General features: G+C 32.8%; 9 protein-coding genes and 2 non-coding genes across 19 annotated transcripts; 5 read left to right on the top strand and 6 right to left on the bottom strand.

Annotated features, from left to right (window-relative positions):
* The first annotated feature begins 16,850 nt into the window (after nt 1-16,850).
* LOC117919890 (PHD finger-like domain-containing protein 5A) lies at nt 16,851-21,238 on the top strand. 4 transcript variants are annotated; one of them, XM_034837173.1, is made up of 3 exons: nt 16,898-16,941; nt 17,251-17,307; nt 19,958-21,238. In XM_034837173.1, exon 3 carries the CDS (start codon nt 19,986-19,988, stop codon nt 20,316-20,318), a length of 333 nt encoding a protein of 110 aa, XP_034693064.1. In that variant the 5' UTR covers nt 16,898-16,941; nt 17,251-17,307; nt 19,958-19,985; the 3' UTR covers nt 20,319-21,238. The 4 variants fall into 4 exon arrangements, with proteins under 4 accessions (XP_034693065.1, XP_034693064.1, XP_034693063.1 ...); XM_034837172.1 differs by having other exon boundaries at nt 16,906-16,941; nt 17,251-17,362; XM_034837174.1 differs by lacking the exon at nt 17,251-17,307 and having other exon boundaries at nt 16,851-16,941.
* A 4,419-nt stretch (nt 21,239-25,657) lies between these two features.
* Nucleotides 25,658-26,353, top strand: LOC117920581 (protein RESPONSE TO ABA AND SALT 1-like). The gene has a single exon (XM_034838191.1). The coding sequence runs from the start codon at nt 25,658-25,660 to the stop codon at nt 26,351-26,353; it is 696 nt and encodes a 231-aa protein (XP_034694082.1).
* Nucleotides 26,354-26,896: 543 nt separating this feature from the next.
* Nucleotides 26,897-45,592, bottom strand: LOC117920321 (acyl-coenzyme A oxidase 4, peroxisomal). 2 transcript variants are annotated; one of them, XM_034837771.1, is made up of 13 exons: nt 45,385-45,592; nt 44,446-44,550; nt 44,045-44,151; nt 43,702-43,779; nt 43,494-43,617; nt 43,319-43,392; nt 43,159-43,218; nt 42,937-43,046; nt 41,311-41,470; nt 28,161-28,237; nt 27,886-28,057; nt 27,720-27,812; nt 26,897-27,318 (listed from the first exon to the last, which is right to left on the bottom strand). In XM_034837771.1, exons 1-13 carry the CDS (start codon nt 45,431-45,433, stop codon nt 27,187-27,189), a joined length of 1,341 nt encoding a protein of 446 aa, XP_034693662.1. In that variant the 5' UTR covers nt 45,434-45,592; the 3' UTR covers nt 26,897-27,186. The 2 variants fall into 2 exon arrangements, with proteins under 2 accessions (XP_034693662.1, XP_034693663.1); XM_034837772.1 differs by having other exon boundaries at nt 45,406-45,592.
* A 6,586-nt stretch (nt 45,593-52,178) lies between these two features.
* Nucleotides 52,179-52,251, bottom strand: TRNAA-AGC. The gene has a single exon. It is a non-coding gene; the product is annotated as a tRNA-Ala (tRNA).
* An 8,880-nt stretch (nt 52,252-61,131) lies between these two features.
* On the top strand, nt 61,132-77,588 carry LOC117920488 (lethal(2) giant larvae protein homolog 1-like). Of its 2 annotated transcripts, XM_034838058.1 has the most exons (24): nt 61,137-61,380; nt 65,346-65,476; nt 66,253-66,337; nt 66,632-66,685; nt 68,602-68,693; nt 68,786-68,889; nt 70,073-70,148; nt 70,876-71,335; nt 71,900-72,238; nt 72,360-72,566; nt 72,676-72,774; nt 72,867-72,939; nt 73,724-73,851; nt 73,976-74,270; nt 74,377-74,600; nt 74,683-74,807; nt 75,003-75,120; nt 75,324-75,379; nt 75,471-75,564; nt 75,638-75,827; nt 75,906-75,980; nt 76,058-76,161; nt 76,265-76,327; nt 77,090-77,588. In XM_034838058.1, exons 1-24 carry the CDS (start codon nt 61,297-61,299, stop codon nt 77,195-77,197), a joined length of 3,384 nt encoding a protein of 1,127 aa, XP_034693949.1. In that variant the 5' UTR covers nt 61,137-61,296; the 3' UTR covers nt 77,198-77,588. The 2 variants fall into 2 exon arrangements, with proteins under 2 accessions (XP_034693950.1, XP_034693949.1); XM_034838059.1 differs by lacking the exons at nt 75,906-75,980; nt 76,058-76,161; nt 76,265-76,327; nt 77,090-77,588 and having other exon boundaries at nt 61,132-61,380; nt 75,324-75,363; nt 75,638-75,759.
* Nucleotides 77,589-78,061: 473 nt separating this feature from the next.
* On the bottom strand, nt 78,062-82,280 carry LOC117921141 (selT-like protein). The gene is made up of 4 exons (XM_034838943.1): nt 81,987-82,280; nt 81,824-81,897; nt 79,489-79,807; nt 78,062-78,494 (listed from the first exon to the last, which is right to left on the bottom strand). Exons 1-4 carry the CDS (start codon nt 82,161-82,163, stop codon nt 78,366-78,368), a joined length of 699 nt encoding a protein of 232 aa, XP_034694834.1. The 5' UTR covers nt 82,164-82,280; the 3' UTR covers nt 78,062-78,365.
* Nucleotides 82,281-106,285: 24,005 nt separating this feature from the next.
* LOC117921171 (omega-3 fatty acid desaturase, chloroplastic-like) lies at nt 106,286-109,179 on the top strand. The gene is made up of 8 exons (XM_034838981.1): nt 106,286-107,107; nt 107,231-107,320; nt 107,439-107,505; nt 107,637-107,729; nt 107,806-107,991; nt 108,111-108,191; nt 108,404-108,541; nt 108,641-109,179. Exons 1-8 carry the CDS (start codon nt 106,590-106,592, stop codon nt 108,824-108,826), a joined length of 1,359 nt encoding a protein of 452 aa, XP_034694872.1. The 5' UTR covers nt 106,286-106,589; the 3' UTR covers nt 108,827-109,179.
* Nucleotides 109,180-113,367: 4,188 nt separating this feature from the next.
* Nucleotides 113,368-115,084, top strand: LOC117919775. Of its 2 annotated transcripts, none has more exons than XM_034837024.1 (2): nt 113,368-114,548; nt 114,641-115,084. In XM_034837024.1, exons 1-2 carry the CDS (start codon nt 113,666-113,668, stop codon nt 114,979-114,981), a joined length of 1,224 nt encoding a protein of 407 aa, XP_034692915.1. In that variant the 5' UTR covers nt 113,368-113,665; the 3' UTR covers nt 114,982-115,084. The 2 variants fall into 2 exon arrangements, with proteins under 2 accessions (XP_034692915.1, XP_034692914.1); XM_034837023.1 differs by having other exon boundaries at nt 113,369-114,548; nt 114,638-115,084.
* A 3,000-nt stretch (nt 115,085-118,084) lies between these two features.
* TRNAN-GUU lies at nt 118,085-118,158 on the bottom strand. Its single transcript has one exon. It is a non-coding gene; the product is annotated as a tRNA-Asn (tRNA).
* A 238-nt stretch (nt 118,159-118,396) lies between these two features.
* LOC117920580 lies at nt 118,397-120,900 on the bottom strand. Its single transcript, XM_034838189.1, has 2 exons — nt 120,807-120,900; nt 118,397-119,672 (listed from the first exon to the last, which is right to left on the bottom strand). Exon 2 carries the CDS (start codon nt 119,597-119,599, stop codon nt 118,397-118,399), a length of 1,203 nt encoding a protein of 400 aa, XP_034694080.1. The 5' UTR covers nt 119,600-119,672; nt 120,807-120,900.
* A 19,346-nt stretch (nt 120,901-140,246) lies between these two features.
* On the bottom strand, nt 140,247-143,815 carry LOC117919786 (trihelix transcription factor GT-3b-like). Of its 3 annotated transcripts, none has more exons than XR_004652144.1 (3): nt 143,328-143,815; nt 142,577-143,176; nt 140,247-140,503 (listed from the first exon to the last, which is right to left on the bottom strand). XR_004652144.1 is itself a non-coding variant. In XM_034837039.1 (2 exons), the coding sequence occupies exons 1-2, from the start codon at nt 143,562-143,564 to the stop codon at nt 142,646-142,648; spliced, it is 768 nt and encodes a 255-aa protein (XP_034692930.1). In that variant the 5' UTR covers nt 143,565-143,815; the 3' UTR covers nt 142,373-142,645. The 3 variants fall into 3 exon arrangements, 1 of the variants encoding a protein (XP_034692930.1); XR_004652143.1 differs by lacking the exon at nt 140,247-140,503 and adding an exon at nt 141,346-142,362; XM_034837039.1 differs by lacking the exon at nt 140,247-140,503 and having other exon boundaries at nt 142,373-143,176.
* Between the last annotated feature and the right edge of the window lie 364 nt (nt 143,816-144,179).

The following is a 144,179-nucleotide window of genomic DNA, read 5'->3' as shown; positions in this document are numbered from 1 at the left end:
TTATCCTCACTATTTGTTTAGGAATCCCTAAGTCTAGTACTTATGAGGTTTTCTGTGCATTGCATCTCATGCATGAGGGGTATGAGGATTGTATCATTGAGATTATTGAGCATAGTTTCCTTTCATTTCTTCATCCTATTACCCTAGCCTACGTTACATCTCGAATCTTAAGACCACCCTAAGGCCATGACATCACACATTATGTTGGATAGCTCACATGTGGGCGATACTTGAGATTGGTTGGAGATTACTTGGAGCATGATGAATGAGGAGCTATGATGTGGCTTACACTAAGGCAACCCTCTTATTGGTGATGGATTTTTTGAGATGATTTGCCTAACACTAGGGCATACTCCTCTTATTGATGACAGATTTTTGAGGTGATGACCTATATTGAGGCATAGTTTTCTTATTGATGATGGATTGTCGGGATGATGTCTTATGTTGGGGCATAGCCATTTCACCTTTTCACTTGGGTTATGATGGATTAGGAGTTGTGGAATGACCTTACACTGGGACATAGCCATTTTAAAGAGCACTTTTATCAAAGATGTAGTAGTTCTACTTGATATTCTACATTGGGACATATTTCTCTCATTGATGGATGATTTTTGAGGTGGTGGTTTATTTTGAGACAATTGCTTCATAGATTTTGCATGGTAGACATAGTCATTTCATTCCATTCTGATGGAACCGAGAGTTGTTGAGATTACATTAAGATATACCCATTTTCTGTATCAGGAGTTGAGATTGATCTTGACTTGATGATGCATACTAAGGTATAACTTTCTCATCAATGTTAGAGTTTGATTTATCTTGGATCATAGTCACTTCAGATAGTTTTATATTGGGGTATAGCCTTGATGAAGAGTGTTTTTTGTTGGGACATAGCTACTCTATCGGATTCTTCACACTAAGGCATATCCATCTCTTAGATGGAGATCAGATTTATTCTCTACATTAGAGCATTTGACGAGTGATATAGGGATCATTGGATTGTTTCACGTTGTCTTCATTCATAGTGGGACATAGCCACTTTATTGATTTTCGACATTGAGACTTAACTTTCTACTTATGATTGCTATTTTTGATGGATCATGGAGTCGGTGACACTTCAGGTTCATTCTTCTTAGCATACTTGGTTGATATTTGATACCCATCTACTTTTCTTTTCATACCTAGATATTTCATCCTTGACACCTTTACACCTATATCTTTCTTACCAGAGCTTAATCATTACCTTCTTTTGGTCAACACATTTCACCATGGCACATGACCTCACACCTTACTCTCTTGATTAGGGAAGTATGTAGATTAGTCCTCGAGTCATCTAGTCAAGCTTTCATACATATTTTGGACTTTGGGTTCAACATTTTCCATGATAATAGAGATTTGACAGATTATCGATTTTTTTTAGTGACGATACTTTCATTTTAATAGTTGACATGTTAAGTTTGACTTGCTTGCATATTGCATTCTGTGTAATGGTCATCATTGTTTTTATTCATCAATCATTTTTATTTTGTCAGCATAGTCTTCTGATACATGGTCCTATTTGGCATTCGCATTTGAGGTTAGACATATTCACTACATGGTTGATGAGCATATCCTAGAGTACAATAGTTTTGTAGCAATTTCATATCTCAATTTGTTCACTATCACATATTGAGGCATACCTTCTCATTTGAGATCGTCAAACCTTCAGTAGGTTTCATTACCTCTCGACCTAGTTGTTGACCCTACAAGTTTCATACTAAGACGTACCCCCCTTCTTCGAGACTATCAAACCTTCAGTAGACTTCATTGCATTTTGATCTAGTTGTCAATTCTTATGAGTTGTCATATTAGGGCATATCCCATTTTGTGTTGAATCTGATTGCATTACTATCTTCAACATCCTTTGGCTTTGAGCCATTTGGTCAAATCATCATCATGTCAGTTCAATCTTATCTTTAGCGTAGACCACACCTTATATGATCGGTCACATATTTGTCATTTTCCTTGGTTTTAGGTGATTTCGGTTATTATGACTGCTTCCCATTTGTTTTAGGTGATTTCGGTCATTGCGACCGTATCCTATTCTTTCCTTTAGTTTGGTGATTTGGGTCATGACAACCATGTCCCGTTTGTTTTAGGTGATTTCGATCATGGCGACAATGTCCTATATGTTTTAGGTGATTTTGTCATGGCGACCGCATCCCATATGTTTTAAGTGATTTCAGTCATTACAACCACGGCCCATTCATTCCTTTATTTTGGTGATTTAAGTCATAATGATCGCATCCCTTTTGTTTTAGGTGATTTCGGTCATGATGATCACGTCTCTTCTGTTTTAGGTGATTTCAGTCATTGCAATCGCATCCCATTTGTTTTAGGTGATTTCGATCATGGAGATCGCATCCCATATGCTTAAGGTGATATTGGTCGTTGTGACCGCATTCCATCTATTTTAGGTGATTTCGGTCATTGTGACTACGTCTCATTCCTTCCTTTAGTTTGGTGATTTTGGTCATTGCAACTATGTCTCATTATTTCCTTTAGTTTAGGTGATTTCGGTCATGGCGACTACGTCTCGTCTATTTTAGGTGATTTCGATCATTGTGACCGCATCCTGTTCCTTTCTTTAGTTTGGTGATTTCAGTCATTGCGACCGTGTCTCGTTTGTTTTAGGTGATTTTGGTCATGGCAACTGCGTCTCATATGTTTTAGGTGATTTTGGTCATTATGACCACGTCCCATTCCTTCCTTTAGTTTGGTGATTTCGGTCATGGCAACTGCGTCCCATTTGTTTTAGGTGATTTTGGCCATAGAAACCGTGTCCTATCTGTTTTAGGTGATTTTGGTCATGGCAACTGCATCTCATCTGTTTTAGGTGATTTTGGTCATGGAGACCGCGTTCCATATGTTTCAGGTGTTTTCTATCATTGCGACAGCGTCCCGTCCTTGTCTAGGTTATTTTGGTCATGACAACCGCATCTCATATGCTTTAGTTGATTTCGGCCATGACGATAGTGTCCCATGTGTTTTAGGTGATTTTAGTCATTACGACTATGTCTCATATATTTTAGGTGATTTCGATCATTGCGACTTCGTCCGGTTCCTTTCTTTAGTTTGCTGATTTCGGTCATGGCAGCCGCATCTCGTCTATTTTAGGTGATTTCGGTCATTATGATTGCTTCCCGTTTGTTTCAGGTGATTTCGGTCATGGCGACCTCATCCCCTATGTTTTAGGTGATTTTAGTCATTGTGACCATGTCCCATCTGTTTTAGGTGATTTCAATCATTGTGACCGCGTTTCATTTTTCCTTAGTTTTAGGTGTTTTGGGTCATGGTGACCGTATCTTATCTTTCCTTTGGTTTTGGTGATTCTGGTCATTATGATTGCGTCCCATCCTTTCCTTTGGACTTAAGTGACTCTAATATTTGCACACCTTGTCCTCACAGCTTCATATTTCATCCTACTTTGTATAGTACATGTGTGGTTTTTCTCTTTGTATGCATTTGTTCATGTGCTTCGTAGTGGTTCAACTACTACTTAACTTCAACATCGATTTTCAATCCACTTTTGGAGACTTTTGGGAGGGTGTTTGGATCCATGGTGTAACTTTAGAGGCACCTTAGGAGTTCCCGTTCTTACTTTTTCTTGTTGGTTTTAGAGTCTGTTTGTTCTTGTTGTAGTTTAAAAGAGCCCGTGTCATACTAGAACAAATTTGGTGGTCTTTCTTGTTCTTCGGTAAAGCCTACTTCACCACGCTTGTGTATACACTTACTTTATTCATGGACTTTACCAAAGAGAGACATATTTATAGACCCCAAAATTTGTCTCAATTTTATTTTTATGTTGATTTTTAGCCTAATTTTATCCTTAGATTTAAATCCCGATTACATCTTATATTTTTTGCCTACTCACCATTTAATTCTTAGTTTTTATTATTTTGTATATTATTTTATTTTATTATTATTACTATTAGTGTTTCTGTTATTATTATTATTATTATTATTATTATTATTATTATCATTATTATTATTATTATTATTATTATTATTATTACTATTATTATTATTATATTTTTTATTCTTTTTTCTCTCACTTATTCTCTCTTTTCCTACCTTCCCCAACCATCCACCTTCTCTCTCTCTCTCTCTCATGCCCATACTCTTTTTCTCATTTCAACCCTCTTATCTCTTTTCTCATTTTTTTTTTTCTTTGGCCTTTTCCTTCCCCATTTTGTTTCTCTCTCTTTTGACTCCTCTTTACTCACACGACCACTGAAGAAAAAATTTCCTACCACTTTTTTTTTCTTTTGCTTTATTTTCTTTATCCAAACACTCTTATCTTCATTCCTTCTTATTTTCTTTTCTTTCATTTCTTATTTTTCTTATTATTATTATTATTATTTTCTTATCACCTCTCACCATACCCATTCCATCTGCCATCCTCACCACCATTGTCAATCACTAGCCACCGTCGACCAGTCACTGTCGGCTAGTAATCTAGCCATCTATAGTTCTTAAAAAAAAAAAGGTAAATTTCCTTTTTACTTTTTTTTTATTTTATTTTCATTTCATTTTTTATCTTTACTTTTTTATTTTAGTTTGCACAATAATTGATTCAGATTGTGGGCATGTCTTTCGACTTCAATTTGGATTTATTTATTGATTTGGGTCTATTCCACTACTCGCATTGGAATTCTGTTGGCTAAGTACGAATTTATGACACGTAAAGAATGAAATTTCATGTAAGGAAATGAAGCTCATGAAGACTCTAAATGGAGCATTGAACTTGTCATAAGCTTGCTTGGATATACATTTTATTTCCCACTATTATTTGGTTTTATTTTTATTGGTTTTTGTAAATATTTATTTGTATGTATTTACTCATTGTGTACAAAATTGAATAAATCATAAATTTTATTTTAATAAGAGGAATAATTCAGTAAATATGTTTAAATAAAATAATAGTTTTTAAAATATTTTTCTTAATAAAAGAAGTTTTTTTTTTTTATTAATAAAAATTCAAAAAAAATGTTTTTAAAGGAATTGAGAAATTTTTTTTTTTTGGGTATAAATTCAAAACATTGTTTTTAATAATAATTGTCTTCCGAAAATTGTTTTGTAAATAAAGCTATAAAAGTTTTTTTTTTAAATAAAAATTCTTTTGCAAATAAAGTTATTATTTATTTATTTTTTTAAATAATTTGTATAAATCACTTTTCTTTTGTAAATAAGTAAAATTGAAATATTTTTGTAAATAAAGTTGTAAAAATCCAGTCATTTCTAGTAAAAGTAAGTTTTTTTTTTTTTTTTACCTAATTGAAATTTTGTAATAAATTCTTTTGATATAATAAATGTAAATAACTTTTTTGAAAATTGAATACAAATGTAATTGAATCAAATCACTTGAAAAAAATAAATTGATTCTTTTAAGTAAATAATTAAATTGAAATCACTCGTCCAATTTTATTTTTTTTAATAAAATCCTTTGAAATTTCTTGGAAACTTATTTTTTAAATATTTTTTTTAAATTTAGTTCAATAAATAATTATGCATAATTCTCTTGTAATTTATTTTGTGCATTCTTGTAATTAGATTTTATCATCATTTTTGTGTATCAATTTATTTCTTTAATCTTGGTATACATGATTAATTAAATAATTGTCATAATTCCTTTGATTTGTTTAGTAGAGACAATAGGCATATAAAGGGGTGTTATGACTCACCACCGTACTTTCTCAATAGGTAATCTGACCCCCGAATTCAGACTTAATTTTTACAGACACGTCTTTTCCAAATAAAGAGTCACACAATATTTTCTTTCTTATTTTTTTTCCTTTAAAAAAATAAAACAAAACAAGTTACGATTCTAAGTCTTTTTCTAAAAATTAATTTTTCACAAATACAAAAAAAAGTCTCGTCATTGAATAGGAACGCACATGAAAAATGTGGGTCCATAAATATGTTTGGCTTTAAAATATATTTAATATTAAAATTATGATCTATTTAATTCAAATGAATTCGATTATATGAAATAAATGAAGATATATGTATAATTTTCTTAATACTTATATTTTTATATTTAATTAATATATAATGATATAAAAAAAGACTTATTAAAAAATTATTATCATAGTTTTTATATTTTGGTAATCAATTAAATTAAATTTAAAAATAGAATAATGAGAAGTAGTTTATTTATTAAAATATTCTTTCAATAGTTTTTTTTTATAAAATCTTTAATATATGTATGTATATACATACGTATGTATGTATATTTATGAACATATTTGTCATCTAGAACTCAACCCTGTGGTAGCCCAAGATTAACTCAAACCTTTTAGAGTTTGCAGCCAAAGTAGTGCATCTTTCAAACTAATTGTCAAACTACTCTTTTGAATCCACACCACCAAGCTATCTTTGACTTTTTTTTTTTTTCCTTTCAACACACTTTTATTTTGAAGGCCATTTTTTTCATTCGAAACCATTCAACATACTTTTATCCCAAAACCATTTTTATTTGAAACCCTAACTATTATTTTTTCTCCTCACTGTCTGTGGCTCCCACCATTTGCGGCGGCTCCCACCAGCAACTCCCATCAATAACGTCTTGGAATGACTACGTAAGTTTTTTAAGTAATTTAATTTTGGGTAAAATAATAGGCAAATATTTGGGTAAGTGGGTTTGAGGACAGAAGTGGTTAATGAGTTTTTTCCTCTTATTTTCCTCAGCGTTCTCACTAACCAAACAGAGGAAAATGAAACATTAAAAATACCGAAAATAAATAAAGAATCAAATAAAAAAAGTGGTTCATGAGTTTTTTTGCCCTCATTTTCCTTAGCTTTCTCACTAACCAAATGGAGGAAAATGAAACATTAGAAACACCATTTGAAATTTTTAAAAAGTTAAGGGCTTGTTTGGTTTCTGTTTCTGAAAACTATTTTTTGTTTTTGAGAACAAAAGACACTCAAAAACACGTTTGACAATTGTTTCCCGTGTTTTTAAATTTGTTTTTCGTGTTTTTAATTTGGTGGTTTTGGAGAACAATCTCAAGTTGGTTTTTGTGTTTTCTACACTGTGAATGGAAGAAAAAAAAAAACACAAAAAAAATCATGGAGAACAAAAAAAAAAAAAAAACACTCGTGAAGAACAAAAAAAACCATTCATAGAGAACAAATCACAAACCGTCAAAAAATGTATCCTACAACAAATTCAATCAAATCTCAAATCCACACATAGAGAACAAACCCACAAGCCCTCAAATTTGTGCTCTCAAAATTTTCTTTTCCAATTTCCTTTTCCAAATGAGAAAATTGATCAACTACAGTGTTGGTAATGGTGGCAATGCTGCAATGTGAACTTCACATGGGCAACGGAGGTGGGTGAATATATGTGTGTGTGAGAGAGATAAGATAACTGAGGAAATGGAGGTGCTGAGATGAAAGAGGAAGAGAAGAGTATGGATTATGTGGAATGAGAGAGAGAGATCGTGAGAAGAGAGCCAGATGAGAGAGATTTCAAGAAAAAGAAGAAGGTGCAGATGAAAAATTAGGGTAAGAGGTAGGTCTGAAAAAGGTTTTTTAAAAAAAAAAAAATTATTTTTTAATTTTTTTATTAAAAAAAAGGAAAATGAAAAATGATTAAACAAATAATTTTTATATTAAAAAATGCATACAATTTTTAAAATTTTAAAATTATAAAAATTAATTGAAAAATGGATATAATTTTTTTATCTTTAAAATATTAAGTTAATTCAAGAAAATATAATTAAAAAAAATAAACATGTTGAAAAGGCTTTATATTTATAGATTAATTTAATTATCAAATTATTTTTATGTTTAAAACAAATTTATTTATTTTATTTTAAAAATTAGAATAATTGGAAAAGATGTTTGGAGGGATAAGATTTAGTAAAAAAAATAGGAGATAAAAAAGGCAAATAGTTAAGAAAATTTCAAATAAATATATCCTTATAAATCATAAATCCTTTAATTAATAATATTTCTTACCAATATTTAAAATAATAAAATATGTTTGATTTTACATAATTGTCAATATTTCCTTTAAATATTTGTATTTAATGTTTCTACAATCAATTTAGAGTGCTAACAAAAGTTTTAAATTTGAATTATAACCTTTTATTTATTTTTATTTTTATTAAAAAAACTAACCATTTATTGAAAATGATTACCTTATTGTTAATCCTCATTTAGTATGATATTTAGTCGTTTATTATTAAAATATTTCATCTTCTTATTTATTATAATTAAAAAAATAAAAACTAAAAATATAATTTGATTTCCTATTCAAATCCATCACCCTCTTATTATTATCTTTTGTTGAATTTTTTATTTATTTATATATGTCTTTTTCTATAAATAGAGAAGAGTTACGAAGAAAACATTAAATTAAAAAAAAAATCAACTTCCAAACATGTTTTTTGTTTTATTTGTTATAAAAAACATTTTTTATTAACTCAACCAAACATTTTTTTTCTATTTTTAAGAACAAAATATGTTTTATAGAATTCAGTTTTCAAATGCAATTTTATTTCTTAAAAAACCAAAAACTATTTTTCAAAACAGTTTTCAAAAACCGCAATCAAACATACCCTAAATTTTATTATTTTCAATCTATAAATGTTATTGCTAAGTATGTGATAGATTTTTGGTTTTTTTCTTTTAGCACATCCATTATTTAATATTTATATTCCATTAATATTTATTTTAGATTTCTCATTGTGGCCAACTGGATAATTAAAAAGTGAAATTGGTTAAATTACTACTTAAGAATGGATAATATATTTGTACATAAATCCTAAAAATCTTATAATATTTAATAAGAAGAAAGAAATTAATATTTAAATTACTATTTTTGAACTTATTAAATTGTATAAAAGTTGGGAGAGTCAAGGATGTAAATGATAAAAATGGCCTTATTGGGTATATTTTAATTTATTTTTTCAAGTATTTTAAATTTATTAAATTTGTAATAAGTCTTAAAAATGGACTTTGGAATGATATTGTATGAAAATGTAAAATATTTGCAAAAAAAAAAAATCTGAAAAAACACTTAGTCCTCCATTTTAAACAAATCAAAATTATATTTTAAAAAATGTTATTATTAATGTTACATTTTATAAAAACTTTCATTAATTACATGTAAAACCATTATCAAAATGTTAAACTATAAACAAAAAAAAAAAAAAAAGAAGAAGAAATAACACTAAAAACAAATTTAATATATAGAAAATATTAGTTTTTACTTTTTACTTAAAATTTAACTTATTAAATTATAAATTGTAAAAATTGAATTAAATTAGAAAATTTTAAAAATTAACCAAATATAAGCAAAAGTGTATTAATATGTCTATTCTACTTTCTCTTTTTAAATTATTTTAATGGAAAAATATTATAATGTTTTTAATCGTAAGTATTAATTATGTTAAATATGTACACTTTACATCCATTTTTGAAAGTTATATAAAATCAATTTTTGAATAAATTTAAATTCTTTGCCACTTAATATGGGTAGCTTAAACAACAACATTTTAATTGTTAATGGAAAAATAACAACATTTTATTCAATTTTAATGGTAATAAATAATAAGAAAATATTATTAATAAAAAACATTGAACTATTTGGATATTAAGGTGTTATTTGTTATTTGATTATTGTTAATAGCATACCCTATTATTGCTATTTGTTATTTCATTACAAATTGATGTTATTACTAATGTTTTCTATTGTGTAATTTTGTGGTTAAAAATGAGATTGATTTGATTTTTTTGTCTCCTTCTATAGGTAAACTATGTCTAATTTATCGGTGACAATAGTTTGTTTTTGTAATAGGAAAATGGTGAGAACACAAACCGATGTTGATTATGTTGGGGATAGAGTTGTGGTTGAACCTATTAATGTGCCTCTTGGGACAACATATGAACAACTACTGGAAATGATATACTTGGTCCCTAACATCAATAGAGAACATTTTCAATTAATTCTTAGTTGTAAGTATCCTATGAAAAAAGGGAATAAATTCCAACATTGCCCAGTAAAGAATGATGGTGGTGTAGTTCAAATGTTAGAAATGCATAACAAATTTGGGATGGATGAAGTTGAGTTATTTGTTGAACAAGTACTGATTGACTTACAAATGAATTCACCAATTGGTAATTGCATACCTTTGTTACTTGGTGAAAATGATGGTACTAGTAATGTTCAAAATCCATTTACTTTTGAGCATAGATCAGAAGAGGATGAGGAAGACGAAGAAGGAAGACAATGTGATGATGACAATGTAAGAACTGAGGATGTTCGTAATGATGATAATCAGGATAGGTAAGGTAGCTCGCCTTTTTTAGCTGTTTGTGAGGCAATTGAAAAAGAACAAATGAGATATGTGGTTGTGGATAGGGGAAGATGTAACTTGTCAAACAATCCAGATACAAAGGATTTAGATGACCCAATTGAATTATCTCCAATGCAATATCATTTGGTACCATCACCACAATTTGAAAATGTTCAAAACATTGGTCATGTTGTGTCAAGTGATTGGACCCCATGGGGAAACACTCTTATGGGACGTCCAATCGAAGAGTTCACAATTGGCCAAATATTTAATTCCAAAGGAGATTTGCAAACATACTGTAAAGATGTACTCTATTAATTCGCACCAAGAGTATATCGTTTTGTCATCCACAAAGAAATTGTTGGTCTTAAGATGCAAAAAAACTTAACAGTTTCAATGTCCTTAGAGACTTTGTGCTACGGTCTTTATTTGAGATTAACAAATATAGTGGCCCGCACACATGTGTCAATCCTTGCATGAACCAAGATCATCATCACTTAGACTCAAACCTGATAACCATCCATATAGAGGGAATGATTAAGACACAATTCACACTTTCAATGGTTTCCATTCAAGCAAGTGTTGTATAAAGATTCGGGTACCAGATCTCATACACTAAGGCTTCGAAAGGCAAACGTAAAACATTAACTAATTTGTTTGGTGATTTCTATAAATCATACACTAAACTACCACTTTTTTTTGTGCCTTAGAGCAAGCAAATCCAGGATGTGTTGTAATTTCTAAAACATTCCCAGGTAATATGCGAAATGAAGAGGTATTTCAGCGAGTTTTTTAGGCATTTCATCCTTCCATAAAGGGCTTCAAGCATTGTCGTCATGTGCTAACTATTGATGGTACACACTTGTATGGGAAGTATAAGGGCACTGTAATGATTGCCATGGGGTGTGACGGAAATAATCAATTGTTTTCTCTCGCTTTTGCATTAATTGAGGGTGAAAATGTTGATAGTTGGATATGGTTTTTGGCATGTATTAGAAATCGAGTAACTCAAATGAGGGGTCTTTGTGTTATATCTGATTGTCATCTGGGCATTATGGTTGCGTTTGCTGATGTTTATCTTGGTTGGTCTGAGCCAAATGCATATCATTGGATTTGTATGCACCATCTTGCTAGAAACTTTATGACTCACTTTAAGGACAAATGCTTGAAACAACTTTTGTGTAGAGCCGCCTTACAAACTAAGGTACAAAAGTTCAACATGCATATGGATACAAATGAGAGAATTAATCAATACCCACTCAACTGGTTGGAGGTTATTCCCTTTGAGAAATAGGCACTATCACATGATGGAGGTCGACGATATGGCATAATGACTACGAACATGTCAGAAGTGTTCAATAGTGTGCTTAAAGGGGCATGAAGCTTCCCTATCACTGCATTTGTCCAATTGACATTCTATCGAGTTAATAGTTACTTTGCTACAAGAAGAGAACATGGTGCTAGTTGACTTGTTTCAAGTGAAAAATACACTTCTTATGTTGATGCTAAGATTAATGCAAATGTTGTTAAAGCAGGTTCTCATGAGGTTGTTTTGTATGACCACTTCCAAGGACTGTTTCATGTGAAATCTAGTAGGGGTAGTAAAAAGACATCATTTGGTGGGCGAACATATCGTGTTAATCCACATGAGTAGGGATGCACATGTGGCAAAACACTCATATATTGATTCCCATGTAGTCATATTCTAGTGGCATATCATTTTTGTTTAATTGATTTTAGATCATTTGTTCAACATTATTATACTATGCAATCATACTTTAGCACTTGGGCACCACTGTTTAACCCCATACACAATGAGTACGAGTGGCCGCCATATGTTGGTCCAGTTATTGTGCCTGCAGATTCAATGAAACGTGTGTCAGGTGGATGACCTAAATCTACTCATTTGCACAATGAAATGAATGTTATAAAAGGTGAAACCTTAGTTACTTATGGTTTGTGCAAACAAAGTGGTTACAATCGTCGTTCTTGTCCAAATAAGAACATGGGGTGTTAGGCCTTCATGATGTGTCATTGACATTGTATTTCTCATTTAACATAGACACCAAGTTCATGAATGATTTAGTTGTGTTTAACTTTTCATTGGCCTTGGTTAGCTTTGGATGTTAACATTACGTTATTTGTATTTTGGATAATACCTATGTTATAAGAGAGACTTTGGTGTTAATTTCAAAATTGTAATATTAACAATTATTAGTCTTACAATAGTATATCATTTGCAGATGAATATTTTGATTAATCAGATTATTTGTATTTTTGAAAATACACTATTAATATGGGAGACTTTGACGAAAATTTTAATATTTGGATGCGAACATTAGTTTATTACATTTTTTTTCATTATTGTACTTGGATATTGATATTGGTTGTAGATGAATATTTTGATTAATCAGGTTATTTGTAGTTTAGAGAATACCCTATTTATAAGGGAGACTCTGCCGAAATTTTTAGAATTTGGATGTGAACATTAGTTTATGACATTTTTTTTTTCATTATTGTACTTGGATATTGATATTGGTTGTAGATCGATATTTTGATTAATCGGGTTCTTTGTATTTTGGAGAATACCCTACTTATAGGGGAGACTTTGTCGAAATTGTTTAAATTATAATATTAACATTAATTTATTATGACAATATAGTAATGGAGCATAGAAGAGGCAGATTCGATCCAAATCCATTAAATCGCTCTATTTTAGTGTTACAGGACAGACATAGGTCTCAATTAGTGGATTCTGGTAAGGTATATATGTATATATAAATATAGATGTATATAAAAACATAATCATAAACCTTAATTAAGTTCTTATTTACTTGAAATGGTATATAGCTTAATCGGGTATTAACATGTCAACAATGTTTATGGACATTCATGTGAGAGTGGGAGATGGACCCTCGTATTCAACGACATGTGATGCAGTTTGGTTTTTATGGTGTATATCGTGTCATACACATTTCACTAGATTGACCATTGATCACGAGTCTTGTTGAGCGATGGCGGCCTGAGACACACACATTTCATTTACCTATTGGGGAGATGACTGTTACTTTATAGGATGTAGCCATGATTCTAGGATTATGTATTCATGGGCCTTCTATCATTGGCACATGTGACATAGATTGGTCACTACTATGTTCAGAGCTTTTAAGTGTGGTCTCACCTCTATCTCAGATTAAAGGGTCATTTATATCAACACGATGGTTGTGTGAGCAATTCTCATATCCACTAGCAGGGGTTGATGATGTTATTTTATAGCATTATGCTTGTGCTTTCATATTAGCACTATTGGGTGGAGCATTGTTAGTAGACAATACTGGCACACATGTACAATTATGTTACCTTCCACTGTTGAGAGACTTCACTGAGATTTCTCACTATAGTTGGGGCAGTGCAATGTTGGCATACCTATATAGAGAGTTATGTTGTGTGAGTTTGGATAGTGCCACAGAGATTTCTGGACCTATCACACTATTATAGGTATTTCAAAATAACTATCTATTCTAATTAATTGACTCACATTATTGTTGTAAGTTGTTTAATTTTGATAATGCTATCTGATATTGCAGTTGTGGTCATGGGAGAGACTTCATGTGGGTTGACCTGATTTCGGTCGTCTTCCAGTGCCTATAGTAGTCCCGCATGCACATGATGATGTAGTTGATGGTTTACACGATCATCGATTGCCAGATGAGGCACTTCTAGTCGATCCATTGGGCCACAAGTGGAGAGTACCTCTGTCTTAGTCTCATAACCCATCACCACATGTGTTGACATTCTATTGAGATCAATTGGATGCCTAGACACAGGATCAGGTAAAGTGTTGATGCGTAAGATTACCTTTGCAAAATTTTCCACCAATGTGACTAATTATTTTAAAAAAAATTATAAGTATTATGTCAAGCTGATAAAGAAATTTGGCGAACTATGTCATCTCTAATTTGCTTTGAAATTATCGAGTGGCGTAGACCAGAGCGAGTTTTACGCCAATTTTGTATGCAACAAAGGATACTTCCACCTTGTTTGATAGATATGAAGCTACATTTAGTGGATAGGCGAGGACGACATTAGTATGATTGGGTGACATTCCATGCTTAGTATATTTCTCTTTAGGCTACTCGTTCTAAGCGTATTATGACAACACCATTTGCTATTACTACAATGGATTTTTATGATCCATATATGCAGTGGTATCGACGTATCGCGCAATTCCTGATCGCACCTGTTTTGCATAGAAATCATATGAGATTCCATAGTACAGCTTCTGCCACTAAGTTATTGGTGAGACCATTTGAGATACAAAACCATTTTTTAATGAATGTTAAACTTAAATTATGTGCAAATGCCTCATGTTTCATTTTCTTATACAAATCACTATCGTATCGCAGATGGTTATTTCATATGATTTGGAGGAAACTTGTTGAATTGTTATTGATGTTTTACGTGCTATAGGAGAGGACCATCGCGTACACTCGACACAAGAGCCATCCACATCTTCAGGGTCATCCATGAGAACACCGTCATTGATTACGCCTGTTAGGGTACCACCCATTAGAAGTCAAGGGAGAAGTAGTCGTCGAGCTGGTCAACGACATGTACCTCTGGCATCTACTTTGGTACAACCCTCACATCCACCAGTCACATCTACCCTTCCTTTATTTCAGCCATCTGCATCATTAGAGTCGTCACTCTCTCCCCCTGATGTATCCATACCAGCCTATACATCTCGACCCGAGACTACCATACCATCTACCCTTACCATTGTTGAGTCATCTATATCATTAGACTTACCTTTCTTCCCCCATGTTACATCTATTCAAACTTCTTCACCTCCACCTCCACCCCAACCATCTATATCATTGGATGCACCCCCACCTGTTACAGAGTACTACACCCCTACCTGTTACAAAGTTTATTGCACCTCCACCTATTACAGAGTCCATTGCACCTCTACCTTTTCTTGAGGAGATAGCTCATGTCACACGATTACATGTACAGGTACCTAGAGGACATCAAGCTCCACGTGTACGTCGAGTTCTACCTCCATCAGTCCCATCTAACTTGACAACTCATGTAGATGGCGTGTCACAGTCTATAAAGATGGAGACTTTTCAAATAGCACAAATGGATACAACAAATATGGTCATCTACCGTAGATGTTTACAACGAAAAAGAAAGATTCCATCATGTGGGACACATTGAAAGCTTTTTTTCATGTTTGTAGAACTATAATACTTTGGTTCATACATTTAAGGTTATATAAAATGTTAATTCAAATTCGCAATGTTATGTTATTCACCTTTTTCCTTGATAATTTAAACAAATAAGACTCAAATGCATCCTAAAGTCTAAATGAAAAAAATTCTAACTAAACAAATCGTTACAACCATAACCTATTTTTCTTTCATATAATTAACAAATTATACATTTTAGCCAAGACATAAGTTCAAATCATACTTAATAAGGAATAACCTAAAATCATAATCATTGGCATTAATTTTCATATGAAAATATAAAATTTTAAAATAATATAAACAATTTGTTTAGTTATTTTAAAACTTAAAAATAATATGAAAAAATAATTTTCTTTAATTCACATGTGATAAAATTCATAAAACAAAAAAATATTTTATTTACCATAAATATATAAATTTTTATGGGAATGCATGTAGGCGAAATTATTTTCTCAAAATTTTAAAGAAAATATGAAAAAATAAAGATACAAAATATATATATAATTTTAAAACAGTTGTAAAGAAAAAATTTATTAAGGATAATTTGTAAAAAAAAATAATTTTACACTGACAATGGAAAATTTATTACTCCAAAACGAACTTTAAGGAAATTTGGTACATCGTTAAGAAATTTTGATACATCTATAATTTATACTAAAATTAAAAATAAAAAAGCAAAGTTTTAAAATCTCATATATTTTTTTAGTTGATGTATGGTTACATGAGTTCCCCTTAAAGATATTTGTGAAATTAAAGTTAGTAACTATGGTTTTAAAGAAAATTATAAAACCACAATTTGTGATTATGGTTTTAAAGAAAATTGTAAAATCACAGTTTGTGACTTTGGCTTTTAGAATATTTTTAAAATTATAGTTTGTAATTGTGCTTTTATGATTATTATGATAAATAATATTAAAATCACAATACCATTAAAATATGGGTGAATTAAAAATAATTTTAAAATCACAGTTTATGACTATGATTTTAATGATATTTTTAAAATTTTTAAAACAACAGTCACTAACTATGATTTTTTACACTAAAAAAAATTCATATGAACGCGGGTACTATTCTTACCGTTTTTTTTTTCTACCAATGGATTATTTTGTACTTAACCTATCTTGGTTCGAAAGCCAAGCCAATTTTTGAGGTTTGAGCTTTGAGCTTTGACCAAGCAAATACCTCTTCGTGGCGACGGGGGGTCGTTTAAGAGGGTAGAATGGTAAATATACTTTCTGGATTCCTTGCCATGCAAGCCTAGGATCAGCTATTTAACTAACAAAATTGGAATGTACCCACATCCGAGTTGAGAAAGCTCAAAGGTCAGCACAGCTCAGGCGCAGGTTAGATCTCTGTTCCTTTTTTTCTTTTTTTTTCTTTTTTTTCTTTTTTAAATTTCATTATCCAAAGTGCTCTCCCTTTTGCCTTAATTTTTCTCTGTTTTAATCTAGGGATTTATTATATGATTCTATAATTGACCAAACCCTGGCTTGTTCAAATTCAATCTGTTTGTTTTGACGGAAAATAGTTCTGGAAATATTTATTTTCTTGGAGATTCTAATTTGTGCTGCTAAAACAGAGTTTGGGATTTAAATAGTAGCCACAATTTTCAAGGATTAGGTGTATAACTTTCATGCCCTTTTGGCTGGCAGATGTTTGTGATTTATTCACCTAGACGCTAGAAGAAAAGTAACTTTGAAGCTTGTACGGTACGTTGACAAATAAAGGATCAGCTCAAATAAGCTTGAATAATGATTAAATGAGTTAAGCGTTTCTTCAATGACCTCTTCTATTTCTTGTCTGCCGTTTTCTCAGAAGCCAAACAAAATTTTATTCTAAATAAGTTTACGGATTGACTCTGCGTTGATAAGACTCCTTGATTGTTTCTAGTTTAGGGTTCGTTTGGCTGCATTTTTAGAAAATACTTCAAACATAAAAAGCATGTTTGAATAAAAATTGGCAAAATTTAGAATACATCTTTTAAAAGTTAAAAAATCACTAATCAGCATTCATTTCCATGGAATGTATTGTAGGAAATCACTGCCTCTTGATAACCCTGTTGGCTACCAGTTGAAAATTAAATTCTAAACTTCATTTTCCCTAATGTTTGTTAAATGTCATTATTTGTCATTGAAGAAGAGTATACTTGTAACGGCCCACATTTATTTTTAGGAGTAAAATTGTAAATTAGGATAAGATAAATTAATTAATAAGAGTAGAAAGGTCTTTTCATATTTAAAAGCTCTAGATATAAATTAGATTTTAATGATTTTTTTACGCAGAAGCTTAGAGTTTGAAAGTTTAGATTAGTATTTTAGATTTGTTAAATAGTTTTAAATACTTTAAAAAAAAATCTCATTTAGGGATTGTTTATTTAATTTTTTTAAATAAAAAAATTAAAAATTTATGAGCATATGTTGATGTATTAATGAGGGGAATTTTAAATGAGTAGATTTAAATAATGAAAGAAAAATAAATAAATTAAAGAAAAATGAATCATAGATCTTTAAAAAAAATAATCATAATATGAAAAAGGAGTATAAGAAAAGTATATGACTATTAATCTAGATACCAAAGTGTTTTTACTTTGGGAATAAAAAAGCAAACAAACCTGTAACTTTATTGTGTTAAGTTTGGTAGTTGGGAAAAAGAAAAAGAGAAAAAGGCCAAGGAATGGCCTTTGCTTTGTACAGTTGACTTGGTTAAAAGAGAAAAAAAAAAATAAAAGAAAAAAAAAATGTATTTGGTTGTGGTGGAGCTGTTGGGAGAATATATAATAGTTCTATAAATATATTTTTTTAAAATAAAATAAATAGGTTTTTGAGAGATTTACTTTAAAAAAATAATATTATATTGATAGAATTTCTGGAATAGATTTTGGAAAAAATGCAACTTTTATTAAATTGTTGTTGATTAGGAAGTTAGAAATAGTATTGGTCATTTAATAAAGGAAATTATTAGGATTCTCAAATCTATAAATTTAGATAAATAGTCAATAGTGATAGCTTTTATTTTTTTTTTCATGTCAAGTGATGAGTAAATTTTTGGGGTTAAATTCTTTAAGGGTTCTAAGTGTTTTTAATGAAGGGAAATTAATGTAGATTTTGTAAAAGAAAACTATTTTCTTTTTATATGTTATTTTGAAATGTGTAAAATGTTATTTTTGTTTTTATCCATAGATTAAATATATTTTGCGTGAAAAATATATTATAACAATTTTTTTTTTTTGGTTTCTTACAAAAAAATATGGAGATATTATATTTTTGTAAGTTTAAATAAATGAAACAAAGTATTTTGACTCTAGTTTGTTTGGTTATAACCAACGGGATATAATAGTTAACATTTTGGTCTTAGTTAATGAGATATAACAGTTGACTTTTTGGTTTGCATTTAGCGAATGTAATTACTTTAAAACTCAGCCTCTAAGGGTTTGGTTAGAAGTTACTGGTACTGATAATGTCTGATTCTATCCACTTTAAAAGGAATAAATTTGAGGTTAGTCACTTATTTGTAAAGTCTTACCTAACTGTGTACCATTTGTCATTCTATAACAAAGTAAAAATCTTTTGAATATATTTTATTTGGATTTGATATGAAATTGTGTTGAAATAAACATGAAAATGTTTAATTAAAATTTTTTTAATTTATTGGTACGTTGAACTCAAAAGTTTTTATGAAAAGGATTATGCATTATATTTCCTATTTGTAGTCATAATTGAAAATGTTTAATTCATGAAACTATATTAATATTTCTTATTAGGTTTTGAGCTTATTCGTTTTTGTTGACAATTTTTTAGGTACTCTCAATTCAAGCGAGAATTAACAATGAGGATAAGATTTTGTCATTGTTAAAATTTTGGTTTAAACTTTACATCGGACATTATTTAGATGTTAGAATTTAATTACTAGTGAATTATTTGAGTTTGGAGTTTTTAAACAATAACACTTTGGTTAATATATTAGTTTTAAAGTTAAGATTTGAATATTATTTAATTTTGTTCTACTACTTTAAACATAAATTTGGTAATTAGTAACTTTTAATCATAAGATGAAGATTTGTGTTGTTTCTAATTTGAGCCTTCAAGCTTGAGGTGTGAAATAGTTGTCACCCCCTTGAAGTGGGTCCTGGGGTGTGACAATACTTCATGTTGAAAAGGATACAAAATAAAGAACAGTATCAGAAGTTCATAGTTAGGGTTGAAACTGGCTCTAGTTGCATGCTACTTCCAACTCAGTAGTTATATTTGTTGTTATGTACTTGATTTATGAGCTGCGACATTGCCTTTTGTTTTATTTTCTTCAGAAAAAAAAAAAAAATCTAACAAGAAAAAATAATGCCATTTTCATAAATTCCTGCAGGAAACAGGAACTTGACACTGCAGAAGATATGGCCAAGCATCATCCAGATTTAATTATGTGCCGCAAGCAGCCAGGAATTGCTATTGGACGTGTATGTGACAAATGTGATGGTAAGTGTGTAATCTGTGACTCCATGGTGCGTCCTTGCACCCTTGTTCGGGTTTGTGATCAATGCAATTATGGCTCCTTCCAGGGACGTTGCGTTGTCTGTGGAGGGATTGGGATTTCTGATGCCTATTACTGCAAAGAGTGTACGCAGCTGGAGAAAGATAGAGATGGGTGTCCAAAAATCGTCAATTTGGGAAGCGCCAAAACTGATTTATTCTATGAAAGAAAGAAATATGGTTTCAAAAAACGATGAAAACAGGTAATCCTTTTTCTACTGGTTGCTTGAGATCATTCCTTGTGTTCTAAAAGTGGTGGTAGCAAACTTGCATTATGGGAGTCTTAGGGGTAAAACTGCATTATTTATGGTAGTCTTCTTTAAACAGATTTCATGGTTACTCAGGCTTAAAAGTAATCAAAGGAATGTTCCATCTATTCCTTTGATAATGTTGTCGTTGATGATGTTCTTGGCTCCTTGTCATTGAAGTATGCCTCTTTACACTGTTTGTAAATTTTACCTGTGATTAAGCAAAGTTGTGTATTTTGGTAGCTAATTGGTGAGCTGAATATTTACTATGGGCAAGATCCTTTGTCTTTCCCATGTCAGCCATCATTGTTGGGCATTCTTCTAATTTTGTTATTTTGGAAACTAGGAAACAGAATTTTTGATCTTTCAGTCGCATGTTTGGCAGTTCCTAATGTTCTTTTTAGGTCATACAATAGGAAATCATTCAGTGTCATTTGTCTTTGGAAAGTTCATCAATTCCACGATTAATACATAAGTCACGTCTAGAACGCGGGAATAGAGAATTAGAAATCAATTCCATTCTCATTCATTAACATATGAGAATTGTTTTTTTAAAATGGGAATAGCGATAAAAAAAAACTTAATATTATGGAAATTAAATTTCATTCTCACTCAGATTTTGATTCTTCTTTTCTATATGATATTAAGATTCATCTTCATTCCCATCCTGTTTTTATTCTTATTCCCACATTTTAAACATGCGTGCATCTTTCCCAAATGAAGCGCATCAATGATATCTCCAAGTGATCCATTCATTCTCTTTGAATTTTCATTGTTGGAGAAGAGGTGCTAGTTTTGTTGTGATTTTGTTTACAATGTCAATAATCATGACCTGTGATTAAATTGAAGCTGAGTATTTTTCTGTGGTCCACTGTTGGCTACGAGCAGATGCATCCTTCTTCCATCCCAGCTCAGATCAATTCATTTTATTGAATTGGTACGAGGGAATGGGAATGGAAATCAACATTTTGTTTTTATTTCTATTTCTCCTTGAATAACAATAAATTTATGATTACAATTCTTGAGTTTCAATGTTTTAGGAATATAAGATTGAAGTGATTATTTGTTTCAATTTCAATATTTGGTAACAATGGGATGAGAATAGAAAAAAAAAATATATATATATATATATTGATAATAACATTCTTACATATAGTTTAAAATAATTTTTCATTTTTATTTAAGATTTTTTTGGGTAAATAATAAGACTAAAAATAATATTTACTCAATAAATAAAAATTAATTAAAAAGCCATGCAAACTTAATGAAAATGGAGTAAAATAGAATTTGAAATGTTTTATATCATTTCTTGAATCAAGGGAGTCGAAATACCTACAATTGGACATCAATTCTTACATATAAATGAGATTTCAATTGTACTAGAATCGTTGTATGCTTCGTTTTCATTGTCATTTGAGTTATCAAACATATGAATAGATGAGAAAATGAATGAAATGTCCGTACTCACTTCTCCCGGTGCCACCTACCAAACTAACTGTTGTCGACTTTCTACGTTGCATATTTAGGTGCTGCAGGAGAAATTTCCAGGAAAAATTTTGTTTGATAATTTAAAACTTTCCTTCCCTTTCCTGCAGTGAAGCTAACTTAATTCTCTTTCTTTGATTGTCTTGTAGAAAGTAAAGGTGAACAACAGAATTATTCAGTTTGTAGGAAGTGTTGTTTTATTGAATGTGAGTAAATGAAATTCTCATAATAAAATGAATCTAATTGACAAAGTTTTAGAATAATTTAAGTTATTAAAAATACCTAACATGTAGAATAATTGGAAGTTTAATGCATGGTTCCATTGGTGCTCGCCTTAACATTAGTTTCACGGTTGGAACGTCGAGAAGAGTTTAAAGCCATTCGAGATGGGATCCTCGGATTGTTGTTAAGAAAGGAATGTGATATTTGAAAGAATTAAGGAGTACACGGTCACATATAATATATTAAAAATCTTGTAGTAATAAGGTATTTATATTCAAATTATGTTAGATATCTCAATAGTAGGAAATCGACATCCGGATTTCGAAATTTAAATTCAGTTTCAAAGTCATTGAGAATTTTATAGATAATTCCATTGCAATTTTCTTCTCAAAAAATAACAAGACCTCAAGCGCATCAATGGTTATTCGATATAATTTACCGGAAGAGAAAGAATGAAAAATCATGTAGTGTCAATTGAACATATCAATACCGATGATTCTAAACCTTTTTCCCAATGAATACTAAAAAATGTTAAGGAAAATTATTTTTTTCCAATGAATACTAAAAAATGTTAAGGAAAATTATTTTCTTGGATTTGATTGTCATATAAAAAATACAAGAAAAAATAAAATCAAATATAATTAAAATTAATTAAAAATTTATATATTTTTAAATCATTTAATTTTTATGTTGATAAGTTAAAATAAATAAAATGAATTTAAAGTAGGGAATAAAAATAATTTATTAACCTTATATCTATTTTTTATTTTATTTCACTTTTTCTTTCATTATTTGTTTTTTCTCTATTTTCTTTCTCTTAAATTTTTCCTTAGGTTTTTCGAGAACAAAAGTAGCCTTGAGGAACCAATTATGTTTGTGGGTATAATAAAATTATTGTGTTTTAAAATAACCTTAAATTATTTTAAAATTTAATGAAGATTATTGTTTTTTTTTCTTCTCATAGCAAGATTTCTTTCTCTTAAATAACCTTAGATCACATTTTTAATAATATTTAAAACAAGATTATTGTATTATTTGACATTAAAGTTGGATCATTAAAGTTTGTGGGTATAATAAAATTATTGTAGCCCAAGTTCTTAATTACATGTTGTTTGAGCAAGAAAATTGTTAATATATTTAAAATTACATTGAAAACAATAAAAATGTAATATAGGACTCCGTGATCTATATCAATAGTTTATTTATTTAAGTTAAATTATTTTGGAATTTAAAGTGATTGTGATTATGAGCGACTCTTAATGAATTTAGCAAAGGAAAACTTTATTATAGACCAAGTAGGAAAACGTTGGAACTAAGAATAGTCTTAATGATCACATTTAAGTTTTCCTTTCTTAAAAGTTTTGATTCATGATTTCCATGCATGAACTTTAGCCAGTTAAATTAGATTCATCTTGAACCATAAAGCACTTATATATAAAAGAGCTATTGGCTAGTCCCACCACTACAAATTATTAAAGCATTTTTTTTCTTTTTATATTCATCACTAAAGAGTACATGAAAAATAAAATAGGAAAATAAAGATAAGAAGAGAAGATGGAGACAAATACACATAAATCTTCTAACTATACTAAAGCAAGCATCATGAATCAAAGTTTGTTTTCTTAGATATTATTTTTTGAAGTTTGATAGTAGTCACCAAATAAAATAAATTTCCAACACAAGGTATTAAGACACAAAAGACGTGATTTAGGTACAAATAACGTAATCAAGTTACAAAAAATATAACTAAGGTACAAAATGTATTACAAAATATGTGATAATGATACTAAGGTACTAAAAATGTTATCAAAGTATTAATGTACAAAAATATAGTCTATATAGAAAGAATATAACTATGATATGAAGACTGTGATCAAGAAATTAAAATACGAAAAATGTGACATAAATACAAATGATGTAACTAATATATAAAAAATATTATCAAGGTAAGGTGGATGCGAATGCAAAAAACATAACTAAGGTGTAAAATGTCTTATATAAAAGTACCAAGGCATGAAAAATGTTACCAAATACAAAAAATGTGATTAAGGTACAAAAAAATATGACCAATGTATTGAGATACATAAAATCTAACCAATGTAGGTACAAAAATATAACTTAGGTATAAAAAAATATGATCAAAATACAAAAAGTATCATTGAGATATGAAAGATGTAATTGAGGTACAAAAAATATGACAATGATTTTAAGGTATAAAATTTGTGATTTGAGTAAAAAAAAAGTGACAAAAATATAAATAAATAAATAATTTTATTATCATTTAATATAATAATGATATTGATACATTCGTATTTGTATAAAATAAATAAATAAATATTATCTTAAAGCAATGAGCCTTTTAACTTCATTATATTTTCTTTTTGTTATGAAAATAAAATTCATCTTCAACATGCTAAGTTTAAAAAAACCTTTAGTTTTTCATTGTCCTTACCAAAATAATTCAATAACAAAAATAAATAAATAAATTTTAATTTTTATGTTCACTAAAATGATAAGTGTTAAATATAATGTATATAATTATTTTTATCTTAATCCATCGTTTTATTTACTAAGTTATAAAATGATATAAAAAAAATTATCTCCAAAATAATAATGGTCCAATTGAAAAAGAACCCTTAACCAAAGTTTTGCACATAATATATAATATATAATTAAAATAAAAAATTATAATAAAGATATAAAAATAGGATTTCGCACCCTTTATCCTTCAACCTATTCTATCGCGTCTTTTACACGTTACCCTCTCAGGTTTAAAACTAAATATATTATTCTCCAAACTTCTTTAATATGAGCGCTCTTCTTTTTATATATATAGTGGAAGATGAACTTTGTTTGGAATTTTTTTGGTGATTGAATTTAACAGGAGGAACATTTAATATGAGCGCTCTTCTTTTTATATATATATTGGAAGAAGAACTTTGTTTGGAAATTTTTGGTGATTGAATTTAACGGGAGGAACAGAACACGTAATATGACATTATTGGAAACAAAACATGCAATAAATATTAATCTATTGTATTAAATACTGAAAGACATGAGGTGCAGAAAGGATGGACGTGTATCTATCGTCTATATATACGGATACGCATAAATATAACATTATTATATAGGAGCCACCATCCAGGTACTTGCAGAGGAAGAATGCTCACATCCCGACGAATTGCACCGAACCAGATTTTCTCAGAGAGTGTGTATGTGTGAAAGAGGAGAAGCGGTGGAGTTAGACGGCCACCGTCTTTGCAACTCTGCTCCACCAAGAGTATCCCACCTCTGATCAGGGATTAAGGGGTTTTCTGTCCCAACCCCGTCACATGCGTCTCACTAGCTGGATATTGAGTCGGTCCCTAGCTTGTCCAGTTGTCACTTGCCTACCGGGAGTGTATGCCAGAAAGATATTTTCCAGTAAGAAAAGCGCCACAGGCCAACTCATAAGTTGATGACGTCAATCACATTTACTCCAGCTTCCTACATTCGCCCGATCTTCATACTCCTTCCACTGTCTGAGTACATAAATTGAGACTTTCAAATTGGTGGGGTGTGTTTCTTGGGTGTGAGGGAAAATGGCAGAGAATCATAATAGTGTGGTTCTATTTGAGAGGTTTCTTCAACGGTGGATGGTTAGTCAGGAGAACTACCTAGACGAGCTTGTAACGACGGAGCGGAATTGTGGTGAATACGGAGAGAAGGAAATGACGGATTTGGTTTCGCGAGTGCTGACGCACTATCAACTATACTATGAGCAGAAATCCAGAGTGATCGAGAGGAACGTGTTTGTGGTGTTCTCACCACCCTGGTTCACCCCTCTGGAACGGACCCTCTTGTGGATCGGCGGGTTCAAGCCCGGGTTAGCCTTCCGAATCGTGGCTGAGGCCGTGGGGGAGCTGTCAGAGGATCAGAGGAGGAGGATGAATGAGCTGCAGGAGGAGACGAGGACGGGGGAGAGGTTACTGAGCGACGCGTTGGCGAGGATTCAGGAGACCGTGGCGGCGCCGCCCCTGATGGAGCTGGCGAGGCAGGCGTGTAGGCGAAGGGACGGGGAAATTCTGGGGAGTGACTCAGTGACTGAGTTGCTGAGCTCGGCTTTGGAGACGGTGGTAAGGGATGCGGAGTTGTTGAGGATGAGTACGGCGGTGAAAGTGGTGGAGATACTCACTCCCATTCAGAACGTGAAGTTCTTGGGGGCGGTGGGTCGGTTCCATATGAAGATAAGGACTTGGGGCTTGCAAAGAAACCGAGAGGGAGAAGCCAACGACTGAAAGAATGGAGTTTTTGGTTAGTTAAGAATAAAGATAGATGAATGAAACTAGACCTTTTCCATCAAGAAATATTTGTTGGAAGAGTTTATTAGGATTTAGGTTGAATATGGGGGTACTTTCCAATTTTCAAACTTCAACGGATCTCTCACCATCCCTTTTAATCCGAGAATCCGAGAATATGTATGGGTGTTGTAGTTTGTCTAGGACTAGCTACTACTACTTGTTACCGGTTCACTGCAGTGCATAAGCTTCATTCAATGGGGTCTGTTGTAATATATAAGATGTCTTCCCTTCATCTACTAGAGTATTCCATTTGTACGGATGGAAGCAAAAATATTTAGCTTAAAGATCATTATTAGCCTTTTCAGGATAAGAGGGATACGCAGCATCACCCAGTTCCCAAACTCTTCAATACTCTCTGACCAATATAATTAGGCCCAGCCCAGCTGCTGACATGACCAAACCCCACACTCCCCCACACCAAAAATGGAAGCAGGGCAACCAGTCAAATGGAGCATCAAAGAAAAATAGGGCTCCAAGTCGTAAAAAGCACAAACTTATGCTCGTTAGTTGGCATAATCATTAACAAATAAGCCACAGGAAAGGTAATCTGCATCTCATGTTGGTTATATCATCCAATCATGCTTCATAAAATTTAGTAATTTGAATAGAATCGCTGATAATTTAATACCCATAGGTAAAAGATCTGTTACACCTTTTTATTTCATTTCCTTTGGTTACTTCTACAAGCAGCACTGATAAGTTGCATCCATCTTTTATTTATTCTTGGCCTGTCCGCATGATAGCTGTATCAGCTGACACTAGTCTACGTGTTACAGGCGGCTACGTCGGTTCAGTGCGGCAGGCTTGAAGCTGGCAATACCAGTGATTTCCCTACCTGTCACCAAGGTGTTTATGTCATAGGTGCCTTCATATGTATAGATTGGCTCCAAATCGCAGAATGCCTGCAGCTCCACCAAAACAAGTCAAAATGAGACTTGAAAGAAATAAAGCTTTAACTCAGGCCCACAAGTGCACAGGATCCAAAACCCCATAATCAAATCTTAACAAGGATGCACCATGATCTCATGCAATCAAACTTCAGTTCAATCAGATTGGATGACTAAATCTTCCACACTGGATGCAATAAGCAGTGCTTAAAATTCAAATTTTTACCTTGGATATGTACCATACCCTATCAAATTTGAATTCATGACCTACTTATTGCAATATGAGAGATTTTGTCTTCGTATGGCCTTATCAAAATTGCAGTCTAAATCAAATATCCAGATCCTCTTTTCAAGTCCATTCCCCTCTATAGGTCTACAAAATTTAAAACATTGGAACAAGGGATCGAAGTGAAAACCTTTGCAACTAGAAAATCAGCCAAGATTCCATTGCCACCTAGTAACTCACGCCCAAGAGCAAGAGTCTCCCTTGCCTTCAAGGTGATCCATGCCTGATATACATTGGAGAAATATGTTATGACTAGTCAGTAAAATGGAGTCTGCATCTCCAGATTTCATATTCACCTTTGCCAAGCTGGCATGACCTGGAGTCATTTTACCCTTCTCATACAACTTGCAAAGTCGCCAACCAACAAGAGTCATCGCTTGAATATTACCCAGCATTTCAACAAGTTTCTGTTGGTTGATCTGGAAAGCTGCCAAGGGTGCTCCAAACTGTTTCCTCTCCTTTAGATACCTTCAACCACTTAAAATCAGAATGCAACATACTGAAGGCTGAAGACAAAATAGTGGTGATCAGATAAAGAGAACAGCATACATATCATTTATCACATTAATACCTGTGACACATATCATAGGCTCCCATTGAAATGCCTATAGGTTGCCAGGCAACCATGACACGTGAAACAGCAAGCACCTGTTTCCAATGGTGGTATTTAGATAAACAATGGGAAAAATTAAGCAACAGATATGGATACAAGAAAAAATACAATGAGAGGAGATAAGCATCAGAGGCAAGAAACCATCACAGGATACATGCAGATCCATGCACAATCAGCTTTGCAGAAGAACTCTGGGTGCAAGGAAGATAACCATTCAGCAAGTTCATACAAACATCCCACCTCCAACAGAAAACAAACTGCTGTTTTATTCAATCAATCTGCTGCATTATACTCGCTCACATGAAACCAAGACATAAAAGATCTAAATTCCACAAGCAGCTGTTGCTAAAACCATATTATCTTGTCCAGTCCTTGCTATTTTTATTTTTATTTTTATTATCTATAGTTTTTTATTGTTTTATAGGCATTCAGTCGTTCCTAAGGGTGCACTGCATAAAAACGCCATCCAACTAGTCAATTTCTCAAGAATTCTACCTTCTTACCAGCACTTCTAATATGTTATACAGTTTATCATATACAAATGTGGGTAAGAAAGTACCTAAGCTATATCAGCAAGAAGAGATACCATCTGAGGCAGATGTCTAGTCCCTCTACATGTGCTTCCTAAGTATGACACCATGGAAAATCAAGGGGAGGAAAAAATATCCAAATTTTGGATAATTTTTTTTCTTTCTGAGGGGGGGGGGGGGGGGGGGGGGGGGGGGGGGTTGTGTTGTGGTCAGGTGGAGAACATCAAACCAACATGCACAGTCTCTAAATTATTTCGTAACTTGCTAACAGATACAACAAAAGCATACAGACAATGCAACAACATCATGCAAACAGGAAAGATGAATGGACAACAGAGAAGGAGAGGTAGAAGACAAAACAAAACATAAAATAATGAAGACCACACCCTCACTGTAATAATGAGCAAGGATGGTAGAGAAAAGAGAAGAAAGCACAAATATAAGGGAATGAAAGCCACTCCCTCATTGTAATAATGAGCAAGGATGGTAGAGAATATTTTATCTTCCAGCAGCCATTCTGTGCATTTCAGATCTATTATTCAAGCCTCTGAATGGTGATACATGACCATCTTGTGTAATGTGTATTTTGATGTTATTTAGAGGCATCCGGGGATAAAGATACATTCAAAACCATAGGGAGAGGGTGATGGCAGTGGTTTCTCCCAGTGGTAAGTGCTAGTTTGGAGTGGATTCGAAGACCTTCGAGATTTCAATGAACGAGACCAAAGGGAAAGTGTTCGGAACAATCTACAAAAGGCACCCCAACTTTTCTTCTTGGGTTTGTTTTAGTGGTAAAGGCTTGAACTTCCTTTTGGAAGGGGCTGAGACCTGTAGTTGTCTCAAATTAGGGGAGCGTTTCAAAAAAGCTTGGGCGAAGGGGGGAAGAAGGTACCGGTTGGAGTTGGGCAATAACAAAGCAGAACGGTTTTTGTTTGGCACGACTTAGGATGTGGAAGGTAAGAGATTCTCCTTGGTGTTCCTGAAGGTAGGAGTGTGGTTGGGGGTTGGCAACTTCTGGCTGGGAAGTTAAGAAGTCCGGGTTTCTCCTTGACCCAAAGGGGAGAGAGTCCTCAGCCTCTTCTTTGAGGGGAAGGGGTCTCAAGGGGGGCAATGTCGGGAAGGAGAACCCAGCAGTAGTGGCAGAGTTTTCTGGTTCTGCAAAACTTCGGAATGTTGTGTGGTTAGAAATTGACAAGGGGGTGATTGACAACAAGGAAGTCTTGAGCAGGAGCTTGACGGGGAGATGGGGGCGGGGGAGGGGGGGGGGACACTTTCTGATCAACCCCCAGACCTCGTTTCTCTTAAGTATTGGGCTCAGTCCAATTCAATGTTGAAAGGAAATCTTCACTTGGCTCTGTTAGGAGGTCTCCTTATCCTCTTTGAGTTTGAAGATGCCGTTGAAGCTGAGAGGGTGTTGCACTCAAGGGTCAAGTGGTTTAAAGGAAAATGCCTCTTGTTGGATTGGTGGAGCCTCTTTGTTGGGTGTGTCTCGTAGAGGACAGGAAGAGTTGAGAGGTGTGGGAAAGAATTCTGGGTCTTCCACTACATCTTCAAGGGATGAGTTTTTTCAAGAACTTAGGGGAAGCTCGCGATCACTTTGTGGGTGTTGACGAGGACACATCGGAACATAGGAACTTGCAGTAGGCCAAGGTCCTTGTCGGGGTAAGAGGGTAGAATTTCCCTATCTCTCTGCAAGTAGTGGCCGGTTCTACCTGTTTCGCGATCCAGTTGTGGTGGGAGACTACTCCATGGATCAGTGACGTGCAACCTTCGCGATGTTGCAGAGGAAGCGGGGGAAAGGATGAGGGTGAGGTTAGGTCACTCCCACCCTCCCCCCGCCCCCAAAGAGTGGCTGAAGTTTGCTCTGGGAAAGTGGATGGCCAGGTGTCGATGGTTGACCCGCTGCTCTCTGCAAATGGGGGAGAGGACATTATTCCTAATGTGATAGGAACGGCTACAAATACAGAAGGGAAAAGGGAGCTTTGTGGAGCGGGTGCTTTAGAGGCTTTGTTGGGCTTAGAGAAGGAGGCCCTTGCTGCTGGATCCTGGGCCATGTTGGGCTCTATTAAGCCTTAAAAGGCTTTCTTTAGGCAAGGCCCAATTGGAAGTGGGTCAGGCTTGTCTTTTAAAAGGAGGGGCGAATTTCCACTCTTCTCCCAAAGAAGTTCTTCACGTTCGATGCCCTAACTTTCCGTCCACAACAATGGGTACACCCCAAGGCCTCAACCCTTGTGTGTCATTTCTGATGGCTTCGGAGGCAAACTCGAAATCATTAGCAGACATCGCTTTCTTAGAAGAAGTTCTCAAATTCCAAGGTACACTTTCTTCATCCCGTTCTTCTTGAGGGGAAGGGCCTTCTTCTTCTTCTACTCCTTTCTGGGTGTCAAAATCTCCTATTCTGGGCAGGGATTGCAGAGGGACAGCGATGATTCAGAAGCTTTGGGGAGGATCCCCCAAGTGGGAAGAGGGTGCGTTAGAGGTAAGGGCCGAATCTGTAAAGGGGCCTCTCTCTATGGTTCTGCAAGATGGGTCGGAGGTGGTTTTCCTAGAGAATGCTTCCTCCGGAGAGGATCTGCCCTCCGACAAGGAACTCTCCAATTTCAAAGATTTCAGTAGATTCTTAGGAATGCCGGTTGAGGGGTGCGAAGAAAAAATTGTTTTGCTTTTGAAGAAGTTGAAGAAGATGGTAGGTGGAGGGACCCCTTGTAGAAGGAGAAAGAAAAAAGCGATGTCTGCATCACGCTCTGAAAGGGAACTTAAGAGATGGGATTGTACAGTTAGCTATGGAGAGCCTATGCTTGCGAATAGAAGGAGCAGCAGGAACAAATGGGAAATGATTCCAGTGGATTGATGAAGATCAAAATCCTCTCTTAGAATGTTAGAGGGCTCAATGACAGGGAGAAAAGAAGGATGGCTAAGTTGGTAGCTAGATCCTAGAAGGCAGATTTAGTTTGTTTTTTAGAAACAACGGTGCAAGAGATGTCGTTAAAGGTGGTGAAAAGCTTGGGTGCTGGAAGGTCTATGGATTGGGGTGCAGATGCTAGGGGTGCCTCAGGAGGCATTCTAATTTTTTAGGACAACAAGATTCTGGAACTCTTGGAGCTAGAGCGTAGTGGTTTCACCATCTCGAGATGTTTTAGGAATGTGGAAGATGGTTTTGTTTGGGTAATCACTGGTATCTATGGACCAGTCCCATCGAGGGAAAAAAAAAAGAGTTTTGGAAAGAACTAGGTGCAATTAAAGGCCTGTGGGATGATCCCTGGTGCATTGGGGGGGGGGGGGGGGGGGGGGGGGGGGGGGGGGGGGGGGGGGGGACTTCAATTCCATTAGATTTCCAGGGAAAATGAGGAATGGGCTCATTCTAAGAGCAAAGATGAGAAGGTTCTTTAAGGTCATTGAGGAGCTAAGCCTAAAGGATCTGCCCTTTTCCAGTGGTTAGTGCACGTGGTACGGTGGTCTTAATTCTCAAGTAGCGTCAAGGTTGGACCGCTTTCTAGTCTCCAACGAGTGAGAGGATCATTTTTCGGGTGTCTTTCAATGTGTTCTCCCTAAAATCGTCTCTGATCACTGTCCCATTTCTCTGGAGGGTGGGGGGGAGGGGGTTAAAAAAGGCAAGACTCCCTTCCGCTTTAAGAATATGTGGCTTCTGTCAGATGAGTTCAAAGAGCTAGTAAGAGAGTAGTGGACTAGGTACTCAGTTGCACGGTCTAACAGCCACTGCCTTGCTGAAAGTTGCAAGCTCTTAAAAGGGATCCAAGAAAATGGAATAAAGATGTTTTTGGTAATGTCTCTACTAGAAAATCAGAGGCCTTCTCTCGAATTCAATTCTAGGATTCAAAGAAGAGTGTTAATCCCCTGTCTTTTAAGGAAGCAGAGGCTTGAATGAGGGATTTGGAGGAGTACAAGAATTGCGTTTTAATGGAAGAAACTTTTTGGAGACAAAAGTCTAGGAATTTTGGTTAAAGGGGGGAGATAAGAATACCAAGTTTTTTCATAAGATGGCCAATGTCAAGGCAAGAAGAAACTTTTTATCCAATGTGAAAATTAATGAGGTCACTCTTACTAATGAGGAAGATATCAAGTCTAGGGTGTGTAGGGCTTATAGGATTGTTAATGGAAAACGAGGACTAGAGACCGCAAATTAGGGATTTACAGTTTTGTGTTATGGGGATAGAAAGGTCCAGAAGTTTAGAGGTGCCTTTCTCAGAAGAAGTGTTCAAAGCCCTGTGCAGCCTCTCTGGCGATAAAGCGCTTGGTCCAGATGGCTTCACCATGGCATTTTGGCAATTTCTTAGGAATTTACCAAAGTCAAGATTATGGCCTTTTTTGGTGACTTTTTCCACCTTGGCACTTTCCAGAGAAGTCTAAACTACGATTTTCTTGTTTTGATCCCAAAAAAGGGGGGTGCGGAAGAGTTGAAAGGTTTCAGACCGAGAAGTTTGATTGGGAGCCTTTACAAATCGTTTGTCAAAGTCTTGGCAAACAAGTTGAAACTAGCTGTAGGGAAGGTGATTTCATAGTACCAGCATGCCTTCATTCAAGATAGGCAGATTCTGGATGTCGCACTCATTGCAAATGAGGTTGTCAACTCCAAGTTGAAGGATAATCTCTCTGGTCTCCTTCTAAAGTTGGACATTGAGAAGGCATTTGATCATGTCAATTGGGACTGTCTTCTATCAGTTATATCCAAGATGGGATTTAGGCAGAGGTGGATTAATTGGATCAGATGGTGTATCTCCACAACTAATTTCTCAATTTTAATTAATGGAACCCTTTCAGACTTTTTTCATAGCACTAGGGGCTTAAGACAGGGCGACCCTTTATCCCCTTATCTCTTCTTATTAGTCATGGAGACTCTCAGCCAGCTGCTGTTCAAAGCCAAAAGTGGGGGTTTCATTAAGGGGTTTAAGGTGGGAAGCAATAGTGGAGTAGGAAGGGATCTGCTCCATCTTCTGTTTGCTAACAACACCCTTTTATTTTGCGAGGCCAATAATGAGCAGCTGAGATACTTGAGGTAGGTCTAGGCAGCCTGCTCTGAAGGACTCCGTTGAACTGATCAAGCCAATTTTGAGTCACTAAAAATCTGTTCAATCTAACCCAAGATTGATTATTTTGTCCCCCGTTCCAAGTGAACAATCCCCCTTGCATAGGCAAATCTACTAGCTCTAACTCATCAACTATCTGAGCAAATCTTCTCATCGGTGTTGTTAACATCCCTTGCCTACTCCTTTCCCTTTGAAATAAAATGATATTGAAATCACCCCCTAAACACCAAGGGTCTTCCCAAATTCCTCTGATCGCCCCTAGCCCTTCCCACAAACATTCCCTTTCCTCTCTAGTGAACGGTCCATATACTCCCATGAACATCCAGACAAACCCATCTTCCACATTCCTGAACCTACAAGAGACTGAATATTGACCCACCTCCAAATCTAGTACTTCCAACGCCCTTTTATCCCAACAAATCAAAATTCCTCCCGCTGAGCCAAAAGCATCCAAAGTCCCCCATTCTAAAAATCTCCTAATGTCCAAACTCCTCACCACACCATCAGTCATTGCATGAATTTTCGTCTCCTGAAGAGAAAATAAATCCACCTTCTGATTTCCTATGAGAGCATTTATTAATTTCCTTTTGGAGCTGTCATTTGCTCCACGCACATTCCAACTCAACAATCTGATCTTCATGGGACTTCCAAGAGTTGACACCCTCTTCCCTGCATGGGGCATTTCTGTTTCTTCCCTCCCTCATAATTAATTGAGCACTCTAGTCTCTTTAACTCCCTTTCAAATTTTGATTTCTCCAATGAACCTTTACTATGAATTCTCTCTCTTCTTTTTCTAATTTTGATCAAAAAAAGCTAGAATATCCTTTTCCAACCCCTCTGTCGAAAAACCCAGAAAGTTGTTGAACTTTGCCAAGCAGCTTTCCTCCCAACTATTCTCCTCCCAACCTCTATCTTCCTATGACTCAAATTGAGTTGAACACAACTCCACTCTTCTTTCCTTATTGCTACCATTATTCACCTGTATCAAATCCCAATAGGCAGTGGTTACACCCTCTGTAATCCCAGATGCAGTGACCATACGCAACGGAATCTCCCCCTGAACTACCTCACTTATTGCCCCAGAAAAGTCGTAATACTCCCCCATCATTGGAGTCCGACCAAAAGAAAAAGAATGAGATGGAGATGACCCAGAATCCCTTCTTCCCCAAGAAACAAAATCATCCCCATACCTCAAAGCTTCTTCAACTAAAGCTTGATCAGTCTTTGACCTCTCCACTATTAGTTGCTCTTCTACTAACTACTTCCTCATTCCTTCCATCACCCAGAGTTTAATAAACTTTGATTTAGAGTTGCTCCAATTTCTTGGGCCAGACCAGGTTGGAGAATGGGCCATAACATTCTGGGCTCTGTCCACTAGAGGAAGCTAAGAAGGGCCTGGGCTTGATTCCCCATCCAAGTCGTCTATCCCAATAGTCGTATTATTCTCCTCTTCACTAGCCCACCAAAAATCCTTTGAAGACGACGGCCCATCTTCAGCCACTACAACCCTTTTTAATTTTAAATCCGCTAATGGACCTGACTTAGAAAGCCCACCTGCCAACTTAAAATCTTTTAAATCCACTAATGGGCCTGACTTAGAAAGCCCACTCACCAACTTGAGTCCTTCAAAGGGTCGGGCCACCGACCTGTTTTGGCTCCGTCTTGAGTCCACTTTATTCCCCAGCCTGCTCACCTGCCCACATGTCCCTTCGACTAGCCACTGCAGAACCTTGAGCCCCGCATCACCCTCCTCTTCCACCACACGCAGGCCAACGTGGGCGTTAACATCACCCCCGACCTCATCTCTAGAGTTGTTTGTTTTCCCTCAACTGTCGAACGATGCCTTTCTCAGTGACGGCCTAATCTCCCACCATAGAATCAGGGAGTAACAGACCTCTTCGATCCAAATGTCCAGCACGTTAGGTAGGTCTTCACCGTTCGTCTTCACCAAAATACGAGCCCACTGTAACTCCTCCATTTTCTTCGTCTGGGAATCAACTGCTAAAAATCCATCACACTCCTCCCCCACCCGTCTCAATATGATCGGATCCCATAAGAAGACCGGTAACCCCACGATTTTTACCCAAGCCGCACTTCTTTTCTCTCCTTCAACCAAGCACCCAGTCTTAGGGCTCCAACTCTCCAAACACAAATGAATCCCTCCAAACGATCTCTTCCCATAATTGAGCACTCGCTTAGCTTCAACCAACGATTCAAATTCCAACAGCACCTTACCCTTTTCCATCTTTGCCATCCCTAGTTTACCTTTCAGCCCCCAAGCTTTTATCATTAGAATCCCCAATTTTTCCAAATCTTTTCCTCTCGCTGAACTAGGGTTCCAACATCTGACGAGGCAATGCTCCAATTTTCTCAAATTTCTGCTAATTTCCTTCTATCTTACCTCCACCCTAACTAAATCTCTGCCTCTGCTTCTCGGCATCTTAACCACCTTCGCATAAGACTTTTCCAAAATAGGTTTCAACGGTAGCGTCTCTTCCTGCTTTCTTTCCCTCCTTCCAGTGACTACTCCCATACTTCGTAACATCTCCGCCATAGTAAACTAACCTCCCCTTTCTCCTCTACCTTTCGGGATGAAGATCTCCGTTTTCCTTCCAACCCCTTTCACATCTTCTAGCTTTCACTTCTTTAATGCATTGATTCAAGCTTTCCAGGAAGACCCCTAGACTCGCCGGTCCCAACCTAATCCAAAAAGAGATTCCTCTCTCTCTCCACTGAAGTAGCTTGTTGTCTTCCTTTCTTCTCCTCTACTTCAATCTCAAATACCTTCGATTCCACTACAAATCTACGCCTCTTCAGTCTCCTCCGAATCTCCAATCGATTTTCTCTCTCTTCGCGCTCGCTCTCTCGTCTCATTTGCATTCAAATTTTTGTTGAAAGTGAAAGGTTTTAGTCAAGTGGTCCAAGAATGATTGGTAGACTTAAGTTAGGTAAAACTTTATATTCAATTTTTTGTTCTTCATAGTGGATGTTTTCAATTGGTTGTAAGTCTGTAGTTTTTTAAATCTATTTGGAGGTTTTCCACATTAAAATTTGGTGACATCGTCTCTTTCTCTCATTCTACTCTTTAATTTATTTTCAGATTTTAATATCATTGGGTACTTGGACATATATGTTTAATGGAAGAAAAATGAGTTTAAATAGGTGTGGTTATCCATTGGATATTTTGAATAATTTTTCTGTTCGTTTTGGTTAATGATATCTTGTAGTAATTGGAAATGAGTTAAGGAGAGAATTGTTCTTATAAATTAATTTTGAGGAGTGTTGAAGCATTTGCATGTGAATTACATCTATAAATTGTTGGGAGAGTGTTGTTGCATTCATACTTGCTTGTGAATTTTATACTTTGTTGAAAAGTTGTTGGAAGTGAAGTTTATTGACGTTGAGAAATTCTAAGGTTAGGTAATTTTTGTTGGGAGATTTTTTTAAATTGTTCAACAACACCTATATACCCCCCTCCTAGGTGTAGTCCATTATTGAAATTCACCTTTCATTAAGGTTCCGAGTTTCTTTGTCCTACTACTTATGGCAACAAAAGAGGGTTTTTTTTTTTTTTCTCTCTTTTAAATCTAGGGATTGAAAAAAAAAATTAATACAATTATCATTGAACCTAAAGAATAAAAATAAGTGTTTTTTTTTTTTTCAATTGGAAAGCAAACAAAATCAATTTTTTTATTGTGTTGTCCTTTACAGGGACTAAGTTGTTATGTCATAATAAGATTTCAAGTCTTAGCGATGAGTATGAATCTCCAAGATATATATGAAGAAAGGGAATTAGTATTAGTTGTAATTAAAGTCGGATTAATATTACCTGAAATTAAATTAGGATTAATATTTATCAGAGTAAAACTAGGAGTAGCTAATGAGGTTAAAGAAGAATTAAAATTACAGTCATATTAGGTTATTAGAATCCTACTAGACTTTAGATTTCTTAGAGAAGCCTATAAATAAGTCTAATTGATGTAAACCGAAATAAACTTAAGTAATGGATTGATGATTAATAATATCATGTTTTCTTACATACTTTGCAATTTTCAATAGGGAGACTCCATTGATTTTTTTCTATGTAAAAGTCCTAAAAGGCCTTAATGAGACTCTAAGGTTTTTATTTCTTTTTCTTCGTATATTTTTTTTTCTCTACCATAAACTTTATCCCTTATTCCTCTCCTTAAACCCCTTTTTAAAAAAAAATATATATATATATTCCCTAGCCCAACTATTTGATGGTAGGCAACCATCCTAGGGTTGTCCTACATCAGTTTTGGTATTAGAGCAAAAGTTCTTGGCTTGAAGGCATATACAATTAAGGAATGGAGCAACTTACACAAACATGAGTTCAAAAAATACTTTTAACAATCAAGATGTCATTACAACATTGTTAGAGGAAATTTTTGTCGTACAACAATCCCATCAAGATGTTATAATACAACTAAATAGCAAACTTAATGAGATCATGAAGTTATTAGAAAAGAGTCATGAAAAATGCCTAATTGAAGATGAGTTTGCAAGCCACCAATTCGGACAATAGTCTCATAGACCATGTGACAAACAAGGCATTTTATGACGGGAAATCAAAGAAGGGGCAAAATCTTTGAGCCAAATGATGATGTGACAAAAAAGGTACAACTTGAAGTTGCTGAATTTTAAAGAAAATAAAATCTAACAGCTTTTTTTTATTGGATTATGTCGATGGAAGATTGTTTTGATTGGTGTGATATGCCTGAAAGCAGAAAAGTCCGTTTTGTGAAGGCATAATTGAAAGGAGCAACACGCTATGGTGGCATAATATTGAGAATGAACTTTATAGAACCACACAACCTATAGACACATGGGACAAGATGAAGGAGCACTTTCTCCCAACTGACTGTAACTAGCTCATGTACACAAAATTGTTTTCTCTCAAACAATGTACTAAGTTGAAGAATATACAAAAGAATTTCATGAGTTGAGCACTCGGAATCAAGTGCGGGAAAGTGAGGCTCAACTAGCAACCCGTTATAAATCTAGACTTCAAATGGAGATTCAACTTGAGATGATAGTTGCATGCACTTATACCGTGGATGATATTTATCAACTAGCCCTTAAAATAGAAGAGGGCTTAAGTTCCAGCCTTCCTGACATCCAAGTTCACAAATTAAGACTATCTTCAATCAAACAACAAGCAAACCATTAAGCACAACAAATTCCAATCTTCTAACCATGTAAATGGTGAGTGCAACAATCAACAAGCTTCACATGTGGTAATAGAGATGCTAAAAAGGGTCAAACTTCAATTAGTATTGGAGATGAAAAGGTAGGTATGACTCCTTTATGCTTTAAGTGTGGTGAGCATGATCATTATGTTGTTGTGAGCATAAGCAGGGTTTACACTTATTGTATTGAAGAACCAGAATCTGAATTGGAGAGTTATCCAAAGGAATAAGAGAACCATGGTGAAGATGAACTTAGTGAAACATGTGATTACTATGATGGTATGACAAAAGGTTATAGTCTTGCAATGCAACCTTTGTTAGTTGTCCCAAAGGTGAAAAGAGAAGAGGATTGACAACTTCCTAGCATCTTTTGAACTCATGTTGCATGCCAAGGAAGACTATGTACTATGATTACTGATAGAGGTAGTAGTTCTAACTTAGCTTCAAATGAACTTGTTAAGAAGCTAAACCTTAAAACATGGAAACATCTAAATCCCTTTTGAGTAGCATGGGTTAATGACACATCTATTCCAATAAGTTTCCATTGCTTGGTCACATTCCTTTTTGGTAAGGACTATGAAGAGTCTATATGGTGTGATGTTTTGACAATGAAAGTTGTTCAAATTGTGATCGGAAGACCATGGCTTTTTTATGAAAGGGTCCAACATGATGGATATGAGAACACTTGCACACGTACACAATGGGCGTAAGAAAAACCTCCATCCAATGAAGGAAATTTCACCACTTAAACAACCAAAATGTTAAATAGCATCCCTGAAACCAAAAGAGCTATCAAATACTCTCATTAAGGAGCAATTCAAAGTTACTAGAAATGAGGTAGAAATCGTCAATGATGAATCTAGAATGAAAGAGGTGATGAAATCAATCCTAGAACAACCTGTAGGAGAGTTCAAAGAAATTGTAATAGCTTTAGAAGAACTAGTGCTTGACTTTCCAAGGCAAAACATTATCGTGATTGGTGGCAAACATGAAGAAATCTATGATATAACAAGAATTGCTAAAATTTCTTTTGAATATAGGGAATTCAAGAATCTTGTTATCCTTTAACACAATTTACAAAGAAAAGTGTAGGAAGCAACTCTCCACAAGCTTGTTCATGACATAATTATTTTGACAACTATCAACTTGGTTTACAACACTAAAATGTTTTTTGAAGCTTGGTACTTGTCTTGCATGATATTAAACAAGTTTAAGAGATCTTGAGATTCTAAGATCCTATTTTATCATGTTTAAGTGTCGACAAAGAAAGAAAGGATGGAAGGCATTGCTCGGGATTTCAATTGATTGTGGAAAATTACTAAAACTCGAGGTCGAGTTTTTTTTCAAGTTGAGGGGGAGTTTGATGAGAATAAATCTCCAAGATATACATGAAGAAAGAGAATTAGTATTAGTTTTAATTAAAGTAGGATTAATATTACTTGAAATTAAATTAAGATCAGTATTTGTTGGAGTTAAACTAGGAATAGCTAATGAGGTAATAGGTGAATTAGAATTAGAGTCATATTAGGTTATTAGAATCTTAGTACCCTTTAAATTTCTTAGAGAAGCTTCTAAATAAGACTAATTGATGTAAGCCAAAGTAATGGATCGATGATTAATGACATCATGTTTTCTTGCATACTTTGCAATTTTCAATGGTGAGACTCCATTGGTTTCCTTCTACGTGAAACTCCTAGAAGGCCTTAGTAAGACTAAGGTTTCTATTTTTTTTTTCTTCTATATTATTTTTCCATATTTTTTATTTTATTTGTCTTTACCATAAAATTTATCCCTTGTTCCTCTCCTTAAACCCTAAAAATAAATAAAAACCCTAGCCCACCTATTTGATTGTAGGCAACTATCCTAGGGTTGTCCAACATCACATAATTTTGAGTTAATGACATAAAATTGTCATTATACAGAAGTTCTCTTTCTACACTATTTTGATTCTGTCAATTGAATACAATCAAATACAATACATGAAGAGACAATCCTACACAAAACTATATGGGGGGAAAAGGCATGCCTCTCATCAAACTGAAACCAATTTATCTTTAAGTTATGCAATAAGGCTGATAAACAATGTCAGTCTTTTATTAAGATCGTCAGAAATTGGGCTATAATAACATATTAATAGAACTGCCAATGCATCAAACAGAGAGGGACAAACAAGGAACTCTCATAGGTCACAACCAGAGATGACATGCTACCCATTTTTCAGATGATGGTCAACTGAAAAAATTACAAAGCAGGCTGGCTAAGAAATGAATCAATGATTTAAGGAAAGAAATCATCATTTAAGAGAACTACTATGCTGCCATACCTTGTTTGTATCCTGAAAAGAATTAACACCTGGTAGTCTGTCCTCATCAGGGACAAAAACCTTCTTAAATTGAATATCTCCATTTTGAACAATTCGTAGACCAATTTTATTTTGTATTTTTGTAGCAGTTAGCCCAGGGGCACCCTTCTTTACGATGTATCTGAAGCAGAAAAACCAGAGCCAAACTGCATGTTAAGTAATGAGCACTCCTATAAAACAGGCAAAGAACTAAAACAACCATGCCAATATAGGGAACAGTCTATCACATGTAGTTGTTGTAAGCAGAAACATAAGTACATCGATAGCAGTAAATTAAAGGAAATCACTATGGCAAACTGTCCCATAAAAAATCTCTATGCCACAAATCTATAGAACTAATGACCCCAATCACTCTCGCTCACCTCTTGGTTCACTACTTCTATGGTTCCTCTTTTAGGTCTCATTTTCTTCCAAAACGTGATGCTGTGGATCATGGCCCTTGATTATTGACACCCTCATGAGCTGTTGGGTTTCCCAAAATGTCAAGTATTCTATGCAAGATATTTTGTTTTTTTTTTTCCCATCTTTTTGCGGTGCTCCTGTACCTCTAATCCTGGTTTCCAGTTTGTTTAGTATCTTATTTCAAGCCTCTGAATCTTTTCATTGAGGCATTGTCATTGCCCTTGGAGCTCCATTTAATGCATGCTTAACTGTTCTTTTTTATACGACTTATGGGGAGTGCTAGAGAGGAGAAGAATCTCATATTCTACTTAGATGGTATTGGGGATGGGTGGACCCCTCTTTTCTCAAGGGCGTTTAATGATTGGGAGATTGAGATGGTGGAGCGTTTTATGCTTAAGATCCAAGCCTTTAGGGTGCAAAGGGAGGACGAGGATAAAGTGGTGTGGACAGCTTCTAAGAGTGGAGCTTTCTCAGTCAAGTCGCTATATTCTATGTTGGAGCCAGGAGGTTCTCTTTTGTTTCCTTGTGGTAGTATTTGGAAGGCGAATGTGCCGCCTAAGGTAGCATTCTTTGCTTAGGAGGCTTCTTGGGGTAAAATCTTAACTTTGAAACAACTCCAGAGGAGGGGGTACTTGTTGACAAATAGGTGTTTTCTATGCCTTTCTGAAGTAGAGACGGTGGATCACCTTTTACTTCATTGTGCAAAGACGCGGGCTTTGTGGAGTCTTATTTTCTCCTTTTTTGGTGTGGATTGGGTTTTATCAAGTTCAGTGAAGGATACTCTCCTTGGGTGGCATGGAGCGTTTGTGGGGAAAACCCATAAAAAGACTTGGCAAATGGCCCCCTTATGTATTTTTTGGTCAGTTTGGAAGGAAAGAAATTTGTCAGCGTTTGGGAATGAGGAGCTTTCACTTCAAAGATTGAAATATTCATTTGTATGTAATCTTTGGTCTTGGGTGAGGGTGTTTATAGTTTCGAGCCCTTCTTCTCTTGTTAGCTTTTTAGATTGGTTAAGCTCTAAGTAAGGGATGGTAAAGTGTATTTTGTTTCTTTCCTCCCCCCTTGTTTTCGAGCCTTTGGGCTACTCTTGTATACTTAGAGGGCACTGGTTTGGTGCTTCCTCTTTTTGTTTAATATAATAGCCTTTATCTATCAAAAAAAAAAAAAATCTCATATTCTACTTACCCATTTATCTGATTGGTGGTCGTATTCCTAGCAAAAATAATCAACACATCAGCAAAGGTACTATTGCCTATCCAACGCTTTTGGCCTTCAAGTATCCAACCTCCTTCCACCTGACCATCCAATGACACAGCAATAAGATGATATTTGGTGAAATTAAGAATTCTGAAGCGGACAGGATAAGCAAAAGTAACCAGTCTGCTACAACTAAAAAATGGATTGGACCTTTGTTGCTGTTGTTTTCAGAGAACTTGCATCACTTCCATAGTCAGGCTCAGTTAAGGCCTGCAGTGTAGAAAAACATTTCAAGTGATTCAAGGATAGCATGAGCAGATATCAACAATGCATCAGGATCCATACAATGCCAAAACAATGAGCTGCTCACCCAACAAGCTATAGTGTTTAATTGTGCCAAAGAAGGTAGATATTTCTGCTTTTGTGCCTCTGAACCGCACAGTGCTATCCTTGGCCATCCACATAAGTTGTACAATGTCATGATTCATGAACCAGCAATGAATACACTATCAACAGTAAAGAATCAACTTATATCAAGACCTCACCAATAGTAAGCATTGCCAGAGAAGAATGGACCAAAATGAAAGTAGAACAGCTCGCATCAACCCTGGAAACTTCTGCAGTAGTAATAGCACTTGCAGTAACGGAAAGACCTGGGCACCCATAACCCTGATGGCCCAAGCTGATTAAACTTCCATGTTCCATAATTTTGACCACAGATAAAAGAAAAAGGACATGGAGTGTATAAAGTACCTTGATTGTTCCACCAGCAATACGCAGGGCAGCAAGCTTTGGAACAACATGAAATGGAAACTCTGCCTTCTCCCAGTACTGAACAAAATAGTATCACATAAGTATCATTTTTCCCTTTGGTAATCAAATACAGGACCAACTAGACAACCACAAATAGGAAAAACATCAAGTCAGGGGAACTGTATATTTTTAGTAGCATCTTTTAAACAGTATGTGTATTTACTAACATAGCATGACAAGAAATCCTAAAAATTGTTCCATCATTCATCCATCATTATTCTATATTCACTAAGAAACTCAACATCTAATCTTCTAAGAGTTTGAAACAAAATGAGGAGAATACCTCTGTCATTATCGGAGCAATATCCTTTTCCACGCACTCTCTCACTTTCATCCGGAGGGCTTGCTCTTCGGGAGTTAGAAGATCATCAAACTGATAATAGTCTGAAGCTGTAATTTTAAAGATCAAAACATTAAGAATAAAAGAAGATCCTAATACTCAATATGGGAGTATGCACAATCAATATCTTTGAAAAATAAATAAATGTAGGGAACATGATGAAATGGAAGTCGCCTTTTTTTCCTATGAGCAATGAATAACAATCTTGCTCCGCTACCAATAGTTTCCAGATATATTAATTGATTATAGTAATGGTGAAATCTTAAAATTTGATCAGAAAAGTCCAACCTAACATGTACAAATATCTTGAATTGCTTAAAAAGAATCATGATCATCAATCTTACCACAGGGAGGAAATATGGATGCCGGAGTTGCTTGGGGGAATGCGACAGAAACATCCAAGGATGGTAAACCAAAATAAGAACCCTTTTTAGCCTTTTCAGAATCATCTGTAAGATATTGAAGATAATTAGCAAAAGAATTCCACCATTACTACTTGAAAGAATACAACTATGAAACTAGCTAATAATAATTGCAGAATAGCTTGACCAAACTAGGCTTAAAAAAGAGAGAGAGAATAAGAAAGCCTCCATTTTAATGGTAAATATAACATGAATCCACCTTTACAGAAGATCAACCCAGCAGTAAATAACAGTATGCATACAATCGGAGTCGAATTGATTGAAAACCTAGTTTTCATTCTACTTGCAGATTTTTAAAATATCAAAGCAATCTTCCATCGAGGTCAAAACACTTGAGTACTGTTCCATTAGCGTTTTGATTTTCTTCCTTTAGGAGCTAAAATTAATGCAATTTGGATCTCAAAAGCAAGAAAACTACATGAAGACCAATGAATACAGCACAGTCATTCTGTTAATTCGAGAATACTACTCCTCCTCTACATCCCAAATTAAGAACATAAATCAGGACAATTGTTAGAAACACTTGATTGCCTCTTATGTGATCGGAAAACGCATAACTAGAATGTAAAATGAATCAATCTGACAGGGAAAAACCTAATGATACAGAACAACGTTTGGTTGGCGAGACAAACCAAAAGGAAAATTCAATTACAACCCTTCTACCATCAGCTGTCTCTTCACAGACAACCAAATTAATCAACTCAATGAGTTCAAAGACCTTGAACAATCGAAATCTAAACCCACGAACAACATGTAAAACTCCAAATTTACTTTTTTTTTCTTCCCTTTGCTCGGCAACCAAACAGAGAAATCAGAAATCAGAGAAAAAGAAACCGTGGAAACTTAGTGGAAATAAGAGACCTGGATTGTTGGATGAATAACCTGCGTTATTGGATGAATAAATCGTCATGGGGATTGACGAAGGACGGAGAGAAATGGAAGATCCGGTGAAGTTAAGGGTTTTCGCAGAAGAGAAGAGAGTCAAAGCTTAGAAATATGGCACGCATCTTTAGGACTGGTTTTAAAAGAGACTGTCGTCATTCAGCTGAAAAACGAAAAACATCACGGAGAATCGTGTTTTCTATATATGACCTTTTTAAGGATATAAAAGAGTGATGGACTAAAATACCCTATCACCTTTTACATAAGCTTTTTGGTTTGTATTGAATCACTATTCATGCAATCATAATAATTATATTTTAACAATTTAAATTTTTCTTTATTTTAAAATTTTTTATATATATAAATAATTAAAAATCAGCATTATTTTCTAGGAAGAATTGTGTTTTGGGTCCAATTGGATACAAAAATTAATATTTTGTCCATATATTATACATATTTAAGCTCAGACACAAACAAAGTATGAAAATTAAGATAAAGGATATTATCTTTCATTAATCCTTAAAATACCCTTAAACCTTATATAGGCACATAGTGAGTGTGAATTTCAATTTTTTGTGTTTTTTTTTCCCATTTTCTATTCCCTACTAAGTATTACTCATTTCTAACTTTTTTTTCTTTTTCTTCCAATCTATAATTCTATTTTACGTCAGATAAAAAGAAATAATTTTTTTTGTTTTTCATTTTTTAAAGATATTGAATTTTTTTGCTCTTATTATAAGCAATTTGGGATTTTTCATCCAAATATTTTTTATCTTTTAGTTTAATTTTTATTTTTTATTTTAAATTTATATTTCTCTCTTATTTTTAATTATTTTTTATATTTTCTACATTAACCATGTTTTAAAAAATTTTAAAATTGACTATTACTTCACTTTATTATATATATCCTTTTAGCTTTTTAATTTTTAATGTTTTTATTTTAAAATTTTTAAAAAGATAAATTTATTGAAAAAAATAATTAAAATATAGAGTTGTAATATTATATTAATAATTTTTCTTATTTAGATAGACTAATACAAAGTATTTTGACTCATAATAAAAAAATTGTCAATACAATTTTTTAGTTAAACTTTATAAATTATATTTCAAATAAATATATTATATAAAATTTTATCTAAAAATTATTGAAAGTGGTAAGTAATTTTTTTATTATTGATTTTCAAACTTATCTAATTTTTTACTTGAAAGGTAATAGAACATGTTTACAAAAAAAATAATAGTTTTTCATTTTTTAAATAAATGAGTATAAATATATTAAAAGAATTAAAGATAATCTTAGTAAAAAATTTGATAAACATGATTATAATTTTAAATATAAATTCATTTGGATAAAATTTCACAAAAAAAAAATAGTGGAAAGAAATAACATTGCTAAAACTACAAAAACAAAATATGCAATTACAAAATTTTGATGATGAAATTTAAAAATAAAATTCGAAACAATTCTTGAGTGAGAGAATTTGAGTGCGAAAAAATTCTTGAGTGGAAAAAAATGGGAAAGTTTTTCAAAATCACTTGAAATCCTTAACAAAAAGTAATCTTGTACATCCTTGTACAATTAGTAAATTTGTCTTGTACAATTAGTGTAATACCCTTGTACAATAACTCAAATTTCATATATCATCTCATGAATATCTAACAATAAGTCGGTTAACCATGTTTGCATTGGTTTTGTTTTAAAAAAATAAGAAAAATTGTTGTATAATTTTGTTTTACAATCATCATAAGTGAGGTACCTATTCAAATGATCATATACAAGTTAGATAAAGTGTATGAGATAAATGTATGCTTAACCAATGTGTGTAAAAAATGTCATTCATCCTCAGTTAGGGAAAATAAACAAACAAGTTTTTCAGAATCACTTAAAATATTTCACAAATAATAGTCTTGTACACCCTTTGTACAATTAGTATATTTATAATATACATTTAGTGTAAATACCTTGTATAGTGACTCGAATTCCATATACCCCCTATTCAATGTATAACCATAGGTAATAACTATGTTTTCAATGGTTTGGTTCAAAAACTAGTGCAAGATGGAAAAACAAAATTTTATCTCAAACATTATTAGTGGGATAAGTATTCGAATTGTCATATACGAGTTAAATAAAGTGCATAAGATGAGTGTGTAATAGAGGAATGTGTACCTTGAGAGTGTGCAATCCTTAGATGGCAAGACAAAAAAAAAAAGTTGTCCAAAATTGATTGAAATCTTTCACAAATGATAGTCTTGTATACCCCTTGTATAGTTAGAACATTTGTTTTATATAGTTAGAACATTTGTCTTATACAGTTAGAACATTTGTCTTATTTAATTAAACATTTACCTTATATAGTTAGTATAATACCCTTATACAATTGTGCAAATTTCATCTATATGCATACATTATGTGCCATATATGATATGTGAACCTTGTTTCCAATGGTTTGATTTAAAAAATGATATAAACCGTAAAAACAAAATTTTTCCCTAAACATAATTATTAAAGTAAGTATTTGAAATTTTATATGCGAGTTAAATAAAGTATATGAAATAAAATAATTTTGTGGTAGGAGAGCGTATAGTCCTTAGATGACAAGAAAAAAAAAAGTTTTTCAAATTGTACAGTCTTGTACACCCCTTGTACAACTAGTGTAACAACCTTGTACAATGGTATAAATTTCATATATATGCATAAATTATATCTACATGAGTGTGTAAACTATGTTTCCAATAGTTTGACATTTAAAATAATTAAAACAAATAAAATGTTATTTTATTTTATTTTCAATGTAAAAAGTAATTAAAAATAAGGCAAAGAAATTACTTAAAAACTATTATTTAAGCCAAGTTTATTTATTTATTTCCTTTTATTTTTGGAATTAAAGAAAAATAATAATAAAAATTTTATTTAACCATAAAAATATTAATATAAGATATGTTAAAAAATAGAAATAACCCAAAATTTATTTACTTATTTCATTTTATTTATTTAAATTAGAAAGTAATTTATTTTAATAGATCAAAATGTGCACAATTAATCTATTACTTTGTTAATTATGGATATATTAAAATTTTCTATTAGACAAAAAATAAATAAAGAAAATAAAATTAAAAAGAGTAATAAATATATATAATTTAGTTATTTAATTATTTTTCATGTAAAAAGTAGTCACACAAAAAACACCTAATTGATCAATTCCTTTGTTTAATTGTAAACATAATATATATATATATATATATATATATATATTTATTAAAATAACCAATGGAAAAAAAATGGATAATCAACGAATAAAAATTAATTCTTTTTATTATTTTCATATAAAAAATAGTACTAAACAAGGTTTTCAATTTTTATTTTTAAAAATAGTTTTCATTTTTTAATTAAATGTTTTTTCAAAAAGAAAATATAAAAAAATATAAATCATATTACCTTTTTTTTAGCAAGTATTTTTTAAAATAGTTTTTGAACATAATTTTTCTTTATTTATAATTTAAAATAGAAAACAATGCTGATTTTCAATTATTTATAATGATAAAAAAATTAAAAACAATGAAAAATCCAAATTGTTAAAATAGAATTATTATGATTGCCTTAATAGTGGTGCAATAAAGATTAAAAAAGCTTATGTGAAAGGTCAATAAGTATTTTAGTTTATCACTATTTTATATCATTAAAAGGTAATATATGGAAATTTAAAGGGTATTTGGTCTTATATCATTTTCATTAATTATGTAAGTTATATGAATCAAATGTTAATTTTTAGGCCCTAAACACAATTGTCTCAAAACATTGGGTCATGTCATATATGCATGGATGACAACAAATTATTTCATCGTTATCCCATTTTATGTATGACAAAGTATCGGATGGAATAAATGGATAAATAAAATAATGTATTGAAGAAGAAAAAACCACAAAAATAGATATAAAATCAATAAATTATTTTTACACATTTTTTTCATATATTTTTATATAAAAATTAAATAATTTAAAAATATGTCATTTTTATTTAATTTTAATTATATATATTTTCTTATTTTTCATGATAACGAAAATACTTTTTTTTTTCATTTATTACTTTAAAAAATTGAGTTAAAATCAATGAATTATTTTTATATATTTCTTTAATTTATTTTGTATGATAAAGAAAATATTTATTTTCTTCATTTATTACAAATTCAGCATGTATGTATTTTTCATTTCTATCCCATATAAAACCTAGTAATAAAATTTTCTCTTTCTTAAATTTTTAAAATTTAGAAAAAAAAATTATTATAAAGTAAATTTGTGCTTTCTACATATGGTTTCTATATTTTGTACAAAAAAAAATTATTTTTAAAAATAAAAGCATAGAAAGTAGTGTCGATATGTATACACTTCCTATTTTAACTTCTAAATAAAAATAAAACGTTTTCGTTATTTCTAATATTCAAACGAATATAGAATAAGGTTAGTGGCATCTTACTTTTTTTTTTTATCATATAACCTTTCAAATAAATTTATGAAATATAAATATTTATAAATCATAAATTTACATTTATTAATCATGAATATTATTAATTAAATACTTAATTATAAATTATAGAATGATTTCCAAGTATTATTATGTAATGTTATTTTTATTTTAAATAAATATTAAACATTGAAATACAATATGTCTTTTGTTTTATTTTTAATTTGTTTTTTTAGTAATCAAATATAATATCTTATTGGATAATACCGTGAGGATATTGTATGTATCTAATATTATATCCAAGAATATATTATCTCATCATAAATAATATTTAAAAATAACCTTCAAAATTTTAAAATTTAAGGAGATAAAAAAATTTAATATCTCAATTTAAAAAAAAAAATAGATTTTAAAGGTAAATATCAAAGAATTATTTTTATATAGGAACTATAATCATTTTAAAAGACCATAAATTAGATTATAAAAATCCAAAATTTGTTTTTTTAGCTCAAATTAACAAAAGTTGGTAGCTGTAAGGGATTTCAACTGTCATCACATTAAAAGTTCATTTGCCAATGATTATACAAAACGTTTTTAACCTAAAAAACCATTTTTGAAAAAATAGTGTGTTGATAAAATTTAAGAAATATTTTTAGAAATTTGAAAAATCACTTATAATTTTTTTCGAAGAAACACTTCAATGGTGATTCTCTTAAAAACATATTTTGAGAAGTATTTTTAGGCTTTTAACTATAATGCAATTATGACTAAAAAAAAGGTTATCCCCAAATAAAAATACATTTAGGTTATGTTTAGTTTTCGAAGAAAAAAATCAAATATAATTAAAATTAGTTAAAAATTTATATATTTCAAAATTATTTAACCCTTATATCGATAAGTTAAAATAAATAAAATAAGTTTAAAGTAGCAAATAAAAATAATTTATTAAGTTTTAACTTATTTTTTTATTTTTCTATATTTTTTATTTCCTTTTATCTTTTTTTTGTTATTTTCTTTTACTCAAATTTTCGACTAACCAAATATAGCCTTTTAAGTTTTAATACGATGGATCAAACATGTTTCCATTTATGGATGAGAGAGAGGACTGATTCATAAATATGATTGACGATCCTGTAACAATAAACACATTTGCAGAGCATTTGGTTGGACATAAGAGAACTGTAGGGAGTAGTATGGATAGTTCATGGTTCTCTGTGAGGAATCAACATGTGGAATTGGCTGATTAAATAGTCTAAATCCCTTTTGATTTTATGCTAAATCAACATTGTTTTGTACATGTATTTGCTCAGCAAACCGTCCACACTGCACTTCAGGATCATTCGGTTCTGTATATGCATTAGCTGGGTGTCGAAATAATTCAAAGCGTTTCGGTCAAGCCAGGTTCTGATCTATGCCATTTTGCCAATGGGCTCATCACCTCTGGATGGTTTATGATGAAAGTAGGATGTATGCAAGTTTCTTCAAGAAAATGGCCCACAAGCTGCACACCAATCACATTCAATATAATTTCAAATTGTAGGCTGACATCATATAAAACATGCTTTATAAAAATCAAAGGCTCTTAAACATGTTCTTTGTTTGGTTGCCTAGAAAAAAGTGAAGTTGGAATATTGCAATTATTTGGGATTGTAATGCACAAGTATTATAGAACTTATATGCGTTTACAATCCCAAATAATTGTGCATATAAGTTCAGAAATCAAGACAACTGCCACCTTCTTCTCTTTCATAAGCTGTCTCTCTTTTGATAGCACTATTTCAACAAAAATCAGTCGTTTCAAGAGTCCATTGATGAATACTGTGGAGATTCTTGTTTGTTGTCAATGGAGAAAAGAAGAGAGAGGGGTTGTTACTGAACTTTGTGGGTGACTGCTGAAATATTTTCTCTCATTTCTTCTGATCTTAATGGTGCTGTCAAATCAATAAAGATTTTTTTTTTAGGTAAAAAGAATGTCTGTTTCCTTGGCATTGGTCTCAACTTTCTATTATTAACAATTAACAAAGCCAACCAGTGACCAATCCAGAATGGTTCAATTTTGGGCATTGTTCTCAACAGCTTTCAAACTATCCACTGACCATTCCATGACGGTTTATTGCTTGGGCACAAAGGATGAGCATCCCAGAACTGTTTGTTTCTTGGGCACAAAGAATTCTCAACCCTCCACCACTATTGACTAGTAATAAAAATAACAAATAAACAAGCACCAAAAATGACTGAACTCCAGAAAATCGACCATGACTATTTCCATTTGGAACGGACCACGAATCATTATGTATGATAAAAAAGAATTGGAGATGCGGGGTATCGATCCCCGTACCTCTCGCATGCTAAGCGAGCGCTCTACCATCTGAGCTACATCCCCGTTGCATTGGTAATCAAGACATTTATTTAATATTGTATTTTAATTTATTTTACAATTGCTCCTGGCTTGGTTTTCGATGTTCACGACAGGTACACGTAGGATATATTTAACCGATTAATATACCTCCATCGATCTTGATGGGCTTCACCTGTAGGTTTTTCACTCAGTAATGTTCGAACTCTTTTCCGAGTGTCCATTTTGACACATTTTTTATTTTTATTTTTTAAATTAGAAATGTTATAATTTTACATAAAATTTGAGATTATTAAAAAACAATAGTTTTAAAAAATGTAAGTATCAAAAAAAATTTATTATCTAGAACTTTTTTAAAAAAAATTAAAAACTATTTTTAAAAATATAATATAAATTTATATTTTTGTACAAGGTATTATACTTTTATATAATCGTTTTTATTTTAAAAGCAAAAAGTTAATTGAACCAGTTTGGAACTGCCTAAACCAGCAGTCCGATTGTCGAACCATCGGGTTCTATGTGAACTGTTGATTTGACCAAAATTATATTGGGAGAATTGTGTTTTGGGCCCAATTGGACCCAAAAATTAACATTTGATCCATATATCATACATATTTAAGTCCAAAACCCAAACAAAGTATAAAAATTAAGATGAAAGATACTGTCCTTCATTAATCCCTAAAATATCCTTAACCTTTACATAGGCACAAGTGAGTGTGATTTTCAATTTTTTTTTGTTTTTTTTCCCCTTTTCTATTCCCTATTAAGTATTACTCATTTCTAACTTTTTTTTTTCTTTTTCTTCCGATCTATATTTCTATTTTATGTCAAATAAAAAGCAATAATGTTTTTTTTGTTTTTCATTTTTAAATATATTGAATCTTTTTGCTCTTATTATAAACAATGATAAAAAATTTGGGATTTTTCATCCAAATATTTTTTATATTTTTGTATTTATCTTTTATTTTAATTTTTCAGTTTTTATTTTAAATTTATATTACCCTTTCATTTATATTTTTCTCTTATTTTTAATTATTTTTTTATATTTTCCACATTATTATATATATCCTTTTAGCTTTTTAATTTTTAATGTTTTTATTTTAAAATTTTTAAAAAGATAAATTTATTGAAAAAAAAATAACTAAGATATGAAGTTCTAATATTATATTAATAATTTTTCTTATCTAGATAGACTAATGCAAAATATTTTTATTCACAACAAGAAAATTGATAATACAATTTTTTAGTGAAACTTTAGAAATTAAATTTCAAATAAAATATATTATATAAAATTTTATCTAAAAAGTATTGAAAGTGGTATTTAATTTTTTTATTGACTTTCAAACTTATCTAATTTTTTACTTGAAAGGTAATATAGAACATGTTTACAAAAAAAATAAAAATTAGTTTTTTATTTTTTAAATAAATGAGTATAAATATATTAAAAGAATTAAAGATAATTTTAGTAAAAAATTTGATAAATATGATTATAATTTTAAATATAGATTCATTTGGATAAAATTTCACAAAAAAAAAATATATATAGTGGAAAGAAAGAACATTATTAAAACTATAAAAACAAAATATGCAATTACAAAAATTTGATGATGAAATTTAAAAATAAAATTCAAAACAATTCTTGAGCGGAAGAATTTGAGTGGGGAAAAAAACTTTGAATGAAAAAAAATGGGAAAGTTTTTCAAAATCACTTGAAATCCTTAACAAAAAGTAGTCTTGTATACCCTAGTACAATTAGTAAATTTGTCTTGTACATTTAGTGTAATACCCTTGTACAAATAACTCAAATTTCATACATCATCTCATGAATATTTGATAATAGGTCGGTTAATCATGTTTGCATTGGTTTGGTTTTAAAAAAGAAAGAAAAATTGTTGTATAATTTTGTTTTACAATCATCATAAGTGAGGTACCTATTCAAATGACCATATACAAGTTAGATAAAGTGTATAAGATGAATGTATGTTTAACCAATGTGTGTAAGGAATGTGAATGTATGCTTAACAAACAACTTTTTCAAAATCACTTAAAATCTTTCACAAATAATAGTCTTGTGCACCCTTGTACAGTTAGTATATTTGTCATGTACACTTAGTGTAAATACCTTGTGCAGTGACTCAAATAAAACGTTATTTTATTTTATTTTCAATACAAAATGTAATTAAAAATAAGACAAAGAAATTACTTAAAAACTATTATTTAAGCCAAGTTTATTTATTTATTTCCTTTTATTTTTGGAAATAAAGAAAAAGGAATAAAAAAATTTATTTAACCATAAGAAATATGAATATAAGATCAGTTGGAAAATACCAAATTTATTTATTTATTTCATTTTATTTTTAGAATTAAAGAAATAAAAAATAAAAAATTTATTTAACCATAAAAAATATTGATATAAGATATGTTAAAAAATAGAAATAACCCCAAATTTATTTACTTATTTCATTTCATTTATTTAAATTAGAAAGTAATTTATTTTAATAGATTAAAATGTGCACAGTTGATTTATTACTTTGTTAATTATGGATATATTAAAATTTTCTATTAGACAAAAAATAAATAAAGAAAATAAAATTAAAAAGAGTAATAATAAATATATATAATTTAGTTATTTAATTATTTTTCATGTAAAATATAGTCCCACAAAAAACACATAATTGATCAATTTCTTTGCTTAATTGTCAACATACTATATTTTTTATTATTATTAAAATAACTAATGGAAAAAAATAAAAATGGATAATCAATGAATGAAATTTAATTCTTTTTATTATTTTCATATAAAAAATAGTACTAAACAAGGTTTTCAATTTTCATTTTTAAAAAATAGTTTTCATTTTTTAATTAATGTTTTTTCAAAAAGAAAATATAAAAAATATAAATCATATTACCATTTTTTGAGAAAGTATTTTTTAAAATAGTTTTTTTAACATAATTTTTCTTTATTTATAATTTAAAATAGAAAATAATGTTGATTTTCAATTATTTATAAAAAAATTTAAAAACGATGAAAAATCCAAATTGTTAAAATATAATTATTATGGTTGCATGAATAGTGGTGCAATAAAGACAAAAAAAAGCTTATGTGAAAGGTCATTGGGTATTTTAGTTCATCACTATTTTATATCTTTAAAAGGTAATATATAGAAATTTGAAAGATATATTGGTCTTTTAACATCTTATATCTTTTCCATCAATTATGAAAGTTATATGGACCAAATATTAATTTTTGGGCCCAATTGGAGCAACTAAAATAACAACAAAATATAAAGAAAGTGATAATAGCATGACCTACTCGAAATCTCCAACAAACGTTGTAGAGAAAAAACTCCGTCTGGACCCTCAAATGAACCACTCCAAGGGTCAGACACTAAAACATGCCCCTTGGGCCAACTTTGTATGAATCCATAAAAACGATCACCATTTGGAGTGAAGGAATATGGGCAAACAAACTGAACCTTTCCTTTTAGCTCATCTTGATGGTATAGATGAACAAGACTTTCAACAGGGAAATATCCAACTGGAAGAGCATGTCTAACACACTACACCCTATCAATACCCGAACAACATTTGGATGAAGAAAAGATGGAAGAATTTGTGTGAAATGAAGAAATTGCTTGAAGAGAGAAGGAATAGGTAGACGAAACCCAACAACAAATTGCTCCTTGGTAAAATACATCTGTTACTCGGAAAGTCAAGAGATGATAGAGCCTTGTTGTGTGTTAGTTGAATTGGGATATTGTCCGGAATATGAAAATGAGCCCAAAATTTTCTGATAAGACACCAACTGAACACTCTGGTCTAAGGCACCTGACTCTAGTATTTTTTTTGTCCACTTTGCTTAGGTCTTCCGTTGGTAGAAGCGAATCTTCCTCTTGCCATTGTACTAAGTGGACCTGGGTTGTGTGGAAACCTGCGCGGGTCAACGCAATTATGAGAACAAATCACCTGGCCCATCCGTCGTTCAGCGTTGCCTCAGCAATACAAAAAGGAACCTAGAGGGACCATAGCCCGAAACTAAATGAATTTGGCTACTGAAACTTGCAGAGCAAGTCTCTGAGCTAATGACAGATGAAAAATCGTGCCCATCGCCCCAGCGTGACGACAACAAAAAACATGAATCGATGACAAAAACACAAAAGCATTGACAACATAGAAACAAAATAGGAGGTCGAAAAGCCCTAAATCCGACCACGACACCTCCATCCTCTCTCAAACAAAGCATCCGGAACAAGCAAAGAAACCGAGAAACCTTAAATCTGGACATTGATATGTCTATTTTCTCTCTAACCAAACAACAACCAACGTAGTCCAAAGAGGAGTAGCAAACATTGCAAAATGAAGAGTGAGCAACAGAAAACTTACCAAAGTCAAGAATGAACACTCTCTAGTGAGAAAAAAATCCGCTGAAAGCAAGTCAAAAGTCGATGACGAAGAAGGCGAAGAACAGGGACTAGTGGCAAGTGCAATGGCGGTAAAAGTGCAATGTGGATAGGAAAACTCCAAAGCGGGAGAAAGCCAAAAGGTGACCCAAAAAGTATGGAGTCCTGCTATTTATAAGGATCCAAAAACCTAGGTACTCCAAGGGACAAGCCGCTTGGAAACGCTTTCCAAAGCTAAATGAAGATATGTGCCGCCTGACAACTAGCCTCGATTGATGTGACCCATCATTACAGCCCCAAATGACACGCGTCCTTAGGTGCCTAAAAAACTTGAAAAGACAAATAATCCGTTCTGCCTCAACCCGTCAGCTACCCGATTGAATAGAAGCAAACGGATTAAGGGGACATTGTGGGAGATTTTCCTCCACGTGTCCTCTCCCAAATTAAAAACCCATTTGGTCCGTCCAAGGTAAGTAGATGATCCATTTAAGATCAATCCGTCTGGACCAAAACAAGCTCTGTCTAGCATAAGAGGAGAGAAATTTCTTTCTTTCTCAATGCCAAACGGAATTGACAAACCAAACCGATTAGGACTTCAAGATGGACCAACCAACACAATTGAAGATTCTAGACATTGAACAAATGGTTAATCACACCCAGTGCTTAAGCGATGGCCTAGACAACATTTACTCCTAAAAATCAATGTCTACTAATTGCTACGCACAATCAGTGACATTGACAAACGTAACATGGTCTGAGACTTTTGCTTATTTAGAACAAAATTAGTACTACTCTAATGATTATGGACAAATTCCTTCCTTATTAACAGAAACTAGACTTGTACGAGACAAAAGAGAAGCCGACAGACAAAAGATAAGAAAAAATGGTGAAATAGCATACTAAGCCACTTTTACTATCTGTATTCCTACCGGCATAGGAAATCCATTAACTATAAAAGATATCACAATAGGAAAAACAGGGAGATAGAATATGAGTAAGATAGTGTAGGACTTAAATGATGAATTCTCTTTTCCTGCTATTATAGTAGCGTTACAGAATGAATGGTCAATCCATTTCCCCGCTCCTTAAAAAAATCCGGTCTTAGAGAAGAAGGCCAAGGCCGTCGAAAGCCTCTTTGAGACAAATCCGCTAATTCTGTAAGAGTGTAGCCCAGCCAACTTCTCAAGGGAAGGAACTTCTTTCCCATTTCCATTTACAAAAGCGCTAGACCCCTGGTCCTTTACTTTAATCAACAAGGCTGCTTTCCCTGCTAACCCTTCTGGGGGATACGGTAAGTATGTTCAGTGCAATTCTAGTGTAGTTTACCTATATATTGGGATCCAGTTACAATATAAGACAACTAGAAAATGACACCAGTTAGCGACTCTTGTTTGGTATGATTGTCCAATTCGCGCAGAGATGATGGTGTTGACTCTCTTGCTAAGGCTTGATTTTCGCTCTGATGACAATCATCATTGCAAGAAACATGAAAAAGGTATGTGTGTACAAAGCCATTCCAAAATAGTTGGACTCATCCCCTTCGATTTCTGACTCAAGCTTCGGAGGGGCGTGCCCGGACCACCTGTCTGGACATCCTTCTATGTAGGGAAGAAGTTCGTTTGACTCCAGTGAAGTTAGATGGACCCGAATCCGGTTGGCACTACACCAACAAAAAATACTAAGGAAAGACAAAAAATGCTAAGGAAAATGATTTTCTGATGTTTGGTTTCAACATGGAAAATAGAAACGAAAATAAAATATAATTAAAATTAGATAGAAATTTATACATTTTAAAATTATTTAACATTTACATAGAATAGGAAAAATAAGATAAATAAGTTTGAAATAACATATAAAATAATTTATTGATTTTAAATCTGGTTTTTATTTTCCTTCATTTTTTTTTATTTCTTTTTACTTTTCCTCTATACTTTTTTTCCCTCGCATTTTCCCTCATATTTTATGGGAACCAAACATAGCCTTAGGAAAAATGTTAATTTAACAATCAAGATTAATGTAATGTGAGTATTAATTTTAATAAATTTTATTGTATAAATTTAATCATCAATCTTTAAAAATGAAAACAATTCCACTATACATTCTAATTTTCTCCTATGATTTTGCCAAGGTTTTTCAAAATTTTCACACTTTTCTTTTTTTTCTCTTATCCTTAAAATAACATTTTGAGAGATTATTTATATATAAAAAAAAATCGACATAATAAACCTATTATCACTTAAAATTTAAATTTGATTCTTGTGTGGGGTTTCCCTCCACGTGTCCTTCCCCAAATAAAAAACCCTTGATCCATCCAAGGTAAGTAGATGATCCGTCTGAGATCAATCCATCTGAACCAAAACAAACCCCATCTAATGCAAGAGGAAAGAGATTTCCTTATTCTTAGATGCCAGACGGAATGGACAAACCATGCCAACTGAGATTTTCGGACAGATTAACCAACATAACCGGAGATTCCAGGCATTGACCAGATGGATAATCACCCCTAGTGCCTAAGCAACAACCTAGACGACATTTACGTCTAAAAGCCAATGAATACTAATTGATATACACAATCAGCAACATGGACAAATGTAAATGCATAGTCAACTACATTGTCCGAGACTCTTGCTCGACAGCTAACATATGACACCAGTCAGTGGATTTTGTTTGGTATGGTTGCCTAATCCGCACAAAAATGATGGCGTTGACTCTCTTGCTAAGACTTGATTTCCACCCTGATGACAATCATCATCACACAAAAAAGCATGAATGCACTATCAACGCTATGGCGATGGTGCCATCCGCTCTATAAAAACTCCTTGAGAAACATGAAAAAGGTACGTGCATACAAAGCCATTTGAAATAATTAGGCCCATCCTTATTACTTTATGTCTTAAGCTTCAGAGAGGCATGATCGAACCACCTATCCGGACATCCTTTTGTGTAAGGAAAAAGTCTGTCTGCCTTTAGAGAAGCTAGGTGGACTCAAATTTGGTTGGCACTGCATCAACATTGTCTGTGGGAACAGGCTATGAAACGTTCCAAAGCTATGAGACGACCTGTGAGGCGTTGTAACTCTTTCTTTTTGTTTGAAGCAAGTGTCTCGAGGACGACTTTCATTTCAGCTGAATTAACTTCAATTCCTCTTTGGGTTACCATAAACCCTAGAAACTTCCCCACGCTGACATCAAAGGCACACTTAGCTGGATTGAGCTTCATGTTGTAGGCTTGTATCAAACAGAATGCTTCTTCCAGGTGTTGGGCATGCTCGACTTGGGTTTCATTCTTTACAACAATGTTGTCAATGTAGACTTCCACAGTTCGGCCAATCAGGGGCTTGAAAATTTGCGTCATTAGCCTCTAATAGGTAGCATCAACATTCTTGAGCTCAAACAACATGACTTTATAACAGTACAACATACCCAAATCTGGTTGGCATTGCATCAACAATTCTAACTTCAAATTTGCTCATAACGACAAACAATTCATTTGAAATTCAAATTTAAAAATTTTCAATAATATTGACACATGGCATTTTTAGTACTTCATTAAATCCATAAATTTTTTTCACATCCACATGATATTTTCTCATTTGATTTCATCCATACAAATTGTTCTCATTCAAGGGTGAATATAGATAATTTTATTTTTCATTCACTCAAATGAGATAAATTATAATTAGCATATATATATGATTAAGGGATGTAAATGACATGGGACGAGGTTAGGAAACCCTCCCTAATTCTTATCACCATCCCTACTTGTAAATTTATTTTTTATCCACATCTCTCTTTTTGTATTAGATCAAATAAGGTCTAGATGAGGAACCCCATTAAGGGAATAAGTTCATAATCCTTATGAAGAATAAATTCCTCATCATATGTGGGTAATCTTCCTTAATAATTTTAATTTCATAACTTTATATTTAATTTTTTTAATTTAAATATAAATTTATATATGGTTAGGACAGGGAATAAGGATTGCCTTTCCCAATTCAAGTTTTTAAAATTTTCCTCATCCATAACTCTTACAAAATCTTGATCATTACTCCTTATACCCTTGGGAGCCCCATTATGGGACCTACCCCTAATGATGATTTTTTTTGCTATGATACAAGGTATAATGATTTAGGTTATTCTACTAGTATTTTTTTTTTTGGTTTTTTTTTTTAAGGTTATGCAATCAATAAATATTTTCATTTAAAATGAAAATGTTATGGTGGAAATGTTGGACATTTGAACAAGCAATTTGAACCGTTGATCAAAAAAAGAAGAAGAAGATATTTTAAGTATTTGTTTGTTATAAATTCAAATTTTAATTAAAAAATAATATAAAAAAAAACGTTTGAAAATCAAAAGCATCACAAGCTGTCACAACTCACGAGCAATCATACCACGAATTGAATATCGAATTTAATGAACAATAAGATGGCTAACATATTACATATATTAAAAGAACAAAGCTGAAAAGCATGAACCGGGCGGTCCACGAATCCATCAGTTGGCCCCGGTGACTCCGGTCCGATTTGAAAACATTCCCAGTATGGCAACAAGGAAGGAAGCGGGCGTCGATGATATCCATTGACTTACGTGCAATTGGAGCAGAGTCTATGTTCAAATACCAACACTGAAAACAAAAGCAACCTTGAAGCTGGAGCTGAGGCTGAATCGCTATGTTCGCCAAGCGCCTTATACAGAAGGCTACGCAGCATCATCTTCATCATCATCAACATCATCAACATCAAGATCATCATCAGGTATGGTAAACTTAAAATCGCCAGTCTCAGATCATCCATTGGCGGAGTTGTTGTGGCAGATGTTGGATTCTGTGTGTTGATTCTTTTTGTTTTCTGCTGGAATGTTAATTTTTTATTTTGTTTTCTGTTTATTGACGGCAATGGTGATCGGTTTTTGGTTGCCAAGAAACTGGAGGAAAAGGAAGGGAAAGGATAAATATGGAAAATTTTGCTAGATATTTTACTCCACTGGTGTGGTGTGATTGGGTGGGTATAGTGGCGTTGATTTGAGTGGAAATTTTTGTGTTTTCTTAGAGAATGAATTGTAGCCGATGTGAAATTTTCTGTCTTTTAGTTGGGTTACTTTTCTCGGCGACCAAACGGAGGTTTATATTCTCGTTCTTTAACAGGAAGTATGGTGAGAATGAGGGTAAGAAAAGTGATAAATGAAGTCGTGAAATTTGTGTTTTGTTTGTTTGTTTTCATTTGTTTGTCTTTTTCCCCTTTTCAACATTGCTAAATCTATCAGTGCTGAGTTTTTGGGCTAAAGTTTACTTTTATGTTGCTAAAATATTTGAACAGTTTTTGGCTTGTTTGGATTATGGAAAAAATAGGGTGAAAAGCAAAGGGGAATAAAAACCAAAAATAGCATGAGAAAGAAATCTGTTTAAATGTATTTCTCATCATTTTGCATTTCAATTCTCTCACTCCCTACAATCCCAACAGTGCCTAGGCTAAAGGGGAGAGAAAGTTAAAGGGACACTGATAATTGGAGGTGGGTTTAACTAGGAATTTCTTCCCTGAATCTTTAAATGCATATCACACGAGTTTCCATTGTGTCATGCATGTGGATTCTGTTCAGCGCCTTATGATACCAATTTATCATGATTGGCTAGAAGTGAATACATAATTTAAATATTTTGACTAGAAATGTTGGGTGCTAATCAAAGTGGTCACGACTATCAACATATTTGATCATCAATCAAGTGTTCTAACAATAATTTAGAATATAGGAGATCACACATTGGTAGTAAATTTGATGAATGAAGCTCCCAAATGGATGCCATCATTTGCCTATCTTGCACTCGCTTTAATTTTTACTGTTGTGTTCTTTCACACAAGCTTAGAATAGTTCATGAAATGCTACATTTGGGTGTCACTGTGATGAGGATGAATCTCCAAGATATATATCAAGAATGAGAATTAGTATTACTTGGAATTAAATTAGGATTAGTATTTATTTGAGTCAAATTAGGATTAACTAATTAAATTATAAGACAATTAGAATTAGAGTTATAACGAGTTATTAGAATCCTAGTAGATGTTGGATTTCTTAGAGAAACCTATAAATAAGGCTAATCGATGTAAATCAAAGTAATGAATTGATTGATGTTAATAATGTTACGTTTTTTTTATTGCAAGTGTTGCAATCTTCAATGGTGAGACTCCTAGAAGGCCTTAGTAAGACTTTAAGGTTTCCATCTCTTCTTCGTCGTGTTTATTTTTAATTTTATTTTTTCTCTACCATAAAACCTTATATCTTGTTCCTTTCCTTAAACCCTAAAAGATAAAACCCCAAGCCCACCTATTTGATTGTAGGCGATCATCCCAAGGTTGTCCTACATCAGTTTTGGTATCAAAGCAAACGTTCTTGGCATAAAGGCATGTGCAATTGATGAGTGGAGCAACATATGCAAACATGGTTGAAGGGTACGACTTTTTTATGCAACCATTGGTGAACATACCAAGGCTAAACGAAGGAGGATTGGCGATGTCTTAACATCTTCCAAACTTGTGTTGCTTGCCAAGGGAGACCATGCACTTTGATTATTGATAGAGGTAGTTGTTCCAATCTAGCTTCAAAGGAGCTTGTTGAGAAGCTTAATATAAAGACAAAAGAGCATCCAAATCCTTATCAAATAGCATGGGTAAATGTCACATCTATTTTGGTGAGTTCTTGTTGTCTAGTGACATTTAATTTCAGTAATAATTTTGAGTTATCAACATGGTGTGATGTTTTGCCAATGGAAGTTGCCTATATTGTGCTTGGAAGACAGTGGCTTTTTGATGAAAGAGTCCAACATGATGGATATGAAAACATTTACACACTTGCATGCAATGGGCATAAGAAGATCCTTCATCAAATGAAGGAAATTCCACCACTTAAGAAATAAGAGGAAATATTAGCATCCTTGAAATTAGAAGGGCCATTGAGTGCTCCCATTAAGAAGCAATTTGAAGTTACTAGAGGAGGAAAAAATTGTCAATGATGAATCTAGAATGCAAGAGGATGAAATTGATCTTAGAGCAATTTGTAGGAGAGCTCAAAGAAGTTGTAAAAACTTTAGAAGAACCGGTGCTTGAATTTCCAAGGCAAAGCATTATCATGATTGGTGGCAAACATGAAGAATCCTATGATATAATAAGAATTGTTGATATTTCTTTTAAATATTAGGAATTCAAGAATCTTATTCTTCTACAAGACAGTTTACAAGAAGAGTGTGAGAAGCAACTCTCCACAAGTTTGTTGAAGACACATAATTATTTCGAGAACTATCAACTTGTTCTACATCATTGAAAAGTTTTTCGAAGTCTAGTATTTGTCTTACATGAAATTGAATAAGTTCAAGAGATCTTGAGATCTTGTCTTATCGTGGTCAAGAGACGACGAAGAAAGAAAGGGTGGAAGACATTGCTCAGAATTTCAATTGATCGTGGAAAATCACTAAAATTTGATGTTGATTGTTTCTTTCAAGTTGGGGGGAATTGATGAGGATGAATCTCTAAAATATACATCAAGAAAGGGAATTGGTATTACTTGGAATTAAATTAGGATTAGTATTTATTGGAGTCAAATTAGGATTAGCTAATTAGGTTATAAAACAATTATAATTAGAGTTATAATGAGTTATTAGGATCCTAGTAGACTTTGGGTTTCTTAGAGAAGCCTATAAATAAGGTTAATCAATGTAAATCAAAGTAATGAATTGATTGATGTTAATAGTATGACATTTTTATTTTATTTTATTGCAAGTGTTGCAATCCTCAATGGTGAGACTCCCTTGATTTTCTTCTAGGTGAGACTCCTAGAAGGCCTTAGTGAGACTTTAAGGTTTCCAGCTCCTCTTCGTCTTATCTAGTCTTAATTTTATATTTTCTCTACCATAAAACCTTATACTTTGTTCCTTTCCTTAAACCCTAAAAGATAAAAATCCTAGCCCACCTATTTGACTGTAAGCAACCATCCCAAGGTTGTCCTACATCACACTGTCAATATTTTGGTTTCAAATACTGCAAGATTTTATCACCAGGACAGGTTAGATGTAAAGAATAGGGATTGGTCAACCTGCAGGAAGAGATAGAGTTGAAATTGAAGCTGTGCATGTAAACATGTATGCAAGCATTTAAACCTGAGATTTTTGGTACTGTAACATCTAGGGCCCTACCCATTGTTTAGGCGCCTATGTACAAATTCAAAAGCCATGCCAAGCATATAGTTTTATCAAATGCAGTTATTGATAAGCTTACGTCTTTGTAGCCTTCTCCAGACTTGCTAGGTTTTGGCCACTTACCATGTATCTCATAATGTTTACAATCTTGCACACCTATAGCATGTTCAAACAATATATTTTAATGGACATGGATTAAAAGTGGGTGTGAATTGATATTGACCTTGCACTTGTACATTCTCCTTTTTTTCGGATGTGATTAGGGGAATCAAAGGCATCAAGAAGTAGTATGACCACTCCATTGTTTCTGAAAAATTTAGATTTCATGCTTAAGGAAATGCCATTGAGCTGTAATGCAAGCAATGTGTGGAAAATTCATTTGCTTAAACTGTTTAAATTTAACAATGCTCTCATGATGAGGAGAAAAAAAATATTCTTGGGAGATTGATTACGTTGTTCCATTCTTTGACTTGTTGCCTTTTTCTGTCACTAAATTAATTGCTGGCAAATAATTTTTTTCCCATTTTCATGATGCAGCCGAATGAACAACATAGCAGTGTGGCATTAACAGACTTAGATCTGCGAATTGCTATTCACTATGGTATCCCATCAACTGCATCAATCCTGGCTTTTGACCCCATTCAGCGCCTCTTAGCCATTGGGACACTGTGAGTTGAGACACTCTCATAATAAATTTAATAGGAAATTGAGGCAAATCAAAGAGTAAATAGCAAATGTTTATATATAATATTCCATAAGTAACTGCCTACCTTTCTATTCTGTTAGAGTGAAAGTTTTGTTATATGGTTTAAATCCTTATGATATTGATGAAGTTCCACATGACTCCAGGTTTTGAGCTCTCTCTCAAATATGGTTCATGTATAAATAGTGGAGTGTCACTGTTTCTTTACCTCTGTCTAGCTGATATGGAGGGTTGAGTCTAATTAAGTAGGGCAGCAGTTAGTTTCTTTTTTTACAGGTTGAATTGGCAACACTCAAATCTACATAACCACAGTCCATGCTTTTTGCAACACTGTCTGAGCTTAGGCCTAGGCTTGCCTGTCTTCTTGCTTCAGGTTGATGTGTACATGCTCATCTAGCTCCCAAAATGTCTTCTTCATGTACGATGCATAAATGTTGAAAAGTTATCATAATCTTCATTTGCACCAATGTCATCATGGTATAATTATCATCATCATAACTAGTTCATCATCTTGATTGGCTGCGTGAATCATGTTAAGCCATTCAACTTATTCTTTTTTATAAGAAACAACATATTCACTAGAATGAATTTGTGAGTAGTGAAAGATGAGATATGCCTCCAAAATATAGAAAAAAATTACATATTTTCAATCTTATGCATACCTGTTCTAGTTAATCTATGCTGTATTTATATATGGTGCAACATGGTGGCTTTATCACATTTCTTTCCCATTTGCTGCAGTGATGGTAGAATAAAAGTGATTGGTGGTGATAATATTGAAGGACTTTTCATATCCCCAAAGCAATTACCTTACAAATACCTAGAGGTTTGTAGCTTAATATACAAACTGGCACTGAACTTAATGATTGTTTACTGTCGACTGTGAGAGACTTGATTGACCATTTGGAGTGGCCATGAATCTTAATTCAGATTAATTGCTAATTGCTATTCATGTAGCTTGGTATGTGAGAAATTTTTGTTAACATGCAATGTTTCAGCTACACCAAGAGATCATGCAAACTTCATGTCTAGTTCCTTGACGATATTTATGACATTTTTTACTCCATTACCCCCTGAGAAAAGTTATTCTACTGAAATTTAACATTTACCTTTTTGGCAGTTTCTACAAAACCAGGGTTTTTTAGTCAGCATCTCAAATGATGATGAGATTCAGGTACATTTGGTTCTCTATTTACTGCACAGTTTCTGTTTCTTATTAGAGATGAGTTCCTCATATGGTCTTATTGAGTAATAAGAGAAAAACTTTGTTGAATTTCCATCTTAGTGTGCCTCCTCAAGTTCCTTCTCGTTATTCAACAACATTGCAGTGTCTCTTGTACCATGAAGCATCAAAGGCATTTATGTTTGTTTGTAGTTTTCACTGATCACTCTTACCAGTGTAATTAAAGCATAGAAAGGAAACCAGCACTATTAGGATTTAGGTGGTGGTGGTAGCAAGGCAGCTGACAGGTTGATCACAGTAGCTAGTCAAGTGCTAAGACCTTTTGGTGTTATGGTAGTTGCCAAAATAATTTTTAACTCTTATTATTAGAAGAATAAAATTATTTTAAGTTAATGTTACTTTTAACTTTCCAACAAATAAAGTACTCCAAAGTCTGGGCAGGGAAGCCTTAAGCAGGCAGTTTGGGCATTGCTCTTTTCTGCTTTTGGTTTTATACTTATACCATTTGCTTGTAAATATCCTTTCTGTTTTAAATTGGCATCTACTCCTTGATGAGGATGAATCTCTAAGATATATATCAAGAAAGGGACTTTTGTATTAGTTGGAATTAAATTAAGATTAGTATTAATTAGAATTAAATTAGGATTAGTATTTGTTGGAGTCAAATTAAGATTAGCTAGTTAGGTTATAAGATAATAAAAATTAGAGTCATAATAGGTTATTAGAATCCTTGTAGACTTTGGATTTCGTAGAGAAGCCTATAAATAAGGCTAATCGATGTAAATCAAATGAATGAATTGATTGATGTTAATAATATTATGTTTTTTTTATTGCAAGTATTGGAATCTTCAATGGTGAGACTCCATTGATTTTCTTCTAGGTAAAACTTCTAAAAGGCCTTAGTGAGACTTTAAGGTTTCCATCTCTTCTTTGTTGTATCTTCTCTTCTTTCTCTCTATTTTTTTTACATGAACTTTATTCCTTGTTCCTCTCCTTACACCCTAAAAATAAAAACCCTTGCCCACCTACTTTTGAGTATAGGCAACCATCCTAGGGTTGTCCTACATCATCTCTATTTTGGGCTTTTTGTCTAAAACTATATAACATTAGCAAACAACATGAGGGAAGCTATGGAACTTCACAAGTGACAGTATTTTGATGTGAGCGGCTAAGCAAAATAAATGGAAACAATTATTTGACCAAACTGATCAAAGCTACTTGGATTGAGTTGCAGAGGCCCTTTTCCCAATTCTCTTATCCTTAACCACATCCTTTGTAACTTATTCTTGTCCTTTGCATGCCTTTGAAATGAAACAAACTGTTTCTTTTGGTGCAGTTATTTATCTTGATTGGACATGACAGGCCACTTAGCTTACTTAACTCATCTTATCCTTATTTTTGCACTACCTCAAATTAATCTCTAATGTCCCCCTTCCTTGGTCTACTCTTGCCTTTTTTAATTTGTTATTAATTTATCGTAGCATTTTCATTCCTGTTTTGCTAATTTCATGGATTTTTTTACTTACCTTTTTTGTTTTTTGGTTTTCCAATTTTCTATTATTCTGTGTATATAGCATTTTCTGATTGCATCACTCTAGAAGCACTTCTCCACTTCCCCAACTTACTCTAATTCTGCAGGGAATGCCCTTCAAACTCCACCTTTTTATGGTTGCTCAAGGTTGAAGAGTAATGAGTGCCACTTGCCAGAGATGCTTTGAACATTTAGATAATTTTGACTTTTCAAATGTGCGTGCTGAACATGTAGTTTTATGTCTTAAAAATATTAGATATTCCTTCTATTTTTTGCCTGAACATCAGGTGCTGCAGAAGGTCCAAATACATAGATGCCTTGAACTCTGTGGTACTTTTTTTGTTATATATGTATATTAAATTCTCAATTTTGGCAGGTCTGGAATCTGGAGAGACAATGTATTTCTTGTTGTTTACATTGGGAATCCAATATTACTGCTTTCTCAGTAATCAGTGGCTCCAACTTCATGTAATGCAAAAATTTGTGCTTGTCAAATCTTACTTTAATAGGCTACAAATTACCTAAAAAATAATAACATGGTATTCTGTCACAACATACAGGTACATTGGAGATGAGTATGGTTCAATTTCCGTATTGAAGTGTGAAGCTGATGATGGAAAGCTTCTGCAGTTGCCATATAATATTTTTGCAAAGTCCATAAGTGGTAATTTCCTTGTTCTCATGATTAATGATGCTTACATTGTTGTTCCAAGTACTTAATATCTGTTGGTGCTAATCCCTTAATCTTTTTGCTTTTATTAATATTTGGATTCTTTTTGCAGAATTCCATACACACCTAGAATTTATTCTTCATTTTATACTGAAGTTATTAAATTATTCCAAATTTAAAGATGTGAAGAGAATTCAACAGAATCTGCATGAATACAATGGATGAAACATATATTTGACTCAACTGAGATGGAAAACCTTATGTTCTAACCATTTGGGCTTCACCACATGAATCCTTTCTTGCTGTGCAGTTTTATCCAGAGCAGCATCTCCTGTTAGATCATATGCTATAATTTATTTTCTCACTTTCTTGAGCCACATTCCTCTGATCTTTCTCCAGCCCTTCAAGTGCATTAAATCACTCTTGGTGGTAGTAATTTGTATTCAACGATCCTACAATTATGAACAGGGCATGAGACGAGATTTTAACAATTATATTATTTTACTTTTTTTTAGAAGTCGCTTTTGCAGGTTAAGAATGGTGTAATCTATCATCTTCTGATTGACATATAAAATTAGTTGCGTATAAATTTTAAACTGAAAACTAAGTGGGTGCTATTTCTGTAGGGCTTCATAGGAAAGGGTGATTTTTCTGGTCTATAGCCAGTTTGAACATTGTTTCTTTAGATTCAACACCAAGGCAATTATATATCAGTTGTACCTCAAATTCCTGGTTGGTAGGAGACTCAATTTTTATTGCTTTTCATGTCAAGCATTTTTTTTTATCAGAAACAAAATATATATTGATAATAGTAAAGTTCAAGAGAAGGATGAGAGGTCCTTCCCACAAAATACAAAACCTGATCAAAGTAGGACTATACTCCTCCACAAGAAGCCAAAATCTTTCTCAAACGTTATCCATCCCTTTCAAATGAGCTTTGCTTGTCAAGCATTTGCACCTATATAATCGGCTTCTTGTAACATGCAAGCATCAAAATTTTCTAGTTTTCTATCAGTAATTGTTGCCTGTTTTTAATTGCCTGACTGTTGATCCATAATGACCTGTAAAACATCTGTTTACTTCTCTATGATATGTATATGTTTTGTTTTTTAATATCTTTGTGGGTCTAATTTGTTTCAATATTTATATAATGCCATTGTTGTGTTCTATTTCACAGAAGCAGCTGGGTTTTCGTTTTTTAATCACCAACCCGTCATTGGAGTTCTTCCCCAGCCTTGTTCTTCTGGGAACAGGCAAGATACAAAGAGTGCTTAAAGCTTATCATATTATTTTATTGCTATGAAATTTGAAACCAGAATTGGGCCTTATTGATTTCTATTGTTTCAATTCATTTATCTTTTTCTTAAGCTTTAGAAACCATATCATGCATGGCTAATTAATCTGAAAGAAAACATTGGTTACAGTGTGTCTTATCATCTTGCATTTTGGGTTTTAAGGTGCTTTGCCAACATTTCTTTAAGATATGAATGATGTATCTGAAAGTGAAGAATCATTTCGTACACAGAGAAAACAAAGAGAATGCTAAGTGGAGTCTCTACCTCTCTCTTTACTAGCTAATCAATTACTTTATGTTCCTCAATTCAAGAGATAAAACTTTTGAACTTCAAAGCATAAAAAAATGAGCCTTTTTTATGACACAGGTACATGTGAGATGGCTATTATAGAGACTGATAGAAACTAATAAATAATGGACGGATTATAGTAATTTTTTATATTTAAACAACTTGGGGCACCAGCAAACAAACACCAACAGTGTCCATGTCGAGTCAGTAGATGTGAGTTTCTAAATACCATAAAGATTTATTGTGTTTTGGTCCTGTGCAGCATGCTCCATGTTTATGTCCATCACATGGTAAGAGAAGATGTCATATTGTTGTCACATGAGACTAACAAAAAATTGATTAGAAATTTCAGTTGATTTCCTCCACTTGGATTTTTAAAACTGCAGTGCTTTTGCAGAGTATTGATTGCATATGAGAATGGGTTGATCATTCTTTGGGATGTTTCTGAAGCTCAGATTATTGTTGCTAAGGGTGATAAGAATCTTCAGTTGAACAATAGAGCTGTTGATTCTCCAAGTGAAGCGGATAGTAATCTGCCAGACGATGCATCTGAACAACATCTAGAAGAGAAAGAGATCAGTGCTCTTTGTTGGGCTTCTTCTGATGGGTCTATTCTTGCTGTGGGATATATAGATGGAGATATTTTGTTTTGGAACCTATCAAGTGCAGCCTCTACTAAAGGCCAACAAACTGGATCTTTAGGCAATAATGTTGTTAAGCTCCAACTATCATCTGCTGAAAGGAGACTCCCTATCATTGTCTTGCACTGGTCCACAAGTAATAAACCCCATAATGATTGTGATGGCCTTCTTTTTATTTATGGTGGTGATGCAATAGGATCTGAAGAAGTTCTGACGGTGGGTATTAACTCAATTTCTGTTTTAGATTCTGTTTCATAATCAATCTGCTATTGCACAGAGTTCTATTACATTGGAACAAAAAGCTAACTCCTTAGTTAAAGCATATCATAATATTGATTCGAAAGGTGTAAGTTTTTTATAAGTATTTAACACAGTAATATGTTTTATTTAGTATATATGCTTTCTGATCTTACCTATAAAAAATAAATAAATAAATAAATAAATTCCAGAGAGGGGCAAACACTGGTACACTGGAGAGGTATTTTTTAAAAATGTGAAAATGTTAAAATGGTCAAATGCTTTTTTGGAGATGGCAAAGTTGGTTGTGGATGGCTGCCATAACACTGTACTATTAAATGCAAATTTTTTCACATTTGTAAGCACAATGTGGTGGGAATTTCCTTTTTTCACAATCAATTTGGTACTGAAAATTTTTCTGTTCCTAGGGCTTTTGAAAATGTAAACTTGATACTTCAACGTCTCCATCAATTTACATGTTTAGCTTTTTGTTGTTTAATTGTAGCATGTGCTCTTAATATTTTCTCCATGTGGCTACTACAGATTTTGAGTCTTGAATGGTCATCTGGAGTGGAGACTTTAAGATGTGCTGGACGTGTGGAGCTTACACTTGTTGGCTCATTTGCAGACATGATTTTGTTACCAACTGCTGGGGCTACAGGGATTAATCAGAATGCTTCTCTATTTGTATTGACAAACCCTGGACAACTGCATTTTTATGATGATGCTAGCTTGTCTGCCTTAATATCTCAGCAAGAAAGGAAATCATCTCTCTCTGCTGTGGAATTTCCTGCTGCTGTACCTACATCTGATCCACATATGACTGTGGCAAAGCTCAGTTTTCTACACACAGGTGGAAACTCATCAAAGGCTTTGTCAGAGGTATTGAACTTCTGTCATGGCATGACCGGGCCTTTAATGTTTCCTGTTTCTTGCATTTGAAATCTTTTAATTTTTTGTTTGTAATTAAATTATTAATTTGTGTTCTGTGGTCTTCAATTAGATAGCATCAGTTATGAAACATGTCTCAACACCAACCCTGACTGGACGTGCAAAGTGGCCATTGACTGGTGGTGTGCCTAGTCAATTATCTTTTGCTGAGGGCAAAAGGGTGGAGAGAGTGTATGTAGCAGGTTATCAAGATGGGTCTGTTCGGATATGGGATGCCACATACCCCGTCCTGTCACTAATTTGTGTTTTAGAAGGCGAGGTAAGAGTCCCTCAAGTTCCATCATTTTTTTGTCCTTAAATTTAATAAATGGCTAATATTTTTTCAGATCAGACCTATGGTGTCCCAACTTATCTCATATGATTGGCAGGTACAGGGTATAAAAGTGGCTGGTTCAAGTGCCTCAGTGTCAAAATTGGACTTTTGCCACTTAACATTAAGCTTGGCTGTTGGCAATGCTTGTGGTCTGGTCAGGAAATGTTTCTTTTGCTGAATATCTTTTCTGAGGCTGAGAATAATCTGGTGTTATCTTTATTTGCTTATTGTGTTGAACTTGTGTAGGTTCGTGTTTATGACCTAAATGACAATTCAGATAAGACAAGCTTCCACTTTGTTACAGAAAGTAATCAAGAAGGTGACTCTTCAGATTTCTAAAAGCTTACTGCCTGTTTTCCCAAAGTGTTGTTCCTATCAACTGATTGCAGATTTGATGAGAAGGTTTAAAATATTGGTTTTGGTGTGAGTGTGATCATTCCCCCCTGGAAAAATTTGAATGCCCATCTTTTGAATCATGCAAAAAAAGGGAGGTTTATTCTATGAGATTGGCTGGAGTTTGAAAATTTAAAACTCTTTATAAGTGGCCAAAAATCAAAATGGATCCCAAAATTCCAAATTTGGGGAAGTTCAAATAAATATTTTGTTTAGTGCTGATCAAGAGTTGATTTTGAAAAAACTGAGTGGTAGAGCTATAAAAAAAGAAATGTTGATTTTAAACTCATGTATATGCAATGCTCATATATTTGCAAACCACAAATCTTGAAAATTCATGTTTAGGATCTGTAAAGATTGAAAGAAAAAGTACATGAGTGCTTTGATTAGAAAAAGAAAATCCCTTTTTGTGGTGACTAGGTTAGCCAGCTTCTGATGGCTGGAAATGAGAGTGGGACCAGTGCTTTGCTAGAATCCAGCAATTAACACATGCAATCTCATGCTAATCACATTTTTTAGCCAACTGATTTGCAACTAATGAAGGAATTAGTTTGGGAAGTTTTTATTTATTTATTTATATTTATGGAAGTAACATATTCCATTCACTACAATAAGATTTTAGCTTCTGTTTTAGATCATTTTCCTGTCTCAAATCACTAATACAGTACCATCTTTTTTCTTGAGTTGACATTTTTCAAATTTTTCCATAGTTCATGTCTTGCCTCAACAGAAAGGGCCTCAGTGTAGAGCTGCCTTTTGTCTTCTCAATTCCCCAATTCAGGCACTAAAATATACAAACAAGGGAGGCAAGCTTGCAGTAGGATTTGAATGTGGTCATGTGAGTATTTATTTATTTGTTTGTTTTTTATTTCCTTTTCATCATTTTCAGGAGTTAGATTCGTGGGTAATGCTTTCAGTTTGTTTATTCTCAAGGATTTTTGAATTCGATATTTCAATTTCAGGTTGCAGTGCTTGATATGAATTCACTATCAGTCCTGTTATCAATGGACTGCATATCTGGCTCTAGCTCTCCAGTCATTTCAATTATTTGGAAAGCCATTACAAACAATCATACCCTTGTGAAAAGCCCTAAGCACTCTGAATCAGAAATTTCTAATGATCCTCCAAAAGAATTAATGTTCATCTTGACCAAGGATTCAAAGGTTGTTGTTATTGATGGTAGTACTGGTAACATGATCAACTCTGGGCCAATGCACTTGAAAAAAGAATCAACTGCGATTTCCATGTATGTTATAGGCAAGTGCAATTTTAACCTAGGAAGTAATAATTAGAAATGTGTTTCTAATTTTGGATTGAATTTATGATCTGTAGAATTCTAAGAAATTCTTTTCTTGTACTCCAGAGGACAATGTTCCAGTATCTGGATCATCAAATGAAAAGCAGCTACAATCATCCAATGAGGCTCCTACCAAGAATGAGCCTGTGCAAGACACTGTTCCAGTTGGAATTAACTCCCCTGGCTCCTCTTCAGAAACTATGTATTCTGGGGCAAGATTATTGGATTCACATGTTTTGCTATGTTGTGAAAATGCACTGCGATTATACCCTACAAAATCTGTGATTCAAGTGCGTGGTCATGGACTTCTATTTTCCATTTCTAATTGTACTGTACTTGTTTGTGCAAGCTAAGGTGATATAATTTTGTTAGGGGGACAATAAACCCATTTGTAAAGTGGAACTTGCAAAACCTTGTTGTTGGACTACAATCTTCAAGAAAGATGAGAAAGTTTATGGACTGATGTTACTTTATCAGACTGGAGCAATTGAAATCAGGTAAAATGCTTATTCCTATACTTGTTATGTGTTTATTTATAATGCGTGTATCTTGTTACAACAAATTTAAAATGATATAATTATCATATGACATCTCTTTCTCTCACACAAACAAACACAGACACACACATATTCACACAGCTAATTAGTACTATTCTCAAATGATGGATATTACTGAGACCTGTCTTTTGGTAGATCTTTGCCAGATCTAGAAGTGGTCAGTGAAAGCTCCTTGATGTCAATTTTGAGGTGGGCCTTCAAGGCAAACATGGACAAGACAATCAGTTCTTCTCATGATGGGCAGATTGCACTGGTATTGTATTATTAGTATTCTCAATATTTTTAGAAAAACAATTATCTAAAAACATGTCAAAAAAAATTTAAAAAGATAATTGAGGCCACATTATGCATAGTCTGCTTATGTATACTCTACTATAGTAATGGTTTGGCTTTATTGTACTGGCGCTCTTTGTATGTTTAGTACTTCCAATGATCTAATACTGAGAATTTTTATAGGCAAATGGGTGTGAGTTGGCTTTTATCTCTCTATTAGCAGGTGAAAATGGTTTCAGGTACCCTCATTACTTGTTGGTTAGCTAAAAACTATAATGTGAATGCAAAGTGAAATGAAAGATTCTAAAAGAACTATATTGGTTGTTCTAGGATTCCGGAATCTTTTCCTTGTCTCCATGATAAAGTTCTTGCAGCTGCTGCAGATGCTGCCATCGGTCTCTCTTCAAACCAGAAGAAAAAGCAGGTACAGAGGATTCAATTGTGACTTTCACATGAAATATATATTTTGCTTCTGCAGCTTATCTATGTTGATACAGGGAACTGCTCCTGGGGTTCTGAGTGGTATTGTTAAAGGCTTTAAAGGAGGAAAGGTGATCCATAATGTGGATCTTTCTGCATCTGCTAAGTCTAATTTTGCACACTTAGAGGACATATTTTTGAGGAGTCCATTCCCAGACCCATCTCCAACTGCTACGGATAATCAGGAAGTTGTGGAGCTTAACATAGGTTCTCTCTCTCTCTCTACTTCTACACTCAGTTTCTCTTCATTTACTCTCCCTGACTGCATACTTCTATTTGGTACAGATGAAATTGAAATAGATGATGAACCTTTACCTGTGGCATCTACCTCTTCCCGAAAAGTGAAAAATCATAAGAAAGGTAAGTCAGCTATTTCTGTATTCTTATATGTTAGAAGTATTATGAACTAGTAATATAATATTCATTTGTCACTTCAGAGAAGGGAACTGAAAGAGAGAGATTATTTCAAGGCACAACTGCTGATATTGAGCCCAGAATGAGAACACGTGAAGAAATTATAGCTAAATACAGAAAAACAGGAGTAATTTCACTTGACAGCTTTAGTTTATCAACTCCTTTTTTTCCAACTCAGTTTTGCAGCTTCTTTAATTGGTTGTTTCTATTTGCTTGGTACCTGATTCCAGGATGCCTCTTCAGTGGCTGCACATGCAAGAGACAAGCTTGTGGAGCGGCAGGAAAAACTAGAGGTAGATTAACACTTGGGAATTGCCCTAGAGCTCATGATATGGATAAATTGCCTTATACTTTGTTTATTCCCAGAAAAGATTGTGTGGGGGTACAAGCCCTTGTGTAAGAGGGAGAGAGAGAGAGAGAGCAAGGAAAAACTAGCGGTAGAGGAACGCTCAGGGACTGCCCTGGAGCTCATTTGACATGGATAGAATTGCCTTACACTTTGTTTATTCCTAGAAAGGAGTGTTTTAGACACAGATCAGTTTCCTTGACATGAGAAAATAGAAAATCCAGACAGGAATATCGCCTCCCATCATATTGATGCTCATAATTTTCTTGGAACAGCCAAACAAAGAGAAAAGTCCCTTTGGGGGATTTTCTCTTCTTTCCCCAACCTTTGCTAGGAACTCGACAGAGCATTGAAGATATACATGATCTTTAGAATGCAACTCCAATTTTGTGATGAAAATGTTTCACATCTCAGTTCTATCTAGTATTTACAACACTTATTTAGTGATAGTTCTGTGAAATATTTAAGTGTTAAGTAGCCTCTATATCTTCCATCTGGACAGGTCGGAATGTTTTGAGATCATTATCACCTACATTTAAAAAATTCATTTTCTTTTACATTAGAATATATTTTGATGTGGGACTTTTGTCATGAAATGCTTTGATAAACTGTCGACTTGTATCCTTGTATTCATACCATTGAACATTGGACCAGTAAATAACAAGTTCATTCTCTCTGTCTCTCTCTTTTATTTCCTTTTCTTCATCAGAGAATTAGTAAGCGCACCGAAGAGCTACAAAGTGGAGCAGAAGACTTTGCATCATTGGCAAACGAGCTTGTCAAGGCAATGGAAGGGCGAAAATGGTATCAGATATGAAAGCGGGTTGGCATATTCTGCGTGGGCTTATGGTTCATGGTATAGTGTAATTTGTTCTGTCTTGGGGTCAAGAGGGGATTCCTTGGGTTACCTCATGATTTATGTTCCTGTGGATCACGGATGATGAAATCCACTCCAGGATGCTGTACAGATCAACCAGCTGCAGATCCTTGTAATTGGATGTGTTTTAGGTACATCATGTTACTGGAATGTCATGCCACTGGGACATTAGGCTGATATCCACATTTCGATTGTTTGCCCTGCCAAATTATTGATATTATGAGGTGTGCCATTTTCCTTTTTACTCCTATTTTGCCGCTGCAGCGGTGTATTTATGTACCTGATTTTTTGCCAATATGCAAGAGAAAAAGGGTTTTAAACTTTGCAGTTCCATGATCAAATTGTCTTTACGTATTCAGATTATACTTCTGATATGCAGTTGTGTCAGTTCCATTACTTAAGTAACCCTCAGGTTATGTGGTTTTTGTGCCGATCAGCAGAAGTATAGTCTTTACAAATGTGAGATGCAAATATAAATGAACATCCCAAAATTGATGTAAAAATGCAACCAAATGGAGAACCCTCAACAAGTCTGCCCCAGAGAGAGATCCATGGCTAGGAATGGTAAGTTCCATGTGGTTAAATGAAGAAAACAGTGCATGTGGGTGACTTCTCTTTATTATTTGCATACATATTGGCCAAGGTCAACATGCTTATGAAACCAAATTCAATTATCACAAAGCCCCAACTATAATTCCCGCCATTCCTGGGAAGTTAGAATTCTATAACCAAGGTGCTGAATGCTGATCCATGCATATCATGGATTGCACACCAAAAACAAGGTGATAACATAAGTTTATGTTTAAACAAATAACCACCCTTGAAAGAAAGAGCAATAAAAATGTATAGTCAAAATAACGCTAGCTGTAAATGTCATACTGTCACAATTAGACCCCTTGAGAAATCAAAGGGCAGAATCCCTTCCCTTGACAAATCATAAGGCAGAAATTTACAAGCAAGGATGTGAAGCCTTGGATTCCATTTGTTTTACCAAGTCACAGTTGCACAATTTGAGTGAAATAAGTATTGCTTGGTCTAAATTTGTAATTTCATAATATGGTGGTAAGTTTTTGCTTGGATCAGGTTGGGATCTCAAATGTTTTAGCTCTCAAAGGGGCTGGGACCAGACACCTGCTCCAACGTCGTCCACAATTCTTGAAGCAACAAGTCTTTGGCCAACAAGATCCTTCAACTCGATTTCCCCAGGGAACCTTTGCTGCTTCAGCTTAGAGAAAACCTAAAATGGTCAAAACACAAGCCAGTTAGAAGCCATTATCATGAAAAGGCACACAACTAGTTAATTATCTTCATTGCCTTGCTTAACGCCAACTGTGATGGGACATGGGACATGAGTAACAAACTAACAAACAAACCACCACATGTTCTCAAATTAAGCAAATAAGTTAAAGCATCATTTGACAAGGGAAAGGTTAAGAGGCCAGATGCAAAGAAATGGAAAGCAAGGCCACAAGAAAACTCCAAGAAGATGGGCATGAGGAGATAAAGAAAACTCCAACCAGCACTTTGTTTTTCTGTTGTTTGGAAGGAAAAAGACATTGAAACAATTCATCAGGGAAGCGGTAAACATGGTGGGATTATAGCATTGGTAAACATGGTGGAAGAATGTAATGGTTTTCCAGTTTAGCAGGCTGATATAAAGTTATAAACTTACTTGAATTAAGAAATATGATCCAATATATCTACTTCTGTTGGATTATTAGACCTTCCAAATTCCAATGACAATAAAAATTTTGTTTGAAGAGATTTAGGTTGTTCCACCAGTAAAAATGTACTAAAAAGACTGCTCATACAATCTTAGGGCCTATATGTTGCAACTATGAGTTATAGTGAGATACTTCCCCCAAAAAATCCGTGTAAAGAAAAGGTTTCCATTTAATATGTAAAAATTTTTAATTCTAAAAGCTCTTCTCTGAAAGCATCTTACCCCTAGCTTCATTGCAAAAAGCTTTTAGGCATCAAACCTCTTCCACTTAAAGTGCTTAAGTTGTGACCACACATTATAATGCATTTTTAATTAGAAAGAACTTCTAGGCATTCAGAACGGCTCCTTAGAGGAGGAGTTAGGTCCCCCTCTTATTAACATCAAATTTTCCTTACTAAGTAGCACCCTGCTGAGTAACCTCTTAATTTATATATATTTAAAAAAATGAAAAAAAAAAAGAAAAATGAAAAAAAGAAAAAGAAATAGCTAAGCAAAGATGAGACTTTACCAATTCACCATTGCAGTACACTTCAAAAGCACCGGAACTTTGTAGGAAGGATTGAAGGAAGTTTCCAAGAAGCCAAGTGGTTGAAATGGTTCCAAACCTATTTGCTCGCAATGAGTAATACCAAGGAGGTGGTGCTATAAATCCCAACCTAGGAAAAATTTGTTCACCCGCCATTACAATCCCTATAACTCCTATTTGAACAACTGGTACCACTTTGCTTAGTAGGCGTTTTGGAAGTGGAGGAGGGTAATTTGCAAGAACAACAGTGACCCCAGGAAACTGATTCTCCAGCATATTTTTCATTGTTACTGCATTTCCTCTGCAAAAAGCAACAGAATCAAGATCAGAGACAAAGCAATAATTATCATTTTTTTTATATAAATACAATATCATATAGCATAATAATCTTAAGTAGTTTAAATTCATAAACTGGAGAATGGAACTATTGCCATGCTACACAAAACCCAATACAGCAACTCAATTTACAAGGACATAAAAGAAAGGATTACAATTGTGCAATTTGCAAACATAGCAAACTTGACTTATGGGACTGCCCAAAACATTAAAAAAAATTATCCACTGTTTTCAATAGGTTTTGGGATTGATGATGTCAGCCATATGGATGGTGGAGTGTCCCAACTTGGGAAAAGTGAGGCAGCCTTTGAGAGGAAAGGTGTGATGTGCTGCGGGCGGTAGATCACACATTGGGATCTTATAGGATGCTCAGTGAGTCAGGCACCCAAGCATACAATTGAGATTATTGTCCACTTGAATGGTGGTCATTTTCCCTGTGTACAGAGATTAGGAGGATGCCAGCCACTTGAATTGCAGGCCTAGAGCCAAGAGTAGATCTGCTATGTTCAGGCTTTGTGAGTCAGGAATCCGGGTGCTGGGGTTGTTGTTGATATTAGCAACCAGTCAGCCCCCATAAAGCATGGACCAAATTGGGGCTAACACCTATTCAATGGATAGAAATGGGATGCCCTATCCTCTGAATCTTGCTGAAGCAGGCTTTGTAAGCTTTAAGAACCTAGATATTGTGCCCATTGCACCTTGTACTACCATCAAGCCAAAACCTCAAAGCATCTCAATTACTGGTCGTAGGAGGTTAAACACACCATTGAGGGGCATTTCGTTCTCATACAAACCCACAGACGTTGATCCAGACCTGGAACATGCCTAAATATCAGGGACCTTTGTGCCTCAGGAGCCTTCAGAGAGAGGATGGTCCCTCAGCAGAGCAATTTCCTCAACAACCAGTAACATAATTGGCTTCCACAGCCATGGGTGACTATATAGGAGCAGGGTACTAGAATCTCTGTGCAGCAGGTGATCTCCAAGGGAACCCCAAGGGAGATGGAATAGAACAATAGAACCACATGGGAAACATGTTGCTCTCATGTGCAGCAGAGCAAAACTATTTTTTATTTTTTCTTTCCTCCTATTTCTTTGCTCTATTTTCTTTACTTCGTAATTTTCCTCAAACTTTCCAAGATTCAAATGAAGCTTCAAACGTATAGACTGAAAGAGGAAAAAGAAAAGTGGAGATCAAGTATTTGGGGTTAAAGGAATATGACACCTAAATAAGCACCAAAACCCACCTTGTGCCCTGGTTCATATAGACTACAGAACAGTTTGCAGCCACCAAACTGTGAAAATTCCCTAGTCCTGAGCAATTAAAGAGGTTTAAATAACATGCAGTGGAACTTATCAAAGAGTGTGCTCCCAAAATTGCACAGGAATGGGCAGTTATGGCCACTGATCACCAACTAATGAAGGTTAATAATCACCAGGAAGATTTTTCAGATACTGTCATTAATTTATCAATATATGACAAGAAAGGTCCAGTCCTACAAATTTTCTACCGTACACTGAAAATTCTCTCTCAATAGGCCCACAAATTTTCTGATCTCCCAGTAGAAATATAGGATATTTTTAAGCACCACAACCTTAGTGATAGCATTTAAGATCTACAATATTTTTGTACACTTAAAATGATTCTAACATCATTTCAAGTGCTGAAAGAAGCAACGAACTTATTCTATATTATAAATAATTGAATTTATTCCCAACATGTTTCTCCACAAACAAGTTCTTCCCTTTTACAATTCCAACACATAAATTTAACACAACCAAAACAGCATCCATTTGGACAAAACCCTTATTAGAATGAACCATCAAATCTCAATTTACAAACCCATCTCAACAATTAGATCCATCCAAGAAAACAGAGAAGTATAATTTTCACATAACATCCAAAGATGAAATAGATATCTACAATTGAATTTAATAAGAGCAAACAAATAATAAAAAAATAAAAGAAATAATACAAAACCTGTAGGAACAAGAGGAACAGAAATTAATATTGACGGTGTTGCCGAAGCCAATACCTCCAATACCACTCTCTTTCTGCAATTCAAAGAAGCAATCGAAAATTAATCAAACACCCACTTACATAAATGCGGAGAATAGAAAAACGGGTATCAAGGAGAACAGACCTGTGTGGGGAAATCTAGAGGAGCCGATTGGGGTTTGGGTTGGGGTTGCTGGTGGGGATGATGATGATGGTGATGATGCGGCGGTGGCTTTGGAGGCGGTGGCGTGAAGAGATTTATGATGTCTGAGAAGAAGAGAAACAGAGGTAACCCTACCAGAAGAAGCTGAGCTCGATCCATTGGAAAAGAAGGCTGGGCGATCGAGCGAGCGAGAGAGTGAATTTGACTATAGTGGAAGGGTATAAGCGTTTTTTAACGAGCTTCTTCAACGAGAGTCTGAGCCCTCTTTCGCAACTATTTTCGAGAAGAGAATCTAAAACAAAAAAAAGTCAAGAAAAAAAATGTTTGCCACTACGATTCTAATTTTTTATTTTTTATTTTTATGAGATATAAGCGTTTTCTAAAAAAAAAAACAAAATAAAAATATTTGATAATTAAATATTGTACTTTATTTTTTATTCTAAAGAATAAAAACGATGATAGTTTTAAAAAATATTTTTTAAATTAAATTCACTTGTTTTATAAAATAATAATAAACATATAAGATAACTAAAAATAAAATACTAAATATAAAAATTATTTTTAAAATTATTAAAAACAGATTAAAAATATGACAGTTTGAATATAATTTTATTTTATAAAATATCAAAAAATTATTATTAAAAATTAATTTTCAGAATTATTTTGAAAACTATAAGAAGCTAGAACTTTTATATATATATATATATATATATATATATATATATATATATATATATATATATATATATTTTCATTTTCTATGTTTATCATTTGAATTCATGCCTTTGGACATATCATTTAGGTAACTTTTGGTTGTGAACACATGAATGTGGAGGTAAAAAAAAACTATTGCCTCGAGGACATGCTCAAAACACTAACCTCCAAACACTTGGAATTCCATATCGGACGGTTCAAAGAGCATCTGGTCGCGAAAGTTCGGACATCCTTATTCTCTTCGGTCTTCATTAAGGATTGTTTGCTTATTGGTTATCCCTCGTTCAAAAACGCTTTCTTCCAAGAAAGGAAGAAGAGGAGGAAGGTGGGCGTGCCATATTTATCTTTTTATTAGGGGTGTTTTGGTCTTTAAAATAATAATATGTGGGGTGGGCCTTAATGGGCCTTTTCCAATTTCCAAGTTCTAACCCATAACCAACGCCCAAGGAGGATATGGTGAACAACAAATAAGCCCACTGCATTTTAGTCCAAGGCAAGACCATGCGTTTGGGCCTGCGGGATCCAAATTGTAGGCGTATGGAAAAAAATCACAAAATATCCGCATAAAAAATAATTAACTTTTTTTTTTTTAAATCCTAAACATCATTTGCCTAGAAACCCATATCTCTTTCATATTTTTCTTATAACCCTCATGTTATATTGGGTTCTTGAAAATTTTGAGGGAAAATATAAAGAAAAAAAAATGGAAGAAAAGAAAAGGTTAAAAATAAAAAATAAAAAATAAAGCTAAAAGTCCATAAATTATTTTTATTTATTACTTCAAACTCATTTTATTTATTTTAATTCATTAATATAAAAATAAAATAATTTAAAAATATGTAAATTTCTAACTAATTTTAATTATATTTGATTTTATTTGAAATTTTTCATAAGATAACGAAATATGAGAAAATCATTTAAAATATTTTTTTCTATCTTTAATATTTTCCAAGAATCAAACATAACCTAAATATACTAATAATATAATTTAAAAAAAATTTAAGCTAATTTTAGCGAGATGACCTCAATAGTTAAAATCTAAAGTAAATAATAATTTTAAATATAATTTATCTTAAAATTAACTTAAATCATTAGACATTAAGTATTAAGTTTCATTAAGCATCGACTTAATTGTTATTGGTTGAAGCTATAATGGAACTATTTGAATAGGGCTTTGTATATACTTTTGGGTTGTATATCTTAGACATTTTATGTCTTATCCCAAACCAAATTGAATGGATTAAGGATTTAGTTGGTTATTGCTCATGAATCAAACCAAACAAATCATTTCTGCTTTTAGATTTGGTTAGTTCCTTCACGAATACATCCAAATTGACTAAATAAAAAATGGAACCAATTGAAGCATGCACACCCTTGACAATTTTGGACATGTATGTGATGGTCCAATCTATTTGAAGGGTCAAATATGTCCATTACATTGTGGGCCACTTCTATTGTATTGATATGCAACAAACTTGTTTTAACTAACCTAATTATTTGCGGTTAAAGCAACAACCCTTGTTAAGGCACTTACCTTGATAGGCCTTGATGTATAGCGTGAAAGAAAAAAAAAAAAACAAAACGTTACGTGAGGGGAAATTAATCTTAAAATTTAATGGATGGAGGAGGGGTTGTTTGTTTTGTTAACTTATTATTTATTTTAAAAAATTTTTACTGAATGGAAAAAGAGAAAGTTATTTCTTAATACTTAATATAAATAAAATATTAAAAAAAATAACTTAATACTTAATGTTATTAAGTATTATATAATTTTAAGTTCTATTTAAAATTAAATGGAAAAAAAAAACACCACTAAGATATCATAAATTTTCAATGGATAATAACTTTTTGATAAGGTTATATGAGCATATATCGTGATAGGAGGTTGACAAGGGATACGTTGCGAATAAGATTAGGTCAACATCACACTTCAATGAGATCTAAACCGAAGGGTTTATAAAGTCAAAAAGCATGTTGATATGATTAATGATGTAATAATGATAATAATGGAGGAGAGGGCATTAGGGTGGTAATACACATGAAGAGGATTTTTATTGTTGAAATTGATGAGTTACCCATAATTTTTTGTTGCCATAAATAAGAGAAAAACTCAAATAAGGGATACAAGAGATCAACTCAACCAAATTCATAGTTGCATCTTTATCATGGTTGTTGATTATGATTGTCTTTCTGTATTTAATTTTTTTCAGTAGGTGTATGGTTAATTTACGTTAGTTACAAGTTATCAATGAAGAACATTAAGTTATTTGTTCTTATATATTTCCGTTCAATCAATAACCATTCTCTATATTCTTTAGGAATTTTTTTTTTTTTTTTTTTTTTTTTTTTTTTTTTAAGTTTTGATTAGCATAGGAAGATTGATCAATGTAGTGGAGGTGGTTTAGTACCATTGGGAAGTAATAGCATCCATCCACACAAGTTCCATGTTCCAATCAATCTCTACTATTTGATGTAGTATCATTAAGGACATAAAGGTGTTATCCTGTCCAATACTAAACCCTTTATTATACTAATATAGCTGATCAATGGAGATAAAATCTGAATAATAGCTTATTTGAACTTAAAGTTACCAAACTAGCAAAAGGGATTATAGCTCCAACATTCAACATATCATCACTTGGACATTAACATAATGTTTTAGCATTATCATGGTTTGATTAGTTTGAGTTAGTTATTTTTATGTTATCAATTGAAATAATGATTTTTATGTTGACATTTCACTAAAAACTAGTGGAAGATCGACAACAAAAGTCATTATTCCAACATCTGATGTGTCATTAACGAGGTGTTATTCTAATTATCTTAGTATTGTCATAGTCTAACCGATGAGTTAATAAATTTGATTCTAGTATTTCGGAAGACTATTAATAGATTACTCTAGCATCCAAATAAGTCATCAATAAGATCTTAAGTGTCTTAGTATTGTTATAGTCATATATATATTAATGAAGCAAATGACTCATATTCTAGTGGTCACATTCCTCCTAGCACACTCATAGCTAAGAAGAATATTATTATTTGGGAATGGTGATTGATTCCTCTAACATGATTAGGCTAGCAATTTTGAAAATAAAGATTTTATAGCATAGCGCATATACAACAAAAATAATACACAAGCTTTTTATATGATTACGAGAGGAAGGAGGTTTTGTCACAACACTACAAATTACTTTTAATATACCGCGATGTGTGATTTGATTAAAATTCTGTTTTTATAGATTCGGAATGAGAAGCGGTCATGCCATTCAATCCAATTGAGATGCTTCAATTTTAATTTGCCTTAACTTTGATGGTATTGATGGTATATTCAGTACTACCTAATAAAGGGTGATAGATCTATGGTCAAATCCCTAAATAAATAGAAATATTTAGTTATCTCATGAAAAAACATTTTTATCATAAAGATGTTCCCGCACAACTTCAACCTAGTATTTACATAATACTTCATCCACTATTATTTGAGCGATGCATTTAGGATTTTATTTATTTGTTTGTTTGTTTTTTATTTGATTTTTTAAAAAATTGTTTAAGCCTTAAAGTAAGATATTTTAGAGTTATTTAGTTTTAAATTTATTATTTATTCTTAGACAATTTTAAATAAAATATGAATCTAAACTAAAAAATAAAATTTCAAATTTGAAATAGATATCCAATCACATGTAGAATTTTCAACAAAGTTACATTCCTTTAAATTTTCCATTCAAAAATGAAAATAATAATACTAAAATTATAAAATCTAGATTAGAAATTAATTTTTTATTATTATTTTTTTCAAAGTTCAACAACTTACCATATGATAAAACCAAAAAAAAAAAAAAAAAATTATCAATAATCTAAATAAGGTTTTTATAATTAGAACTTCAAAACATAGCTTACATTCATCTAAATGTGCATTATTATTAATAATTTAAATTAATTTTGAAAAATAAAAGTTTGGATTTGCTTAATTCCCAAAATTGAAAATCCCAATATTAATGAATTAATATTAACAATTGAACACATTTTTAATCACAAATAATCCAAAACTGCTTCATATATGTATTAGTAAATAATAAATGGAATTTAACCTATAAAATTTTAATATATTTTAATAGCCAAACATAATTAAAAATCTTAATTAGTACTAAATTATCGATTTTGAACTCATTATATAATCATTGTAAACTTTTAATTATTTCAATTCATTTTGATGAAAATATATTAAATTACTTGTTCTTTTTTTTAAAAAAAAATTATTAGTTTTTAAATATTTTTTTAATTATACAAAATAAAACATAATAAACTTATTATTTTAAGAGATTTGAGAAAAAGGGTTTAATTGAGATATTAATAAGAACAAATAACTTCGTACATCTATCAATACACATCCTATTTTCCATTTTTAAATTGTAAAGAAGTATAAACTTTTATATAAGATACAAGAACTCTTAGAGACTTATATCTAAAAAGTAATAGTTTTAAGTTGAGGTATCAAAAACTTTCATTTCTTCAAACTTTAAAGCTTCTAGAAGTGATTTTTAATAAGATAAATTTATGTTTTTTTGAATAAAATGTTCACTTTTATATAGAAAATTTAATTTTAAAAATAAAAAATAAAAAAGTATATCCAAACAAGCATACTCAATTATGGTAACAAAGAACATTGTTTCAATCTTTTAATACTTATAAAAATATTTTGAGGGTTAAGAACAATTTCTAATGTTTGAAAACACTTCTTTTATGAAAAATTAAAACTTTATTTGGGAAGTATTTTTTAAAAATAGTTTTGAAAAATAATTTTTAAAAACAATTTTATAATGTTTTGTATAACATAAGTTTTGTATGGGAATTTGAAATATTTTCTATGTTTTTAAATATGTTTTAAAAATGACTTTTATACGTATTACTTTATTTTTTATCTTTCATCATTCTTCATATTTCTATAATTATTTTTTTAAACCCTTAAAAAATAATCGAAAACAATTAAAAGACTTTCTCTTAAAAAACTATTGGTAAAAACTATTGGTCTGTTTGGTTGGTGTTTTCAAGAACTGTTTTTTATTCTTGAAAACAAAAAACACTAAAAACTTGTTTGATTGAGAAAGTTGTTTTTGTTTTTCTTGTTCTCAAAGTTCTCAAAATGGCATTTTTTAGAGAACAAAAAAAAATGTTATTTTCCCTGTTTTTTTAATGTTTATAGAACAAAAAAAGCCATAAGAGAACAATTATTCTCCATTTTTTTTCCTTCCCATTCTTAGTTCTATTATTCAAATGAGATTTGAGTTTTTTTTTTTTTTTTTTTTTTTTTTTTTTTATCATGTGTTGTTAGTTTTTTTATATTTTCCCGTTTGGATGCTGAGAAAAATGGGAACGAGAAAGAAAAAAAAAATTCATGATTTTTCCCATTTCTCAGTTTTGATTTTTCTTGAGTTGTTTTGTTCAAGAAAAACAAAAAACCTGCTTAAGGACATGGAAGAGGGAAAAAAAAGAGTTGCTTATCGAGAGGGTTTTGTAGGTGATTTTTTTCTCAATTTTGAAGAAGATGAGAGATGGTAGAGAGTGAGGGTTGTAATATGTAAATAAGGTAGTAATATTCGGTAAAGACTTTTCTCAAGATTGGAATGGTCAAAGATATTTTTAAGGGATATGAGGGTCATTTGTATGGATAAAATAGTTGGTAAAAAAAATTCATATATAAAGTGAAAATCTATTGGTCAAAGCATATTGGTTAGTAAAATATATTGGTCAACATAAATATAACACCATCTTCAGTCGTGGGAATCCCTTGAAAAGTGACCATCTTCAAACTTCATCTTACTTGTATTTATTTTCATGTCCTATTTATTTTATTTACAATCTTGTTAGGTGAAAATTAGTTGTAAAAATTAAATTAATTCTTTTTAAAACTTTTTATCTCATCTTAATAGAATATACTATAATTTTTAATAAAAATGAAGATTAAATAAAAAAAATGTTAATAAAAATGATTTTATCATGTTTGATTTATTTTTTAAAAATATAAAAAATATTTTTATTTTAAAATTAATCAAATATAAAATTAATTAAACTATTATCATTTTTATTTACTTTTCTTTCATTTTTTTTCCCCAATTTTTGTTTCAAATTTTATAAAAACTAAAAAAAAAAAAAAGTATTTAAAATCTAATTAATATCAAATCTATTTTTGAAATTTTAAAATGAAATAATTTTTTAAATTTAAATGAATTGTGTATATAAAAATTATTTATAAATTTATAATATAAAGTTACTTGAAGAAAACACTTTATTAATTGGAAAAAAAAAAACATTTTTGAAAAATGTTTTTTTTTTTAGAACAAAAACTATTTTCCAAAATTTAGTTCCCAAACACAATTTTTTTATTTTTTTATTTTTCTGAAAACATCAATAACCGTTCTCAAAAACTATTTTCTAGAACAGTTTTAAAAAATAACAACTAAACAGGCCCTATGTTTTTTTTTCTTTTGTTGTCAAACGTTGTTCTTTTTTTTTTTTTTTTGTTCTCCATATGACCTTAAAATATGTTGTTTAAAATACCATGTTTTCAAAACAAGTTATCAAAAAACCTATTTTCTATCAAAAAAAATTAAACATATCTTGGAATTTGAAAAACAATTTCTAAACGAATTCTAAGCATTTGATAAAGTTTCAAAATTTGTTTTAATTTTTTTTTTATAAATATCCAAAGACGCCCACCCCCAAAAAGCCGTCAGTGATAATTTGATATAATATTGTAACAAGACTAAAAAATCATACAAATTTTAGTAAGTTTAGATAAGTTATAATTGTGTTTGTGCCATAATTGTTTGTTGATGCCTGTAACCCATCCAATCTTTTATTTAGTTATATCAAAATAATTTGTTTAATCATATCAAAATAATCCATTTATCACCCAACTCATTTATAACCCATTTAACCTATATAAAGTTATTAATTTAGTATATTTAAAAATGATAAAAATAATTAAAATACTTTCTAAATAAATATCACATAGTTAAAAAATTAAATAACTAAGTAAAATTTTATGTATTTAATTGTAAAGATTAAAAATATTTTACAATTAAAACATTAAATAAAACTATAAATAAGTATAAGATGAAAATTTTAATTTATTTTCATATAAATATATTATAATTAAAATTATATAATTAAATTAAATTAATTAATATTTTAAAAAATTAAAATTAAAAAGTTAAAGGAATTAAAATGTATTTTAAAATAATATATTTATAAATTTTAAATTTTAAATAAGTTAACAAGATTATAATTATGTTGACAAGTTAAATGAGTTACAATCAATATGTTAAAATAAATTTTCATTATTTCTTACCTCCACAAAATAGTAATCCAATTAGACCCATTGCCACCGTTGGTCCCATATCTACGGTGAGACAATGCTTGGCTTTTGTTGGTTAAAAACCTGAACATGGTTAAATGAAAGAAAACAATGGATGTTGTAAAGGCACATTAGTCATATTAAATTAGTAAGAATTTCTATTTATTGATTTATTGATTTTTTTTATTTATTTATTGGTGAGTTGGAAATGTGACAACCCGCCCTTTGCAAACACTATCCCCGCAAGACAGTGCCTCCTCTCTAGTCTAAAGATTAAGACGAAGATACCATCTTACAAAGGGAATTTAAATTATGATCAAATAAGTTGTGTCAGAGTAGCACAAGGAAGCATATTAAAGGAACCATATAAAACATATTAAAGGAACCATATAATTATTACTCTTCCAAGATACAAAGTTTTGAGTACATAAAAGTTGACCTTAAGGGACCAAGAACTTATACATACCTAAGGAAATTGCTACATGCCAGTAGTCTATCCAAAAGAAGCAAAAAAAAAAAAGAGCAACAATGGTTATATGCCTTATTGTCCATCCTTTGGAACTTGCACAATATCTAATTTTACTAGATCCTCATCTGAAAAATTTAGGGAACTATAGAGTAAGTATAACTCAGTGAATGATCATATAATGAAGGTTTTAGAATGGTCAATCCAAGATAGAAAAAGAAGTTTCATCATTCATGTAACAATGAACGTTGATAATATAGCATAACAATCAAGTAAGCATGCAACATCGACAACCTGATGTATCATCAATCAAACACATGCATAATCCATGGCTACGGTGCCAACTCCAACTCTCGGCACATCCCAATATCATGTAATATAGCCGCTCTGCTCCAATGCCTTTTCATCTCTCAGCACAAAAGAAAACTAGGTTAATTGGCTATGGTGTGCCCTTCCATCTCTATGACACAATATAGGTCCACGATATATTATAATCACATTCATATTAATAATGTAAAGTACCACAATGATAGTACCAGTGATATTCAGTGAATAGTATGTACTAGGTAGGCTCTCAAGAAAAACTAGAGGGGTCACAATGGTCTTGCTTAAAACCCAACCTCCTTAGATACAACTTCCCTAAATCGTACTCATCCCTTCATGATCACAGAATCATCTTAACTATTTAAATACATATCAATGATATACAAAACACATATCTATTATAAACATAGTATTTGACCAACACATTTTCAAAGCATATCTCATGATATTAAAAAATAATGAATACATATATAACATTTGAAATATGAGATATATAATTCTAAAATAATATAAAATCATTCATTATAAGATCACTCACCTTTTAGAGTAAAATTGTCGCACTACATCCTTTACAAGGACTCAGAGATCCAACCCTTAAAATAACACCACCATAGGAGCCTTTTCATTCTTCTTTACTTTCCTTTCTTGGTAGGTGAATGCCTTATTTAAAGGAATCTAAGTCAGAAAGCTCATAAGTGACTCGTTGCTAGGTGCCAAACAAAGGGAAGTGATTAGTGTCTCTCTTATTGTATAGAGATGACATGTGACAAATGCTTAATCCTTGTAGTTGCTTGGCAGGTGCGAAATGTGGCATGTGCTTAGTTGACTACCTTAGACACCTCATGCTTGGTTGCCTACCTTAGACACCTCGTACTTGGTTGTCTACCTTACACACCTCGTGCTTAGTTGAGGATAAGCATAAAGGTAATTAAAAGGAAACTTTCAAAATGTTAATATTAAAACTAAAGATGTTATAGGAAAGTAGTTATCATGTGTAATAGAATTTTTTTTTTGGCCTCAATATATTCCCCTCTGTATTGTTTTTTTTTTTTTTTTCAATAAAAGACAAAAATAAGTTTTTCTATTTATTCTTTAATATGGTATATGAGCAATGGATTCGTTACTACTTTCATCATCTTTCTTCTTTCCTTCTTCTAAGTTGATGGCAAGAGGTGTTGCAAATTGGTAGATTGTTGGGACCTCATTTTTGTTTCCCATGGAGGATTCATGTAACCCTTATTTCCTGAACAATGGAGATCACTCAAGTCTTATTCCACGCCTCACTATCCTCAGAGTAACAGACAAACATAGATGACAAACAAAACCCTACTCACTGCACTAAAGAAAATGTTGTAATGGACCAAAGAAAAGTGGGCAGACGAGTTGCTCGGAGTCCTGTGTGGGCATATCAGACATTACCCGAGTGGCCTACATGAACCACTTCTTTCGTCCTTGCCTATGGAATGGAAGTTGTTATTCCAACTGAGATAGGCATGTCCACCGCCAAAACAACTGTACAAGGTCAAAATGATGAAAATCATGAGCTTGGAAGGCACCTAGATTGGGCAGATCAGGTGAGAGGAAACGCGGTCATCCAGATGGCCTCCTATCGACAAAGAGCTATTGCCCATTACAATAAAAAGGTCTGGCCACAAATGTTCCGAACCGGAACCCTAGTCCTCAAAAGGGTCTTTGAGAACACGACTGAAATAGGAATAGAAAAATTCCAGGCTAGTTAGGAATGACCCTATGTTGTGACTAAGGTTGGGGACTCGGGGACATACCATCTGCAAACACTAGACAGAGTACCCTTGCTCCACCCTTGGAATGTATCCAACTTGAAGTAGTATTATCAATAAGATTGACTTGTGTAAAGTAAAATGTATGCGGAAAGAAGAATGGGAAAGGCAAGTGTGTACTAAAAGTATGAATGTTCATTACAACTTCCTGCTAAGCCATCTCCGACCAAAAAAATAAAAGAAAAAAGTACAGAAGGATCATGTCTACCCACCAGAGGAGCCGACTGTAGCAGTATCTCCATCTCCTTGGGCAAGGCCACCAACTGCTATGTCCTCATCATCTGAAGGATAGTTGGGGGTATCCTGGGTGATGCCATGTTTCTTCATGCAGCATTGGTAGTCAAAGAAAAACATGTCATCCATCTGCTTTTGGTACTTGCCCTCTAACTCCTCCTTTTAAGCAACGAACCTTGGTGAAAGTGACCCAAATTTAATTCCCCAAGCGAACCAGTGTCCCAAAAGCACTGGGTTGATTTGAAGAGACACATAACCTATCCACCTCTGCCCATGACATAGGTAAACGGGTTAAAATGGGGCATTGTAGGGACCCTCCACGTGTTAGTCCACGTATCACTTCCAACCAAGCACTGTTCGGGTAAAGAGAAGCAGTGTTTGGGTTCTTCCATCAGGACCAGGACCAATTCATCCGGTCACAGACAAGAAGGGGCCCTTCCCCTACATAGGCAAACAATAAGTAAGATCGGACTCCTCGAGCAGAATGAACCACCTAGTCAGCCTTCAAGGCCCACTGTTTTGCATAATCATTCACATCTGGAATATGATTGACTGATGGGACCTCTCCCGACCCTCAAGTCCATGTCAATTAATTACCGCACACAATCCTACACCTCCAACAGGTTGAAGGGATAGGCGACTGCACGATTAGGCATCATGACATATCTTCTAACAGCACTTGCTAGCCCCCTAAAGCTGTAATGATTGTCCTACCACCTGCAAGACAATCATCATTACAGAGAAAGTCAAAGTGCTTAGTTAACATTGTAGTGGCTTTCTCCTTAGCACTATAAAAACCCTCCTAAAGCACAAACAAGGTACGCACGCATAATCTGACCTACTTATTCTCTCTTTAAAGGAGTTTAAACTATCTTTGCCTAACTTAAGCTTCGAATGGGCATGTTTGGACCACCTGTCTGAACATCCTTTGTGTAAGGAAGAAACTCACACAGTCTCCCCGTTTCTGGGTTGGAGTTTTAAGAGGCACAACGTAGGAAGGAAGGTTGTCTAAACCCAGTTAACTTAGACAAATCTGACTCCAATTGACCCTACATCAACAATTCCCACTCCATTTACAATAATTATTATTTATTTACACTTATTTAGAAATAGATAGAGTTTGTAATATCTAATATGCTTTTAGTATTATTTATTAGAGTTAAATAATAAAATATGAATATGTGAATATTGGGTGTGATGAATTTATTATTAAATAAATGTTTATTAGGAATAAAATGAAATTTAAATTTGAATACACATATTTTACATATATTCAAACAATTAAAAAAAAAGTTTGCAAATGATGAATGATAAAAGTTGTTATTTGATTAAAAGGGCAGTTGAAAATCCAATTTTGAAACTCTAATATTTCATCCTTTTTGTCATATTTTGACAAAAATACCCTTATCCTTTATTTTATAAAAATAACTTTTTATTTGAAAACTTACATGCAAATACTTAAAATAATTAGGACATTTATGTTAAAAATGGATTACTCTTTTAAAAAAATATAGAAAATGTTAAATTTATAAATATGAGAATTATTTTATCCCCTTTAACCTTTTTTTCTTAAAAATAAAATCTAGAAAGTATTAATTAAAAATAATAGGATGATCAAAATAAATCATGTTTCTTACGCCTTAAAATGGAATTAAGGGTCAAAATAGCCTTTCCCTCAAACATAATGTTCAGAATGGCCTCCTGTTCAAACAATTGTTCAAAATAGCCCTTTTGAGTCCACGTTAGCATACAAACTAATTTTTTATTCTTTTTATTTTTTACTTTCCCAAACTTCAGCTGCATTTTCTTTCCCAATCCCAAACTTCCATCCGAGCTGCTCTCTTCCCTCGTGCTCTGCGTGTGGTTTTTTTGTTAAAAACCCTAGCCCCACCAGTGGGCCACAAGGAGACATTGGAGCTACAACTTCCATCCGAGCTGCTCTCTATTCCCAACCCGTGCTTATTTTTCCTTAAAAATCCTAGCCCCACCAGTGGGCCATTGAGAGAGAAGTTGGAGGTTGAGGTTAGTGTTAATTTTTTTTCAGATCTGAGCTTTTTTTTATCATGTGTTGTTAGCATTTTTATTTTTCCCGTTGGATGCTGAGAAAAGTGGGAAACGAGATTGAAAACAGAAAGAATTTTTTTTTTTTTTTTCCCGTTTCTCAGTTTTGATTTAGGGTTCTTGAAATTTAAATCCAATGGCACAACAGCAAAGAGACCCCTAAAACGGATCCGGCAAAATAGAGAGTAAAAGAAAAGCAATTTTTTTTTGTTTTCCTTGGGGGTTTTGCATGGATTTATTCGAAAATCAAACGAGGATGAATTTTTGCGGAAATCGAATGGGGCATGGATTTTCTCAGAAATCAAACAAGGATGAATTTTCCCGGAAAAAAAGGATGAATTTTTGCAGAAATTGAATGGGGCATGGATTTTCTCGGAAATCAAACAAGGATGAATTTTCCCGGAAATCGAATGGGGCATGGATTTTCTCGGAAATCAAACAAGGATGAATTCCCGGAAATCGAATGGGGCATGGATTTTATTGGGAATCAAAGGGGGTTGCAAAAAATAAAAAATAATAAGATGATTAGATTAGTACCTGCGAGGATTGAATGGGGCATGGATTTTCTCGGAAATCAAACAAGGATGAATTCCCGGAAATCGAATGGGGCATGGATTTTATTGGGAATCAAAGGGGGTTGCAAAAAAAAAATAATAATAAGATGATTAGATTAGTACCTGTGAGGATTGAGAGTGGCAGAGTGTGGCTTTAGGATTGAGAGTGGCAGAGTGTGGCTTTTTTAGGGATTCTCCCGCTGGATGGCAACTTTAGAAAATGGGTTCTTCATGCCCGAGTGAGAGAAGCGGGTAGCTTTTGATTTTTAGATTTAATAGAGTTAAAAAAAATAAAAAATCATGAGAACAATTTTATCTCATCTTAATAGAATATATTATAATTTTTAATAAAATTAAAGATTAAATAAAAAAGATATTAATAAAAATAATTTTATCATATTATTATTATGAAAATTTTCAGTGGAATTATTATTATGGGTTTGCTTTGGTATTGGTACATCAGCTTATCACTTTTCCTATGGAAAATTTACTAAATTTATATTAATATTACTAAATTTTCCTATTGATATTAAGTAAATTATTAAATTTATAAAATATTTATATATTTGAATATTTAAATGAATAAATGAATATAAGAATAAAAATTTGAAGGTGTAGTAGAGTCATTTTTATAAATATATCATATTTAAATACTTCACTTTTAAATAAATTTTATAAAATATAGTGTTATTTATTTTTATTTTTATATTTTCAATTGGTAATTTACTTAATATCTTGTTTTTGTTAAAAAATATTATTTAATTTCATAACAAGTCAACATAATACCACGTGATGTTCATTAATCAATTATCAAATTTCAATTAGAAAAATTTCTCTTTATTTATCAAAAAAAAAAATTCAATTAGATAATTGCTGGCTTTTGAATAAGACAAGGGGACCCACCCTAGTAATTGTTAATTATTCAAATCAAAAGGGTAGTTGGTTGGTTTGAAATTTGAAACTTTAGATAATTGCGTTTGTTGGTATTTGTAGTGGTTAGGAGGGATAGATAGTATACTCACAATGGAGGATAACATTAAGATTTTCGGAAGGAAGAAAGAAAACCCTTATGAACCAAGTCTTGCGTGGACTAGGATATGGGTGCACACTATATTGCCATATATTTATAAGAAATGTTTGATGGAAAAGGGTATTTGGAAAAATATCTTCTATGTATTGAAAATTGCACACATAAACTCATCTTTGAACTGCGCGATGGTGCACCATTCCATTCTCCCTTAGAGAATTAGACATTCTCTTTTTGACAGAGAGTACCTTATCATTAGAATGTGGATGAATGTATTCATGCTTTCTCATTGTGTGAGCCTTGAGGGTCATTATTTTTTACCTAAACTTCATGTCTTAATATGACTTTTTGACTATGATATGAGGTAGAATTATCACATTTTGTACTTGCTCCTCTAGGAGTAAATGACGGTGCTCGAAGCATTCATAGGGTCGAAAAAGTAAAATTTTAATTAAAAAAGAAAATAATTAAAAAAATATACGTATAATAAAATATAAAATAATACTAATATATATATAAATATTTTAATAAAAAATAAAAAATTAATTACTAAATAATAGATTATAGAATGATTCTTAAGTAATACTGAACATGACAAATGTTTCATATTTTTTAATAACAATGTTGGAAATAATATATTTTTTATATACTTATCAAAATATAATATGTTTTCTTATTCGATATTTTATAAATTCAAATATATAACACACATTCTATTGGATATAATACCTTATAATATTATTTTTTTATTAATATCATATTTAATTAACAAGAATATTTTAGATTATACATATCTTTATAACAACTCAGTCTTAATATTAAATATGAATTATAGGTAATATTTTTGTGTCTTATCTGTAATATATTATGATATTTACAAAGTGGGAATGTACAGGGAATGAGAGACAAATGAAAATCTCTTTTTTTGGTAATTATTTATTTAAAACAGTTTTAAAAAATAATTTTTAGGAATAGTTTTTAAATTTTATTTTTAATGTTTTATAGAATAAAAATTTATTTGAAAACTTAAAATAATTTTCATATACCGTATAGAAACACCTTCGAATAAAATTTCTAATAACAAAGACTTCAAAATTCTGAAGACTCAAACTAGAAACTTAAGAGAAAAGATATTAATTTATAAAATAGAAAGTTTAGAAATATTGACACTTCTTTTAAGAAGAAAGTTTCAATAAAAAAACTTTTCAAATTATGAATACAATTCAAGTACCAATTTTTGACTAATAACATTAAAAAACGCCAAATCTGCAAAATTACCTAAATGCACTTTATAGAGTAATTTAGGATTTCATTTAATTCCTTTCTTTAGCAGGTATTGTCAATTCATCCACGTCACTGTTTCACTTTCTTTGTATCATTTCTTATCCTCAACCTAAATTTCAGAATATTTGTATCTTCATATTAGGTAGTTCTCGTATTGGTTGATTTTTTTTCTCATTATACATTTGATTTTGTGGGGATCCTAATCTATGGTTGATTGTGTGGTTAGGAGGTACTAGAGTTCACTATTCAAAATCTGTATATTCTAAAAATTATTCCTTAGCTTGTGGACTAGGGTGGATTTCTTGCAATTACTAAAATCTCATTTTTTATTTAAAATAACATATTTAACATATATTTATTTTAAAAAAATATATTTAACAGATAATTTTGAGTTGTAAAAGAATTAACATAATTAACACATATTTATTTTAAAATTTAATTTTTAATATAAAAATATTAATTTAATTTTATCAAAAAAATATTAAAAGTTAATCTCATCCTAATTATGAAATTAGAAAAATAAATTAAACGTGTTTGTAACCCAAACACATGTAAAACATTTTATTGGATCACAAAAATAATATTAATTCATAATATCATCCTACTCTTTACTTATACACTTATTTGCTTATACATTGCTTTCATTTGAGTTGAACTTGGTATTTAGACATGAAGCTTTGTTACATTCCAATATTTATTAGGTTTATTATTGTATTTTATGAATCATTGACCATAAAGTATTATTTTTTACTTAAATAAATATAATTTTTTTATGTAATAACCTTTTGTTATTATTTATGTGAAGGCGATTATGACTGATTCCACAGTAGAAGTGCTATGTTATTGGAATGGAACAATTTTGAGGACAGAAACGGACTTGAGATGTATTGGAAATAATGTAGAGATTGAGCCTATAGATGTGCCCATTCATACGACCTTTGTGGAGTTGTTGAAGATGATATATGATATCATTGGTGTTGACAGAGACGATCAATTAGTCTTGAAATGTCGTCATCCAACTGAAATGAACAAATTTCAACCATTAGTGGTGAGAAATGATCGGACAGTTGCACGTATGCTACTGGTGCCATCAAAGTATGGAATGTCTTCAGTTCAATTATTCATAGAGCAAACTCCCAACCATTATCATTTGAGTAATGAAATGGGTCATTTGACACGATTATCAACAGGTGATACTGATGTTGATGACGAAAATGAGAGAGATGAGGAAGATGATAGAGATGATGCAATCGACACAGATGAGATTCATTTACCTAATGATGATGAAAATTGTTGTCAAACAGAAAATATTGATTTGGTGATGGTCCAACAAGTTGTGGAATGTGAAAGCACAAGATTTGTGAACCTTGAAGTTGGTGATAGGTCTAATAATCCTGAGGTTGAGTTTGAGGTTGAAAACACATCACTAGTTGCCTCTCCACATGGTACCCAATTCAATATCTCTAATGACAACCTACAGGAAACATTTGTACCCGTTTCATACCATATGCCACCTACACCACAATTTTTAAATATGGACGCGGCAATTAATTGTGTTGTAAGTGATTGGACTCCATGGAAAAAGCCAACTTTAGGAAATGTTGATGGAGAATTATCAATTGGCCAAATATTTTCCTCAAAATCAGATTTGCAACATGCTGTGAAGATGTTTTCCATAAAGGCGCACCAAGAGTTTACTGTTTATAGATCAAATGCAAGTGTGTTAGTTCTTCAATGTAAAAAAGCACCAGAGTGCCAATGGCGACTAAGGGCAATGACAGTGAAAGATACGGGTATGTTTAGAATCACAAAGTACAAAGGTCCTCATACATGTGTCAATCCATGTATTAATCAAGATCATTCACAGTTGGATTCTAGCTTTGTATCTAAGTATATTGAAACATTGGTGAAGGCAGAAATGACCATTACAGTTGCTGCAATTCAAGCTGTTGTTGCGGAACAATTTGGTTACCAAATTTCTTATCAAAAAGCAATGAAGGCAAAAAGGAAAGCAATGACTCGATTATTTGGTGATTGGTACAAGTCTTATGCAGAGTTGCCTCGTTTCTTCCTTGCCTTGGAGCAGTCAAATCCTGGATGTATTATGTATTCCAAAATGGTTCCTGGAAACAATCCGAATGAAGAAATATTTCATCGTGTTTTTTGGGCATTCGCTCCATCTATTACAGGGTTTGCACACTGTCGACCAGTTCTCAGTATTGATGGGACACATTTGTATGGAAAATATAAAGGGACTTTGTTGATTGCTATGGGATGTGATGGTAATAACCAATTGTTTCCACTTGCATTTGCCATTACAGAAGGAGAGAATACAGATAGTTGGAGTTGGTTTTTGGCATGTATCCGAGTCGGAGTAACACAAAGGAAAGGGTTGTGTCTGATTTCTGATCGTCATCCTGGCATTATAGCTGCTGTCAATGAAACATATTCGGGATGGACTCAGCCAGATGCTTGTCATAGATTTTGCATGCGTCATTTAGCGAGTAATTTCAACACAAAGTTCAAAGATAAGACTTTAAAGGATCTCATGTGTAGGGCTGCTATGGAGAGTAAAGTTAAAAAATTTATTTCTCACATGGATACAATTGGCCGGATAAATGCCGAGGCTAGAAATTGGTTGGAGCAAATTCCTCTTGAAAAATGGGCACTCTCATATGATGGTGGGCGGAGATATGGGATTATGACAACTAATATGTCTGAAGTTTTTAATGGTGTCCTTAAGGGTGCTCGTAGCTTACCAATAACAGCTTTAGTCCAGTTAACTTTTTATCGGGTTAACAGTTACTTCACAGTCAGGCGGGAGCATGGTGCCAGTCGGCTCGCTTCAGGTGAAGAATTCACTCCACATATTGACGCCAAGATAAAGGCTAAAGTTGTTAAGGCGGGTGCACATGAGGTTCTTTTGTATGATCATGTGGCGGGACGTTTTCATGTTAAAACTAGACACTCTATTGGAAGCAGTAATAGGAAACCTCGCACATATCATGTTACCCTTCAAACGGGGTCTTGCACATGTAACAAAACACTTTTGTTAGGATTCCCATGTTCGCACATTCTTGCTGCTTGTCATTGTCGAGCAATTGATTTTCGACAATTTGTACAAGGTTATTACACCACACGTGCTTACCTATCAACATGGGCTCCCTTGTTTTATCCCATATTTGATGAGTTGGAGTGGCCTCAATATAATGGACCGATAATTGTGCCTTCAGACTCAATGAAACGGCTAACTTCTGGTCGACCAAAATCAAGTCGTTTGCATAATGAGATGGATGCAAGGGAAACTAGGACTCCACAAACATGTGGACTTTGCAAGCAATCGGGTCACAATCGGCGTTCTTGTCCTAATAGAGAAACCAATGATAGGAGGAGTTGATGTACTTCATGAACATCTTATTGTACTTTTTTTTTTTTTTGAATTTACTAGTATTGATCTTAATCGTTTTAAGATATATGTAGAAACTATCTTATTGAACATCTTATTGACGTTTGTTTGTTTGAAATTATTATTTTTTGTCAATTCATTCTTATTTTGCTTATATCAGGTTACATGAAAAAAATATTAATCTCTATTATTTAGGGGAGATGCTGTTCAAATTTTTAAAATTTTAATAATGAAATTAATGTTGTTAGAAATTTTTGTTTTTTTTCAATTCATTCATATTTTACTTATATCAGGTTACATTGAAAAATTTTGAATCTCTACTGTTTAGGGGAAATGCTGTTCAAATTTTTACAATTTATTTGGGGTGAAATTCATGTTGTTAGATATTATTGTTTCTTGTCAATTCATTCATATTTTGTTTATATCATGTATTGATGTACATGCAGACATGGATACTCCGTTGTTTCGTGCTCGTCCTGACCCTGAGGATACATCTGTGCTTACTCTTCAGCATCGACATCGATCATCCACCATTCGTGTTGATCCAGATATGGGTAGTGTTTTGACTTGCCGACATAGGATGCTTCGAGAGTGGGTTTTGGATGATCGTGTTCGGCCATACATTATACAGTCAGGATTTTATGTCTTTCATCGAGTGGGTCATGTTAAGGTTGATTGGCCTTTGATTACTGCACTGGTAGAGAGATGGTGCCCAGAGACGCACACATTCCACATGCCAGTTGGTGAGATGACCATCACATTGCAGGACGTAGCCATCTTATTCGGATTACGTGTACATGGCCATCCTGTCACTGGTTCTACAGATATTGATTGGCATGCACTTTGTGAGGAGTTATTGGGTGTTCGACCGGCAGAGACTGATATTCGTGGAGCATCCCTTACAGTTCGTTTTATTACTACCCATTTCTCCCGCTTACCACCAGGGGTTGTAGATGAGGTTACGTTACAGCGCCATGCTAGAGCTTATCTTTTATTGTTAGTCAGTGGTTCATTATTTACAGATAAGAAGGGGGTTTACATCCAATTAGCAATTCTACCCATGTTAAGAGATTTGGTGAGACTGCACAGTATAGTTGGGGGAGTGCGACACTAGCACATCTTTATCGAGAGTTATGTCGAGCTAGCTTAGATAGTGCAGAATCTATTGCAGGACCATTACATTTGTTGCAGGTATAACTACTAATCTTATTAATTATGTAATTTTGTCATAATTATGTGCACTTAAACATAATTTTATTTCATTTTTAGCTATGGTCATGGGAGCGATTACATGTGGGTCGTCCTAGTAGATCACTTCCCCATGCACCAGTGCCTATAGATGAGAGATTCCCACCAGATGCACTAGGGAGTAGGTGGAGAGTTCCCTTATCTCATACAGACACTCCTCATCATGTGTTGGTCACATACAGAGATGAGTTTGATAGACAGCGATCTGATCAGGTTTGGGCTAAATATTAGTATTCTTTAACATGAACATCTTAATATTAATAATATAATTTATACTTTATTAAATACATACTCATCTATGAATATATCAGGTATTATGGCAGCCTTACACAGATGATATACTAGCGTTGCTTCCAGACATTTGTTTAGCCGATCAGGATATTTGGCGGACAATGTCACCACTTATTTTTTTTTATATTGTTGAGTGGCATCGTCCTGAGCGTGTGTTGCGACAGTTTGGACTCATACAGGGTATTCTTTCGACACCCCCTATAGATTCTGACCTTCACTCCATAGATCGACGTGGTCGACCTCAGTTTGATTGGAGGTTGTATCATGAGCGCTACGTGGCATTATGGGAGGCTAGGGGGACCACATTGTCACTGCGGCGCCTATAGGGCCTCATATGGACTACCATGCTCCGTACATGACATGGTATCGTCGTATTACACGTCGTTTTATTACACCTATGAGTGATTTTGGACCTATGCGGTACCAGGCTACTGCTTTATCTGCCCACTTATTGGTTCGTATCACTTTAATATTATGTACATATTCTGTATAATATTTATTCCAACAAATAATTATATATCATTTTATGTGACAGATTGAGACTATGACATCTATCATATCTCGAGGAGGTCATGCATTGGAGGACTCTGATACTGATGCTTGCCGCACTGGTATTGTTGATATTATTCGTATGGCCACTGATGTTATGTGCATTATTCGAGAGGATTATCGTCTCCCACATGTAGAGCATGGAGGAGATAGGTCACCAGCTCAGTCGACAGTTGCTCGACCACCACTTGTTCGAGGTCGGTCGACATCTCGAGGGAGAGGTAGATATAGTAGTTGTCAGCCCATCACATCGTCAGTATCAGCATCATTACAGCCCCCTACCTTTTTATCCTCACGATTAGTATAGTCATCCATCTCTTCAGACGTACCATCAGTGCAGCACCCTACTTCTTCAGACCCACCATCAGCCCAACCCCTTACCTCCTCAGACCCACCATCAGTACAACCCCCTACCTCTTTAGACCTACCTCCATCACAACCTCCTACCTCTTCAGACCCACCATTAGTGCAGATTGACACATCTACTCAGCTAGATTTACCGCCAGTCATTCCGAGGGGTAGGCGGGGCTTACGTCGACCTAGATTGCTACCTCCACCACCACCTCTATTTCCAGCTCTAGCCCCATCACAGACAGATGTTCTTCATGTGTCACATGCAGTACCTGCTACAGTTAGAGAGGGGCGTCCAAAAAGGAAGAGAGTACCAGTTACACATAGGTTCTCTCCTTGTGGAGGCATGTGAGATTATATATGTTTTTTATTTTCCATATATTAATGTTTAGTGGATATTTTTTGTGACTTTAATTAAACTATTAAAAATTACATTTTGTAGTAGACTTTTTGTAATTAATTTCATTAACTAATTTTGTAAAAAAATCTATATATGACAACTACGGCTTAAGAGTATGTTATTATTTTGTTAAAGATAAATTTGTCATAATACAAATAAATTAATATCTTAAAAATTAACAAATTAAATATCTTAAATTAATAAATTATACAATTTTATATATTATTTATATGTTATATAAATTTATTATTTTAAGATTATTAATTTATTAATAAATCAAATATTCATTTATAATATCTTCTATTTATCAATTTATGTTTGTTGAAATAATACTAGATTTTTAAGTTTAAACATAAATAATTTTTTAGTTAAGTATATTTTTAAAATTTCAATAATAAATTGTCATTTAATAGTTTTTAATTAAATTTGAAAGTAAAAAAAGTATTATAATTGAAATCTCAGTTATTAACTACTATACTATTATTTCGATAAAGATAAATTTATCATAATATAAATAAATTAATATCTTAAAAATTAACAAATTAAATATCTTAAATTAATAAATTATACAATTTATATATTATTTATATGTTATATAAATTTATTATTTTAAGATTATTAATTTATTAATAAATAAAACATTCATTTATAATATCTTCTATTTATTAATTTATGTTTGTTGAAGTAATACTAGATTTTTAAGTTTAAATATAAATAATTTTTTATTTAAGTATATTTTTTAAATTTCAATCATAAATTGTGATTTAATAGTTTTTAATTAAATTGGAAAGTAAAAAAAAATATTATAATTGAAATCTCAGTTATTAACTACTACACTATTATTTCGATAAAGATAAATTTATCATAATATAAATAAATTAATATCTTAAAAATTAACAAATTAAATATCTTAAATTAATAAATTATACAATTTATATATTATTTATATGTTATATAAATTTATTATTTTAAGATTATTAATTTATTAATAAATAAAACATTCATTTATAATATCTTCTATTTATTAATTTATGTTTGTTGAAGTAATACTAGATTTTTAAGTTTAAATATAAATAATTTTTTATTTAAGTATATTTTTTAAATTTCAATCATAAATTGTGATTTAATAGTTTTTAATTAAATTGGAAAGTAAAAAAAAAATATTATAATTGAAATCTCAGTTATTAACTACTATACTATTATTTCGATAAAGATAAATTTATCATAATATAAATAAATTAATATCTTAAAAATTAACAAATTAAATATCTTAAATTAATAAATTATATAATTTTATATATTATTTATATGTTATATAAATTTATTATTTTAAGATTATTAATTTATTAATAAATAAAACATTCATTTATAATATCTTCTATTTATCAATTTATGTTTGTTGAAGTAATACTAGAATTTTAAATTTAAATATAAATAATTTATTATTTAAGTATATTTTTAAATTTATTCATAAATCATAATTTAATAATTTTTTAATTAAATTTTAAATTTAAATAAAAATGAACTAAAGCCGCAGTTGCCAACCGCGGCTTTAGTTAAAAAATGAAGCCGCGTTTGGCAAATGCGGCTTTAGTGCAAAAACGAAGCCGCATTTGGCAAATGCGACTTTAGTGCAAAAACGAAGCCGCATTTGGCAAATGCGGCTTTAGTGCAAAAAGGAAGCCGCATTTGGCAAATGCGGCTTTAGTACAAAAATGAAGCCGCATTTCCCAACTGCGGCTTTAGTGCAAAAATGAAGCCGCATTTCCCAACTGCGGCTTTAGTGCAAAAGACGAAAAAAAAAATATTTTTTAATGATGTGGCGCCTATGTGGCATCAAAGAGGCCATTTTGAACAATAGTTTCAAAATGTACCCATTTTCAACATTAAGTTTCAAAAATGGGTCATTTTGACCCAAAACTCCTTAAAATGGTCCAAATCTAACTATAGCTTTTAGGCCTAGGTAAAGAATCATGATAATTGTGTTAGAATTGTCACGTGTGGCACATGGCTTTCCTCGAATGTGTTTCACACTTTCACCGACCTTCCCTTTCAATTATGCATATATTCATCAATCAACTTTCACGAACAGGTCAAGAAACCACTAATAAAGTGGGGAAATTTTCCCACTAACCAAACACCCCACCGTCCAATAACATCCGAATTCCCACTCGTATTTTACCACTTGAAAGGGAGCCCTCCTCTGGTCGTCGTAAGGTGTTTGTTGAAAATAGGAAAGAATTTCACTACCGAAGAGGGTTTTAGAGAAAAACAGAGAAAATTAACCGCCTTCCAAGGAAGGGAGGGAGAGAATGTGGGAAAAACGTATGGCCATTGTTAAAAGGAGAGAGCAAAGACCTAGCATTATCTTTTCTCTCTTTGGAAAATGTCCAAGCGCCACACTTTATTTAAGGCACTTTCCCTCCTCCTTCGCACTCTCTCCAAACCCAGATACGTAGTATTCTCTAATCTCTCAAATCTCAGCTAAGCTGAAACCCTTCGTTTTCTGTATCTGGGTCTATAATGGCGAGTTGGGTCTTGTCAGAATGTGGCATAAGGCCCCTCCCTCAAATCTATACTAGACCCAGAACGGGACACATCTCCAACTCCAGAAACAATCACTCAAGGATTAGATTTTTTCACTCAAATCAAAGTAAAACAGACCTAAAATTTAGAGAACCAATTGGGTGTTCTAAAGAGAGGAACTGGGCGCTCAAAGTGAGCGCTCCATTGAGAGTCGCGTATGGAGAAGAGGAAGAGAGAGGAGAGATAATCAATAGGGTTAATGGTGTTGAAGAACAACCCGAATTCGACCCCGGAGCTCCACCGCCGTTCAAATTGGCAGATATCAGAGCTGCCATTCCCAAGCATTGTTGGGTGAAGGACCCATGGAGGTCCATGAGTTATGTCGTGAGGGACGTGATCGTTGTTTGTGGATTAGCGGCGGCGGCGGCTTATCTCAACAACTGGGTTGTTTGGCCTCTCTACTGGGCTGCTCAGGGGACCATGTTCTGGGCCCTCTTTGTTCTTGGCCATGACTGGTAATCTCACAATCTCTCTCTTTATAGATCTATTCTCTCTGTTTCAGTCTGTATTTTGGCACTCTATTCCAACACCCCATTTGTTTGGTTTCATATGCATTGTGTTTGATTTTGATGTTGCAGTGGACATGGAAGTTTTTCCAACAATCCCAAGCTAAACAGTGTGGTCGGGCATCTTCTACATTCTTCAATTCTTGTGCCTTATCATGGATGGTATGCTTCTGATGAAACAAGCTCCGAGCAATGGATGCATATTATTCTAGTTTCAGATTGAGAATGCTTTGTGTTCAAATGTAATGCATTTTGATTTTGATTTTGATATTTGTTACAGGAGAATCAGCCATAGGACTCATCACCAGAACCATGGCCATGTTGAGAATGATGAATCTTGGCACCCGGTTAGTGGCTTCCTGCTATTGATGCCTTTTCCTTGTTTCTTGGTCATGTTCCTGCTTTTTTTCTTTTTTCTTTTTTCTTTTTTTTTCCTTTTAGATTCTTCAAAAAATTCATCAGCTCATTTTTCTTGTAGTTGCCTGAGAGAATTTACAAGAACTTGGATGTTGTAACGCGAATGTTGCGATTCACAGTACCTTTTCCCATGCTTGCATACCCTTTCTATCTGGTAAGTGTGTTGTTTCTTGGTTGATTAATTCCAACTGTGGGCTTAGAAATTGTTCTCTGATAATTCTTGTTTACAGTGGAGCAGAAGTCCTGGAAAGACTGGTTCTCACTTTGATCCCAGTAGTGACTTGTTTGTCCCGAGTGAAAGGAAAAATGTCATCACTTCCACCATATGTTGGACTGCAATGGCTGCATTACTTGTGGGGTTATCATTTGTAATGGGTCCTATTCAAATGCTCAAGCTATATGGTGTTCCCTACTGGGTAAATCATATTTCTCCCCTCCATATATTTCTACACTTGAGGAAATGAAATTCATCTTGCTTTGTCTTCCCCAAGCACATCATATGTTTCATATTGACTTTGGCTGTTTGCTTGGTCAGATTTTTGTTATGTGGCTGGATTTTGTGACTTATCTTCATCACCATGGTCATGATGATAAACTTCCTTGGTATCGTGGAAAGGTATGTCATCATGCTTTCTACTGTTTTTGGTTTTCAATAAAATTTTCATAGTTCCAGAAAGATGAAACTAACTTGTATGTTTACCAAGAGTAGTCATTGTGTTTAGGCATTAAAACAGAGGGAGAAATACCACCAACTGTTACCTTCTCTGGTTTAAACCTTTGGCATTGTTTTGATGTAAAAAGTTTGAATTTTCCTTCTTGTGTGGACAGGAATGGAGTTATCTGAGGGGAGGGCTTACAACCCTTGATCGCGACTATGGATGGATTAATAACATTCACCATGATATTGGAACACATGTGATTCACCATCTGTTTCCTCAAATCCCGCACTATCACTTGATAGAAGCGGTGAGTATCTCCGAAGGTTTGAATAGCTGCTCTATATAACTGTGAGAAACATTCCACAAAGAGCTCATTCTAACAAAATTTCCTCTCTAAACCTTGTAGACTGAGGCAGCCAAGCCAGTGCTAGGGAAATATTACCGGGAGCCTAAGGGGTCTGGACCTCTACCATTCCACCTAATTGGAAGTTTGGTGAGAAGCTTGAAAAAAGATCACTATGTCAATGACACTGATGAGATTGTGTACTACCAGAGTGATCCTCAGCTTAGCGGATCCTCCAATTCAAAGTAAAGCTCTGTTTCCCTGGATGAAACAGGAAATGTTTTCATGTCTTCCATACTGGATCCCTTTGCTTAACTTTGACAAACTCAGAGCTTTTATTACTAGGGTTTGGAGGCAATTCATTTTGGTATTAAATTTTCCATAGAGAGGTAAGAAATTATGGAGAAGATTACTGCATTCGATTATTTTGAAAAAATGGAAAAAGTTCATGTAGGACACTCAATGTTATTCTTGTAACAGTAGAGAAAAATTTGTATACTTATCCTCCCTGAAGAGGAAATCATCTCTTAAGCAATTCTATCATGTATTGTTACGTTGAAATTTCAAACTGAAGGACATTGAGGCAATATAATTGACGAAAACCGTAGTTTCTCTTGAGTTGTGTGGACAAGGTGAAGAACAAGCGATTGTGATAGAGATATCAGAGCCAAGACGAGAGTTGTGATTGGGGGAAACCATCTGACAAGGTTGGTGATTTTGATGTCACACCCTTTTTCCATAGTGAGGTAGGGTCCAGTAGAAGCATTGATCAGTGGCTATAACACCATTGTCTTGATGTTTTTGGCCTCTACTCTTGGGGTTTCAATCGTCATCACAGCTAGCTGGGTGGATGGCTTTGTGCTAATGAGATGTCATTTTCTCTTAGGTTCTATTGATAGTGCAAGTTGATGATTTGTGTCCTTTTGAGCTGAAAATATATGGTGTTGAAAAGCCAACTTCCATCTTCCTCTACCTCATATCCATTTTGTAGTACATGCCCACAACCCAGTCTGTCGTGACTTATTCCATACCATTCATTTGGTATCCAATTGGGTGGGAGCCGAGCTTCAGTTTCATCTCCATTTAGACCCTGTCCACACATGAAGACATCCCTCTGCTTGGGGGAAAGGCTTTCTAACTCCAAACTTTTTTTTTTTTTTGACCATTTTTACCAGCCAGAAGAGATTGATGAGATGTAGTTTTAACCACTTGTCATAGGTCATATATGTTGGAAAGAAAGGCTTGAGGCAAAATATCTTACCTAAATGATTTGAATCATAAATGATGTGGTTATGAAAAGAAAGCCTATTTATTAACGAATTAATTTGGTGTGATGGATTTCACACCATGAAAGAAAGACTTGAGAGGGACGTTGTAGGAAGAGATATTAAATCAAAGGCAGCTGTGACGTATACTCAAATTGAAGACCATAACAATTTGACTACGAGGTTCAATGTTTGAAATGGACTTCCAGTGTTTTTATTTTATTTGAAATGTTTTTAGTCTAAGGTTATGTTTGTTGTGAGAGAAAATGACAAGAAAAGAAAATAAAGAGGAAAAATAAAATAAAATAAAATAAGGTAAAAAAAATAAAATATATATATATTTATATTTAAATTTAATAAATTATTTTTTTATATTTTTTTCAAATTTTTTTTTACTTGCTTTCCTTTATTATAGAAAAATTAAGTAATTTAAAAATGCATAAATTTTTAAAAAACAATTTCATTATCACTTATTGGAAACCAAACATAATCCAAGTGTTTTTTAAGAATCATTTTTTTGACAAATTACCTGCTAAATACCTCACGAAGCATTATAAATTATTTCTTTTAATTTTTTTTTAAATTCTAAATTTTATTAAATATTAGATTTTTCTCAAAAAGAAAAAACAAACAAGTTTTCTTAAGCTAAAAATAATTTCTAAAAGCACTTTTCAAAGGATTTATTGATTACATTTGGTGAGGTTTTTTCTGAAGGTGTTTTAAGACAATGATTCTAGAAAGTGTTTTCAACCTACAAATATTTAAAAAACAAAAAAAAAAATGTTTGGTAAAATTTAAAAAATACTTTTAAAAATCTGAAAAAATTACTTTTAGTATTGAAAAATTACTTATAATATCTTCTAGAGAAAAACTTAAGAAGATTCTTTTGAAAACACTTAGGAGGTGTTTGGTACGTCGGAATAGGGAATGGAAATAATATTTTGTTTCCTTTCCTATTTCTTAGTGGAATTGAATGAATTTGATGATTCCATTTCTAGCATTTGGACGAACTTAGGAATGCAAGATTGGAATGATTATTTGTTTCAATTCCAATGTTTGATAATAATAGGAATGGAAATGAAAAAGAAATAAATTTACAATAATATCCTTACATATAATTTAAAATATTTTTTATTTTTACTTTTATTTTAAAAAAATAAAATTTGAGAGGTTTTTTGTTATTAAATAATAAGACTAAAAAATATATATATATACTCAATAAATAAAAAATTAACCATAAAAAATCGTATAACTCTAATGCACAAATATTCAATTATTATTTTTATTAAAAATTTGAATAATTTGTCATGCTTAAGTAGTTATAAAATTATATTTTTCAAAAAAAAATTATTTATTATAATATTTAAATTCTCAAAGCTAGCAAATGTTTTTCGTATTTTCAAAAGAGGAAATAAAAGAATTCAAATTTATTTTAATTTTCAACAAGTATCATATCCAATAAAATCCATAACCTTAAAAAATTTTAAATATTCGTTTTTTTTTTTATCAAAATTTTAAATAATTTGTCATCCAAAAAAAGCTATAGAATTATATTTTACTAAGAAAAAAAAAGATAAGAAGTGGATGATGAATGGATAGACCTTTACAAAGAAGATAAACATTGGGTTTGAAAAATAAGATAAGAGGGTAAAATAATAATTTAGGTTATTTTATATTATCAAATAGGTTTAATGAATCAGAATACCACCTACTTTTAATGAATGCAAATCCGACTCATAAGTTGGATTTGATTTCTGCCGGAATAATTTTTTATTTCATTTCCGCCTTCTTAACATTTATCCAAACATAGGAATAAGGGAGAAAAGGAATGAGATGTCTATTCCCACTCCCTATTCCCGTGTACCAAACACCCCCTTATAGATAAAATATTTCCATTAAAAACACTCTAAAAGGCGTTGTCACCTCTTTAGGATGGAACCTTTTCACTTAATTCACTCTCTATTCTCTTAATCTTCCACTATAGAATTATCTCCCCACTAATTCCTCAGCCTTTTCATTTGATTTGGTAATTTTTTATTTTTTATTTTTGGTTATTTGATTAAAAGGACTATCGGAAACCCAATTTTAAAAATCTAACTTTTAATTCTTTTTTTACCATATTTTGATAAAAATGTCCTTATTCTTTTTTGTAAAAATGTTCATTTCATTTAAAACCTACTTATAAATACTTGAAATAGTCAAGGATATTTATGTGAAAAAAAACAGATTACTCCAAATAAAAACATGGAAGAGGTTAAATTCATAAATATAATGATTATTTCATCATTTTAACTAATTAATTCTTTTTTTTTCTCAAATAAAAATAAGTCATCATCACATCATCAACCTCCTCTAATGATCTACTCTAAACAATTTTAGGCAAAATCTTACCCACTCCACAATTGAAGTAGTCACACCATCATATCTTTTTATGTTTGACTTTAATTAGAAGTGGAAGTTTATGCCAAAATCATAATTTTCAAGTAATAATATTTAATAAGATAAAAGTTTGACTAAATACAAATTACCTTTTATGCATAAGTTAAAATAGAGTTTACATAAAAGGTAATATTTTTTGTAATTTCATATCAAGTTTGTTGAATAATAAAGCCTTTTGAAAAAAAATTTCAAATAGGTAAAAATTTTCTATTGACTATGTTTGATTCTTGGAAAAATATAAGAAATAGAATACAAAGAAAAAGTAAAAGAAGTAAAAAAGTGAAGCAAAATTTTAAAAAAAAAATTAAAATCAATAAATTATTTTATATGCTATTTCAAATTTATTTAACTTATTTTAACTTTTTAATATAAATATTCTATAATTTAAAAATATATAAATTTCTAGCTAATTTTAATTATATTAAAAAATTTTGTATTTTTCATATTACAACCAAACATGAAAAAAAATCATTTTTCATAAATTTTTTGTTTTGCTTTTCTTAGTACTTTTGGAACCTAACATAACCATAAAGTTTTTTTTTTTTTTTTTTTTAACTTTTTAGAAACCATGGACTAGTAATGGATTCACGTCTATGCTGGACCTGGATTAGAAGCCCAATGTGGCATAGGATCTGTGCAGCACTTTAACAACCCAAGCCTGTCTGTGCAGGGCCTAACACCAAGTCTAAGCCCAAGTAACTCCTATTAACATCCCAACACCATCTTGGGCTTAACATTTGAACCCAAAAACTAATAGGCCCACTTAAACTTGAAACAAATATGTCGGTGAGAGAGTTGCACCCATGTCAATATTGTTAGAATGAAATGGAGCAGCAAAAGTCAGCAACTTCGGCTTCGCCCTCATCCACTATTAAAAATGGAAACAGAGCAGGCCAGTGAGGTTTGATATATTGGCAATCTGGCACCATTCCACACCAAAACGGTGTCGTATTACTGGACCAACAAACCCTAAAATGACACTGCACCACCCATTTTGTCCTATGTAGGCAAAGCCACCTAATTGGACCTAGGTCTTCGTTCCTTTTTTCCACTGGTAATCCCAGTTTTTCAACGATCAAACAGTGCCCACATCACGCATTTTCCATTTCTAAGTTTTTTTTTTTTATTCTCTCTCTCTCTCTCTTGGTGGGGCATCATCCTCATTCTTCTTCCTCTTCTCCCATGTTCAACCAGTTTTCAAATCTTGACCCCGCCTATACTCTACTCTGCCTTCCTCATTTGTCTGACTAATTATCTGGATTGTGTTTTTGGTAGTTTTGAATTCCACCGCCAAAGTGCCAACGTCTTTAGTTTAACTCCATATCTCTGCCTTCCCATATAGCTCCTCTCTCTCTCATTTTCCGCTCCATTTTCTGCTTCTGATATGGCAAATTCACCTAGTGACACAGGGTTTACCAAGTGTTTTTCGGGTGCTGTACGCCGGCTACTATGCACAGGTAGTCTCCCAACACACCCATCTGATCAGATTCCAGAATTGAGCACAGATGAGCTGAAGAATCCATGTAAAGATTCAGAGGGTGAGGCCAAGGTTGAGGTTGGTGCTAGTCCAGGAATAGTGGCAAGGCTAATGGGGTTGGATTCATTGCCAGAGAGAAATTGGGTTCCAAGAGCAGCAGCTCTGAATTCAATTACTCGAAGCATGTCTCTGAATTTCATGGATTACTTTCCGGAAGTTGATCCAGCTCAAGGTGGCCAGCATCGTCGTGTTAGGACTTCAGTGTCCTTCCGTGAGGTCCCCACCTCCCTGCACCAGCAAAATCATGACTGCTTTGTTCTCTTCTTGGAGAATGTGGGTGAAGCAGGGGAGATGGGACCACACATGAGGAAATCTGAAATGAGGTTTCCAGAATTGAAGCAGAAGAAAGAAGAGAGAAGCAAAAGCAAAGACAACTCGAAAGAGAAGGCGCTCGTGAAGAAAAGGGAGAGTGGAGAGAACAGCAAGAGGGCTTGTAAAGGAAAGAATGAGCCGAAGAGGGTGTCTGGTAAACTTTCTTCCAAGCTTGGTACCTGCTATGGAGTTGAGGACTCTGGTTCAGTCTTGCTTCAGAAGAAGAAGGATGTTCCTGCAACTTCCAAGGTGAAAAGCCCAGTGAGGGAAGCCTCAGTTGGATCAAAATTCACAAAGAAGAAGGACAAGGGTCAGCGCGGAGTCAACAAAGTAGAGCCAGAGTGTGATTCAGAAAATTCAAGTCCAGTTTCAGTTCTTGATCACTATGGTTTTCCAGTCCATCATCCAACTCCATCAGGTAAATTAGTCTCCTCAATTTAATATGCTTTGGCATATCTGCAACTTCATTATAATCTTTGTTTTTTTTTGGTTTTCAAATGTTTTCAGCAGGACATTCAAGGAAGATGGGATCCAAAAGGAAGAAATCGTCATCAAAACTGTCTAACTGGGACTACCCAGCTCCAAACCTCATTCGAATATCAAACACTGAAGATCAAGAACAAAGGGCAATCAGGAAAAAGGAAAACAAGCGATCCAAGAAAGATTATTACACAGAAATGTTCAGCAAGGTCTGCAAGTTGACTGAAGAAGAAATGAAAGAGTCCAAGTGGGAAGCTAAAGAAGCGAGTAAGACTGAATATTTAGAAGAGATCTGCACAGAGTTTGAGCAACAAATCCTCAATCTTCTGTTACACCAGGTTGTCAATGAACTCAAGGAATTTCCCATGTAAAGCCATGCAAACTTTCTTCCAAACATGTGGGTTGGTTCAAACCCCAATTTCTAGTGACAGTGTGAATGAGAAATGAAATTTGAATTGGAATTCAGGTGTGAAATCAGTTTCCCAAATCTGCTAGGCAGAGCAGCCACCAATACACTAGTCAGAAGCAGAGTCAGAACATAGAAAATAGAAATCATGTGGAATGGGCGTGATACTATGATATCTCCTCTGCATTTCCCATACCCCTTCCCACAACAGAATCAGTACATCCCATGTGTTAATTTGTCCTGGCATTGTAGTCCAACATGGTGCCCAAATTGAGAGAATCACTACCCACTTTCCAAACAGTACTTCTCTTGATATTGCTTTAGGCTTGTAGAGGTTTAATTAATGAATGAGAACTGTGAGTTAACTATGTGTTAAGGTCCGTGACATTGGGCTCCACATCTCAAGCCTGTCTATTTCGTTGGTTATATGCTGCATATGATCACATGAGACTGTTGGTGTAGAACTTTGATTAGGTAAAAGTCATTTCTAGATCCATTCTATCGCCTTTCAATCCATCAATTAATTGGGTTTTGAAGTTTTCCCCTTTGCCCATCCACTCAGTTACAAGCATAATGATTCACTTTTTGTTTCTTATCATGAATCATTGTTCAACATTCAAATGAATAGAATCCGCCTTCATTCAAGGGTTTTTTTTTATGGTGATGGAATTTAAGTTGTCGAAATTAAGTTACAAAGAAACGAGAATAAAGTAAAAGAAAAAAAAAAGAATTAAACTAATAAGAGTAAGGTAAAATAGAATATGAATGGAAGATAAGAGGGTAAAAATTCATGTGGTACATGTACGGTAGCAATTGATTGATGAGAAAGTTGTCCATATTTGGCACCTTAGTAAGACCATTTTTCTTTGAAAATGCCTAGAGAATCTCATGGTTTAAGACACCCAGAAAAGTATTCTAAACAAAATAAAACAATATCTTATATCATTGAGCAAAAATCAACCATTTTTGACTCCATCACTAGCCTGCTCACCAAAGGTCAGCAACTTCGGCTTCACTCTGATCCAAGTGAAAGAGGAAATAAACTGAAGCAGAGAGGCTCGTGGAAAACGATGAACTGATGGGCCCGGCAGCTTGAAAATGAAACGGTGGCAGGCCCATTTTGCAGTACCATGCAAATTCCAATAAACTGATCCTTGGTCGAGATTTTTCCACATGAAGGGCCCAACAGGAGAGCAGCATTTCACGTTTTCCAGCGGAGACGGGAGACCTCCTTCTCTCTCATCTCTCATCTGCTATTATTCCCTGCCGCACTTGTCATAACATGTGTTTTGACCTTTGGATGCTGGGTTTTGAATTCCACGCCTGAAACTTCTGAGTTCTGAACAGACGGCTGCTAACTCCATTTCAGCCTTGGAAACATGCCCGTAGGTGACCAGGAAGAGGACCCTTTATTATTTTAATTGCTTTTAGAATTAGAAGCACTTTACGAAACTCACAACTCACTCTTTTCACATTTGAGTTGTTTTTTTTCTTTTCTTTTCTTTTCTTTTTTCTTAATATTTTGATTCACATTCGTCCCTACTTTAAATGCGAATTCAATTAACCAAATAACTAAAAATTTAAAAATAATTTTAAGAAACGTTTTTAATATTTTCAATATTTAAAAAAATTTATCATTTAAATATTAAAAATATTAAAAACACTTTTTAAAATAACACTTAAATTATTAAATAAATTAAATACATAAAAACTAATTTTAAATAATAAATAAATTTATGGTTATCATCCCAATAAAATCTTATAATTCATCTATTAATATTTTGTAGTATCCAATAGCTTTATTTTAAAATGTTTAACAAGCACTCGTAACAAGCAAGAAAAATTCAAAGTTTTTTTCACTAAAAAAAAATAATAATTAAGGACTTGTTTGATAACTATTTTCATAAACAGTTTTCTATTCTTTAAAACAAAAAAACAAAAAAATATGTTTGACAACCAAAAATTATTTTCTATTTTTTGTTCTTAAGAACAAAAAATATGGTCTTTTCATGTAATATTTTTTTAGTTATTATTTTATTATTTTTACTTGTTTTTTAAGACAATTTTAAAAAATAATTATACTACATATAAAATGATTAAAAATAAAACACAAGATACAAAAATTATTTTTAAAATCAAACTTTTGTTTTATAAAACATTATAAAACAGTTTTCAAAAACAATTTTTCAGAATTGTTTTTGCAAACAGTTACCAAGCCAACCCTAACTTATCAAAAGTGAGGCAAATGAATCCTAAAGTTATATTTTGTTGGTGGATTATTTATTTATTTTATTTATATTTAGAATGTTTTTCTTAAAATATTAATGTGTTAATGAAAATAATTTCAATAAAAGTGGTCAAATATGCTACCTTTTAATAATATTTCTAACCATTCTAGATATATACTACCTTTGATCTGTGAGTGCATGAGTTTGAATGATTTTTGGAGGATTCCTATTTTGTAATTATTTTTACATAAGTGTGTAAAAGCTCACTTTTTAAAAAAAAATATATATATTATAATAAATTAAGAAGAAAATTGCATATTAGGGTACAATAAAAAAATAAAAAAATACATACCTTAATATATCAAGGAAAAAAATACTTTTGGGGGCTTGATTCTCTCCTTAGCATGTTAATCCTATGAGGGCAGGGTCTTTAGAGCTCAAAACGGTTCTCAAAATTGAAGAAAAAGACGCAATTAAACTGATAAAAGTTCAAATCTAAATTTTATGTTCTTCCAATTCTTCAACTTTTGCAAATCCAAATGAATGTCAACACCAAAATCATGACCAAAGTGGTCCAACAATTTGATTAAAATTACAATCATGGCCAATTCTCATAACTATCGTGCATCTCACTTAAGCCACGGTTGGGACATCATTTTCATTTTAACCTTAAATTAGACTCAATTTCATTCCATAATCCACTCCCTAACAACCCTCAAAGGTCTAATTTCAAACGACAACTAATGAAGCACCCCAACTTCTGCATTTGGAATCCAATTTAAGGGAGGCATCATTGATCATTTAGAAAAATCCAATTAACATGAAGCACAAAAAGAACTTCGCTAGAAGAAGGGCTTGAACCTTCGACCTTGTGGTTAACAGCCACACGCTCTAGCCAACTGAGCTATTCCAGCTTTTGATGAGAAGTTTTAGAAGCTAACTAAATATCTTATATTTAGCACACAATAGCTCAGAAAAGAGGGAGAGATTAGGCATAAAAACAAAGGACTGTGGCTGCACATATTTGATACTTCATTCAATTAACACCGGTTGATCCCATCCTTCAACTCCTAAACTCTGTGTAAAAAGAAATTGAAACAAGAAGTTGTTTATTGTGTTAAGGTGGTGGAGGTGGAGGTGGAGGGGTAACTTTCATGGATATCTCCTCCTGTCCCTGTTATGTTTCCTATATGGCGGTTTTGTATCAGATACCGGTGGCCACTCTGCCATATTCGCCAATGAGCCTCCAGCAGCTCCTTCAACCTGTGCCCCATTTTCCTCGTTCACATCCAAAGTTGCTGATGGGGCTGCTGCAGCTCCTCCAAACTGTTCCCCATTTTCCTCGTTCACATCCAAAGTTGCTGATGGGGCTGCTGCACCTCCTCCAACCTGTACCCCATTTTCCTCGTTCACATTCAATGGTGCTGAAGGGGATGCTGCACCTCCTCCACTATTACTGTTTCTTTCATTGTTTTGTGACATTCTATATGGTTCATTCATCCCGTAGTCGAAGTAAATCCAAGGGTCGCTCCAAGTAAAATAGGAAAATGGCGGTAGAGTTGCCGGGAAACTGCGAGAGAGCCCTGGCATCATGTCAACAAGAGCAGGTGGCCTATTCATGACTGCTGATGCACCAGCTGCCTCATCGTTTGACCCAGGCATGTTGGGAGCAACATTAGGAATAGATGCTGCAGTACTGCCCCCATTATCCCTGGCTTGATCACCAGGAGCATTAGCAGCAACTGGAGTTTGCAAGTCAGACACTGAACTGGCCCCATTGGAATCGCCTGCAACAGCCGAGTCCACTGGAGCTTCTGCACTGCCCCTATTGAAATTCCCAGTGTTATCACCAGCAACAGCTGAAAGAGCTAGCGGATCAGAAAATGCTAGGGCTTGAAATCGATTAGATGATACCTCCAGCCCATCACCAGGTATGTTGCAAGCAAATGGCGGAGCATAAGTTGGAGTTTCTAACCGGGATGGTATATTGACTTCAGGGGCAGACACCACTGCTGGAGATGGTAAAGGCAGCTGCTCATAAGTCAAACCCCTTCTTCTGTTATCAGCTCGGTTGCATGCAAGCATGTTGAGAAAACCAGATGTAGCGGAAAATGATACAGCATTAGCAACCGCCGGAGTTTGCAGCTGACATGCTAGACGGAGCCCACTGAAATCCCTCCTCCACTTGAGAGAGTGGTGGATTGCAAGCATGTGGAGAGCAGTCCCTGGAGTTTGTGGCCGAGACGCTACATTGGACCTATTCAAGACAGTATCTCCATCACCAGATGGGAAGATTGCAGGCACATTGGGAGCATTCTCAGCAGTTTCATCTCCAGGTGGGTCAATTGCAGGCATCTTGCGGCATTAGCAGTAAGGCAGTTGTTGTCTATTAATTTAATATTCACCTGCTAATAACCTAATGGCATGGCTGATTGAACAAAAAATAGATCAACCAGAAGACTATATATATGAACCCCGCAAAGAAAATCAATTCAAATAAATTGAGTTCAAGGATAGAAGATCAAGGGTCTGATCTGTTTGGTTGCATAGAAATGTCCGATTCTTTAATTTCTCTTTGTTTGGCAACCAAGAAAACCAAGGCGTTACTCTGTTTAGTTGCACAGAAAATCTTGATTCTCTAATTCCTCACTGTTTCGGAACCAAGAAAACCATAAACAAACTCCATCAAGCTGGATATTGTTATGTTTTTCATTCCTGAATTTTACAATTTTTGCGAAGCAAAAAATGAAATGAAATTAAGCATACAAATCCAAATCTCAGTCTTCTTTCCTTTCACAGTTTTCTTAGCAACCAAACAAAGCATAAAAGAAACTGAGATGAAGGATGTAACAGCAAGGATTGCCTCGATTTGGTTGCATGGAAAATTCTGGTTCTGTAATTTCCTACTGGGAACCAAGAAAACAAAAAGACTCCCGTCATTCCCAATTTTTCTTAACAACCAAACAAAGCAATACAAGAAATACCAAGAGCAATCCATGAAAAGCTCAAAACGCATTAGTCCAACCAACGTCTCAGACATACAAATCCAAATCTCAGTCTTCTTTCCTTTCACAGTTTTCTTAGCAACCAAACAAAGCATAGAAGAAACTGTGATGAAGGATATAACAGCAAGGATTGCCTCGATTTGGTTGCATGGAAAATTCTGGTTCTTTAATTTCCTACTGGGAACCAAGAAAACAAAAAGACTCCCTCATTCCCAATTTTTCTTAACAACCAAACAAAGCAATACAAGAAATACCAAGAGCAATCCATGAAAAGCTCAAAACGCATTATTCCAACCAACGTCTCAGAATTTTTTTCCCCCTCAAGATTCCAAGACAAATTTGAAGACAAAGAAATCGGAAAGTAACCAACTAAGAGAAACCCCTGAAAACCCACAAATTACTTACACATACCCAACCAACATCTTAGATTTTCTTCCAACATTTCAAATAAATTTAAAGACAGAAATGGAAAAAAAGAAGAAGAGAAAAACAAACCAAAAAGAAAAAGAAAAGAAAAGAAAAGAAAAGCTAACAATTGAATCAATGTAACAGCGTACCTCAGATGTGGAATTCTTGAAAGATTGAAAATTTTACATGCAAAGGCAGAGTCCTTCAACCTTCTAGTTCCCTCTCTTTGAGTAAACCAACCACTTTTTGAATATGGGCAAAATAACATACAACCTCACTTTTTTAAGAGTAATGCTTTTCTTGAAAATTTCATATCATATTATTTGGAGTGTAAAAAAATAAATAAAATGCTTTTTTTGTATTTAATTTTTTTAGTAGAAGTTTTTTCTTCACACTAGTAATTGAGTATAGTCCGACATGGTTAATAAACGAGAAAAGTGACTTTTGATTCACTCATTTATAAAAATATAGAAAAAAGAATTTCAATTTTTATATATCAGTTTTATCTTCATTTATTTAAAAATATTTTAAAATCAATGCGCTATGTCATAAATTACATATTTATTTCTTTTCCTAAAATGAACTTTTACTTTTCAAGGATAACATCACCAATTGATAATTTTTTAAAATTGATTCAAATAAAAAATTTAAAGCTAAAAATATAAAAATAAAATATTAACTTTCACTTTGTTAAATAAATTAGAAAATATAGATATAAAAAAAGAGTTGGAAATACAATAAAAGTCAATATTTCATTTTAAAAATTTATAAGTTTTTTTTTTGTTTTAATTGTATTTAATTTTTAAGTATTTTGGTTTTAATTGTATTTTTAATTTTAAAATTCTCTTGTTTTATTGTTGATGTCGACTAATAAATTTTTTTATTCAATTTTATTAACAAAAATGAGAAGATGAGTACATTTATATAATGTAGTATATAAAACCATTATTAATTAAAAAACTAAAAATATTTTATTTATCACTTGAGAATCTGAAGAATTTTTTAAAAATGATTTGTATATAATATTATATAATAAAAATATAATAGATTTATGTGTAAGATATTTTATCAAATTAAAATGATAAATTAATTTTTTGATAATTTTATTTAATATTACCAAGTAAAAGGATATTTAAGAAAATAAATATCTTATTTATGAAAAAGTGTCTGAATTTTAAAATATTTTTAAAATTGAATTTCTTTTTTAAATTAGTGAGTTAAAACCCATTTTTCATTATAAAACGATGTCTAGTCCAAAATCCAACTACAAGTATAAAATAATTTTCCTTGAATGTTTCACTGAATTGTAAAACAAAAATTATATGATTTTCATATTGTTTCCTTTTCTAATATATAATTTGAATAATTTATTTAATTTTTCGAGTCTTCTAGATTCAATTTAGTATGTTATATGAACAGTAGTATGTGGACCTCGCATTTTTGCTCATGCGCTTCCACTCGATGACTAACTCGCTTTTTATTTTAAAAATGATTTATTGTTTAGAAAATAACTTGGAGTCGCCAGTTATTTTGTTTTATTTTTAAAGGGTAAACAAAATAAGAAAGAAACCCTAAGTGTGACTCCTTATTTTGGAAAATGTGGTTTGTGAAAAACCAAATTAGGGCTCGGGGGTAAGGTTACTTATTGGGAAGGTACGGTAAAGACCGTAGCACCCCTCTAAGTCCCTAAAAACGAGTCTCTACTAATGAAATGAAACAAACATGACAATTTATTGATTAAACATGGATATCCGAAATGACATTACATTGGAAGTCAAACATGAATGAAGAATGGTCAGAGTGAAAGCGGGTGCGTACCTTAGCAACAAATGACAATGCGCTATCAGGAAATGGGGGTTAGTGCACAAGAATGAGCATAAAATATGTTACACGCGTCACTAAACAAAATATGAAACCACCAATGGCACACAAGACACTTCACTCAAATTTATTTTTATTTTAAAGAAAACATCGCCAATGTTGGGCCCCCATCAAAGCCCAATTTATTTTTGCATGAATCAATTCCATAAATTCCATCACTTGGAATTACAAAATTTAATTCTTGTTTATTTTAAAACATTTCAAAAATTAGAGGAAATGTGAAAATTGCTTGCCATAAAGAAAAATGGCAGCAAAATTTTATTAAAAATGGAATTTTGATGAACCTAAACATTAAAAAAGGATGAGGAGTTGAGAATTAAATCATTTGAAAACTAGATTTTTTGAAAAATCAGTTTTAAAGACATGCATGTAGGTATGGGTAGTGAAAATGGGCCTAGGGAAGGTGGTCATGGAAACCAAAATCATGTAAGTGGACTCGGAATGCGAGTATCGAGGTAGGGTGTGAGATAACAAATGCAAGTGAGGTAACCAGAGAGAGACCTGCTATAAACTTCTCAATGAGATCCATAAACTTCACGATTTAGATCATTAATGTCTTGATTATCTGGTGGTGTGAGATTAGCTAGGTCCTCCACAATCTCCTCTAATCGGTTTATTAGGTTAGAAAATGATTTTTTTGTCCAAGCATGAGTATCGTATTGCACATGTCTCTCAAGGGAATATCCAGATTTGCACACATATTCGACCAAATAATCAGGAACGACACAAGGCATCTCATGTCTCAGGAACTCCTGCACTCACAAATCAACACATGGCATTCCAGGGCTGAAAATGGCAAAATCAACTCCTGATTTTAGGAACCAAGTGTAAGGTAGAAAAGTGGCTAATATGGTCTCGTCTCCTACCTTCACAACACGCTTCAAAGTGTCTAAAGGGGGTGCAGTGCATTCTCCATAAATTATAATGCGCATTCCATAGAAGGTACCATGACCTGTCCGCTCCCTTAAGAAGCGCCACTTCTTAGGAGCCTCTAAATTGAATGCACCATTTTCATTAAAGCCATTTTGTGCCATTCGTAAGGCTCCTCTACCAAGAATTTTCCTGCCTGACTGCTAGCAGTTAGATAATCTGTCTTAAGGATCCACCTCCCAACAGCTACAACAGCAAATAACTTCTTTGTCTTGCGTGTTGGATCTAGAGCAATGAAGTGTGTTGCCTAGTATGACTAGTGATGAGAGTCTCTGCAATATCTTCCTTTTAAACATTTAATAACTTGCTGAAACTCCTTTCTTTGTAGCTTATGCCCACTTAGAATAAACCATGCAGGTTCAGTTTTCAATATGTTAACAGTATTTCCTACCGGCGTCAAGTCAGCATCAATCTTAGCAAAATTCTTAGTAGTCATTATCGGTGTTCTATTCGATGCAACAGTTGATTTCCCAGTTTTCAGTTTTCTCTTACTCGTATTTTTATCTCCATCACCTATTGGCTTGTTCTCTTTTTCGATTTCAGTGGAGTTTTTCAACTTCATCATAGGTTCAGTATTGGTACTAGTTTTACCAGCAGAATTTGGCACTCTGTTCTTCTCCTCTGCCTTCTTAACATTCCTTTTAGTTTGAGTCTCTCCCTTATCCACATCTTTCTCAGATTCCATGGTCTCCAAAACAGTAGGAACATTTTTTCTCTTAGTCTACCTAAAGTAGATATGTTCCCTTTAGCCATTTTCTCTTTTGCACCATCTGATTTGATAGTTGATTCACCTGGATTGCCACAAATAGTCTTTTTAGTCTCAAGTTCATTTTTGTCTTTTTATGATCCCATGAAAACAACATCATTTGGGTTTACTCCACAGTTGGGCATTTCATAAAAGCATCCCAAAAGTTTCATCTATACATCCATACATTGCCAACCCACATATGATCAAACTCCATGAGATCTCATCCCTCTTGCATCATATCGAATACCCTTTTAGCCTCCATTATACAACAAGACTTTATTTACACATCCTGTCAGTGCATTCCCCAATGATGAACCCAAGGCCATCCGTCTCCGACTGACAAATCTATTAATTCAATGCCCTAGATCTAGTGCACCAAGATACGCGCAAGCCGACAACACACTAACAAAGGTAACGTCATTTTACACCACAACACCGATTCGTGGCATCTTGTGAAACACCCCAATAGCACACTGTACTTCTCATTCTACACATACCCTACAATCATGTTCTTAAGAAGCAACCTGTAGGAGATTCTGGGTAGTAAGGTGGGAAATGAGAGCAATCGTTGCCCAGAATCAATCACCTTCTAGACAATGCATGTTGGGCATGACGATTTCCAGTCTTCAGTTGAAGGCTACCACCATTGACAAAAGTTCTCATGCATTTTTAGGCTTGGGAAATGGGGTGTCTAAAGAGGCCATGCACGTGTCAACATGGTCATGCATGCGGATCATATGCATAGGGGAGAGAATGAGAAAGAAGTTTATGGTGAGTGAATGGTAGAATAAATAGAGGAGATACTGAGAGAAAAAGGGTTTGGTGGTGTTAAAAAAAATGGTGATATGCATAAGGGGCATGAAGGATGGGTATGGAGATAAGTGTGAGAAGGTGGGCAGTGGGTATGAGGATATAGAGAGAGAGAAGGGTGGTGACGGGTATGTGAGGTATGAAGGATGATTAAATGGGCATGATGGGTACATGGTGTGGATGTCATCAGTGAAATGGACAGTGGGAGATAATGGGAAGTGGGTTTGATAGTCATGAAAAATGGACATGAATGATGTAGGGGGAAGTGGGTATAGGAATTGGTTTAGGTGGAGAATGCATTTTATGAGAAGGCTTGGGAAGAATGTTAGGAGGTGCATGCATGTGGGAGGATCGAGAATGAATAAGTGAGGAATGAATGGTGGAGGATGAGGTAGGTAGTGAGAATATGGGTATGGTGAGGGGTATGATGGAGAAGGAAGTGGTGAGCATGAACAATGATGAGTATGGTGGGCATAAAAGGTGGTAGGGTGGTGAGATTAGTGGGTGTTGGAAGATGGTATGAGGTAATGAGATGAATGGATATGAATATTGAAAGATGGAGATGTGGATATGGTGGGTTGGAGTTGTGAGTGAAGAAGGGTCATGCAAGTTGATGATGAGTTCTTCAATGAACCCATCACAATGATCCCCCTGCCTGCAACCACACTTGGTATACTGATATTTCCACTTCAGTTACCAAGTTTACAAGGCCAATCAACACCTCCATATGCAACATCACCCTCATGTAACTGTTATTATAGTATTCATCCTCACCGTACTCACCGTACCCACCGTTGATGCATTTATCATTCCAGAACAGTAGATAACCACAGTTCTAACCTAGTAAAAATGAATAACCAACCTTTTTATGAGGCCTTCAACAATAATATCCTCAACTTGGCAGATCTAAAGAGTGAAGGGCAATGAAGAGCTCACATTGCAATTTTCAGGTGGATGTAATAGTTCCATGGGGAAATGCTAGCATTCATAGTAGAATCGTGGTGTCATATCAGTATCACTGGCATTCCCCAACATGCTCTCGTACAACAACTTGCAACCCATTCATTGCATACTCAGAATCTTCTTACCATGACGAATAGGTCACTTTTGTGTCTAGATAATCACCAAACACTCACCTACTGAATATATTCTCTATAACTCCGTGCTTCGGCGGGTAGAGATGAGAAAAATAATGCACTCAATGAACGGGTACCAGAAACTGGAGAAAATGGAAAAACAGAGCACAAAGTGTAAGAGTAAAAATGAATCCACACAAGCCACATTTCATGTTTTAATCAATGTGCTTAGATGTAGGGGTAAACCAAAAATGGATCTCAAACGGGTTTCAAGGAAAAATCAAGAATGCCAATAATAGAGCCCAGAAAACAGGTTAGAAATCAAGCATAAAGTGAGGGCAGACAAGCTCAGATTCCACAAGAACATAATAAAGTCCCCAATGCTTACATCTAGTCATCAAGATAAAAACCTCATTAATCCTGTAAAACATAACAAAATGATATGAAAACAAAGGGATCCAACTGATAGAAACCATACCTATGTTACTTCTCTCTCAACTCATTTTGTTTTCCTGCAACTCTCTATATCTTTCTGGTTTTCTCTCTGAAGGTTACCCCTTCCCTCCCCCCAAAACACACTCCTACCTTCACCTATGTCTTACCTCCCAAGCTACCCCTCACAAGCTACCCTAAAAAAAACGCTCTTCTATAACCACTCAAAATATCTCTCTCTTCCCACTGTCTTGTCTCCCAAGCAAGCCAAAAATACCTTCTCCTCTAGGCAACAGAATACGCTCATCTACTGAATATTCCCTCCACACATGTCTCTTCCCCATTGCATCCTTCAAACCATTAACGTGATTTTCTAAAGACCAATCAGAAATCAACACGTGGCTACCCAAAATTGTGACACCTGGTCAAAATTAACCTACCAAAAAATACCCCAAAATGGAGGTCTACACAGTACTTGTTCGATCATGCAATTTAAAAATGGTTTTCTATTTTTTAACTCTGTTTGACCGTTGTTCTCTAAAAATAATTTTTAAAAATAAAGTGAAATAGAAAATAATTTTTAGAAAACAAGTAGAAGTTGTTTTCACTAATTTTCAAAAAACAAAAGGAAAATATGAATCTATTTGGTCATATTTTCTAAAACTTGTTTTTAAATTAAAAATAAAAAACAGTTTTTAAAACAAGTTTCATAAAATATTGTCAAACAGGCTTAATTGTATGTTAGAAAATATCGATTTTAATTAATTTTTTTGTAGAGAAATTAATAAACATGTGGATAATATTTCAAAGGTTTTGAAAACATGCATGTATACTTATACTTGATGAATGTATCTTCCTTGTGATCCTGGGGATGTTAAACATCAATTCATTCACGAGACGATAACGTGCGTGATCTAAAATACTACATTTTAAAATTCTTGTGATATGGTGGGAGCCATGCTTAATTTCGTATAACCTCATATTGGGGTTTCCATGGGTTACTTCTCACTTTTGAGAATGCAATTAGCTAAGACCAAGGAAAAATAAGTGCCCGAATTTTTTTTTCATTCTTTAACTTAAAAACGGTTTTTAAAAACAAGTTTTAAAAAACATGGCTAAACCGACCCAGATTTTCTTTTTGTTTTTAAAAACTTATGAAAATAATTTCTACTTGATCTCTAAATTTTTTTTTTAAACATGGTTAAATGGACTCGTGCTTTTCTTTTATTTTTAAAAATTGGTGAAAACAACTTTTACTTGATCTCTAAAAATTGTTTTTAAACATGACTAAATGGATTTATGCTTTCCTTTTGTTTTTAAAAACTAGTGAAAATAACTGCTACTTGATTTCTAAAAATTATTTTTTAATTTACTTTGTTTTTAAAAATAGCTTACAAAAAATAACATTAAACAATTTTTTAAAATCACACAACTAAACATGTTCTAAATATTATGAAAAATGATTTATATATATATATATTTGATTAAGATGTAAAATATGACAAAAATCAAATATAATTAAAATGAGTTATATGATATAGAAAGGGAAAAATAAGTCAAAACAATGTACTTTTGATATATTTCCTATTTTTTGTTTTTAAAATTTTTTTTTTTTTTTTATAGAAGTGTCCATGTTTTATCTTTAAAAATCATTTTTAAATATTTTAAAATTTGGGATAATAGTTTTTTTAGATAGTTTTATAAACCATTACTTTTTTTTTTTAAAATGTAAATCTGTAAGAATTTTTATATTTTATATAAAAGTTAGTATTATTTTGTAATTTTATAACCAAAAAATATGAAGTCTATCCAAAGTGGCATTGAGTTTAAAACATTAAATAAGTCAATTTATTTATTTTTTATTTTTTTTATTTACTTTAATTTCCTTTCCCTCATGTTTTTTTGTCAAATTTTAAGAAAACATACATAATATTACATGAAAAAATATTAAGGAAAACAATTTTCTTATATTTGATTCACAAGGGAAAAAAAAGGAAAAAAATCAACTACAATTAAAATTAATCAACTTATATATTTTAAAATTATTTAATTTTGATAAATAAATAAAAAAAGAAAAAAAAAGTCACATAAATTTTGATAAAATAGTTTTTAAAACATAAATTATTTTCATATGATAACTTAAACCCTTTTCATTTAGTTTAAATCTTCTATATAAAGATTAAATAATTTGAAATTGCACAAGTTTCTAAAATAATTTTAATTATATTTGATTTCCCTTACCTTTTTCATTATAAGATAGTAAATATGGGCAATTTCTTGATACTTGTAATCAAATATACAAGTACTTCAAAAGCAAAACAAAGAAAAGTGTCTTTAATTTTGCAAACACTTTTTGGAAGAGATTTAGTGAGAGCATTTTCTTTCTTATAATGAAAGAAAATAACTTTGTTTATATATAATGTTTTATTAATAATGAAAAAGTGATTGCAAAGCAAAACACTTTTTGCAATCACTTGGTAGGTGTATGTTTTGTTCCTTAAAAAAATAACTTTTTTATATATAATATTTTACAAAAAAAGAAGAAAAAAAAAACATTTCTTTTAGTTTATGTCCAAACACTAACACTTTGTTTAGGATAACTTCTTATTTTAAAAGTAAAAGTTGAAGTCAAAATCATAATTTTCAAATGACAATATCGCTATCATGAAAGTTTTATTTAAAGAGAAAGTATGTTCTCATCTACTAATATGGAAAAAAATTTGAGAAATTGGGAACCCAACTTTGGCATTTTCAAGATAACTATGTTGATTCCAAAAATATTTAGGAATTCATGCATTTTGAGCTTATTTGTTTTTTTATACCCAATATTCCTTCCATTTTCCATCAACTCAACTTCCATACTTGAAAAACAAAAAAAAAACAAAAACAAAAATGGAAAAACACCAAAATCCTCCTTAACTTTTTCCTACCAACCCAACACTAATTTCTTCACCGACAATGAACCCCTTCTGATCGCTCGGATTTTGTCGTTTATTGGATCAAAACAAAATTTATAACCTAATTCACTATTTTATAGCAATTTGTACCCGATCAAAAAGTGGTTTTTAGGTATCGTCCACAAGGATGGATTATTCTTGGTAATTAAGGCTTGAATGAGATGATAAGAAATGATTGTGATCAAGTGAAATTGACTTGAAATTGCATGATAAAATTCCAAAATAACAATGTATTCAAATTGAGAGAAAAATGAAGTGTAAAATAGAAGAAAATTAATAAGATGTGAGATTCTCGGAGTTAGAATTTTCTAGAGAGCAATTTCCATGGTGAATAGGTGTTGAGATCTAATTTTCATCAAGTTAGATTGAAAACCTAAATTTTCATCTAAACCGATTTTTGATTTAGTTTTAGGTCTAGATCTAATTTTTCTCCAAATTAGGTAATCTAATCCAAGAGATCAATTTGATCATATATTCAATTCATCTTAAATTATCTTCCGATGATTCACACAATGCAACTATTCAATCTCATCAAATCTAGCATTAAGAATTTGATGAATCTACCTAGCTTGCATTGTAGTAATCATCCAAGACAATTTGAAGAGAAAAATCCCCAAATTTCAATAAATCAATCAATTGGATCAAATTACCTTTGCAATTCAAGCTCAATTCTCTAATTCACCATAGATCTTGCCTCTAGATCCTCCCTCCTCCGAGAAAAACGAGATTTAGCCACTCATGCTTGGAGATTTGATCTCACAAGACATGTTTGGCTACCGAGAAAGTAAGAGAAATTGAAGGAAAGTGAAGAATTATATAGAGAGAAGAAGTATGAAAAGTTCTACAATTAGAAAATGTATCAAAAAGTTTTTAAATGAGTCAATCTCGTTTCTATTTATAGGCCAAGGTTAAAAGGACACTTGGCAACATTTTAGAGGTCTTCCGGATGCTTCTTCATCAAGGAATCTGGAGAAAATGCATTTTCGCACGAGCCCCTAGCAATCTCGCATGATGGTGCGAAGTGGAAAATCCATCAGCTTCAATTTCGTTCTTCTGGAGCGTTTCGCATGACTGTGCGAAAATTTCGCATGGTCATGCGAAATTGCTTTTCACAATTCCCTTATGTGCTGCAGCCAATACCCATGTTGTTTCATTTTCGCACGAGCCCCTAGCAATCTCGCATGATGGTACGAAGTGGAAAATCCATCAGCTTCAATTTCGTTCTTCTGGAGCGTTTCGCATGACTGTGCGAAAATTTCGCATGGTCATGCGAAATTGCTTTTCACAATTCCCTTATGTGCTGCAGCCAATACCCGTGCTGTTTCATTTCGCATGACTATGGGAAAATTTCGCATAGTCATGCGAAATCGAGAAATATGTTTTTCCGACTCCTCTTTGCAATTTCTCTCATTTCTTCATGTTTAATCCATCTCCACCACCTTCAATTAAGCTCCAAATCCCAATCCAAACTGATTGCATTGCTTCTTTCATTATGCATTTGGATCATCATCAACTTTATTTGTTTTCTTCAATTTGATTAATCTCTTTTGTCACCAATTTATCAAAATTATACCTTGAAATGACTCCAAAACTTCATAAAACTTGTTAGTAACTCTTGCAAGGGAAAAAAAACATGTTAATTGAGTGTTTTAGGCATAATTACTACTCAAAAGATGTGAAACTCATGAGAATTATTATCTAAAATATGCTCTTTTTGAGTAGTAATCACCTTCTCCACAACCCAATACTCCATCTACTTCATCTTCCTCTTGAAACCCTAACACCTTCTTCTCAATTTGAGAACCCCAAATCCTGTGAAAGACCAAGCTCTTATTTTCTTAAATATTCCCGAAATCCCAAAAATTTGGTGAAACTCAACCGTAACCTCTTCTTCTAAGAACTAGATGACGTAGATCGAATGACGTGGGAAACGATAGTTACTCTCTTCTTCTTTGTCTAAAGCTCCAACTTCGAATCTTTCTCTCCATCACCATCATCAGGTTGGTTTATTCTTCACTAACTATTTGAATGATGTTTCTCTTACTCGTTTTATTTTTTTTGTTGATGTATTTTTTGTGTTGGTTTAATTTGTTGTATGAGTATTAATTTGGATAAGAAAGGATAATTAATTTTATTTTATCAATAAAATTTATCTTCATTTCTATTTTTAAAAAAAAAATATATATATATATATATATATTTGTGTTTGTATTTCGGATTTGTTGTTTAGTGGATGAGAGAGGAGTGTGTATACATCAAAATTTTTAGTGAAATAAATTATCACTAAATTAGTCTTCAAAAAAATATGACTCCCCAATTCGACAAAATTTAGGATCGGCAAGTGATAGGTCCTATACACATTTGACACATGACATGCATTAAAAATATGACACGTGATGAAATTTGGAAGACTGCAAAATTTAATCTTACAAATAAAATCAAAATCTTCCTAATTGCTATCAAAAGAGAATCAAAATAAAATAAAACATTCTCTTATTAACAAATTTTTAAAGATAACAAATATTCCAGTTGAAGTCAAAAGATAATAAAATAAATAAATAAATATTCTCTTGTTGACAAATTTTCTTAATGAATAAGACAAGTTACTAAAATCAAAGAACCAAATTCTTTGAATTAAGCAATTAAATATTAGGGAATTCCAAAATTTAATTCCCTAATTCCACCTATAAATAGGGGTAACTTCCTTCAATGAGAAGGCTTCTAAGGATCAATAAAAACGAATCCACACAGGAAACGAGACTTCACAAAGAAGAAAAGACTTTACAAAATCTCCCACCAAGTCTAAGAAATTGTAAAAAAACTACACATGTGTTCTTCGCTTTTCGACAAAGTCATTCAGGAATAAGTCACTATAGGCCCTTGATTGACTTTGAAAACAAAGAAAACATCTTCGTCGTCTATACACACAATGTTCCTCGTTCAACGAGTTCATTCGAGAACAAGCCACTTATGGCCTTTGATCGATATTTGAAATCAAGAAAACATTTTCATCATTTCCCAAATTATGATTAATGTGAAAAAATCAAAGGGATATATTCTTTTGTAAAAGAATATTACTACAAATATTGTACCCCACAATTTAACAATTTTAATAAAATATTTTGTTTCGCATTATTTTTCCTATTCTTTTACTTACATTGTAGGAATTTTCACTAAATTTATGAGTACAAATTTCTAACACACCCGGTGGGACCTCTTTGCTTCTCATTTCTTTCGCCAAATAAAAGTGATCACTACCAAGACAATGGCATATAAAAAAAAATTTAAGTTGCACGTGTTGACAAGGATTATGATAAGATTTTCATTACCCAATCAACACGTAGCACCTTTACAGGCCCTGTTACTTGTAGCAAAACGAAATCAACTATTACACTGTCCACAAAGTTAGCATGTGAGCACACTCATTTGTTAAAAACAACAAAGACACGTGACAGTTACTAACCACTCATCACCTTAGCCTCTTTGGGGGTAAAAAGATATAGTTCTCATGATAAAGAAAAACACCATTCAACAATGAAGGACTTCAAGGATAAGTCCTTATACTTTGTTCCTAATGCCAACTCAAGCACTAACTCGCCAACTGGGATGTCAAAGCGAAACAACTCATTCGGCCATTCTAGTTCTTTCACTTCTTCCTTTTCAGTGACCATGTTGGTAATGGTAACAGGCACTACATCCATTGAAGAACAACTAGCAGAGATGGCTCGTGTCATTGTCAAACTCACCAAGACTATCGAAGAGAAAGATGTGTAAATAGTCTCCCTCATAAACAAAGTCGAGGCACAAGCACAAAACATAGTTGAGTCGAGTCAAGGACTCACTCACCCTTCAAGGAATGCATCTCCAAGTGATGTACCACATTCGTCTAAGTCAGTGCAAATCGAAAGATAAATCATTGAATTTGCCTCGATGGTATCATTGTTTGTCCAATAACTTTAATACATGATAACTAACACCGTCAAAGCATAGTATGATGGACTCTCACAAAGTACACTCATGTACTCTAAGCCTTGCACTAAGAGGATTGATAACATATGTATGCTTGTGGGTTATCAACCTCCAAAGTTTTAGTTATTCGATGGAAATGAAAATTTGAAACACATGTTTCCCATTTTGTCGAAACTTGCAATAATGCAAGTATAAAAGGTGATCTATTAGTCAAATAATTTGTCCAATCTCTCTGAGGGAATGCATTTGATTGGTATACAGACCTTGCACCTGAGTGCATTGACAGTTAAGACCAAATGAAGTGTGAATTCCTCAATCGTTTTTCCTATAGCACCTGACAAACTATAAGCATGATGGAGCTTACCAATACCAAGCAATGGAAAGACGGGCCAATTGTTGATTATATTAATCGTTGGCGTTCCTTAAGCCTTGACTACAATGATAGATTATCTGAGGTGTCAACTATGGAAATGTACACACAAGGAATGCATTGGGGTCCTCTGTTTTTCCTCTAAGGGATACAACCTCATACCTTCAAAAAGTTAGCTACTCGGGCTCATGACATGGAACTCAACATACACTCCCATCCCCACCTTGCCAATGCAATTCTAAACTTTATTAATGCAAACCTAAACTCTAGATCTATCATAGATTTAGACCTTTCTCAAGGCAAATCCTTGAATCAAGACTTCATCAAATCCCTTGTTTCATCTTCTTCACTTTCAAGGTTTTCGTATTCTTCCCAAGTTGTGCCTTTGAACTAAATACTTTTATTTCTTCTACAATTTTGAAAAGTTTAAAGCCCCTATGAATAAAATCACAATAGCATTGTGGGAATGCTCCAAATAATCAAGTCTTCTACACATATTTGAAATAGGGAGATGGCATATCTTGAAAATGCCAATGACGTGTATAATTGGATAGTGGATGGAATGATGATGCCTAAGACATTTCAATACTGCCACAAAGGAGTTTAGATGGCTAAGAGTGAAACAAGAAGAAATGGGTTTCAATCGATGTATGGGAGGAAAAGAAATGAGGTAGGAAGTGGGGTCATATTGAAGTATGAGGAGAGGGGTTGGTAGTCGAGGCTAAAACAAGAAGAAACGGGTTTTAATTTATGTGTCTAGGGGAAGAATAAATGGGCCAAGAAGTGGAGTCGCATTCAAAGGCTTGGTGGTTGAGGCTAAAATAAGAAGAAATGGGTTTTAATTTATGTGTGAGGAAGAAGAAATGGGCCAAGAAGTGGGGTTGTATTCAAGGGCTTGGTGGTTGAGGCTAAAATAAGGAGAAATAAGTTTTAGTTAATATATGGGAGGAAGAAGAAATGAGGCAAGAAGTGGGGCCATATTTGAGTATGAGGAAATGAATCGTTTGCTTTCTACATTTAAATCTAAGAAATGGGTTTTCAATTGATTTGTACAATCCATTTAGTTCTAAGGCAAATGTTCAAGGAAATATCTCTTTACACGAGAGAGTTTTTGTTATTTTCACATTTGGGATAAGATAAGGTAGGTTAGTATAAAACTCATATTGGCCTCGAACCCAATTCAAGTTTTTGAAAATGTTCCCAAACTCGTCTCATATCCAATGCTAATATTTCCATTCTTGTCCTAATAGGATCAAGAATGATCGAATAACCCGGATAGCCTATGAAATGTTCATCCCTAGAAGGAAATGAAGATCACAAGTTTTGACAATAACAAGTTATCATAATTTTAATTTTGATAACATCAAAGAGATTACATACAAAAAATTTTAGGCCTCTAAGTAGTCAAGAACTAGTATAAAAATGATGATCAAATTTTTGGGAGAAGTAGAGGCAGATTCATGAGAGTTCATAGGGATAGATATAAGGAAATTTTTTTGAGAATTTAATCGACAATAAGGAGGAGGAACATGACCAGAACTTTGGTAGCAACAATGGCATCTTATCATAATTTTGGTAGTAGAAAAGAGAATTTCAATCAAGCTTTCGTGCTAATCAAAAGAACAACGCTTCAAGAAGAAGAAATGCATAGTTTCAAAGTATATATCTTTCTCTCTTTATTTCATCTTTATATCATGTAACCATGTACTAAAATTGAATTGAAAATAGAAATCCATGTGGATTGTATAACTTGGTTTGGATGAATGGATTCGTATTAATCATAGGATCGCATGTTGATTCCTTGTGATTTTTCAATTTTATGGTTTAAAATAAGATCTAAACCAACATGTGGCAAAATCCTTTTTTCATGTCTATATTAATTTGTTTTATTTACATTCCATTCCAATTTTAAATCTGATTAAAAATACTATGGCAACAACTAACAAGTTATGAAATGCAAGTTGCTTAACTACTAAAGCTTTGATATGTTAAAAAAATGGTTTTTTGAAAGAGAATTTAAGAAAGAACAAGTTTAGAGGTACAATGAGAATTAGATCAATTAAAACATGTTTTTTTAACCCTTATTTTCTTGAATAAATAACCCGAATATGATGCAAATTCTCTCGAGATCATTTGGAATAAACATGTAAATCCCGTGGTTGATATTGACTCTATTCTTATAATTTAACATGCAGTTCTCATACTCTTTCTTACATCTTATTCTTATAATTCACCATATATTTTGCCTTAATATGTGTATAATATTATTATTTATTTTGACATTGTATCATAAAAAAATTAATTTTGGATCATCACAAATGTCTAAATTCACTTAATAGACTGAATTCGCTTTCAACAAATTAAGGGATTATCACAAATGTCTCAATCCAACTTAAAGAATATTGAATTCACTTTGAAGTTAATCACCTTTTCACTATACTACCTAACATTTGAATTCATAGACCTTATCTTTTCTTTTTAGATTAACTTGAAGGTATTTTTTTCATCTTTCAAAAATAAAATAAGCGATGACTAAAAGTACGAAATCAAGGTCTTGTTTCAAAAAAATAAACTTCCAAAAATTATTTGTTGCATGGAGCCAAACAGATATGTGTCCATAGAAGATTTCCTTTTTGTTATAATAAATTCAAGTAATGATTAAAAAAAAAACAATTTTATGTCTCTTTTTCTATTAATAGATGAAAAAACAATTGCTTTCTTGATTTATGTTATTTCATTATCAATTATAGAATAAAATTTCTTAATAATTATGGTGCACTATTTTTGGACATATATATGGAGATTTTATTTTCTTTTTGTAGAATTGAATTTGATGGATTGAATAGTTCTTGATGAATTTTTTTTTTTTTTTTAGAGAGGAAAAAAATAAGAATTGAAGTGATGTTGTACGAAAATCTCACATATTTTGCATATTTAATTTGATCAAACAATTTGCTATCTTTTTTATAAAATTTGGGATGCATTTTTTCCTATTTTTTTTAGTAATACTCCATTCGCCAATGGATTGTCATGTTTCCATTTGAGACATTTGATAGGATGCAAGAAATTTGACCTTTATTGACTTATTTGTACATGGAAAATAAAGACCTAAGTTGTCCAAAAAGACCATAGCTATTGACAAAAGGGTTGTCACCTAAAGTTTAGCAATAGGGTATGAATGCTAGAAGTTAAATACAATAATTTATTTGATTTATTTTTATTATTCCTCGAGAGTGAATGGTTGGTTTCCAAAAAGTATTAAAAACATTAGAAAATTAAATATAACTAAAATTGGTTCAAACACGTAAGAGAAAAATAATATAAAAATAATTTATCAACTTTAAATGTATATTTTTTTCACTTTTTTTATTTTTTATTTTTTTGTTCGTGTTTTTCCTCAAATCTTTGGTGAAATTATATTTAGTTTCAGCAAAATACTAAGAAAGGAGCTGTAAAAAATTAAAATTAAAATTAAAATTAATTAAAATTTTATATACTTCTAGAAAAATGGAGGAAAAGAAGGATTCTATAGGAAAAATGAAAAAGAATGATGGAAAATAAAAATATATTGAAATTTAATAAATTATTTTTATATATTACATTAAACTTATTTTATTTATTTTAACTTTTTATATTAAAATTTAAAAAAAAAAATTGCTCCCATCTCTTTTTCCTATAAATGAGTTCTATAATTGAAGAAAAATATATTAAATAAAAGGTTTATTCAACAATATTTTTAAAGATAAATTTTTAGAATAATTCTAAAAATGATTCAGATTATTTTTCATAGAAGTATTCTACACTAGTGTACAATACAAAAAGCTTTAAGCTATTTTTAGTTTTTTTTTAAATCATCACTCAAAAAGTCTTTAAAAGACAACTAAAAACATTTCAAAATCACTCTCCAAATCCGTCGATTTTCAAATTTTCAGAAAATTTAGGATTTTTTTTGTAATTGTTTTAAAAAATAATTCTAAAAAAACAGTTTTTAAAAATTGTTTTATGATGTTTTGTAGAACAAAAATTTGTTTAAAAATTTAAAATGTTTTCCACATGTTTTTAACATTTTAAAATAATATTTATGCCTAGTGTTTTGTTTTTAATAATTTTATATATTTGTATAATTATTTTTTAAAATAACCCTCAAAAAACAATAAAAAATATTTTCATAAGAACAAAAGACATAAAATAGTTTTCGTGTTGTCAAACATGTTTTCTTTTTTTTCTTTTTTAGAAAATCTCAAAAATAGTTAGCAAAGAAGTCCTATTTTTTATGTAAAAAATTGCTAAATGTATTACTTAAGTTGGAAAAAGACGAGTCTAAAAAAGCATTGACTTAACAAATTGTAGTAATTAGAGAAAAGAATGAAGACTGGATGACAACATTTCCTAATTATTTTATTATCATTACAAGGATTATTATTATTATTATTATTATTATTATTATTATTAATTAATTAATTAATGAAAGTGAGGTTGCAGGTACACCAAATTGTAATGGTGACACATCTTAAAGTTGACATTGAGAGGGAAATATAAAGAAAGTCAGCGGATCAATGGTATAATGACTCCAAAATCCACCCCGTTTCCCTGGGCCCCACTGCCATACGATTGGCATCCCCTGTCTCAGCGTGGTCGATCCATCTCCTAATTTATTCTTTATTGAGCAATTTCCAACCCACCATATACATATTTTCACACTTGCTAAAAAAGTCAACATAATTTTTTTAAAAAAAAATATTATTTATAAAATAATAATATAATAAAATCTTAATAAACAAATATTTGATAAATTAACCTCAATTAAATAATATAAAAAAAATTATTCTAAAAAGTAAAAACACTAAATTAATAACATATATAGATGTATAAGAATTATTTTAGAAAACTTTAAGGATCTAAGAAAATTATAATATTTTCTAATTTATTTATTCTTTTTTTTTCTATTTTCATTCAAAGATAGTTGTACTTATTTTATAAAAAAAAATTCGTGTATATATATATATTCAAAATGTAGGATCATATATTATTTCTATACTTATTTTTAATAATTCTTCTTAAATATTTAATAATAGTTGAATATTTTCTTACTAAAATGCTTTATATATTCTTATCTTTTTTTCATTGAAATTGAGTAAATATTTCATTAATTACCATGTTCTCCATTTCATTTTGTTTTTAAAAATTATTTCCAAAAAACAATAATTAAATAATGTTAAGAATTTTTAAAAACAATTTTCTACCAAACAGACTCTGAGCGTGGATCTTATCCAACAACAAAATAAAATGCTAAAAATATAAAAATAATTGTTGGCTTCAACTGGAGCTCCATCTTTCTTTTGTTTATTTATTTTACCTTTTTTCCATTGAATCTTACCATGTTAAAGACGAAGTGAAAATGAGCATCTGAAAATTTACAAGGCATTTCATTTTTTTCCAAAGTCTTACTCTTCTTTTGTTATTGTATTTTTCTTTTAATTTTTCTAAGTTGTATTACTATAAATTGTGCCCATTTTTGTTTTTACATTTTTTGTTTTAAATTTTAATTATTTTATTTTATTTAAATGTTGACCATAAGTAAAAGAGACTTTATTTCATTTTAATGCAGAAAAATATAAAAAAAATGGCGATTTTTAATATAAAAAAAATTAACATGGAATTGTTAAAATGATAATTGTGTAAAATATTATTAACCAACCACTTAACAATTAAAGAAATATTTTCAATGGCTCGAACTGATCCAATCCTGCTATTCATATATTGATAACATATTGCCAAATGACTTAAGAAATGTTGGATAATTCACTTAGGTTACTTTTGGTTTTGAAAAGTGTTAAGAAATGGAAAAAAAAAAACCATCAAGGAAAGTGATTTGTTTTATGTCGTATTACCCATCAAAAAAATGTCAAAGACAACCAAATATAATTAAAATTAATAAAAAAAATTATGTATTTTCAAATTATTTAATTTTAATATAAAAAGTTTTTAAAAAAAAGTAAAATGAGTTCAAAGTAATATATAAAAATAATTTATTAATTTTAAATTCATTTTTTTTTTTCTACTTACTTTTCCTCTCTAGTTTTTTTTTCTTACATTTTCTCTTAAATTTTCCAGAAATCAAACATAACTCCACTCAAAAGAAAACATTCCCATCGAATCCCTTGAAATCCCTAAATTAACACCAGTGTTATGATATAGGAATAAGCTTTTACAAAATTAAAGACATTTGTGCTTTCACTACATTTTCAAATTCCAATCTCTTGTAAATACTTTGAGAGGCAGTTACTCATAAAGGTACAGGGAAGAGATGAGCTTAGCCTCTAAGAGCAGACATGAGCAAATGGTTTACAAACCCTAGGCTGTTGGGTCCCATGCATGCCAAGAATGATAAAGAATAGAATGATTACAACAACAAATTCCCCATAAACTGCCATTAAAATAGCTAACATCATGTGGAATCCATTCCTCTCTGTCTCCTTATAATGTTCTAATGAAAACAAATCTTGTACGATATGCATTAATCATGCAGAAATGGAATCATTGCCTTTCAGTTGAAGGCACTAATTAAGCTTTCCTCTACAATGAAAAATCACACAGAGAATTACTGCACTTGTGAATGCATGCAAAGCATAGTACACTTCTTTTGATTGGAAATTCATCTTAGCTAATACATCTGCAACATAAAAAGTAAAAATAAGCCATGCAATACTACAAAAAAGCATATTATTGATGCTATTCTTATATCGACATTTGTTCAAAAGTGTCATCTATAATCTTTCCTGAATTAATATCGACACTCATAAGGAGATAGAGGTGGAAACCCTAAGTTGAGATTCTTTGAAATTAAATCACAAGAATCTATTAATATCAACACTTATAAGGAGATAGATGTGGAAACCCTAAGTTGAGATTTTTCGAAATATCGACACTCATAAGGAGAGAGAGATGGAAACCCTAAGTTGAGGTTCTTCAAGATTAAAGCACAAGAATCTAAAAACATACCCCTTGTGTTTGGCTCAAAGCTCTCTGCATACAATGATACTCCTCTCTCTTATACAACATAATATCGTAGCATTGTTGGCGCCCTTCAATACCTCACTCTCACCAGACCTAACATCTACTATGTTGTTAATCAAGTTTGTCAGTTCATGCACACTCTAAAGTGTGTGTCGTAAGGTGCCTAGCTAGTACGGACCCAATAGGGCAAGCAATTAAGTTAGTCTGAAAGACATCAGGGTTGCAGCGTAGGTGTCAAAGGGTTTTGGTACAATAAATTATTGATATTAATGTGATATTTCATATAAAGAGATAATGTGAATGAATTAAGGCCTAAGTTTGACATACCTAAAATTGAATCTAGAAGAACCCACAAAATTGAACAAATTGTGTGAACTTAATTAATAGAAGATTTGAATATGACTAATAATGTCAAAGGAAAAAAAATTAAACAAAAAAGAAATGGAAGCACCCAAAAAGTGAAGAACATACATTCATATCCATCAATACACGCACAAATGAACTAGTAATTATAGAATTTATTAATCATACCATAGATGATAGTTGTATCGATACCTCAATATTTGACACCCAATGTAAATATGATCAGCACAATGCCTTTTCTAAGTTAATCATCCAGCAGAAGGAAATGAGCTTAACAATATCCATTCTCATATCCTAGCTAGGACTCAGGAATATTGTTGATCTGTCAGGTTTTTTTTTTTACCTGGGATGAAACAACAAATCCACAAATGTTGTCATGAAGTTGTTGATCTAATTAAGGCAGCAAACTCAATTTTAATTTCCTCGAAAAGAGAGCCAATATTCCTAGTCTCTGTCTTGAGTACAAATTCATAACCAAGAATATGTTGCGAGGAAACTACGTTACCATCCGGAATATCACAGCTGTTGGACCAGTACGCGCAAAGTTTTTCATGCACATGGTTTGACATTAATCCAGGACTCCATGGAAATTCGAGAAATTGCCCTACTGTAAAAGCTAAAATGTCAATTATAGAATCCGAAGGCCATAAAATGGTATCTTTGATTCAGAACAATCATCATCTCCCCTTTGACAAAATGAACCCAGATGTATGGTGCTTTCTCCTACCCTGCAAATGTCCACCACCTTCGAGACATGCAATCATCCATTAGGTTACACAGAAACTCTAGGCTTGAGAGGGATTTCATGGCTGATTGAAAACACTGAACAAGGATCATATAAATAGGACAAATATGGGCTTTAGGTGTGTGTGTGTGTGTGTATGTCTATAACAAAAGAAGTTGAGAACCATTGTTGGCAAGGACAGGCCATTGAGGATGGCACTGTGGATCACAATGAGTTAAAACCAACCATTTCTTTCCTCCCAATATCATCTCTATTTCCATGATCATCACCTGAGACACTAGTAGTTTTGGTGGATTACACCCTCAATTAGATACCCAACTTTAAATTCTTTCTTCCCACCACATTATATCCAAGATCTTCATGCTCTTTTTCATGACAAATTTGAAAGATATCAGATTCTGGGTCACCTAAAAATGATTAAAAAAGAATGCATCATCATTGAGATCCCTAGAGCTAGATAACATTAATACAAATGAGAAAAGGGAAGCTTTTCATTTTTTTTCCTAGCTAGTAGCAAAAGTATGGCCTCAGTGGGCAAACAGAAGGAAATAAGATAAAAGAGAAATATGATTGAACACAAAAATCAATATTTCCTCCATAAATGAGAGTTGCAGGACAAACCTCTCAAAGCTTCCTCTTCTCCAGAAGAACTACAAGAAAAGAAACTACAGCTAGCTGACCCAATACGAATTACATCTCTTCTCTTCTGAGCTTGTTTAGAAGTGCTGTGATAAGAGCGTCTCTCCGCTCAGACCTAGCGTCTTCTCTCATCCGCCTTTGCTCTTCCCTCTCCCTCCACCTCCTATCCATCATTATCCTCTCGTTTTCCAATGCCTCCATGGTTTGTCTCCACTCCATCTCCTTGGCTCTCCTCTCCTTTTCCCTCTCCTCGAACACTTCTCGCCATTGCACCTCCATTTGCACCTGCTGCTTCATGAAATCTTCCAAAACTTCTTTCAAATTGAAACTAGCTCCGCTGCTGCTGCCACCCACATTCACACTGGTCTTGCCCTTTTTCTTCTTCTTGCTGCTTCCCTTCTCCCCTTCGCTTTCCTCGTTCTCGTCTTCATCTTCCGAAGATAGCTGCACCCCTTTCTTCTTTGCCCCGCCTTCTGCCTCAATCCACAGCATTCTTTGCATCCTCGCTGTGAAAATCGCCTGCAACTCATTGTAAAACGGAAATTGTTGCCTCATGGCTTCGGGCTCCATCGTTTCGCAACCCTAAAGACCACATAACAACAAACAGCAGAACCCATCAAGTTAAGATCGATCATAAAGCGCTCTCTCTCTCTCTCGATATGCATATATATCATATATATATTAGAAGCAATCACCATAACCCTTTTGAATCTATTCATCGAAGGATCAATACCTTGTATCTGGTGACCAGATTCTTCCACTTGCACTTGCACTGATCCGCGCTTCGATTATAGCCCTTCTCCTTCATCTTGTTCGCAATCACTTCCCACAGAAGCTTGTTCCGTTTGGTCTCCATGAAAGTCCGATCCAACTCTGCCCGAATCATCAAAAACTCCTTCGTCTCCTGAATACTCCATTGAGGAAACCTATCACCCGTATCGATATGAACACTGATATGATGCCCCTCCATAGACCAACCCAGATCAGGACGAGAAATAGAAGAAGGCTTGGCCGCGAATTAAATGAGTATCGAGAAAGAAATGAAAAGAGAGAAAGATGGAGAGAGAAAGCGAAGGGGAGACATATATACAAAGGTGGTGTGAATATAAGGTGTGAAATCGTCAAAGGGATAGAATTATTAAATCTGTATAGGTGTCAAAGTGAGCGTTTCATTGTTAGATGTTCAGATCTCAGAAAAAACCAACCAAACAATCTTTCTCTTCCTTCTGTCTTTCTTTTTCTTTTCTTTCCTTTCCTTCCTTCCTTCTTCCATTAATCTTTTCCCTCTCCTGAACAGTTCTTCAGTCTCATCACTCCACGCGGAAACTTCTTTCTCTCTCTAGAAACTTTTATTTCTTTATTTTATTTTTTTCATTTTCTCATTTGTTCTCACTACGTAGTGGTGGCGTCACCCTAACGTATGAACGGGGGTGATGGTGGTGGTGGTGGTGGTGGGGTTTTATTCCTCTGCACCCAAATTTAGAAAACTTGGTGGCCAAGCCTCAACTCTCTCCATAAGCCGTGTGGTGGGGCCATAGCTAAAGCCAAGCCCAAACCCAGACCCAGACCCAAAAGCCCTTCCAGA

The sequence above is a fragment of the Vitis riparia genome, chromosome 8 (genome assembly GCF_004353265.1).
Source record: "Vitis riparia cultivar Riparia Gloire de Montpellier isolate 1030 chromosome 8, EGFV_Vit.rip_1.0, whole genome shotgun sequence".
In the NCBI taxonomy this organism is placed as follows: Eukaryota; Viridiplantae; Streptophyta; class Magnoliopsida; order Vitales; family Vitaceae; genus Vitis; species Vitis riparia.
Note: the sequence above shows the minus strand (reverse complement) of the source record. Positions and strands in the feature narration are given on the sequence as shown.

Coding starts and splice junctions, on each gene's coding strand:
- LOC117920581 (XM_034838191.1), top strand. CDS start 25,658: ATGGCAGAGAATCATAATAGTGTGGTTCTATTTGAGAGGTTTCTTCAA.
- LOC117920321 (XM_034837771.1), bottom strand. CDS start 45,433: ATGACGATTTATTCATCCAATAACGCAGGTTATTCATCCAACAATCCA. Junction 43,780..44,044: donor TTGCTCCGATAATGACAGAG/GTATTCTCCTCA, acceptor TATTTTGTTCAG/TACTGGGAGAAGGCAGAGTT. Junction 27,319..27,719: donor CTGATTTTCTAGTTGCAAAG/GTTTTCACTTCG, acceptor GTGGAGCTGCAG/GCATTCTGCGATTTGGAGCC.
- LOC117920488 (XM_034838058.1), top strand. CDS start 61,297: ATGTTCGCCAAGCGCCTTATACAGAAGGCTACGCAGCATCATCTTCAT. Junction 72,567..72,675: donor TTTGTGTTTTAGAAGGCGAG/GTAAGAGTCCCT, acceptor TATGATTGGCAG/GTACAGGGTATAAAAGTGGC. Junction 72,775..72,866: donor TTGGCAATGCTTGTGGTCTG/GTCAGGAAATGT, acceptor GAACTTGTGTAG/GTTCGTGTTTATGACCTAAA.
- LOC117921141 (XM_034838943.1), bottom strand. CDS start 82,163: ATGGATCGAGCTCAGCTTCTTCTGGTAGGGTTACCTCTGTTTCTCTTC. Junction 79,808..81,823: donor TGTTCCTCTTGTTCCTACAG/GTTTTGTATTAT, acceptor TGCTTTTTGCAG/AGGAAATGCAGTAACAATGA. Junction 78,495..79,488: donor TGTACTGCAATGGTGAATTG/GTAAAGTCTCAT, acceptor TGACCATTTTAG/GTTTTCTCTAAGCTGAAGCA.
- LOC117921171 (XM_034838981.1), top strand. CDS start 106,590: ATGGCGAGTTGGGTCTTGTCAGAATGTGGCATAAGGCCCCTCCCTCAA. Junction 107,506..107,636: donor ATGATGAATCTTGGCACCCG/GTTAGTGGCTTC, acceptor TTTTTCTTGTAG/TTGCCTGAGAGAATTTACAA. Junction 107,992..108,110: donor TATATGGTGTTCCCTACTGG/GTAAATCATATT, acceptor TTGCTTGGTCAG/ATTTTTGTTATGTGGCTGGA.
- LOC117919775 (XM_034837023.1), top strand. CDS start 113,666: ATGGCAAATTCACCTAGTGACACAGGGTTTACCAAGTGTTTTTCGGGT. Junction 114,549..114,637: donor CCATCATCCAACTCCATCAG/GTAAATTAGTCT, acceptor AAATGTTTTCAG/CAGGACATTCAAGGAAGATG.
- LOC117920580 (XM_034838189.1), bottom strand. CDS start 119,599: ATGCCTGCAATTGACCCACCTGGAGATGAAACTGCTGAGAATGCTCCC.
- LOC117919786 (XM_034837039.1), bottom strand. CDS start 143,564: ATGGAGGGGCATCATATCAGTGTTCATATCGATACGGGTGATAGGTTT. Junction 143,177..143,327: donor ATCTGGTCACCAGATACAAG/GTATTGATCCTT, acceptor TGTGGTCTTTAG/GGTTGCGAAACGATGGAGCC.